Below are 144,179 nucleotides of genomic sequence, written 5' to 3'. Positions count from 1 at the left end.
GCATCACACGACAGGCTTTTCGAAGAAATATCACCGGGATGCTCCGTTAAGGAATCTACCGAACTATTTTCCAATGTGTTCGGGGACAATTTAGCAGAACTACGAAATTTTGATAACAATCTATTTATTATTGACGAACAATTTACATATTTTTGATGCGACTCCTCATAAATGGAATGAAGTTTCTCAGGATTTTCTATACGAGAGAGGCATTTTTGAAAAGTTCCCTGAAAGTTCTTCCACAATTTCTCAATTTCTTCGCAATAAACTTCGAGACCATAAAAGTCAAGTTCATCTTCCTTTAATGTACCGAAGTGCTCAGCGAATGTCACGATCGACTTGGAAGCACGAATTAATAAATGTGGAGGGGTGAAAGCCATATTAGTAAAAAACGACAATCTAAACCAACAAAATGGTGAATGAAATTTAACAGCAAAAATGAAGGTCTATTAAATATATTACTTTCCACAAAAGGATAAATTCTCAAACTACCAATTGTAGCGTGCTGATTTAAAATCGGAAATCTGAAACAATATTCAAAATCCCACAAATTGCACCAAATTATTGTAACGAAAATCAACCAAAAAAGCAATTGACAACAACAACCTATTTACAATAATAATTTTAAACCAATAGTTTAATACCAAAAGTTGTAAAATAAATTTACAAAAAAACCAAATAAGGCGATATGCGATATAGATTGTCCAAAAATATTTAGCACAGATATTTATCCACCAAAATGATACAAATAACTACCGAATGTAGCGTATTTGTTTCTAAAAAATGCAACTGGAAAATCAAACTATATCAAAATTCCAACAAAAATATAGAATTCGCTAAAATATGTGTAAAAACCAACAAATAATATCCAACTATCGACCAAAATGACACGAAATAACTACCGAACGTAGTGAATATTTGTCCAAAAATGCAAGGGGAAATTCGAACGATATCAAAATTCCAGAAAAATAATTACAAAATTAGCACAAATAATTTCTAAAATACACTCTACACAAGAAAAAGTCCAATTGACCGGTTGTAGGGTGCATGCAATATCAAATTTATACAAATAACCACCGAATGTAGTGTATTTGTGTCCAATAATGCAACAAAAATTTCAAACTATATTGAAATTCCAAAATATTACAAATCGCAATAAATATTTTTAAATAACGCCCTACACAAGAAAAGATCTAACTGACCTATTGTAGGGTGCACGCAATTCCAAAATGTCCAAAAATATTATTAAAATGTTCCCTGACACCGATTTATTATATTTACCATAAAATATAATAAAGTGTGTCACAGTACTAATTTACTGACCGAGTACTGTGTAATAATACACCGGCGGGTTACTGTGCAATAAAAACGGACACGACAGAAAGAGGAATGTCCAAAAATGCAATATTTATGCGTACATGCGTGTGTGTATATATTTGCATGCAAGCCACTTACTGACCGACTAGACGGTACGACAGAGCGACGATGCTGGAGTATGTAGCTATACAAGCGTGTGTGTATCAGCACAGAAGGGACCACGAATAGGCCGTGCAGTGTAAATATGTAACCGATGTTTTTATGAAAATATGTTTGTATATTTACACTGCTAAAGCGAAACGAAATCAATGCAAATTAGAAATATTTTTGGGAATATTTTCAACACCTTTTGCAACAACAATATAAAACAGGTTAATGATAATTTGGAAGTAAATAAGCGAAAAATAATGTGAAATATTCAAAAGAATATATTTATTATTTTTGTTTTGATTTTATTATTCCCGTATGTCTGTCCACGATTTGGACTTTGACCGATTAACAAAAAAAAGGGAATCTATGACGTTGTAAAACGACCGCACAAACATACGAACACTTGTTTTTATTTATTTTGATGCTCACTTTGCACTATACGTACCAATAAAATAGTGAGATCCAAGGGGGTAGTGGACTGTATTTCAATAGGATGTTTGATTCCAATTCCAATCCGGCTCGAAGGACCAAATGTTTAGTCCGCACTATAGGGACTTGGGGGGAACAAGTGTATCGAGGCTCCCCAATGGAGCCAGTACGCCCAATGCGTACGTTTGGCCGTCAATATAATGAAAATAGAATAAGAAAATAAAACACAATAGTTTTAGTAAATGGTTTGGCTCAACTGCCGGTGTTTATTTAATGGTAAACAATATTACCTTTAAGAATTAAGTACAACGATATGTACAATGCTTACAATAAAGCGCGGGAGTTGTTGCTTGCGATTCAAGCTGTCGATCGATCTTCGTTTATTTTTATTTATTGTGTTGACATCTGCATAGATGCTTCAAGAGGGCGGTTGTCAAGTGAATATTCGTTGAAATCTCTCATACTATTACAGGGATGTAATAAATGGGAATGAAGAGATTTCAACGAATATGCCTATGCAATTCATAGGGCCAATTTAAATCAAATAATCAATTCTAACTTAAACAGGTAGCTTTGGAAAATCGCACTAATGTGCACGAAGCAGTACTAAATGGTACTAAATTCGTTACAATGTGTATTTGCGTGAACAGATTACTGTTGCAGTGTAGGGTTGAGGTAGTTTTGAAAATTCGTACTTATGGAAAAGTGCTAAATGGGACTACATTGGCTATAATTTGGATTAAGCTGAACGGATAGAGATACGAAAAGTGCTAAATGGTAAAAAATTTTTACCTTTTGGTATTTGCTATATGGTATAGAATTTTGTACAATTTGTGATTTTTAAAGGGGTAGAACTGGAATTAGTACAACAGAATCTCCAGTATTCACAATTCCCGTATTAAATATCTACACGTAAAGCGGTGCCGAATAGAAACTACCAAGCAGTGTATTGAATATGCCGATTGCTATGAATATAATCGTCTTCCTCAAAACATAAAAAATGTTGCCACAATCTCCACTTATAAAAACAGTTTGAAATTATATCTAATGAATAACGTCGATATGCTTCTAATGTAGACTAAATGCACTTTTGTAAACGCTTTTATTTTTATTTATAAATCACTTTAATAAAACTTTGGAATTGTTTAAAAAAATTAGTCAATTTGCCCCAAAAATGTCCATGTGGCGCTGGGGCTTCATATAATGAATTGTAATAAACTTTCGTTGAATAAAAAATAAAAATAAAATAAATATTGTTTATATATATTTTGTTCCCTTTCCGCATACGAAGTAGCGGGCATTTGCTAGTGTTATATATTTAGAAAAATGTGTATAAATAAAAACACAAAATTCATCTCTATTGGGTGTTCAAATGCTGATGAAAATATCGGATCTTTCACGACTTCGTTCGAACAAATGCAAAAGATGCCATGAAATCACGTCATCGTATGGAACCCCTTCCTTCAAATTTTGCTGGGTTGTTATGTATTGGTAGGTAGACATACCCATTGGTTATCGCTTATATTGACATCTGGGATGTATCTGAAATATTTACCATAATCGGTTACTTAAAATCGATACAAAATCCGGGTTTTATATCGCTATATCCGGTTCAAAATATTAGATAACCAAGAAAATTTTTCATTAACGTGTTCAGCATATCGGGAGCTATATATGGTAAATATTTCAGATACATCCCAGATGTCAATATAAGCGATAACCAATGGGTATGTCTACCTACCAATACATAACAAATAACGAATATACAGAAAAACAAAACATAGGTTTTTTCTGAACAAAAACCGGGTAAATGTCAAAAAAGACAATGAAACCGTGACAATATCGATTAGTTGTCAATGAGAACCGTACCTAAAATTCTCTGAGCAACATTTTTGTGGAATATTTGGATGCTGTAAAATCTCATCTTGTGGTACTTTTACTACGGTTCAAGAAAGAAAGGACGAAAAGGACATGAAAGAAATTGAGTTAGAAGAATGAAATGTTCTACAAAAAGATTCGCCATTCGATTTGACTGAAGACATGTAATCTCAAAACGAAGCTACAATAACGGCAAACAGAGATATAAAGCTATTTTCTCAAGCATCATAGGCGAAAATTCAAACAATTCATCGCGCGATATCTCAGAAACTTGACCTATGGGGAAAATTTCCTTTTGGGTTCTTAATATACTCACTAAGGGCTTTCAGCTCCAAAAGGAATTTTCCACCGCACAGAAACCTTGTTGCACAGTGTAATTTGTAATAATTATGCCTGTCTGCGTACTCGATAATTTGTAATAATTATTACTAATGTTGCAGATTTTGACAGTTGTATAAAGGAAAAGTTGCTGAAAAAAATGTTTCAGCAACATTTAGTAAGTAAAAAGACACACCAATTATTACAAATGTTTCAAATTTTGACAATAGTATAAAGGAAAAGTTGCTGAAAAATTTGTTTCAGCAACATTTAGTAAGTAAAAAGACACACCAATAGCTGTGTCTTTTTACGTGATAATTTGTAATAATTATTACTAATGTTGCAAATTTTGACAGCTGCATAAAGGAAAAGTTGCCGAAAAAAATGTTTCAGCAACATTTTTTTCAGCAACTTTTCCTTTATACAACTGTCAAAATCTGCAACATTAGTAATAATTATTACTAATTATCACGTAAAAAGACACACCTAATATTAAAATTCAGTCGAAATGAAAATTGTTATTACAAAATTTATTGAACTGAAATTCATCAACATTGTGATGAAACAAATTTTTGAACATATACAGAAGCCGACTCTGTAAAGAAAACTTGGCCTCCCATTCATTTTTCGCGTTTGCATATTTTGCATACGCATATTTTGTTACGGTAATTTTGACAGAATAAGCAAATACACCCAGGCCTTGTCTTTCACAATTTGTTCGAACCTGACCTACCTTCTAGATTGTTATACCATGGAATATCCTAGGATATGTTTATATAACTTGTTTTGTACTCTTATGAAGTATCTTTAAAGCAGAGCTCCGAATACTCGCTCGAATTCTACTCGCGAGTGAAACTCTTCTCGACTTCGAAACAAACACCAAAAAATATTGCACCCAAAAAAATTACCACCTCCCCCCAAATTTTCACTCGCGATGAACCGGAGCTCTGCTTTAAAGAAAAAGTGTGGCTTCTACAAAACTTCCGTTATAAATATTTTTTTTTTAAAAGTGTTTCACTGGAATAGCACATTCTTTAATAACTTGAGTACAACTGCAGATTTTGAAGGTTACTGTTACTGTTGGAATGAGCTATAGATATTTAAAATTATAAACGCTAAAATTGGTCAAACTATGGCTTTAATACTGGGGAAATAAGACCTTTTGAAGGCTGTGACCTTTCATTGTCTATAATACGTTAGAAATTTGGCATGTGGACGGGGCACAGGATGATCACCTTGCAATCGTCGGGTACACAAAGGAAAAAATCGATTCAAAATCAACATCGTATGGTGTCAACAAGTGCACAGGCGTGTTTAATTTTTTTGACCACGGCTGTTGTCAATTCTTGAAAACGTTGGCAACATCTCGTTGTCAAATTGACAACGGCGTGCTTAATTCGACCACTAGCGGTGTTGATACGCTATCGACAACGAATGTGGTCAGTTTGACCACGTATGGTGTGGTTTTTTCTCTAGGTGTACGCTTTCTTCCTTCTCTGCGTGTCGCCTCCGGATTTGAACAGCTCGGCTGGTAAGCCATCGGCTCCTGCTGCCTTATTCTTCAGCCGGTATATGGCTGTCTTTATCTCATCTTGGTCGGGCGGTATACACATTCAAGACCATCTTCTGGGATTATCTTCATGTTATCTTCTGTGTTATCTTCGTCGTCTTCGCTAGCATTGGATACCTACAGATTGGAAAATGTTCTTTCCACATCCTGAGCACACTATCTGTATCAGTTACCAAATTACCCTGCTGTTCTCCATAAGAGAATGTGCCTGTACCAAAGCCATCAGTTTGATGTTTCACTCTTTGGTATAGTTTTCAGACTTCATTCTGGCTCCTGCGTTCCACCTCTCTGCTCATCTCTCGTTTGCTACTAGTTGCTACTGATTCTAAAAAAAGTATCCCTTTATACCGTACGTAACAGCACAACACTCCTGATGATACCATGAGTTCCTTGCTGGAGGTCTCTGGTATTCAGGTATGGATTTTACGGCTGTTTGCGTGGAGTGGGCAATAATTTGCCACTGTGCTAATACGAAGGCTGAACGAAAACTATCTGGCCCAGCAACTAAAACGCGAATATTTACCATAAAAAGTTTTATTGTTTTCTTATGTAGTCTCCAGCATGATTTATATGCTTTTTCATGCGCTCAAAGCAATTATTGAATCCCTGCTCCACTCCGATTTAGAAACTTCCAAAACATGGTTTTTGAACGCTTTTACAGCATCTTCTGGCTACGAAAATCATTGATCACGCCTTTTTTCTTGATATGCTGGAATCAAATAAAGTGATTGGATCCCCTGTCAGGGATGTACGGCTGATTACCATCAGTTACACGTTTTGTCCGGTCAAAGAGACGCTGGTTTGTATCGATGTGTGAGAGCTCGCATTGTCATGACGTAGAATGATTCGTTTTATCTTGTTCGTTTTTAGAATTTTTCAGGAGACTTCTGGCAAACAAATTGTAGTGTACCACTCAGAATTAACCGTGCTACATTTCTGAATCCGTATAGTCGCCACACGTTCAGTGTTGCAGAAGAAACAGGCGACCATTTGCTTCGAAGTGCTTCTTACAGGAACAGCTTTCGTTGGATTTGGCTCGCCTTCAAAGACCTAGGCCCATTCTCACATCTTGTCTTTAAAGTCCATTTTAGTTATACCTTACTTTAAGAAAATTAAAGAATAAATTTCGCATTACCAGGGATTTGTTATTACATCTTCCATTTAATATAAATGTTAAATTTTGTAAAAATATGGCAATATCAAGCAAAAAAGTCTGTATACATAAAATATACTCAAATCTGATTGGTTGATTTGAATTTGATGACAATTTTGTCTTGCTTTTGGTGCAGCATACTCTTGGGCACACTTTAAATTTTAAAAGGAACACAAAGTTCCTTTTAATTTGTCTGACACTTATTATTAAAGGAAACATGTAAGAACAAAAAACGGGTTATCTGTCCGATACCGGCCAAAATTTAACTACAGAAAGGATGTAAGAATGGGCCCTAAACTGTCGATTCCTATTTTGTTTTGGGTCTCCTAAGCATATTTCCAAGATTCGTCGTCTGTGACGATCATATAAACGTCGTTTGAAGCACAACGAGAGTTTTTATTCACAAGTTCTTTGCACCAATTAACATGAGCCTCTTTTTGAGCGATTGCCCAATTTTTCTGGATATAACGAGAAAAATCCATTTTTGCGGCCAGGTGTTCATGTAATATCAAATGTTAGTTGGTGGAAGAAATGCCCAACGATGCCTTATCTCACGGTATATAACATGACGATCTTGCATGTCTTCTATTTATCACAATGTGATCAATTTGATTTTTTGTTTTGGACTGGAGACAGTCTGATGCCCTTGTGAACGCCAACATGCTTAAATCCATGTTGTATGCCACTCCGAAGTGTATCAGCCTCATTCCATTGCCAGACGTTTCACTGTGGAAATTAAATTTCCTGACTTTTGGACCACAGATATTTTATTTTAATTTGTAGCTAAATTTAAAAAAAATCGTTGATTGATTTTAATTTTAGCGTTTTTAGTTGGTAACTAAAAAAATGATTTTCATAGTGCCACAAAGTTTTGGTTTGAGTGTAAATATTTATATAGTTGCGTATTTTTTATTGCATTTTTAAAACTTGGTTAATTTTAAAACCATTTGTGTCTTTTTATACCCTCCACCATAGTATGGAGGGTATATTAAGTTTGTTTTTCCGTTTGTAACGCATTGAAATACTCATTTGCGACCCTATAAAGTATATATATTCTTGATCAGGGTAAAATTCTAAGTCGATCTGAGCACGTCCGTCCGTCCGTCCGTCCGTCTGTGGTAATCACTCTAGCACCCACAAAAATGGAGATAGGACGCTGAAATTTTGGGAAAATGCGTCTTTTGTTTGCAGGCAGGTCAAGTTCGATGATGGGCTATATCGGTCCACGTTTTGGTATAGCCCCCATATAACGGTACCCCCCGATTTACGATATTTTGACGTTTTTAGCTACATTTTCAGACCGATTTGGCTATAATTTGACATTTAGGGTTCTTAAGTGTCAATAAACATATATAACAAAACTTGTGGACATAGGTCCCCGTTTTGGTATAGCCCCCATATAACGGTACCCCCCGATTTGCGGTATTTTGACGTTTTTAGCTACATTTTTAGACCGATTTAGCTATAATTTGACATTTAGGGTTCTTAAGTATCAATAAACTTATATAACAAAAGTTGTGGACATAGGTCCACGTTTTGGTATAGCCCCCATATAACGGTACCCCCGATATACGATATTTTGACGTTTTTAGCTGCATTATCAGACCGATGTAGCTATAATTTGACATTTAGGGTTCTTAAGTGTTAATAAACTTATATATTAGAAGTTGTGGACATAGGTCCACGTTTTGGTATAGCCCCCATATAACGGTACCCCCCGATTTGCGGTATTTTGACGTTTTTAGCTACATTTTCAGCCCGATGTAGCTATAATTTGACATTTAGGGTTCCAAAATGTCAATAAACTTATATAACAAAAGTTGTGGACATAGGTCCACGTTTTGGTATAGCCCCCATATAACGGTACCCCCCGATTTACGGTATTTTGACGGTTTTAGCTACATTTTCAGACCGACTTAGCTATATTTTGACATTTAGGGTTCTTAAGTGTCATTAAACTTATTTAACAAAACTTGTGGACATAGGTCCACGTTTTGGTATAGCCCCCATATAACGGTACCCCCGATTTGCGGTATTTTGACGTTTGTAGCTACATTTTCAAACCGATTTAGCTATAATTTGACATTTAGTGTTCTTAAGTGTCAATAAACTTATATAACAAAATTTGTAGACATAGGTCCACGTTTTGGTATAGCCCCCATATAACGGTAGCCCACTGATTTACGGTATTTTGACGTTTTTAGCTACATTTTTAGACCGATGTAGCTATAATTTGACATTTAGGGTTCTTAGATGTCAATAAACTTATATAACAAAAGTTGTGGACATAGGTCCACGTTTTGGTATAGCCCCCATATAACGGCACCCCCCGATTTACGGTATTTTGACGATTTTAGATACATTTTCAGACCGATTTAGCTATAATTTGACATTTAGGGTTCTTAAGTATCAATAAACTTATATAACAAAAGTTGTGGACATGGGTCCACGTTTTGGTATAGCCCCCATATAAAGGTACCCCCCGATTTACGGTATTTTGACGTTTTTAGCTACATTTTCAGACCGATATAGCTATAATTTGACATTTTGGGTTCTTAAGTGTAACTAAACTTATATAACAAAAGCTGTGGACCTAGGTCCACGTTTTGGTATAGCCTCCATATAACGGTACCCCCGATTTACGGTATTTTGACGTTTTTATCTACATTTTCAGACCGATTTAGCTATCAATTGACATTTAGGGTTCTTAAATGTCAATAAACTTATGTAACTAGTGGACATAGGTCCATGTTTTGGAATAGCCCCCATATAACGTTACCGCCCGATTTCAGGTATTTTGAGAATTTTACCAACAAGTTTTAACCGAATTATCTGTAATATGAACATTTGACATTTGAAATTCTTAGTGGTCACCACACCTCTCCACCAAAAATTGTCAAGAAAGCCCCCATATAACGGTACCTCCCGATTTTCAGTAATTTGATGATTTTAGCTACAATATTAAACCGAACTAGCAGTAATTTGACATTTGAAGTTCTTAGTGGTCAACACCTCTCCATCAAAAATTGTCAACATAGGTCCATGTTCGGATATAGCTCCCATGTAACGGTACCTCCCAATTTTCAGTAATTTGGCAATTTTAGCTACAGTTTTTAAAAGAACTAACTGTAATTTGACATTTGAAGGTTGTAGTGGTCACCACACATCTGCATCAACAATTTTCAACATAGCCCCAATATAACGATACTTCCCGATTTTTGGCACTTTGAGGATTTTACTTAAAATGTTTAACCGAACGTAGGTCCATGTTTTTGTATAGCCCCAAAACAAACCTTCCGATTTTCCGTACCTTAGCTTTATTTTTTGGACGAACTTTCTGTAATTTGAAATTTAAAAGTCAACAAAAATTCTGCAACAAAAATTGTTCATTTAAGTTCATATTTTCGTATAGCCCAGATACCTCCGAACTAGCTGTTAATGGCATTTGATGTTCCCACGTTATGTACCGATTTTCGATATTTTGAGGATTCTAGCTAAATTTTTTAACCGAATTAGGAATTATTTTACATTAAAGGCTCCCATCAAAAACTGTCAACATAGGCCCATGTTTTATTATAACCCCTATATAACAGTACCTCCCAATTTCTAGCCGACCAAAAATTGTCAACAGTTAGATATAGGCACCATAAAAAAGGGCCTCCCGAATGAAGCATTTTATGTACATTATCTGACATTTTAACGTACTCACTTAAAGTTGGGGACAGGAATGAATATTTTATGGTGGAGGGTATGAAAAGTTCGGCCCGGCCGAACTTAATGCTTTTTTACTTGTTACTTTTTCATTAAGATTTTCTCAGTAACTTCTTTTCAGAAAGTAAGAAAAATTTTACTCTCTCACGCGCAAATAGAGAAATAAGTAAAAAGACAGCATTTAGTAAACTTTAGCAAATTACCAAAACAAAAACATTGGCGCCAATGTATGAAAGAAAACCTAAATCCGAAAGCAGTGAACAAGTTCTTCAGTTTTAAAGTAAAATAAAAATAAATTAATGATAGTTTATAAAAATAAATAGAGATGTTGTTAAATGGTATTTGTCATATTTTTACCTAAAAATTAAACAAACGTTGATCAGGTGACAATTAACTTAAAAACTTGCTAAATGTTGCTGGGAAAAATTCTTCTAGCTGCCCATGGCAGAACTACCAGGTAGTGGTATCACACCAGCTGATCGAATATGAAAAGTCAAATCCCTTTATAAAAAATTAATTATGTTGTAATTTTCCCAACAACATAAAGAAAGTTTTGACATAACATATTCAAAATTTTACGATGCCACCACCTGGGTAATTGTGCCATGTAGCTGCCTTTACCAAGTTCTCAGCAAACAACTGTCAAAATTTTTCTCTCATTTCGCTCTCTTTTACTGAACTTTTGTGAAAAAAGACAGAATTTAGTAACATTTCGTAATAAGAATTACAAATTATCACGTAAAAAGATACACCTATTATACATTTTTGTATCGTTCTGTAAAAATTAACCCCCAGTTTTTGTAACTAATTTTTGTTCGTTCGTCTATATTCGTAATAATTTAGACATCCATAGCTCTGCCCCCAGATGACATACAGACCTAATTTTTCGTAGACGCGTTCCATATTTAGTAAAGAATTCCTCATATAAATCGATCTACAAAATTTGACAATTCGTGTGAGAAGAAAAAATTTTTTTACAAAAACAGGGGGTAAATTAGATAACCACCCAGCAAAAAAAGTCTTCCCAAAAAAAAAACAAAATCATGGGTTTTATAAGGGATTTTTGGCAGCCGTAACTACTCACAAACCCCCTTTCTTCCCCATTATTTGTATAAGGGCTTGTCGCAGTCAGTTTCTAGCTATTTTATGACCACTAGAATAACTAGTTATTCTGTGGCCACTAGAAGTTGGAAAGTAAGGTGAACAAATTCTATTTTTAGAACAGTTGATGTAGAGAATTTGTTTTTAATTTCATCACACTTCTTACTTTTATTATACCCTACTCCACTATGTGGAAAGGGTATTATAAGTTTGTTTTGGTAAAAATTCATGTAACACCGCGAAATATTCGTCGGAGACCCCCAATGTGGTATACCAATCTTTATATCTCGGCGAGATAAAGCGATTTTGAGATGTGTGTCCGTCCGTCCGTCCGTCCGTCTGTCCATTATAAATTGTAATCAAACTCCAAGCCGCAATTATGGACCGATCGTCACGAAATTTGGTATGGAGGTCGGTTTCACATCAGAATAGATCGCTATTTTAATTGGTGATGATCGTGAAATATTAGCGGGTGAAATGGACCAAAAACATAATTTTTATCCGATTTTGTAGCTGCTCTGTAGGTCGCAATAATAGTCCAATCACCTCGAAATTTTACATAAAGTAAGAGTATATGACAAAGAAGAAGCTTGCAATTTGAGATGGCGATCAGATAATATTTAGATGGTTAAATGTACCACAACTTTTGTGTGAAAATTGTGAAAAATTTTAATATACAGCTTATATCTTTTTTCCTGGAAGAGACATTCCGGGCATGTAAGCTATGCTTGGAAGAGGAACGCTAGACCGTTCTATTGATGCCAATTGTGTTAGTGTACATGATAAGATAACAGAGTTACAGCCTAATATATCCAGTTTTTTGTTTGTAGTGTTATCATAAACACGCTAGAGGTCGCAATTACAGCTCAATAGTCGCGAAATTTTGCTGGAGGTAAGAGTTTAGGTTGAAGAAATGCCTATAATTTTGCATGATGATCTGATATTATTTAGCGGGTGACATGGACCATTGCTTTTGTATGAAAAATATACAAATTTTATTTTTGGTCCATATTTTAATTCCTGCAGGGCATATACCGGCAAAGTAGCTTACATATCGAAAAATAACTACTGACATTTCCCCTGATGCAAATTTCAATAATGTGTCTTCTAGATAACAGGCCTACTGCCTAATATATAATGGGTTTAGTGTAGAGAACCACAATTTCCTCCCATGCTACAAATTGTATCTATCATGACAGAGAATTTTTCAGTTCAGTTGTCCAGTTGGATTTTTCATACAAATATTGCAGCATTTGGTCGCTTCGCCAGCTATTTTATACTCTCGGCCTCATCGAAATAATGGTTTTAGACCCCAAGTATGTTTGGACGAAATTCGCTTCAGACAATTTGGAGTCGATTTAGCCCTGTCCGTTCATCTGTCTCTCTTAGTGTCTACCTGGCTGGTGCGCACAATATGTAACCACAATGAACTATTTATATAATTGTTCCACAAACATACCAGTAGGGACATGGGAGGCTTCTCTTATATCAATGGATTTATATTAGATCATTGATATGTGACTTAGTTTTTATTGCCGAATCCGAAAGGCATGCCCTAAGTTGCCACTTGTAGAGAAGTTTTTCATTGCTGAAATACTCAGGAAATATCGCCAACATTACAAAGGGGTATTTTGCCACCGTTGAAAATTTTATGTGGCCAGGCCTGGGCATCGAAACCGGGTATTAAGGAGGCAAGGCGGTTGCACATAGCTAATTTCTAGAGGTTTTGGTGTAGGGTATCACATGGTCGGCCCCGTCCGACTATAGACTTTGCTTACTTGTTTTCGATGTCTGCCCGAATTGAAACCACGAACCCTCTGATTTCTAGCCAAAGACACTATACACTGTGCCTCGCACACGAATATTAAGGTTTGCTTAAGAACTTAAATGTGCAGTGCACTTGTGCAAAAATTAACAAAAACTCGCGTGCCGACAGTGAGCGTTATACACACAACCCTAGGATTTATAGTCGGACACACACACACTGTACCACCGTCCTCGTTACGTAGTGAGGAGTAAAGTAAGTAGGTTTGCCTTGTAAATTTTTTAAGAAGTAACCCATTACTTTTCAGATTACTTGTAATGCAAAAAGAAGCTTGTTACCATTACTTTGTAATGGGTTACTTAATAACTAACGGATCCGAATGTTTGCTGGGCAATACCAACACCTTGGTTCAATGATTTTTGTTGTGACTCAACGAACGCATAGCAGTGGGAAAGATTTGTTTAGTTTACAAGTGCAGCTGTTCGAGTTTAGGTAATGTCAAAAGAAATTCTCAATGAGAGTGTTTCTTTGGACACTTGTCTATTCAATCGAACAGTTGACGCTTGGGTTAACAAGTTTTTATTGATAAGAATCTGTGGCCAGATCCGAAACATTATTTTTCCTTGCCTTAAATTTTTGTAAATAGTATCTTATAAATAAATGCTATTTTAATTAAATAATAAAACAACTACTCTGAAATTTAGCCTAACTATTTAGGCTATTCGGCCCTGCCGAACATTTTATACCCTCCACCATAAAATATTCTGAAGTAAAACGAAATAATTATTTTCTTTCCAGTCCACAATTTTAGTAGGAGATATTCTGTGACCGCTTATACCTAAAAAAGGAAAAAAATCATAAAAAAAATTGATTCAATCGGTCGGGAACCTTATATGGGGCTAAATTAAAGTGTGGACCTATGTTTTTGGTGGAGAAGTTTTGTGACCACTGGGAAACTCAAATGTCGAATTGCAGATACTTGGATCACAACGAGTGGACAAAAGCCCAAAAAACTATACAAAAACATGGACCTATGTTGACAGTTTTTGGTGAAGATGTTGTGTGACCAGTGGGAACCTCAAATGTCTTTTTACAAATAGTTCGGTCGAAATTTGTAGCATGGGGGCTATACCAAAACATGGACTTATATTGACAGTTTTTTGTTGAGATGTTTTGTGACCATTGTGAACCTCAAATGTCCAACTACAGGTAGTTCGGTCGCCAAATGTAGCTACAATCCTCAAAATACCGAAAATCGGGAGGTAACGTTATATGGGGCGCCCATATAATATATTTACTTTATATGGTCGCAAATGATTAGTAGAAAAACAAACTTACTATACCCTCCATAGAATTCATCATCCCAAATAAATTATGCCAACTCTCTCTAAAATTTCGTAATCTGAAATGCTGTTTTTTGGTTTATAAAAATAATATTTATGTAGATTCTTTACATAATCACCCCCCTAGAGGCTATTAATATGAAATAAATAACAACTACTCTGAAATTTAGCCTAACTCATCCCAAATAAATTATGCCAAGTCTCTCTAAAATTTAGGAATCTTCAATGCTGATTTGTTGTTTATTCTCATTTCGATAAATGTAATATCTATGCTTATTCTAGAGGCTACTAATATTTGCTATAAAATAGTTAGCTGGTATGGAAGCGAAGACCTTTGCGAGGCGTTCTTTTAAAACAGCCTCAATGGCAGCACTAATACCAGGTCGAACTGCTTCGTAAAATGAACGCCAGTTACTATTGAGAAAATTGTTAACTGTGTCTTCAAGTTCCTTCTGACCATTGAAGAGATTGTCCAAATGTATGTGGAAATCTCCAACTTCAGTAATATCCAAATTTACTTTATCGATATCGGCAAATGTGTAACCATCGGTTTGACGCAATTTCAGTTGTAGTTTCAAATGTATCACTAGGTTATCTAAAACCAAAAAAAATATTTATGCGGAATGAGCACACACTTTGAAATTTTATATTATTTACCCGCACTCAAATCTAATTTTCCGCTCCCATCTAGAGTGAAACTTCGCGTATTTCCTTTCACAGCATAATCGGAATGCAGTTTTAATTTTGGTACAACTAAAACTACCGTTGCAGTTAATGTTTTCGGATTGAAACTGAAAATAATAATTGCTTAATGTTACTTTTTGTTTAAAAATATAAGGAAATATTTCTCACCTAGTTTGCTTTCCTTTTACATCTCCCAGCCCATTGATTTCTACCTTTTGCAGAAGGATATGCAAATCTACAGGAGGTTGTTTGTGATGAAATTTAATTTTCTTTACGTGCACTGGTTCCAATGTTCCGACTGACTTTAAACCGGGAATACCTAGAAGAGAAGAAAGTATAGGTAAATACAAATCAATGCTGCGTTCAGCAAAAATTAACACATGTTCTGCTACCTCCATTTTAAGGACCCCCAACTGTCCGCTTTGTCCAATTAACCATTCTACTACTTACCACTTTTCCATTGTTGAAATAATCCTTGAAAATTATTCGTCAAACAACTGCTAAAGCTTGGATCAGTTGTTGCACATGTTTTCAAAAAGGAAGCTATTGAGAAAATTAGTTAAAAAAATTTAAAACGTCTTTTTCAATTCCATTTTTTGTCGTTCTTACGTTTTTCAGTGAGTATGCTAGCTCCATTCACAACGGCACCATGTCCAAATATAACCAAAAAGCAAAATGACGGTATTAGTCTGGAATCCATAGGAACAATTTAAAAAAAATTAATTAAAAACTCAAACTCGAAATTCAATGATCTATTCTGGTGCAGTTTTAAAACTCTAATGTAGAATTTATTTTGATGAAGCAGATTATCAATGATTTAGACTTTGAGTGAACACGATAATTTGTATTCCAGTTTCGTATGCAATAGACATTCAAATCCACTTGAATCTTGAAATGACGTATTGTGTGACCGCATTATAATTGTGTGGTTATGGTGATTTGATACCTATTAATTTAGATCACCAATAATTCATTTTAAACGTTTTAATCTATTAATTGGGAATTTTACTCGTAAAACTTAAAATGTTCGTACATTAGGGATGTAACTGCATTTTTTTAATCTGAAAAGCAACAGAGTGTTATGAAATCTGATGTTATATTTTGCTTTTGTATCCACAATGGAATATTGACTAACTAATATTATAAAGGTGACGTGGGGATGAAAGATACCAAGGAACGGTCCTGACCGGCTTTAACGTGTACATGACATTAAAATTATTGTAGGCGATTTTAATGCCAAAATTGGAAAGGAAAATATCTTTGGCTCAACAGTCGGGAAATTCAGACTCCACGGTGAAACATCAGAGAATGGTATGAGACTGATAGACTTTGCAGCTGCAAAAAACATGGTAGTTAGCAGTACCAGATGTAAGCATCTCGATATCATAAGGGCACCTGGCTGTCTCCAGATAAAGGAACAAGAAATCAAATTAATTAAAAAACCTTCATAAATAATGACCTTCGTCCTAATAAGACAACAATGAATAAAAATACAAATTGATCACGGTGTAATAGATGGAAAACATTCATCGAACGTGTTGGATGTGCGGTTGTTCTGAGGAGCAAACACAGAGTCGGATCACCACATTGTTGCAGCAAAGGCACGTACCAGATTAAACGTAGCAAATAAAGTTAGAACAGACAATACACAGAAGTTGGACATCGGTATGCTGCAATCACAACAGATAGTCACACCATATTCCACTCAACTGCATAATCAAAGCACTCCTCGTCCCGATAACATATCAGCATAATGGCAAAATATTGCCCACTTCATGCAAACAGCCGCAACATCCATACTTGGATACGAGAGACCTTTACAAGTAACTCATGAGTGTCGTGTTGCTACCAAAGTAAAAACGGCGTTAATTTAAGCAAGGCCGAACTTGTTATACCCTCCACCACGAGTTGTATTGAAGTAAAACAAGTAAAAAAGTGTCAGTCGGCTTTGCCGACAGATATATACCCTCAGTCAATGTGAAGCCAAAATTTCACCTCTGGTCAGATCCAATGTATGTATTTAAGGTCTCTCCAGAATTTTGTGGCCCTTTTTGGACATTTGAACTTGCCGACAAAAATTTGGATTAGGAATTAACTGCACTAAGACACAAATGTTGAACTTTTGTAGGGCAGGTACCCTTAGGTAGGACCGATATGGACCATTTTAGAAGTTAAACTAAATTTTGATAAAATATTAGGAGATCCAAAGTTTGGACCAAATTGGTTGCCCCATTCAAGTGATATCGACCTAGATTTTAGTGACGTTTTTTAATTATTGGGGAGAAGTACCGAAAGTTGTGGACCGGTATTGCCCACGAAACTAAGTTTGGATATAATATGACGAAGACCAAATGTTAGACCAAATCGGTTGAACAGTTTGAGAGTTATTGTGCTCTCCGAACGCCTTTCGGCCTTGCGGCCTGTTTTCCCAAGAGATATGGACTTGCCCCTGAAAAAACGTTTACCGTCGTAATGGAGGCAGCAAATGCAAATCGCTTCAACAAAAATCAAAGTGATTCGAGAGCAGGTCTTAAAGTGAACTTATCCGAAATTTTGTGTGAGAGGTACCAGAAGGAGTAGACAAATATAGTCCATATTCGAACCTCATCTTTATCTGGTAGATATATTAGGATGTGCAAAGTATGGATAACATCGGTCACTCCCTTCAAGATTTATCGTGCGCAAAATTTTTCCGAACATTTTTGAAGTTTTGTGGGGGAGGTGCCTGAAGGAGTGAACCGATATAGCCCATCTTTGAATTTAAACTATGTTTTGATAAAATATTACGAAGGCCAATTTTTGGACCGAATCGACAGATCCGTTCGAGAGTTATCTTGCGCTCCAAACACTACACACGGTGTCATAGGGGCTTTTTGCACCTTTCCGGTCATTTTCTCAGGACGTATGGACTTGCTCGTGATGAAACTTGTACCGTCGTATGGGGGGAAGTGATACAAGTTGCTGCAACAAAAATCTAAGCTATTCGAGAGCAGGTCCTAAACTGAACTTATCCGAAATTTTGTGTGGGAGGTACCCGAAGGAGTGGGCCGATTGAGTCCATATTGGAACCTTATCTAAGTCTGGTAGAAATTTCATGATGTGCAAAGTATGGTTACTCCCTTCAAGAGTTATCGTGTGCACAAATTTTCCGAACATTTTCGAACTTTTGTGGGGGAGGTACCGAAAGGAGTGGACCGATATAGCCCATCTTCGAACTTAAACTAAGTTTGGGCAAAATACAAGTCTGGTAGAAATTTCATGATGTGCAAAGTATGGACCAAATGGATACTCCCTTCAAGAGTTATCGTGTGCACAAATTTTCCGAACATTTTCGAACTTTTGTGGGGGAGGTACCGGAAGGAGTGGACCGATATAGCCCATCTTCGAACTTAAACTAAGTTTGGGCAAAATATTACGAGAGCCAAAATTTCAACCGAATCGGTTCGTCCATTCGAGAGTTATCGTGCGTCCCAGCCAGCCAGACAGACAGACGGACGGACATTGCTCAATCGACTCCAAATTGTCTAAAACACATTTTGTCCAAACATACTTGGGGTCTAAAACCATTATTTCGATGAGGCACATTTTGCCCGTATGAAAGTGTATATACCCTCGTTAGCATAAATGCTGAGGGTATAATGAAACAATTAATTTCCGTTTGTTTATGAAAAAGACTAAATACAAAATTTCAGCAAGTGCGGTAAAACAATGTGGCTAACCTTCAAAATACCGCAATTCAGGAGGTACCGTTCAATGGGGGCTTTATCAAAACGTCGATATATACCTACAAATTTCTGACGGAAAGTTTTAAAACTCAGAGAAGACTAAATACCAAATTTCCGATATCTCGGTAAAACCTGTAAAATGCCGAAAATCAAGAGGTACGCTTCTATGGGGGATGTAGGAACCCGCGGACCTATACTGATAATTCTCTTCTGGAATATTTTATAACCCCATGAAAGACTAAATAACAAATTTCAGTCTTTCGCTGGGATATTGACGTCACGACCTTCAGAATTACGAAAATTGGGAGGTACCGTTGTATGGGAGCTATATCAAAACGTGGACCTATACCGATTAATTTCAGTTCGAAAGGCTTTTACCTCCAACAAGACTAAATACCAAATTTCAGCCATTTCGGCCACAACCTTCAAAATACCGAAAATCGGTAGGTACCGTTCTATGCGGGTTATATGAAGGCGTGTACCTGTACCGAAAAGTTTCTGGGGAAAAGTGTTATACCCCCAACGAAGACTAAGTACCAAATTACAGCCATTTCGGTGTGATAATGAGACTAAAACCTTCAAAACTCCGAAAATCGGGTTGCACCGTTCTATGGGGGCTATATCAAAACGTGGATCGGTATAGCCCATTTGCAATACCAAACATCCTAGGAGTAATAGAAACTTCTATACGAAATTACAAAGCTCTATCTTAAAAGTTGCGAGCTGTATTTTCACTTGATTTCAACAGACGGACGGACAGACGGATGTGGTTATATCGGCTTAGAATTTTACCCTGATCAAGAATATATATACTTTATACGGTCTCCGATGAATAGTTCGATGTGTTACAAACGGAGTGACAAATTTAATTATACCCTCCATATTTTGGTGGAGGTTATAATGCCGAATTTTTATAAGGCTATTTTACAATCAATAGCAACGCGTAGCGTATGAGAGCGGTATCGGGAAAAATGGAGAGAGGAGAAAAATCTTTTCCTTCAGAATGACCTGTGAAAATTCTACCAAAAAGTGAAACATCAAACTGATGGCTTTGATACAGGGACATCCTCCTATAGAAACCAGGAAATTACCTTCCTGGTAACTGATGCAGATAGTGTGGTCGGGATATGGAAAGAGCATTTTTCCAAACTGTTGGTATCCAATACTAACGAAGACGATAAAGATACCACAGATCCAATCCCAGAAGATGGTATTGAATGTTTAGCGCCCGGCCAAGATTCGGTAAAGACAACAATAAACCGGCTGAAGAATAATAAGGCAACAGGAGCCGATGGCCTACCAGCAGAACTGTTCAAAACCGGAGGCGACATGCCGATAAGGTGTATGCATCAGCTAGTTTGCACCAACCATCTGGCAGGGAGAACGCGTAAGCATCCTGTGTCCCGTCCACAAGAATGGAGAAAAGACTGTAAGCTCTAAATACTGGGACATAATGCCTACAAAATAGTGTCAAGGATATTTTGCGAACGACAAAAGCCTAGGGCGAACGAAATAATTGGTCCATACCAATGCGGCTTAAGACCTAGTAAGACCACCATTGACCAGATATTTACCATTTTTTCGATTATAAAGCAGTCTTTGGGAGTCCGCTACGCTCAAAGGTATTACCAGCCATGCCTGAATTTGGTATCTGCTCAAAGCTCATTTGGCTTCGTAAGATGACTCTAACTGATACCCGGTCCTCAGTTAAAATAGGAAAGAACCTCTCTGAAGAGTTTAGTACCAAACGAGGTTTCAGACATTATAAAAGAAATGGCACAATATACACCAATAGCCATATGTTATTTCCTTTTGCTGATGATATAGACATTATGGGATGATCAGTAAGGGAAGTAACTCATACCGTTAAGAAAGTTGAAGGAGAATTTGCTAAAGTGGGACTCTCGCACCAACTGTGAAAGTTGGGTCTTATAATTTTGAGGTAGTCAAAGACTTCGTCTACCTCGACACCGCCATAAACTCAACAAACAATATCAGTTGTGAAATACGAAGAAGAATTGTAGTGGCCAAAAGATATTACTTTGGCTTAAGTAAGCAGATTAAAACAAACATTCCGTCAAACAGAAGTAACACTTAAGAAAACACTGATAATACCCGTGCTAATGTATGGTTCCGAAGCATCGGCACTTGTACAAGCAGATAAGACAGTGCTTGGTGTATTTTAGAGATACAATTTTTCGAAAGATCTACGGTCCAATCTTTGTTGACGGTGAATATCGACTACGTTCGCAGCTGTATCAACTATAAAACGACATCGGTATAGTTGAACGTATCGAGATTCAACGATTGCGTTTCCTAGGCTGTGTTACAAGAATGAGTGGTGATGAACCCGCCAAAAATGCGTATAAATACGGGCCGCACGCAGAACTGGAAGGCCAAGGCTTTAATGGAGCGAACAATTAAAATACGAAATCAGAAAACCCGATATCCCAGATTGGGAAAATAAAACAACAAACAGAGAGGAATGGAGATCTTTTATTAATTCGGCTTATGAAAAAAATGTTTTGTAATGGGCCAGCTAAGTAAGTAAGTTCTATAACGTGTAGGATTAGGTATAGGTCTGTACGATAACCCAAACAATCTTACTGAATGCTGTTCGATAAAAAAATTGTTCGGTAAAAGAAAGCGTGTTAAAAGAGGTGTTTTGGCAGTTCTGTGACGGGAAAATATGTCCAGCAAAAATTTGCAAGTTTAAAAAGATGACTTTTAATCGGCTATTCAATATAAACCAAATAAAATGCAATATTGGTACATTTTTACAGTGTTTTTACGGTGTTTTATTTAAATTGCATTTCAAATCTGTAACTCATTTTTGACACAGTTGCAGTTGACCAATCGGACTAAAACTTTGCACACTTTCCAGATTTGGATGACAATACATGAATATGAAAATAAAACCAAGATTGGTCCATTTTACAGTGTTTTAACGGTGTTTTATTTAATTTGCATTTCAAATCTGGTAACTCATTTTCCACACAGTTGCAGTTGACCAATCGAACTGAAACTTTGAAACCAAATCCAATATGGGTCCATTATATAGCGGTACGAGCCGATTTAGTTCAAATCCAGTAACTCATTTTTAACGCAGTTGCAGTTGACTAATCGAACTGAAAGTTTGCACACTTTTTAGATTTGGATGACAATACATGAATATGGGTCCATTTTTTCCTACAGCCCTCATATAGCGGTACGGCCGGTACATTTTTACGATTCTCAGAATTGAAGAAAATTAGTGAGAAATAAATGTTATGTAAGTTTAATTATCTCATGTGACTCTAAAGTTTATTTTCAATTGTATATCTGCTTACAGTGACTTCAAAAATTGTCCATAATTTTGATAAATTCAAATTTTAAAATCATTGTGAAAATGATCACGCACAAGGTTTTTTCACCGAATCACCTTATAATTATGATTTTATGTAATCTTATGGCAAAACTCAGCACGCTATGATACAGGGATATGAGGTTGTAAAAAAGTCATAACCCTAATGTACGTACTACATACAGGGTTAAAAATAACTATGTATAGTATCAGGGACGTATGTAGGGGGGCCTGAGGGCACGGGTCCCTTCAAAATTGTTTGGTCCGATACATTGTTTGAGCTACTTTAAGAAATTATTACGTTTTTTCTCCAATATAATTTTTCTTTTTAGAAAATTTAACTGAAGGCCCTGTTCTGAAAATGTACTGTATTAACCAGTTGTCTAAGAAATATTTAATTTTGAATACTTTTTGTGAGAGTAACTTCCAGTAAAACTGAATTACTTCTATATGGTATGTCATTTCATTATCAAATAACAAAGGGTCGCGGAATTTTGTAATGAATATAAAGGTCTTGCGACTTTAGGTTGATTCTGTATTCAAAAAAATAATTACAAGTTCAATATAGTGCGGATTGGAAGTTCATGAAATGAAATGTCCATTGGATAAAATGAACGACATATCAAGGGTTTTCCGTGTAGTAAATCTAGAAAACTAATTAGAATATTGTTTTACTGCTATAACCAACATTTTGTATTCCTCTTTTATATCAACTTGTTGCTAAATAGTAGGAGAAAATAATGGAGAAAAATTAATTTTTGTGCGTCATAAAGTGCTAATATCTGCTATAAGTAGCATACCAAACTAAATTTTTGCCTATCAGTAACAAATTTGTACATGAAAACAACGCTAAAAGAAATAATGGTCGTATGTTTTGACGAAATCCCCTTCAAACAATTTGGAGTCGATTTAGCACAATTTGTCCGTCTGTCTGGCTAGAGCTCAAGGTAACTCTCAAACAGATCAACATATTTGGACCAAATGTAGGATCTCGCAACATTTTGACCCAACTTCATATCGGTACACTCCTTCCGGCACTTCCCCCACAGAACTTCAAAATATTTCCCTAAAATGGTGAGCACAATAACTCGATTTTTTCGAGACATAGATTAGGATCGAATATGAATTATAACGGTTCAATCCTTCAGGTACATTCCAAAAAAAAATTTCAATTATCAGATTTCACCACAACTGTGAACATCCTAAAATTACTCCCAGACATATATCACGTACCAAGAGTGTCCAAATGGGACATCATCTTCGAATACCTCCCTCACAAAAGTTCAACACAAATCCAGTTAAAGGCTGTTCGAGGTTCCATTGACCAATGGTAATCCTTGCGGTCTTTTTTAGAGCGATATTCTATTTTTCGTGGATAAGTTCATGGTTATGTCAGGAATGGTCCAAAAGCTCTAAATCTTACGGTGGCCAACTAAAAAAAAATTATCAAATGGAATGACTTAAAAAATTAAGTCCAATTCCATACTCCATTTTGGAAGTGGACTTAGTTTTGGTCCATCGGTCCATTCTTTCCGGTATCTTCTGCGCATAAGTGCCAAATTTTGCGCTTTAATCGAACTTATGTATCACAAATGTTTCGATATTTTTGTCGGAAAGTTTATATGTCCAAAAAAGATCACGAAATTCTGAAATTCCCTGACTATACAATTTTTAGGAAAAAGATTTTGGTTATGTAGCCCTTATTCAATCTGTCTATAGATAAAAGTCTCAACTCACAAAACAGGCTGAGGGTATATCTCTGTCAGCAAACTCGACTGATATTTTTATACTTATTTTTCAGAAAGCAAAAGTTATAAATTTTCATAAGTTTACCTCCACTGTGCCGACAGAAGTGCAACCATTGGAGTTTTTCGACTTAACCTTTTTTGTCAAGACTTAGCTAAAATTTTCTGGAAAAATAATAGTTTTGGTGTTTTATGACATAAAAAATATTTTTTCTTAAAATAGTTGGATATAGAACCAGCTTTGAAAAAAGGAGCCGAAGACAATTTTTGATTGGAAATATTCGATACACGTCTAATCTGCACTCGCGGATTCGAGCTATTATTCTTTTTTGGAAGTGTTTATTTCAATTAATTAGTTAATACAAATTCAAATAACATTAAAAGATTTTCATTAGGGGCAAGTCCATACTTCCTGAGAAAATAGCATGAAAGTTGCAAAAAAACCCCTATGACACGGTTTGAGATGGTTGGAGCTAAAGACAACTCTAGAACGGATCTGCCGATTCGGTACAACATTTAGCCTTAGTAATATTTTGTCCAAACATAGTTTAAGTTCGAAGATAAGCCATATCGGTCCACTCCTTCAGGTACCTCCCCCACAAAAGTTCAAAAATGTTCGGAAAAGTTGTTCGTACGATAACTCTTGAAGGCAGTGGCCGAATTGGTCCATACTTTACACATTCTAATATATCTTCCTGATATAGATCAGGTTCAAATATGGACTATATTTGTCTACTCCATCCGGTACCTCCCACACAAAATTTCGGATAAGTTCACTTTAAGACCTGATATCAAATCACTTTTATTTTTGTTGAAGCAACTTGCAATCTGCCTCAATTACGATGGTAAAAGTTTTTTTCAGGGGAAGGTCCATACTTCTTGAGAAAACAGCCCGAAGGGTGTAAAAACCCCATAGGCACCATATGTAGTGACCGGAGATCCACTTCCATAATGGTCAATGTCCATCCATTCCGTTTAGTTTCTCCTCCGCAAAACTATTGATCTTTAATCCTAATCAACATTTTTGTCGGTTCAAACGCCCAACATTTTTAAACCCCCCTAAATACATACGTTTTTTGGGGAAAAAATTGTTTCAAAATACACAGGCTGAGGGTATATCTCTGTCGGCAAAACCGACTGATACTTTTTTACTCGTTTTGTACTTATTTTCCAGAAAACAAAAGATATAAATTTTCATAAGTTGACCTCCTCTGTGCCGACGGAAGTGCAACCATTGGAGTCTTTTGGCTTAACCTATTTTGTCAGGACTTAGCTTAAATTTTGCAGAGTTTGTTTATAGAGAAATTTTTTCAACTATGTTTAGTAGTCTCAAACAGTACCGTGGTACTGTAGGAATCGGAGTCTATGAGTCGTAGTTTGTATCGACCGGATCCATATAAAAATGTTTTCTTTTTTCTTAACGTAGTTTTCTGAATTTTTAGTTGGCATTTACGGACTCTATCACTTCCGGAAAAATAGTAAAATTTTGATGTTTTATGACATAAAAAATATTTTTTTTCTTAAAATAGTTGGATATACAACCAGCTTTGAAAAAAGGAGCCGAAGACAATTTTTGATTGGAAATATTCGATACAAGTCTAATCTGCACTCGCGCATTCGTCTAATTAAAAGATTTTTGAGATAGATCTTCTTATCAGAACCAGTCTTATTGGTCAAAAATGTATTCAATTGAAAACTTAATTAGTCAAAAATAATATAAAACTTTTTTAATGGGACTGAAGTTAGTGTGTTATATCTGGATATGTACTTTAAAGAAGAAGAAAAGGCATTATGCTCGGAACGAAGTGTTTATATCCTCCACCACATTAAGACACTGTATATCTCTATTTTCTACCTATTTTCACCACGTTCGGCATGAAAGTTTTCAGACCAAAAGGATTTCCAAAATCCATATTATTTAAAAACAAGTGTGAAAAGGCTATAGTCGGTACGGGGCCGACCTACGCCAACCTACTTTGCATAATTTTAAAGATGGGATTTTCTACATTCTTAGTCAGGCTTTGCTTTTAGAAGGTCCCCAACCAAAGGTGTGATATCCATCATTATTATTAAAATCGCAAAAATGAAAAGTTGGGTTCTATTAGCGACTATTGCGATATCTTAGTCGTTTGACCACCTACGACAACCTACGTTACATTGTTGTAAAGGTGATATTTTCTGAGATATATGCTTTGGAATAAAATGTTGACTTTTTCTCCAAATAAATTTTTTGCTCATTCCGACCCCTAAATATTATCCGACCATCACAAAAGGCTTTTTCCTCTGTGAGACCTCTATTATCCCTCGAAATTTCGTGACGATCCGATCAAAATTGCGACTTGTAGCGTGATTTCCAAAAAAATGGAAAAATGGGATGTATTACCGATTATTGCGATATCTCCGTTAGTTGGGCACCTACGCCGACCTAGTTTGAATCATTGTAAGGATAGGATCATCTACTTTCATAGTCAGGCTTTGCTTTTGGAATGTCTCCAATCAAAGCTGTGATATTCGTCATTATAATTAAAATCGCAAAAATGAAAAGATTTGTTTTATTTGCGACTATTGTGATATCTTCGTTGTTTGATCACCCACGAGAACCTACTTTACATCATTAGCAAGGTGATATTTTCTACTTTCATTGTCAGGTCTTGCTTTTGGTATACCCCATATAGAAGCTGAGATATTCGCTACGGAAAAAATGTTGTCTTTTAACCAAATATTTTTTTTGCTCATTCCGACCCCTAAATATTATCCGTCCATCACCAAAATCAATAGGTTTCTTCCTTTGTTAGACCTCCATTAACCCTCGAAATTTCGTGACGATCCGATCAAAATTGCGACCTGTAGCGTGATTTCCAAAAAAATGGAAAAATGGGATGTATTACCGATTATTGCGATATCTCCGTTAGTTGGTCACCTACGGAGACCTAGTTTGCATCACTGTAAAGACGGGATCTTCTACTTTCATAGTCAGGCTGTGCTTTTGGAAAGTCCCCAACCAAAGCTGTGATATTCGTCATTATAATTAAAATCGCAAAAATGAAAAGATTTGTTTTATTTGCGACTATTGTGATATCTTCGTTGTTTGATCACCTACAAGAAACTATTTTACATCAATAGAAAGGTGATATTTTCTACTTTCATTGCCAGGTTTTACTGTTGGTATGCCCCATACAGAAGCTGAGATATTCGCTTTGGAAAAGAACGTTGTCTTTTTATCCACATAAGTTTTTTGCCCATTCCGACCCCTAAATATTATCCGGCCATCACCAAAATCAATAGGCTTCTTCCCCTCCGGGACCCCCATCAACCTCCAAAATTTCGTGACGATCCGATCAAAATTGCGACCTGTAGCGTGATTACAAGGTTTAGATGGACAGACGGACAGACGGACGGACGGACGGACGGACGGACTGACGGACTGACGGACGGACACACATAGCCAGATCGACTCAGCTCGTCGAGACATTCATTTTGGTATATATAAGTATGGGTCTACGACCATTATTTCGATGCGTTACAAACTTTTTGGCCAAAACCAACTTATAATACCCTCCCCACATAGTGGTGTAGGGTATAATTATGCTCATGGCTTCGAATTATAGAAAATCTTTCGAAAGCGAAAACGTAAAGCTATATTAGCAACTCTCTGCGGGATTTAGAACCCAAAATGTCAAATAAGAGCTAATGTGGTTGAAAATTCTGACATACATTAAAACGTGAACCTATAGGGGTAATATTCATTTGAAAGATTTTTTAAGTATTGCGTCAATACTGTTCTGGTTCATTATCAATTCTAAACATCCAAGGACTAATATATTATACTCTGTTCCAAATTTCAAACTTGTATTTTAAATATTGTGATCTCTCTCTATTGAATGTGTATACTTTGTATCTATATTGCATATAAAATCACCTAAAAACTCTTTAAAGTAGCTTTACGTAACGCTACACAACATTTTTAACTTTCATGATTTTTGGTCAAGTTTTGCCCCCACCGAAATGAAGTCCTGCATAGGTCTCTGTATAGTATAAACCAAGAGTGCTTCGAAGCTTAACAGTAAAACTATTAACGGGATGATTAATTTATGTTAGATAGTGAAGCCGGGCTCTGGACGTTAATAATTATTTATTTGCACAACAAGATGAAATCTTTTAATTAAAATACAGGTTTAATTGTTTAATGAACTATCCGTTTTAAATATTTGACAAACATATGATTATTTTTACATTGTATAACAATAATAACAAATTAACACAATTTGAATGATTAATTTCAAAAATTGAATAATTACATTGAATAGTTGTTGATAAAGAAGTTGAATAGCATTTTGTATTACGTGTGGAAGAGAGTTCCAAAGACGAGTGGAATTGACATAGAACTCTCCAGGCTTCTCCACCTAAAGGGAATCAGTACAGTGTACACATTAGGGTGGGACGATTCTAGCACCTTCTTGGACCCTTCGCGTTTTTGATTCCTGGGATTGTACTGAGCAAAAAATCCACTAGACTATATGTCTACGGTGAAAATCGACCCCCCCCCCCCCCCCCCCCCCCCGATTTTGAAATTTTTTACCCACGTTTTTGGATATTTTGGCATATTACAGCCAAATTATTGAGATTTTCCATCCAACACCAAGAAAAAAATTGTATCCAAAATAATAATTAAAAATTCTATAGTAAATCGCAAAAGCATTGGAACGCTCCTTTAGGCAGTTCTAGCATTGTGGATAAAAACTAGTGGCCTTTTTTACTCAGGAATCAGGAACAAGAAGGGCCCGAAAAGGTGTTTTTCCTTCCATACAAATCGCCCCGGCCTAGTACACATGTTTGTATTTGTATCGTTTTTCTGTATTGGGAGTCGCATATCCCGGAATGCCTGCTCCGGATTCTTTTGGTACGTGTCGGGACGGCGGAAAACCCAGGACCAATTTATATACTGTAACGTCCACCACACTCTAGCTTCGGGGAGATGCAATAGATGTCGGAAGTGGGTGCATCTCAGGGTTTGTTCTGAATCTTCCAAGCGAGGGACTACGAGGGGACTATGTTGCTGCAGATTGATAGCTCTACGTTTTGCACTGTCAAAGAGGACGCCCATACCAGAATTAGCGGAGAGTAACCTGGCAACTCGTCGTTTGTCTTGTATCAGACCATCTCCCAATAATTGTCTCCATCAGCAGACCGCCCGATTTCAACAACTCTGAACTTACCAGCAGAGGCGACGGGAATAGTAAATGAGCGTGGTGAGCTTTGTCGTGCCAACCCCAGTGACCCCAGAGTCAATGAGCTGAAACTAGAAGTCACCGGGTTGGTGGTTCAGCATAAACCGAACAAGTGGTCAAGTCATTTGAAGAGTTGCAACTCTGGAGCCGGAATAAGTGAAGTGTGGGCAACGGTTTAGTCACTCACAAACCCTGGAAAGAAGGAAGATAGGACCTCAGTCACGTTTGGTGACGTTACGCTGACTGATCCGAAGAGGTGTGCAAGTTATTTCATTCGACAGTTTGTCGAGCATCCCGGAACTGACAGGGAGAAGAGAAGAGTACTACGTCGTATTAGATCTCTTCCAGCCTAGGATGAACCATCACAATTTACAACGGATGATGTTGAGAATGTCATCAAGAACGCTAAACCATCCAGAGCGTTGGGTCCTGATGGAATCTCCATGGTAATGCTGAAACAGCTGGATAGGCTAGCATGGGCTTCGTAAGCAGCACAGCAAGACAACAGTACTGCATGTGGTATCCGATGGAATTGCAATTTTCGAATTTCGAAAAACATTTTTTTTTTATTCGACAAAACATTTTTTTCGAAAAAATGTTGCCAGAACTGCAATTTTCGAATTTCGAAAAAAATTAAGTTTTGCTGAATTGTGCTCAGTTTTTTCGATATCTCGTACCATTTTCGAAAAAACCGATATTTTCGAATACATGACAGAATTGCAATTTTCGAATTTCGCAAAAAACAAAAGTTGTGCTGAATTGTGTTCAGTTTGTGCTCATTTGTGCCGCAAAAACTTTTTCGATATATCCTACCATTTAAAAAAACGATATTTTCGAAAATACGATAGAATTGCAATTTTCGAATTTCGAAAAAACAAAAGTTGTGTTAAATTCTATTAAATTTGTGCCAACTTGTGCCGTTTAAATTTTTTCAATATCTCTAACCGTTTTCATGATATGGTAATTTCGAAAAACCAGTATTTTGTATGAAAAATCACTGTAATTTCTGCAATAATACAAATATCGAGATGATCTTTTTTGAGCTGAGTTTGACTCGCTGAGCACAATTTTTCGTCCATACATTGGAAATTTCCAACTTTACTCGTTACTCGCTCAAAATGAAAAAAATCCTATCACTTCGTTTAAATAGGAAGTTTTTAATTCTGTAAATTGTGCTGAATTGTGCTCGCCTAGCACACATTTTTCGCCTTACATTGCAAAATTCCATATCTACTCGTTACTCGTTAAAATAGCAAATAATGTTTTTCAACGAAAAATCACTGTAATTTTTGCAAAAATACAAATATCGAGATGATCTTTTTTGTGCTGAGTCGGATTGACGGAGCACAATTTTCCGTCTATACATTACAAATTTCCAAACTTACTCCCTGAAAATGAAAAAAAAAACTACGTAACTACCGTAAAAATAGTAATTTTTCAATATTGAATTAGCTGCCTCAATTACGACGGTAAACGTTTTTTCAGGAACACGTCCATACTTCTTGAGAATGCAGCCCGAAAGGTGTAAAAACCCCCTATGGTACCATATGTAGTGGCTGGAGGGCACGATAACTCCCGAACTAATCAACCGATTTGGTCCAAAATTTGGCCTCCGTCATATTTTGTCCTAACATAGTTTCAGTTCGAAGATCGGCAATGCCGGTCCACAACTTCCGCACTTCCCCCCAATATTTAAAAACTGTCATAAAATGGAATGTTCGATATCTCTTGAACGGGCCAATCCAAACTTTGGATCTCCTAATATTTTGTTATCTCTTTAGGGTACCTCCCCTACAAAAGTTCAACATATGTGTCTGATGCTGTTCGTTGTGGTCCTGTTTAAAGCGATATTATGTTTTCCGTGGATAAGTCCATGCTTCTTGGCATACTGGCATTACGAATGATAAATTAAAGCAATGATCAAAGGAAACGAAAGAAAAAAAGGACTCACACGAGATATTTTTCAATGTTATGTTGATTACTTTTACTGGAACAATAGAACAATTAACTTTCTTTTCGCACAAACAAACTTTCTTTATACATAATATTTTCACACAATTTTCACTTCTACACTGTTTTCTAATCATGTGTTTTTGCTTTGTTTCTTTCTATTCCTCTAATATTGCCATATTTATACTAAATAATAAGATTTTCGGAATTTATCAAATCGATCGAAATCTGAAGAAGCTAAAACAAAAACCATCGAAATGATATTACGGTATTGAAACCATTCCGATCGGAATCTGTGACATGCCTGATAAAGTGGATTCGATATAAAAATCCCCCGCTCATATGCACTGTTTTGCTTGCATTTTCTGCAGTGTTTATATCCGATAAATAATGTATGCCAACAGCTGGATAAATAGCTTGGTTCTGAAAGGTCTGCTGATTCGCAAATGCAGGATATGTCGTTAATAAGATGAAGAATTTGATTCAAATAAAAAATAGTGAATAAAAACGCTTATGATTATTAAATTCCAATATTTAATTTGTAAAATATTGACTTCCTAAAAAGTATTAAAACAACTATTAAAATAATCATTATCGTATCTTACATATTACTAAGTTTTATTTATTTAAAACTAAAAGGATGTTATATAAATGATATTGACATATTATCCATAATAGGCAGATGCCGTTGGGAAATCTAAAATAAGAAAATTGGCTGGTACAAAGGAGTACACTTTTGATAGACGATCCTGCATTACTGTTTCAACAGATCGTCTAATTGCAGGCTTCAAAATTTGATACAATTCACGCCAATTATCATTGAACAGAGCGTTGGCACTCTCCTCCAATTCCTTTTCACCATGGAAAAGATTGCCCAAGTAAATCTGGAAACTATCGATACTTTTTATATCTAACTGTAGCTTTTCAATGTCGGTAAATGTAAATCCACCTTCGTCACGCAATTTCAATTTCATTTTAATATAGACAGTGAATTTTTCTGAAAAAAGAAAACAAATATAAATATTAATAAAGTTTTTATTTACTTAAGAAAAAAATTGAAGTCATTGTGAAACATGTTTTAATCTTGAACAAATTCTACTTTAATATAAATCAATTTTAGTGGAATCTGATCTGGTTTCGAGAGAAGTAGTTTTAGTTTTAATTGATGATGATTGTGTTAGAAAAATTTAAGCATTGAACAAATATTTGTATAGGAATATAAATAAAATTTTTGATTTTTAAGTTATTTACCTGTGACCAAAATCTCAAAGAGTTTGTTTATAAAAATATTAAAATTTTGCATATGTGACAACCGTTATTTTAGATATAAGAATAACTTTTACCAACAAAAGAAAGGTCTTCCTATGGGATCGTCAGCATCACCGATAGTAGCCGATATTGTAATGGAAGAGCTATTGGATCGATGCGTCGAAATCTGTGATATTAGACCTAAGTTTCTGACAAAATACGTTGACGACCTTTTTGGAATAATCAAATCAAGTGCAATAAACAATTTACTGACGACATTCAATAGCTACGATCACCGCATTAAGTTTACAATAGAAACTGAAAATAATGGCCAACTTCCATACCTTGATATTTTAATCACAAGGAAGAACAACAAAATACTGACAAATTGGTACCAGAAACCCACGGCTTCGGGGAGGTTAGTCAATTTCCACTCTAAGCACCCAAAAACAATAATAATGAATACTGCATCAAACTTCATTACTCGCGTTCTTAGCATTAGCGATAAGGAATTCCACAAAGAAAACATAAAGAAAATAACATCAATTTTAAAACAAAATAGCTTCCCTCCTAATATCATAAATAGTTTAATCAAGCAACATTTCAATAAAAATCAACAAAAAACAGAAAAACCAAATAAATTTTACAAATCGGTTACATATATACCCGGCCTTTCGGAACGGTTTAAAAACTCCAAATGTTATGAAGACAACAATTATTCAATTGCACAAAAAACTCCTAACACGCTACAAAAATTATTCACACAATTAAAATCCAAAATTGACATTATGGACAAATCGAATTTAATCTACGAAATCAAATGCAATGGCAACGAAAACGAAAAATGCAACAAATATTATATCGGGACCACAAAAAACAAACTTAAAACAAGGCTATCCGGACACAAATCTGATATTAAAAATAGATCGTCTAACACGACAACTAAGACCGCACTTTCTACACACTGTGCCACCAAACAACACCATCCAGAACTAGAGAGAGTGAGAGTGTTACAGTGCGAAAACAACTACAACAAGAGACTAATGTTGGAAACTCTACACATAATGAATACTCCAACATCACAACGGATAAACTACAAAACAGACACGGAGAATTTGGCGCACAGCTACAGACATCTGATCAGAAAAATAAACAAAGTCAAATAAGAAGAAAGCACTGCAGTGACGAAAGAGATGACAACGATACAAGGTCGACGTTTACGCTTGGTGGAGTTATTGTTATTGTTGTAATATATTTAAGTATTATTGTAAGTTTATCAACAACAAACAATATCATGTAGGCAGCAATAATAGAAATGTTTTTTCCAATAGATCCTGATGATGTCTTTCGAAGAAAGACGAAATATCGATTATAATAAATAAATAAAAACAACAGAAAACAAAGACCTCGAGCTCGGTTTAATTAAACATATTAAGATTATAAATAAAATTCTTAATGAAGTCAACATTAAAGATAACCACGCTGCTTTGATGTTATAAATTTATAAATTAACGTTTTTTTTTGGAAATCTGTAAATTAAAAAAATTTCACTTGATAAATTTGATAGTTGTTTGACACAAAAAAAAAAACATTTTGGACACACTGTGCATTCATTGGTGGTGATTTTATTGGAATAGCTGTTACAATTTTATTTTTCAAAATTGTGAAACATTAATTCCATTTTTTTGCTTTGATGTTTTTTGCTTTGATGTTGTAATATTGAAAAAAATTGATTTCTAGAAAAGAAGGGGAATGGCGAAAATTTTCTAGCAGCAACATCTAATACGCCTGATGATGTTAACCAAAGATCAACAAATTTCAATGACAATACAGCAAATTATCTTTAAATATATCATATTTTAATATTTCAGCAATATTTTTGTAATTTATAATGGTGCTTAACAAAACAAAACAGAAGAATTTGACAATTGAATATGATATCTTAAAGATTTAAAAAACGTCAATAAGGTACTGACTTCTTACACGGCAAATAACTGAAAATAAAATAATTTTGTTTCGAAATGGAAGGTACTGTTAAAGGTATTTTAATTAATTTTACATAGAAATGTGTACACTTTATTTGCATAAAATGAGCTGGAAATTAAATTTTTTCAATACTTTTTTGTGGGTTATTTGCAAGACTCAAAATTTAAGTGGAGTTTTACTAACTAGGCTCTCAAATTTTTGTGTAGAATTTTCAAAATAGTGTCAAGTTTACAAAAAGTTTGTTCCAGCTGCACATATTTGCATTTCAGTGTGTGACATCAAAAATACTAACGATGCTTCTGGTCGTTTTGGTGAATATTTTGTATTGTTGTTTTGTTTTGGGTTTCAATATATGTATTTGGAAGATGTTTTTTTTTTAATCACATTGCGGAGTCTTTTTAGAGCCCTTTTGGTGATCAAACACTGTTTTTTTCTGACCATATTCGGTTGGTTTTATACAATTCTCATATACACTTTCTACATAACTTTGATATAAATTGCACGTCTAATAATAATAGTATTGACAAACGCAACACATGCCCAGATTTTGCCAAGTAAAATGAAGAAAGTGATTAAATTATTAATTAACCCTTTCGGGGATTCTATGCCATATGGCATAACCAGTTTTTGAAGGCCGTTTTAAGGCAAAATACTTATGGGCACTCTTTATACCCTACACCACTATGTGGGGAGGGTATTATAAGTTGGTTTTGGCCAAAAAGTTTGTAACGCATCGAAATAATTGTCGTAGACCCATACTTATATATCAGCAAAAATGTCTAAAATCGTCTTTTCCATTTCGAAAAAATCAGAAAAAAAATTTGATAATACATCTATGATTTTTGGTACATAGATTAAGAAAAAAATCGTCATTCCAAATCTGTTTTCGTTACCAACTTTGATCGTTGCGCGCAAAAGATATGGCCGTTTTAATTGTGCTAATTAGAAAAAATTCTAAAAAATCGCGGCTTAATATAGTAAGCTGTTATATCCTATTATCGTTAACTGAATTCGCACCATTTGCGATGATGCAAAAAAAATTCGAAAAGTTTCAATGGATTCGCGAAAAATTAAATTTGTTAAATAGTTTCACGTATTTACAAACATATTTTTGAAACAATAGCGCTTATACTTACAAAAAATATATATATAAATATTATAGCAGCATCCAGACATTATGAGGAATAAAATGAAACCTATGTCGTGAAGTTTGGAGCTATAGTATTCATGTTATTTGCAAAAATACTAAGAAAATATGACGAAAAAAATAAAAATAATGTTATTCTAATTTTATTTTTTTATGGTTTTATAGGAAAGGTTGTAGAACAAATGTTTGAGTTCTTCGTCATTTTCGTCTAAATTTCACGCAATAATGAAGATATTCCGTTGCAACAAATTTTTCGCCTATAGTTTTCCTATTGGCTAATATTTTTAGAACATTATATTAAATCACAAGGAATTCCAATTGTGACATAACATTAAAATAATATTATATTGAATATTACATCATTTAAAACGCATATAAACCGCGTAATATTGGAAATCACAAGATGCGCATCCGATTTTCCAAAACAGCGAAACAATCCCTTTTATTTGATATACACTTTGTGAAATTCTATTTGGCGACCACGATGTAGCAACAGTTGCATGTTAGGGTGCAAAAAACAGTAAAATGCCCATAATTTCCACGAAGTACATTTGCATTTTATGCGCATCCGATTTCAATGATCACCATTAAAAACTACATCATCATATGTCATTTCAATGCGATCCATCAAGAACCGTGGATGTAGCATCGCACTCAGTTTTTAGAAAAAATCTATTATATCTCCGGATTCGCGAACGTTTTTCAATATCTGTTTTCACACATTTTAAATATGCGTTTTGCTCTATTTATCTAAGTAGGAATAACACATCTAAAACGCGTCTAAATACGCGATATTTTCAAAAACATTTTTTGCAGATTTTCAAAAATTGAGGGGTATCATATCCGCCGATCTAGTGGATGGATTTAGACGCATAAAGGCTTGTTAGATTCAGAACGTAAAAAAACTAAATTCACGCGGGTTTCCACTAAAATCGAAAGGCATTTGTAAATTTTGAATCCATAAAACTGTTTTTTTAGAAAAAATTACGCACAAAAAATTCGACTTTAAGCTGAGATTGTTGTGAACGTTTGAAGGCTACACGCCCGAGTTATACACCAAAAAAAGCGTAATCACGAGTACTACAATCTCATAATCAGTTTTTAAACAAGTACAGTTGCGCGTCCCGATTAGAGCTAAAATTCAAAAAACCCAATTTTTCAGTCTTCAAAATGTCAGCATCCGTTTGAGATTGATGCATTGGTTATATTAAAAAATCATACATTAGAAACTTCATCTCTGAAGTATATTCTTTAACTTCTTCTTTGAACATTATACTCTACATTGTCTTGTAAAGCCGCTAGTTGAAAATTGACTTAAAAAAACTCACTTCCCTCAACGATTTTTTCCTATTTTTTTTACATTAAAACGACCATAGCGTCCGCTCAAATTATTATTTTAAGAAACCCATCGGTGAATCGGGCTAGAACAGTTTATTTTACCGAAATTCGTTCAAAAGTTATGGTATATTACAACAATTCGCGAGTTACAATACCCCATATCTCAGTTTCAACAGAAGTAAATTTTCTACAAAAAGGGCGATATACCAAAATGAATGTCTCGACGAGCTGAGTCGATCTGGCTATGTGTGTCCGTCCGTCAGTCCGTCCGTCTGTCCATCTAAACCTTGTAATCACGCTACAGATCGCAATTTTGATCGGATAGTCACGAAATTTTGGATGTTGATGGGGGTCCCGGAGGGGAAGAAGCCTATTGATTTTGGTGATGGTCGAATAATATTTAGGGGTCGGAATGGGCAAAAAACTTATGTGGATAAAAAGACAAGGTTTTTTTCCAAAGCGAATATCTCAGCTTCTATACGGGGTATACCAAAAGCAGAACCTGGCCATGAAAGTAGAAAATATCGCCTTTCTAATGATGTAAAGTGGGTTCTCGTAGGTGATCAAGCAACGAAGATATCACAATAGTAGCAAATAAAACCCAAATTTTCATTTTTGCGATTTTAATTATAATGACGAATATCACAGCTTTGGTTGGGGACTTTCCAAAAGCAAAGCCTGGCTATGAAAGTAGAAGATCCCATCTTTACAATGATGTAAACTAGGTCGGCGTAGGTGACCAAATAACGGAGATATCGCAATAGTCGGTAATACATTCAATTTTTCCACTTTTTTGGAAATCACGCTACACGTCTCAATTTTGATCGGATCGTCACGAAATTTTGAGGGTTAGTGGGGGTCACACAGATGAAGAAGCCTATTTTGGTGATGGTCGGATAATATTTAGGGGTCGTAATGGGCCAAAAATTTATTTGGAGAAAAAGACAACGTTTTTTTCCGAAGCGAATATCTCAGCTTCAATATGGTGTATACCAAAAGAAGAACCTGGCCATGAAAGTAGAAAATATCGCATTTCTAATGATGTAAAGTGGGTTCTCGTAGGTGATCAAACAACGAATATATCGCAATAGCCGCTAATAGAACCCAACTTTTTATTTTTGCGATTTTAATAATAATGACGAATATCACAGCTTCGTTTGGGGATCTTCCAAAAACAAAGTCTGACTATGAAAGTAGAAAATCCCATCTTTACAGTGATGCAAAGTAGGTTGGCGTAGGTGGCCACATAACGGAGATATCACAATAGTCGGCAATACATCCCATTTTTTTCATTTTTTTGTAATCACGCTACAGGTCGCAATTTTGATCGGATCGTCAGGAAATTTTGGGGGCTAATGGGGATCCTACAGAGAAAGAAGCCTATTGATTTTGGTGATGGTCGGATAATACTCAGGGATCGGAATGGGCAAAAAACTTATTTGGAAAAAAGTCAACGTTTTATTTCAAAGTGAATATCTCCGCTTCTAATAGGGGTATATCAAAAGCAAAACCTGCTAATGAAAGTAAAAAATATTACCTTTGCAACGATGTTACGTAGGTTGTCGTAGGTGGTCAAACAACGAAGATATCGCAAAAGCCGCTAATAGAACACAACTTTTCATGTTTGCGCTTTTAATAATAATGACGAATATCACAGCTTTGGTTCGGGACCTTCCAAAAGCAAAGTCTGACAATGAAAGTAAAAAATCCCATCATTATAATGACGTAAAGCAGGTTGTCGTTTCACGCTACAGGTCTCTTTTTTAATTGGATCGTCACGAAATTTTGGGTGTTATTGGGGGTCCCACAGAGGAAAAAAATTTTGATTTTTGATAATGGTCGGATATTATTCAGGGGTCGGAATGTGACAAAAAAAAAACGTTTTATTTCAAAGTTAATATCTCCCTTCTGTAGGAGGTATATCGAAGGCAGAGAAAGAAGCCTATCGATGGTTGGCATACATCCCACTTTTCCACTTTTTATTTGGGTTGTACTGTCGATGCACTTAAATGCGTTTCAAAAAAATTTACCTGTGTTAATGAAGACATTCAGAGCAAAGGCGCTAAGCTATCCCAATTTTAATATTTTGAATTTTATTAGTCAAAAGCTTATGAACAGGGGTAGTGGTGTAGGGTATCACATAGTCGGCCCCGACCCGACTATAGCCTTTGCTCACTTGTTTTTTAATAATTTTGTATTTTTGTTATCTAAAAATAATTCGACAAAAATTTTTGATTGGTGGACCCTATACATTATTATGTCTCAAAGAGCAAGCGCTCCTCGTTCGATTTAAAATTTGCATGAAATCTTATAATTTTATATATTTTATTAACAAAAATATTTTTTTTGTTAACTTTTTGTATTTAATTTAGTAGATAATCATTGCCTTAATAATTAAAACGAAAAAAAGATCCGAAATATAGTTCAATGGAGCTGCCAGATTTTTTATATTTCATACTATGCCATATGGCATAGATTTTTCCCAACGGAAATGTTTCACTTTGTTTGACTCCCAGATCTTCTATTGTAAAACCCCTAGATCTTCTATAAGAAGACCTCCAGATCTTGTATAAATAGACCTCCAGATCTTGTATAAATAGACCTCCAGGTCTTCTATAAGAAGAACTCCAGATCTTGTATAAGTAGACCTCCAGGTCTTCTATACGAAGACTTCCAGGTCTTCTATAAGGAAACCTCCAGATCCACCATTGGAAAACCTCCAGATGATGTATAACAACTCTTGCAGATTTTCTAAAATAACTCCTCCAGATATTATATAAGATAGCCCCCACGTCTTCTACAAGCTGACCTCCAGCCCTTCTATAGGATGACATTCAGGTGTTCTATAAGAAGTTCTTCAGATCTGCTATATGAAGACATTCAGGTCTTCTATAAGAAGTCCTCCAGTTTTTCTATAAGAAGGCCTCAAATCTTCCATAAGAAGACCCTAGCTTTTCTATAAGAAGACCCTAGGTTTTCTATAAGAAGACCCTAGGTCTTCTATAAAAGGCTTTAAATGTTCTAAAAGAAGACCTCCAAAACCAAATCTTCTAATAGTAGACCTCCAGATATTCTATAACAAACCTTCATGTCTTCTATAAGTAGACCTCCTGGTCTTCAATGAGAAGATCTTATGCTTTTCTATAAGAAGGGCCCCTGCTCTTCTATGAGAAGACCATCTGGTTTATTATAAGAAGGTCTCCTGCTCTTCTGTGAGAAGACGTACTGCTCTTCTATGAGCAGACCTCCTGCTCTTATATAAGAAGACCTCCTTCTCTTCTATAAGAATACCTCCTGCCCTTCTATATGTAAACGTCCTCCTCTTCTACGAGAAGACGTCCTGCTCTTCTATGAGCAGAGCTCTTGCTCTTGTATAAGAAGACCTCCTTCTCTTCTATAAGAATACCTCCCGCCATCTATATGCAAACGTCCTGCTCTTCTATGTGAAAACATCCTGTCCTTCTATGAGACGACCTTTTGCTCTTCCAGGAGAAGACATCCTGCCCTTCTATGAGAGGACCTTCTGCTCTTATATGAAAAGACGTCCTGCTCTTCTATCAGAAGACGTCCTTCCCTTCTATATGCAAACGTCCTGCTCTTCTATGAAAAGACGTCCTGCTCTTCAAGAAGAGGACCTCCTGCTCTTCAAGGAGAGGACCTCCTGCTCTTCTATAAGAAGAACTCTTGCTCTACTATAAGAAGACCTCCTGCTCTTCTATAAGAAGACCTACTGCCCTTCTATATGCAAACGTCCTGCTCTTCTATGTGAAAACATCCTGTCCTTCTATGAGACGACCTTTTGCTCTTCCAGGAGAAGAGATCCTGCCCTTCTATGAGAGGACCTTCTGCTCTTTTATGAGAAGACGTCCTGCTCTTCTATAAGAAGACCTCTTCCACTTCTATAAGGCCTCCTGGTCTTCTATAAGATGAAATTTAATTAAAAACTTGAATATTTTAGTTTTGTTTTTTTTTTTTTTTCATTTAAATACATTCTATGCCATATGGCATAGTGTCCAAAACCACTTTTCCAAACAAAATGTCAAAAAATTAGTTTTGATTATTCATATAGTAGGCTTAAGTATATATATAATTGGAAAAATATATTTTTCAGATCAAAAACAAAAAAGAAGCACCGAAAGGGTTAGTCCCAATTTACATTAGGCGAGTTTACTTGCGGCAATTGTCAGTTTGATGGAGAGAGAGGTGAGGTATATGGTAACCCTTTGCCTCTCAACACCCTCTCTCACCCACAAACTGACAATTGCCGCAAGTAAACTCGCCTAATGTAAATTGGGACTTAATTAAAGGAATAATTAAAAATCACAACAAAGCAGAAAAGAAAACAAAACATATAAAATAAACAAAAAAAAAAAGAGTAAAAAAGAAAATTGTTTTGATTTTTTCTTCATATTTTCTTCTAACGACTCACTAAAGATTCATAAACTATTATAAACATGACTCAAAAAAGAGTCAAAATTATACCAAAACCTGGATCTATATCCACAATTGTTGGTGCATATGGTTACTGACTCCCTTGTCCCATCTGGGATTTTTGTGGAACAATTATATTATATTATGATTACTCACTACAGAGAACCCCAAATACCAAATTACAGCCAATTCAGACCGAAAATGTACATAAAACCATAAAAATACCTGCAATCGGGTGGTTCTGTTATATGGCGGGCTATAGGAAAAACTAGACCCATATTGATGATTTTTTGGCTAAAATTGTTTCTACCTATTTTAAGCATTTTCTTGAAAAAATCAGATCCCTCCGACAATTAGAAATATTTTTGTCGCACCTTCTCATACAAGTGGGACCACTGTGGAGCATATAAGCCTACAAATAACAAATAAGGAGAGGATCAAAGTCGGCGGGTGTAGACTATATGATGACATGCATCGCCACTGATTTCAATATAATTTGGCGAAATTTTTTACACCAAATTCCGTCACATTTTGCAGATCTCATTAAAATGTCTATTCAATTTTCTGTTTGGTGCATCAAATCCAAATCCGAACCGTTTTTAAAATAGTTTGGCGAACTTATTTCTATTCCAAATTCCGTGCAACTTTTCAAATTGGACAGAGGTGAGGGTTTCAGTGCATTGAATTGATGAAATCTGACGAAAATATATTTGGGAGCTACATATATCCAAATCTCGACCAATTTCAATATAATATGCCAAATTTATTTATAGACGTGTAGTGTTAGTTTTAGCCACATTCGTTGGAGTTGCAAACATTCCTCCAGAAATTTCTCAACACATGTCGGCGTTTTGACACAGTTATAACAGGCTCAAAACATCCCTTGCAACAAATTATCATACTAAATAATTTTAATTCGATTGTGTGTACTTTAGATATCGGGCGTTATTGTTTAATAATCCTGTTAATTTACTGCCGTAACATTTTATTGCCGTTGACACATCGAAAAATAATCTTTTCCAATTTTTCCATCCAAGTTTTCCCCAAATTATTGTCCGATAGGAAAAAATATATTTCTTTGATTAAAAAGAACAGATTGTCCCCTTATGCCAAAGAGCTCAGCCCCAATGATATGGGAATTTAATGTTTATTACGATCGGTAATTTTTTTCGCACAGAGCAATAGCCCAGTGTTCCGACTCAATTGCAAAATGCATGCAACAAAAAATGTTTATGAAACAATGTATAGGAACATTACCCTTAACAGAAACAATGTAGATTCCAGGTAATTTAAAATCGTAATCTAGGGGGAAAATTTCATGTAATAGTATCAGAAACCAAAGATTTAAATACATATAGATTGGAAAACTCAATTGTTAACTTTTGTCAATAGATGGAGTTAAGCTCTGTTGTTACGATATCATAACAACATTCTGTTAAGTAGTTAACAATTTCAGGCGTTTTTAACCGCCAAGTTAATATTCAATGGACTGGAAACTGCTATGGAATACAATCCTGAGTCCAACTTTTTGCTTTCCTGCAATTTGTATAAGCTGAAAGCGCTTTAATGGGGTTTTTATCGTTAACATACACCTGTTGTTGGTAAAATGTTTATATACTTTGTTTCGTAAACATTTGAGCATTAAAATGTTTATATACTTTGTTTCATAAACATTTGTGCATTATGCTTCTTTTCCAGTGTTTAGAATTACCTTAGAAACATTACCTTAACATGTATTGGTATCAGAAGCGAAATTTATGAATTTAAGGATCTTTTCCAGAAGAATTCCATGTCAATTGGATCGATAAATTGTAAAATTACATTACGTTAAATTCAACAAAGACATAAATACAACGAGATAAGACATTATTTTGCTATCATTCTTCAGTGAATGGATTTTGAATTTAACATAATGTTATGTTACGATATGGTGACATAACATTTTTTTCTTTTAACATTTTTACGTATTTTACCGAATTTACCGATCCAATTGACATGGAATTATTCTTGAATATATCCTTGAATTTATAAATTTCGTTTCTGATACCTTTACATGAAATGTTCCTCCTTGGTTGCGATTTTGAAATTAACAGCAACATGTTAAGGGCAATGTTTCTATACATAGTTTCGTAAACATTTTTTTGTTGCATGTATTTTGTCTGGTCTTTATTACTTTATGTCTTTGAATTCAAAAGCCATTCATTGAAGAATGATAGCAAAAAATGTCCTATCTTGTTCTATTTATAGTCGTGTTCCGTTACGTGCCTGAGGTTACCAGTTTTTACCACTTTTTACCCGCAAAGTGTTCCTTTACTTTTAAAAGCATACAATTTATATGAGAGCAGCTCGCCATTTTTACCATTTTTTGCCACTGTTACCATTTTTAAAAGTAAAGGAACAGACATATGTCTTTGATATAGTTCCTTTGGCACAACTAAATATTGTGGCAATAGAACCATAATTGCGACATCTAGTGTGGTCGTGGTACACTACAAACAATCCGTTATCTGACAACATACAGTGCCTGGCATAATTATTTTGACAAAATCTTCATTTGTCTGAAAAGGCATATAATTATTGTCAGGATTTATAAAACGGGATATTAACAGCTAAGGGGGTTTCTTTGACATCTCAGCGAAATAAAAATTAATGGATCAATGAAATTCCAGCTTTATTTCTGATTAGGTAGCCGAATGTTGAAATTTGGACGCAAAAGCAAAACGGCAGAAGTATTTTGACACATCATAATTGTGTTACATTTGGCACTTAATCGTACCTTTTGGTACCAAAAATAATTGTGTTAGCTAAATTATTAACATTTAAGTAAAAATGTACTTGACCGTCATACGCCCATTATTATAAGTCTTCCTTTGTAAAATTGTAGATTTTACGGACAGATTTACAGCGTTCAGGTGAACTTAAAGTAAAAAGTAATCATTAAATGTCAAGGAGGACCTTCTTGGCATTAACTTCTAATGTAAGAAATATATTTTTAATGCCTCCAAATTGGTTTATTTTGCGTTTTCATCAAATCCATCCAATAGTAAAAGAAAACATATAATAATGGCCCATAGATTTTAAATTAAAATAGGAAATTACAAAAATTTAAAATTACAGTTTCGGTGATAAATGTAGCTAATGATTAGATATTGCTGCGGTTATCTGTTTATTTTGTAATGAATAAATATCACAACACAGAAAACGCTGTAAATATGCACGACCAATTACAGACGTTGTTCTCCCGTAAATAGAGCAGAATTTCAAATCTAATCTTAATTATGCACACAAATCGTCATCTTCTGAGCAATTTCGATGTCAAACCAAGTTCTCTGTTAAGAATAGAACCTCTAGACATTAGACAACAATTTATTTGAAGTCATATTTTGCCAAAAAGTTGGGCATCTTTGTAAAGTAAATGCCTTTCTGATGCTGTTTCCATGCCCAAATGCTCCCAGGCATAAGAATAGTCTAATCCACCATTTAAAATACTGCGATATTTAATTTTTATCGTTAATGCTGTGGACTATAATGAATATTTTAGCACTTTGAACGATCTTTCATAACAACATAGCATTAAACTGATCGAAGTGTTATGTATTAATTTGTCGAACAATGCTACTATGGTAAGGCTGGATTTTGTTGATCACGTTTTGAGCGTATTTCGGGTTCAAAGTTTAAGCTATTTCCTTCAAATATCACATTTTTAAGAGAAAAAAATGTTCTCACTCTCATAAAAAGTCGAAATCCGCAAAATATTCCGAAATAATAGGAGAAAGCCATCGAAAATATTGTTTAATGATAAATCTCTTGAATATCCCTATTTTTCAGCAACTTTTCTTTGTACAGCTGTCAAAATCTGCAACATCAGTAATAATTATTACTAATTATCACGTAAAGAGACACAGCTTATTACTAATTATCACGTAAAAAGACACAGCTTATTACTAATTATCACGTAAAAAGACACAGCTATTATCATGTTTTGTTACTCACCCGCACTTAATGTAAGTTTTCCATTAGTGTTCAATGTTAAGCCAAGAACTCGACCCTTGGCGTCGTAATCCGAAGTCATGGTGAATTTCGGTACAACTAGTGTAGCTGTGGATACCAACTGGCCAAGATCCAATCTATAAATACATTTTGTGATTCAAAAAGATACTTATAGCCACAAGTGAGAGTCATTTACTTACCCAGTGTCTATAACTTGCACAGTACCCAGACCAGTTATAACAATATTTTTCAGAACAGCATCCACCACCAGTGGACTTTGATTATGTTGGATGGTAATACTTTTAACTAGAAGAGGATCAAAGGCGCCAATAGATTTTAAACCAGGAACACCTGCAAATAAAGAAGAGGATTTAAGAGGATTGCAGCATTTAAAATTTATTAAAAACTATGATGTCCACACAATGGTTGTGGTACAGAAACTAACATTATTTAGAACTTTATCGTAGCCACGATATTTAACTCGAAAATTGTTTCTGTATCCAAAACCTTATTAAAGCTTTCACTTCAATTTAAGAGACAATAAGGAAGCGTAAGTTGCACATCGTTTCCCAAAGATAGGTCACAATTTTCATTATTTTTAGATTCACTTTGATAATTTTGCTCAGTTTTGCGGTCATCAGGTTTTTCTGAGCATCTTATCCAGCATCATCAGACCTTTTGGTCTGACAGCTATAACATGGACCTTTTTAAAAATATATTAATTTTTGTTTCATTCGAACGCGATCTTCTTAAGAATAGCTTCAAAAGTCGGAACATTTGACTAATATTTTTTTGTTGTGAGTACAACCTATATTTTAAGTAAATATTTTCAAAATATCGCCAAACTAATACGTATAGCAAAATATTATAGTGGATTTTGAAGGAGTAGTTAATAGCTTAATTTTCATTTAAAACAAGTAAAAAAGTATCAGTCGGCTTTGCCGACAGAGATATACCCTCAGCCTGTGTATATTGAAACATTTTTTTCCCAAAAAAAAGAGTGTATTTAGGGGGTTTTAAAAAAGTTGGGCGTTTGAACCGACAAAAATGTTGATTAGGATTAAAGATCAAAAGTTTTGCGGAGGAGATACTAAAAAGAATGGATCTCCAGCCACTACATATGGTGCCATAGGGGATTTTTACATCATTCGGGCTGTTTGCTCAAGAAGTATGGGCTTGCCCCTGAAAAAAACTTTTACCATCGTAATTGAGGCAGCGAATGCAAGTTGCTTCAACAAAAATCAATATCAAGTTTTAAAGTGAACTTATCCGAAATTTTGTGTGGGAGGTACCGGATGGAGTGGACAAATATAGTCCATATTTGAAACTGATATATATCTGGTAGATATATTAGGATGTGTAAAGTATGGACCAATTCGGAAATTTTTGAAGTTTTGTGGGGGAGGTACCTGAAGGAGTGGACCGATATGGCTTATCTTCAAACTTAAACTATGTTTGGACAAAATATTACTAAGCAGATATTTTGGACCGAATCGGCAGATCCGTTCGAGAGTTATCATGCGCTCCAACCACCTCACACGGTGTTATAGCCATTCTTTGAAACTTTCATGCTATTTTCTCAGGAAGTATGGACTTGCCCCTGATGAAACTTGTACCGTCGTATGGAGGGCAGTGAATACAATTTGCTAAAACAAAAATCAAAGCGATTCGAGAGATGGACCTAAACTGAATTTTTCCGAAATTTTGTGTGGGAGGTACCCGAAGGAGTGGACCTATTGAGATCATATTGGAACCTCATATTACTCTGGTAGAAAGTTTAAGCTATACAAAGTATGGACCAAATCGGTCACTCCCTTCAAGAGTTATCGTGCGCACAAACTTTCCGAACATTTTCGAACTTTTGTGGGGGAGGTACCGGAAGGAGTGGACCGATGTAGCTCATCTTCGAACTTAAACTAAGTTTGGGCAAAATATTACGAAAGCCAAAATTTCATCCATTCGGGAGTTAACGTGCGCTCCAGCCAGCAGGACAGACAGACAGACGGACGGACATGGCTAGATCGACTCCAAATTGTCTGAAACACATTTCGTCCAAACATACTTGGGGTATAAAACCATTATTTCGATGAGGCACATTTTCATCGTATCAAAGTGTATATACCCTCCTTAGCCTAAAGGCTGAGGGTATAAATAGTGTTTTAGCGTGTTGTGGAATTCTAGTTAGCTGCCTATTTTCTTAGTGTATTTGTAAAGCCAATTTGATCATATACTTAAATTTGACCTAAGGTTTTAGTCATGATGACCACAAGTGTTCACCTCGGGAATAATTTTCCAAAGTAGGTCATGGGTTTAAGATTATTCAGTATTAAAATCAGCTGACATCTAGTGTCAGACTATAAATGGTGGGTCGCTGACAAAAGCTGCCCTGGAATAGGGTTTCTATGGATATATTAGTGTATAACTCTGTTATCTGACCACGTACAATAACATAATTGGCATCAGTGGCAAGATGAAGAAATCTTCTTCCTATTTGTCTTACGTTGGCGGTACGTACCTTCCAGGAAGAACGCTATAAGATCTATATTAAAAATTCTACCAATTTTCAGACAAAATTTTTGAGTTTTTTAATCCGCTAAATTGGTTGGATTTTATGTTGTTTTGGAGATTGTTTTGTTTCCCCAAGCCTATTTTTGCATCATAAGATAATCGGGAGCTTTGTTCATGTCATTTTGTATTAACAGCATAAAACAATTTTTACCATATAACCGATCCAGAGGGGAAACGGGGAGAATGTGACGCTTGTGTTTTTTTTAAAACACTCTTCGCAGCAGCACAAAGCTGTAACCGGCGCATTGGTTTGATTTTTACACTCTAAATATTTTTGGCCACTTTCTCCATACAAATGTATCCACTGTGCGTTGGTTCCATCCCAGGCTTTTGGCGATGAAGAGCAGACTTGTCGGCTCGGTTTTGCAGAAGGCTGTTGGAATTTGGATCTTGTGTTTATCTCTGGTACGAAATCTTCTAGACATAAGCATTGGACAGCGACATAATAGGTGATCGATTGCCCTTATCTCTTCATCATCTTCACACAACAATATATACATGAGTTGATATACACGATAACATAACGGAGATATAGCACATACATACACCGTCATTGTTGGAAACGTAAGACGTTTCAGCTATTTTATAATGGACAGTCGGAGAGTTTTGGCTACATATACATGCATTTTTCTTCAAAAAATTAAAGTTTGTAAAGGAAAAACGACCATTATTTCGAGCCATTACATTACTGTTGACCACATGTAGCACAAAAACATCAAGACCCCGTACATCATTCTAATTAGCATCAATTTAAGAAACTTGGAACTTACCTCTTCATTGAAGTAATTTGCATTGAGGGAGAGGTCAAGAGCTGGTCTTCCAGTCTGGTTTTCGTTATTTGCCGGAATATGTCTCACAGTATTTTAAATATAGATCAAAAATTAAATTTTTAAATTTTTCCACAAATGTTATGGTCAATTTCACCAGCTATACTATGTATGTAGTTATTTTAGTGGTTATAGAATAACTAGTTATTCAGTGCGATATATCCTTGTTAAAATAATGGGTTAGTAGGTTGTTTTTTAAATGGTAACAACCACCAAAAAATAATATAAATACCCATTATTTGGCACTGATTTTTTGATAGGTTATGACTATTGGTGTACGAGTAAATTGTGCCGTTTGTTTTGACGTTTACATCTCGTATAACCCTTTCTAGCAGGACGTTAAAGAGATCACACGAAAGGGTGTCTCCTTGTCTGAAACCTCTTTTGGTACTGAACTGTCCCTATTTTAACTGAGGAAGTCAGTTTACAATAACTTTGAACGTAGGGGGCTATCGAAGGCTGCTTTATAATCGAAAAAGGTGGTAGGTTTCGATCTGCATCTCTTGGATCTACTCCAGGATTTGCCCCAGGGTAAATGTCTGGTCACTGGTGGCTTTGCCAAGTCTAAAGCAGTGCCGACCAAGAAGAGGGCACACAAAACTCTGAATATTGGCATCTTTTGATAATGTGTTAGTAAGGTTGTATGCACGCATGCTGAATAACAAAAACAAATCAAAACATTTGCTCTCTTTTGTGTGCTCTTTCGTTGGGTTCGGATCGTGTGTGTGTGAATTGCCGAAAAACTTCGTAACTTCAACAATACCAAAGAACGGCATTGGTATGGTCCAACTATTTCATTGACCATAGGCTTTAGTCGTTCGTATAAAATCCCTGACAATATCTTGTAGGCTATAGGGAGAAGTTTTATGCCCCTTTAATTAGAACACACTGTCCTTTCTCCTTTCTTGTGGACAGGGCACAGGATGACCAGGTTCCAATCATCGGGTACGAGTTCTTCCTGCCAGATGATGCTAACTAGCTGATGCATACACATGTGTTAAAACTACGGTGCGTTTAAAATTCCACCAACGTTTGAACATTTTGCCTAATGCATTCGATTATAAACACTTATTTCATTTAATCATTCATATACACTTCAAATAAATTACCATCTTTCCATTGTCGAAATACTCCTTGGAAATTACTTGAGAAACATTTCTTAAAATTTGGATCCGTGGTTAAACATTGTGTCATAAAATTAGCTGCAGGAAAAATAAGAACGTTTAATATGCACTGGTTTCCAAATCATATATTCGATTTGTACGTACGTTTCTCTTTGAGAAATTTTGCATTATTTGCAACAACCGCAAAGACAACAAAGCAAAATAATATTCCGAATGATTTCATAGTGAAACACATTGCAAAATGTAAATTTCTAAAATTTAATTTCAATGTTTGCGCTTAAGAAATTTGTTATTGCCGTAAGCTGATATCACCTGATACTGGTTGAATTTCTAAAACGAAAGGCTTTATATAATCTCTTAGTATCTGATATTTAATGGGTCAATGGTATGAGAAATTAATTAGACTTGTTTCGGCTTACCTTGCACTGCAGTTATGGTTTATTTACTTATTAAAATCTAATAATTGATGCATCAAAAGTAAAATAGATAAACATGCATTTATCTAATTCGTATATTTAAGTTTTCTAGCTATGAGGAAGCTTAATAGTTGTTTCTGCTATAAAAATATTCAAAAAGGAATATGTACAGATTCAAATCAGGCTTCCCAGCCAGCGTTTGGAAGATTGTTTTTCAAAAATCACGTTGCGAAGTCTTTTTAGAATCCTTTTGGTGTTCAAAAGCTGATTTACTCACTTGTACGATAAGAATGGACTCTAAAACGAAAAAAATAATTCAATTTAAAATACAATAACAAAATAGGTATGTTCGATAACTTCGCAAGTAAAAAGTACTTGTAAGTACTTGCAACTACTCCTCATTTCTCGTTTACTGAACAGCATTTTGTAAAATTTTGTACAAATGTGTACAAACTTTTGGGTTATCGAACAGACCTAATGCATAACAATCACAAATAAATCATCGAGGCTCGTAAAATGTGACTATTTTTCCTTTATTTATTATTATACCTATAGTGATAATCTTAAAATTGAAAAAATACTTAATCAAAAACCGAAGAGCTGAATCAGGCCTATAACTAGCGTACAACTGGACTATACCAAGAAATATGTCTGTTCACTAGGAAAACAAAACTGGGACACTTTGAAGAACCAGTTTTCCTAAACAAGACAATAAATATTTCCAACAAAGTTAAATATCTGAGAGTAATCCTGGATAGGAAACTTAAATGGAAAGACCATATTCAAGAGAGAGCTAACAAAGCTTATAGATGTTGGTCAACCTGTAGAAGGGCTATAGGCTCCAAGTGGGGTCTTAATCCTAAAATGACACACTGGCTATACAAAAGCGTAGTTAGACCTATTCTAACATACGCTTCAGTAGTCTGGTGGACAGCTATGGATAAAAAGTGTAATATTAAAATACTACAGAAAGTCCAACGAATGTGCTGTTTAAGTGTAAGCGGTGCAATGAGGACATCACCAACGAGGGCATTAGAAACTATTCTATATATACACCCAATAGAAATCCAGAAAAGGTATGAAGCGACTGTCTTTACGGACAGTAAAACTGCAACCAAAGCAATACGAGTAACATCCAAGACAGTAAAATCACAAACAGTCTTGGATTGTATAAATTCGATCAACAGCTATTCTCAACATGCGGAAAATAGAGGTAATGAGATAGCAAATTCTCTGGCAAAAAATGGAAGGGAATTAGCAACAGTAAACTTAGAGAACGCAAAGCCACTTAACGCGTCTCGGCTAGAGTTAAAAACTTGGGCAAAAAATGCCCACTTATCCCTATGGAATAGAGAGGAATTAGGGAAAACCGCAAAAATCCTATGGGGAGACCCAAATTAGGAAAAAACTAAAAACCTATAACTGCTAGGTAAGGCAGAGTTGAGTAGACTTACAGGTGTCCTTACAGGTCACCTGGGTCCCCTTCTTCAAAAGACCAAGTCTAGAGCGCACAACAGGCCTACTTCATGGCTTATGTGGCGATTACTCGCCCCTCTTTTCAACCTAACCTTACCTAATCAAAAACAGATGGTGCAGCTGTTTAAAAAGTAATTTTATGTATCTTCTGATCAGAATTTGAACAGATAAGTGCTAAAAACAACACAATGTGGCTGGTATACCCTACATACTTACTTAGCTGGCCCATTACAGAACATTTGTTCCATAGGCCGAACTAAGAAAAAAATATCCAATTCTCTCTGTTTGTTGCTTAGCATTTTGGAATACCTCGTCTTTCCATCTCTTTTTCCCCTTGGTCGCTCCATCGAAGCCCTGACCTGCCAGTTCTGCGTGTACCGCCATATGCCCCGTATTTAAACGCCTTTTTAGCGGGTTCATCATCGCTCATTCTCATGATATGGCCTAGCCAACGCAATCGTTGCATCTCGATACGTTTATCTATACTGATGTCGTTATATAGCAGATACAGCTCGTGGTTCATACGACGTCGATATTCACCGTCAACGCAGATTGGCCCGTAGATCTTTCGAAGAATTTTTCTCTCAAACACTCCAAGCACTACCTTATCTGCTTGCGCAAGTACCCAGGCTTCGGAACCATACATTAGCCACGGTAGTAACAGTGTTTTGTAAAGCGTTGTTTTTGTTTGACGAGATGTGGCCTTGTTTTTAAACTGCTTACTTAAGCCAATGTAGTATCTGTTGGCCAACACAATTCTTCTCTTTATTTCACAACTGATGTTGTCTGTTGTGTTTATGGCAGTGCCGAGCTAGACGAAGCCTTTTACTATCTCAAAATTATAGGAACCAACATCCACTGTTGGTCCTAGCTCTATGGTCTTTGTCTTTTCGCCGTTTACTGCCAGACCCACTTTTGCTGATTCTCCTTCGACCTTCTTAAAGGTATCAGTTACTTCCTTTACCGATCGTCCCATGATGTCAATGTCATCAGCATAAGTAAGTAACATGTGGCTGTTGCTGTATATTGTGCCATTTCTTTTGACATTTGCATCTCGTATAACCTTTTCCAGCTGGATGTTAAACAGGCTACACGAAAGACTGTATCTTTGTCTGTAACTTCTTTTGGTACTGAATTGTTCGGAGAGGTTCTTTCCTATTTTAACTGAGGACCTAGTATCTGCTAAAGTCATCTTACAAAGCCGAATGAGCATTGCGGGGATACCAAATTCAGACATGGCTTGGAATACCTTTGGGCTTAGGGGCTGTCGAAGGCTGTCTTATAATCGACAAAAAGGTGGTAGGTGTCGATCTGCATCTCTTGGATCTTCTCCAGGATTTGCCGTAGGGTAAATATCAGGTCAATGGAGAACTTGCCAGGTCTAAAGCAGCATTGGTATGACCCAATTATTTTATTGACCATATGCTTTAGTCGTTCGCATAATATCCCTGACGCTATCCTATAGGCATTAGGGAGGAGACGTATGCCTCTATAGTTAGAGCATACAGTCTTGTCTCCTTTCTTGTGGACGGGACACATGATACTCAGGTTCCAATTGTCGGGTACGCGTTCTTCCTACCAGATGGTGCTAACTAGCTGATGCTATCGGCTTCTGCTGCCTTATCATTCTTTAGCCCGTTTGTGACTGACTTTACCTCATCTTGGCTGGGCGGTTTACATTCAATACCATATTCTGGGATTGGATCTGTGGTATCTTCGTCGTCTTCGCTACTATTGGATACCAACAGTTTGGAAAAATGCTCTTTCCATATCCAGAGTTACCAAATTACCTTGTTGGTCTCCACAGGAGAATGTGCCTGTAACAAAGCCATCAGTTTGATGATTTCCTCTTTGGTAGAACTTTTGGACTTCATTCTGGCTCCTGTACGTCTCGATTTTTTCACATTCTCGCTTTTCCATTTCTCTCTTTTTCCTGCGGAATAGACGTTTCTCCTCTCTCATTTTCTCCCGATACCTTTCTCGTGCGCTACGCGTTGCTACTGATTTTAGAGTAGCCTTTTTTCTCTTCGGTAGCAGCTCGACACTCCTGGCCATACCATAGATTCCTCGGTGGAGGTCTTTGGTATCCAAGTATGGATTTTGCGGCTGTTTGCATAGAATGGGCAATACTTTGCCATTGTGCTGATATGTTATCGGGACGAGGAGTGCTTTGATTAAGCAATTGGGCCAGTTGAGTGGAATATGCTGTGGCTATTGCTTGTGATTGCAGCTTAACGATGTCTAACTTTCGTGTTGTGTCTGTTCGTAGTTTATTCGCTACGTTTAACCGGATACGTACATTTGCTGCAACAAGGCAGTAATCTGAGTCTATGTTTGCTCCTCGGAACGAACGTACATCCAACACGCTCGATGAATGTCTCCCATCGATCACAACGTGATCAATTAGATTTCTTGTTTTTTGATCCAAAGGTGCAGCTAACTACCATGTTTTTTGCCGCAGCAAAGTCTATCAGCCTCATTCCGTTGACAGATATTTTACTGTGAGGATTGAATTTTCCGACTGTTGGCCCAATATCCTTTCCAATGTTGGCATTAAAATCGCCTAGAATAATTTTAATGTCATGGACAGGACAACGGTCGTATGTTTCTTCTAAGCGCTCATAGAATATATCTTTGGTCTGTTAGTCTTTGTGTTCGGTTGGAGCATGAGCGCAGATAAAGCTAAGGTTAAAGAACTTTCCTTTTATCCGTATTGTCTTTCATTCATTGGAGTGAAGGTGGAGGCCAGATGTTAAATTTTCCGACTAACTACAAATCCGTAGCCAAACTCATGCTTTGTGTCATGGCAGCTATAATACAGTGCGTCACCTTTGGGTGTTGTTGTGACGCCTTTCTCAATCTATCGTATTTCCTGTATGGCAGTAGTGTCGGTCTTGTACTTTTCATGTACATCTGCTAATGCGTAAACTGTACCTTCTCTATAAAGAGTACGAACATTCAAGGTGCAGATTCGCAGATCATGGTCCTTAAACCCGTTTGGGGGGTCGTCAACTTTAGAGGGTTTTGTTTTTCTTTTCTTTCGTTTTTTCATAGTTTTTAACGTTCTTATGGCTGAACGCGCGGGTGTTTAACGGGTGTTAAAGGTGCCTCCCCAGGTGACACCACGGGGAGGCCAGTGTCCACTTGAGATGAAAGAGGGGACAAGATGGATCCTGGGCTTTTAGGGTTTTGGGTAGGGAAATCCCGCACCGGGAATTCCCCGGAGTTCTCGGTTTTTTTGGTTACGGGATTTTTCCGGGAAATCGGGAAATATATTATATATAAATATATATAGATAAATATATATAGAATTAATATTCGATTAGATTTTACAGAATCAGGAAATTATAAAAGATTTGAAAATAACTTTAATCTACAAAAGTGTTTTCAGGGAAAAAGTTATAAGAGCCGCACCAAAAACATGGACTATAACGACGGATTTTTATTCCGTTTTATTTAAGTGCTAAAGAATATATTCTATTTTAAAGTCCCATTTTTATACCCTCAGCCATTGGGCTAAAGAGGGTTCGGCTTGCTGGCTGGTGCGACCGACAACTTTCGAACGAAGCCACCGATCAGGTAAAAATTTTGGCATTCGAGATTTTTTCAAACTTAGTTTAAGTTCGAAGATGGACCATATCCCCATAAAAGTTCAATAATTGTCGCTAAAATGGTGCGCACAATAACTCTCGAATGGAATAATCGGAATCGGTATGGTAATATTAGTTTCAGGCATAGAACGGGTTCCACACAAAATTCGGAAAAAGTGAAGTTTTAGAGCACCTCCCGGATCGATTTGAAATTTTTTCAGCAATTTGTCTTTACGTTCCCTTTTACGACGATACAATTTTTTTCGGGGCAAATCCATACTTCATAAAAATTTGGCACAAAAACTCAAAAAGCCCCTAGAAACGTCAGAAGTATTGTGTTTTCCTCTTTTCTTTAGGTCCGAGGTTAAGGGTATATCTCAGTCGGCACAGCTGACTGATACTTTCTTACTTGTTTCAAGCATAGGAATAAAACATACGATTTTTGAGGTCCATATAATTGGAATTTCTGATCAATAACTTCATTGTTTGAGCCAAATCACTTTCCATAGAGCGATTTCATTAGCTTTGAATAATGGAAATTGTAAGTGTGGCCAAAATCCCGGCACCACGGTACATTTTTCCATATTTTTTCGTTTAATCGATAGAGCGAAAACGTGTCATCCATTTTTGAGCCCGCAACTCTTTGAAAATATTGTATTTCATATAAGTTACTATGGGAAGATAAAAAACTCACGGAAATATTGATCCACTCTCGTATTTTAAAATTTCCCGGGAAATCCCGGATTCCCGAGAATGGAGATTTTTTGATTCCCGTTTCCCGGGAATGATAAAAACCGGGTAAACCCAAAACCCTATGGGCTTTGCATTTTTAAAGCCGGTCAGAACCGTTCATTGGTATCTTTCATCCCCTGGTATACCCACATATACATATAAAAAGGATAATTTCGTCTGCTTTCTTGGATAAGTCTTCGATCATAAGTCTAAAAGAGAGAACGAACTGCTTATTTATAGAAGGACGATTAAGCCTTTCGGAAACGAAAATATATAAATGATTAATATATGTTAATGTTATTTGTGTGCGCACATTTTCCGGCAATACTGTTGTGCTATGATTTGCCTGCCCGGAACCACATGAATTTTGTTTTACAGGATTCATAGGTCTAGGTGTACTGATATTGGTACAGTATCGTATATAATATAAAAATTTGAAATGACAAATAATAATTAATAATTAATAAGGCAAAAATAAAAAAAAAATAAATTTAAATTTAATAATTATTTCGAATTTGTCCAATGCGTTGTAACTTGGCATATTTTAATGAATGTCTCAGTTCAGAGACCTTATTGCACGTGCTAACGCTTTGTATTTATTATATTAGAGGTTTACATACATATTACATATATATATTTGATTATAATTAATTAAAACGAATATTTTGTACTAATAAACCTGTTCTAATATTGGGTTGTATACATTCACCTGGAGTGTTGTGGACAAGATGATTAAGTGGATTTGAGATATTAGACGTGCTGCATTTTTTAAAAGACTTTCCAGAACTGCATTTGAAAATATGGATAAATAAACCAATCAATAAAAACTAATCAATAAGTGACAAATTTTGGTAAGAAGTAAACATATGTACATATCGTCACCTGAAATGCCCAAAGACGAAACCCTCAACGTAACCCTTTGAGGGTTACGTCTTTGGGTATTTCAGGTGACGATATGTATATAACAAGTAAGAATGGCGTTAAGTTCGGCCAGGCCGAACCACGAGTTATATTTAAGTAAAATGGAACAATTTGTTTGCTTTCGTTTATGATTATGAATTTGTCTATACCGACAAATTCCTGCGGAAAGTTTTTAGACTCAAAGAAGACTAATTACCAAATGTCCAATATTTCGGTAAGATAATGTGGCTAAAACCTAAAAATACAAAAAATTAAGAGGTATGCTTCTATGGGGGATAAAGGAGGACGTGGACATGTCCTAATAATTGTGTTCCGGAATACTTTATAACCCCCTAGAAGACTAAATAACAAAAATCAGCCATTTCGGTGGGATATTGACGTCACAACCTTTAGAAATACGAAAATTGGGAGGTACCGACCAATTTCATATGGAAAGATTTATACACCAATGAAGACTAAACACAAATTTTCAGCCAATGCGGTGGAATATTGAGGCAACAACCTTCAAAATACCGAAAATCGGAAAGAACCGTTCAATGGGGCAACTTGAAGTCGTGGACCTATACCAACACAATTAGAGGGGAAAGTTGAATATCCAAACGAAAACTAAATACCAAATTTCAGTCACTTCGAAGGAATATTGAGGCCACAACATTCAAAATACCGAAATTCGGGAAGTACCGTTCAATGGTTGCTATTTGAATTGAACCTATACCTACAAAATTCTGGGGGAAAGCCTTATACTACAAATGAAGACTAAACACCAAATTTCAGCCATCTTAAAAATACCGAAAATCGGGAGGTACAGTTCTATGGGGACTGTATGAAGGCGTGGACCTATACCGACAAAATTATGGGGGGAAAGTTTAATATATACCGCGAAGACTAAATACCAAATTTAACCTTCAAAATATCGAAAATCGGAAGGTACCGTTCTATGGGGGGCTATACGAAGGCGACGACCTATACCGACAAAATTCTGGGGGAAAGTTGTATACCCCCAACGAAGAATAAGTACAAAATTTCAGTCATTTCGGTGTGATAATGAAGCTAAAACATTAAAATACCGAAAATCGGTTGGTACCGTTATATAAGGCTTTATCAAAACGTGGACCGATATAGCCCATTTGCAATACGAAACATCCTAGAAGTAACAGAAACATCTATACCAAATTACAAAGGTTCATCTTAAAAATTGCGAGCTGTATCTTGATTTCAACAGACGGACGGACGGACATTGTTGTATCGACTTCGAATTTTTCCCAGATCAAGAATATATATACTTTATATACTTTATAAATACATTATAGGGTCTCTGATGAATATTTCGATGTGTTACAAACGGAATGACAAATTTAATTATACCCTCCATATTATGGTGGAGGGTATAAAAAACAGTTGTGAAATTGGAACTAAAATGGTATAATAATCCGCTATTGGTCTCATTTATAGATAGATCAGTTATGAGCATTAGGCGACTTCAAGTTGGTGTCAAATCATCGTTTATGAAATTTTTTAATAACAAGTAAACAAGTAAAAAAGTGTCAGTCGGCTTTGCCGACAGATATATACCCTCAACCAATGCGAAGTGAAACTTTCACTTTCGGACAGACCGAATGTATTAAAGGTCTCTTTAGCATTTTGTGGCCCTATTTGGACATTTAAACTTGCCGACAAAAATGAAGATTATGAATTAACTGCACTTAGACACAAATGTTGAACATTTTAGGGGGAAGTACCCTTAGCGTTCCTCCCTAATATGGCCCATTTTAGAAGTTAAACTAAATTTTGACAAAATATTAGGAGATCCTAAGTTTGTACCAAATTGGTTGCCCCATTCAAGTGATATCGTCCTAGTATTTTAGTGACATTTTTTAAATATTGGGAGAAATGTACCGAAAGTTGTGGACCGGTATTGCCCATGAAACTAAGTTTGGATATAATTTGACGAAGACCAAATTTTGGACCAAATCGGTTGAACAGTTCGAGAGTTATCGTGCTCTCCGACCGCCACATATGGTGACATAGGGGTTTTTACATCTGTTTTCCCAAAAAATACTCGCATGGACATGCCCCTGAAAAAACTTTTACCGTCGTAATGGAGGTAGCGTATGCAAATCGCTTCAACAAAAAACAAAGTGATTCGAGAGCAGGTCTCAAAGTGAACTTATGCGTAATTTTGTGTGAGAGGTACCAGAAGGAGTAGACAAATATAGTCCATATTCGAACATGATCTATATCTGGTAGATATTTTAGGATGTGCAAAGTATAGATTACATCGGTCACTCCCTTCAAGAGTTATCGTGCGCAAAATTTTTCCGACCATTTTTGAAGTTTTGTGGGGGAGGTACCTGAAGGAGTGGACCGATATAGCCCATCTTCGAATTTAAACTATGCTTTGATAAAATATTTAGAAGGCCAAATTTTGGACCGAATCGACAGATCCGTTCGAGAGTTATCTTGCGCTCCAACCACTTCACAAGGTGTCATAGGGGCTTTTTGCACCTTTCGGGCCATTTTCTCGGGAAGTATTGACTTGCCCCTGATGAAACTTGTACCGTCGCATAGGGGAAAGTGAATACAAGTTGTTGCAACAAAAATCAAAGGGATTCGAGAGCAGGTCCTAAACTGAACTTATCCGAAATTTTGTGTGGGTGGTACCCGAAGCAGTGAGCCGATTGAGCCCATATTGGAATCTCATCTAAGTCTGGTAGAAATTTCACGATGTGCAAAGTATGGACCAAATCGGTTACTCCCTTCAAGAGTTATCATGCCCACAAATTTTCGGAAGATTTTGGAACTTTTGTGGGGGAGGTACCGGAAGGAGTGGACCGATATAGCTCATCTTCGAACTTAAACTAAGTTTGGACAAAATATTACGAAAGCCAAAATTTGAACCGAATCGGCTCATCCGTTCGAGAGTTATCGTGCGCTCCAGCCAGACAGACAGACGGACGGACATGGCTAAATCAACTCCAAATTGTCTGAAACACATTTCGTCCAAACATACTTGGGGTCTAAAACCATTATTTCGATGAGGCACATTTTGACCGTATGAAAGTGTATGTACCCTTTCTAGCCTAAAGGCTGAGGGTATAAAAAGTATCAGTCGGCTTTGCCGACAGAGATATACCCTCAGCGTATGAACCGACAAAAGTATGGATAGAATTTAAGCTCAACAATTTGGGGGAATATCAATAGATAGAGCTTTTTTTAACACTAGCCTACGAAAAATATAATATCGCTGTAAACAGGGACACTAGGAAAACCTTCGTCAAAAATGTCCAAAGGATCCTCGAACAGACCCTTAACCACACAAAAATAATGAATATTTGTGTGGGTGGTACTACAAGGATTGGACAGATAGGGCCCAAATTTGAACATAAACTAAGTTTCGACAATATTTAGAGATCCAATGTTTGGACCAAAAACTTTCAGGCTATTTTCTCAGGAAGTATGAACTTGCCCTGAAGAAACTTATACCGTCGTATGGGGGCAGTGTATACAAGTTGCTACAACAAAAATCAAAGCGATTCGAGATCAGTCTCTAAGCTGAACTTTGCCGAAATTTTGTGTGGGAGGTACCCGAATGAGTGGAACGATTGAGTCCATATTGGAACATCATCTAAGTCTGATAGAAATTTCACGATGTGCAAAGTATGGTCGGTTAATTCCTTCAAGAGTTATCGTGAGCACAGATTTTCCGAACTTTTGTGGGGGAGGTACCGGAAAGAGTGGACCGATATAACCCATCTTCGAACTTAAACTTAGCTGGACAAAATATTAGGAAAGCCAAGTTTTGGACCGAATCGGTTGATCCGTTCGAGAGTTATCGTGCGCTCCAGCCAGACAGACAGACGGACGGGCATTGCTAAATAAACTCAAAATTGTCTGAAACATATTTCGTCCAAACATACTTGGGGTCTAAAACTATTATTTCGATGAGGCACATGCGATGTATTACCGACTATTGCAATATCTCTGTTATTTGACCAACTACGCCAACCTAATTGGCATCATTGACTATATGGGATTTTCTACTTTCATAGCCATGCTTCGCTTTTGGAAGGTACCCAACCAAAACTGTCATATTCGTCATTATAATTAAAATTGCAAAAATGAAAAGTTGGCTTTCATTAGCGACTATTGCGATATACGAGGGGCACTAAAAAACCTTCTGGCCTTGGCAACATGCATTGTCGCCAGGTGTCATTTGACATTTTTTTTGGAAAGTTTGACAGTTTTGAGCCTAAGCGTACTCAGGACAGTTTGACATACGACCATGTGTTGTGTTGTTTACAGTGACTTGAACAAATCACTTTGCAAAAAAAAAAATGAAATTTACTTGTGAACATTTTCGTCCTATACTTTTTCACAAATTTCGACATGGATAACCACGGCAACAGTGCATCTATCAAATTAAATCTGTGTATGTCGATAAAGGGCCATCCTATATTACTATGAAAAACTGGCTTAATGAATTCAATCGTGGCTGACACTCTCAAAAAACCTAGGAGTGAACGGATAATGCAAGATCGCCATGTTATATACTGTGAGATAGAGGCATCCTTGGGCATTTCTTCCACTAACTAAATTTGGTGACGATCCTATCAAAATTGCGGCCTGTAGCGTGATTACAAGGTTTATATGGACAGACGGACGGACGGACACACATAGATCGACTTAGCTATTACAAAATTCAAATTTACTCTAGATTTCTCATATTTGGAAATTGGAAAAACGGAACCCAACTAGAAAAATATTTTGCAGCCATCGAAGGAGACAAATATGTTTTTGAAAAATTAATACAACTGTATTCTTGAAAATTCCATAACAAAAAAGAGAAAAATAACATCTGGAGATAGAAAATACCTATGCACTGTAAATTTATTAGTCCAACAAAGTGCATAGTTGGATTGAAAATTTGATTATACCCTCAGCCTTTAGGCTAAAGAGGGTATTTACACTTTGATACGACCAAAAATGTGCCTCATCGAAATAATGGTTTTAGACCCCAAGTATGTTTGTACGATATCCGTTTCAGACAATTTTGATTTTGATTTTTGTTTACGCAAGTTGCATTCGCTGTCCTCTATACGACGCTGTAAGTTTCATTAGGGGCAAGTCCATACTTCCTGAGCAAAAAGCCTGAAAGTTACAAAAAAAAACCTATGACGCCGTGTGTAGTGGTTGGAGCGCAAGATAACTCTCGAACGGATCTGCCGATTCGGTCAAAAATTTGGCTTTCGTAATATTTTGTCCAAACTTAGTTCAAGTTCAAAGATGGATTATATCGGTCCACTCCTTCCGGTACCTCCCCCACAAAAGTTCGAAAATGTTCCGAAAATTTGTGCGTACGATAACTCTTGAAGGGAGTAACCGATTTGGTCCATACTTTGCACATTATGAAATTTCTACCAGACTTAGATGAGGTTCCAATATGGACTCAATCGGTAAACTCCTTCGAGTACCTCCCACACAAAATTTCGGAAAAGTTCAGTTTAGGACCTGCTCTCGAATCGCCTTGGTTTTTGTTGTACCATCTTGTATTCACTGTCCCCTATACGAAGGTACAAGTTTCCTCAGGGGCAAGTCCATACTTCGTGAAAAAATAGCCTGGAAGTTGAAAAACAAACCCTATGACACCATGTTTATGGGTGGAAGCGCAAGATAATTCTCGAACCTAAATGCCGATTCCGGCCAAAATTTGGTCTTCGTAATATTGTTTCCAAAATTAGTTCAAGTTCAAAGATGGATTATATCGGTCCACTCCTTCCGGTACCTCCCCCACAAAAGTTCGAAAATGTTCCGAAAATTTGTGCGTACGATAACTCTTGAAGGGAGTGACCGATTTGGTCCATACTTTACACATTCTCATAATATCTACCAGATATAGATCAGGTTCGAATATGGACTATATTTGTCCACTCCATCCGGTACCTACAACACAAAATGTTGGATAAGTTCACTTTAAGACCTGCTATTGAATCACTTTAATTTTTTTTTTTGAAGCAACCTACATTCGCTGCCTCAATTACGATGGTAAAATTTGTTTCAGAGGCAAGTCCATACTTCTTGAGAAAACAGCCCGAAGGGTGTAAAAACCCCCTATGGCACCCCCATGGTCTATGTCGGTCCATTCCTTTAAGTACCTTTTCAGCAAAATTTTTGAACTTTAATCCTAATCAACATTTTTGTCGGTTCATACGAGACCAAAATTTTGAAACCCCCTAAATACATAAGTTTTTTGTAAAAAAATGTTTTAATTTGCACAGGCTGAGGGTATATCTCTGTCGGCAAAGCCGACTGATACTTTTTTACTTGTTTTTAATTGTTTTAAATATCTGGATCCAAAGAATTGGTGTAAATTGACAATGCCTTGACAAAGAAATTGGTGAAAGTGTGTGTTACTTCCTTGTAAATGCCATTCACCGAAAAATGCACATATGACAGGACACTTCAACCGATGTTTTGTCATCGAACATATTGATGGGATGATCTAAATCGAGTCTTTATGTGTTACCAATGATAAGAAATTTGCAAACTTAAATTAAAATAAAGTAATCTATAGGTTAGGTTAGGTTAGGTTGAAAAGAGGGGCGAGTAATCGCCACATGTCCTGGTGGACATACACATAAGCCATGAAGTAGGCCTGTTGTGCGCTCTAGTCTAAGTTTTTTGAAGAAGGGGACTCTACTATAAATTAATTAAGGAACTCTGTTCCCTTAACAAAATCCCGTAATTGTTTTAGGTCGTCTACAATTACCTGATTAAGATCTGGTATTGTGTCGTTCCCTAATAACTGGGATCTGATGTTTGCGAAAGCGGGGCATTGGCAGAGAAAATGCTCCAATGTTTCATCATCCTCTCCACATGCCCTGCATACGCTGTTGTCTGCACAATTAATTTTTTGCAGATGAGCTTGTAAACCCAGGTGACCTGTAAGAACACCTGTAAGTCTACTCAACTCTGCATTACCTAGCAGTAATAGGGTCATTTGGGTCTCCCCATAGGATTTTTGTGGTTTTCCTTAATTCCTCTCTATTCCATAGGGATAAGTGGGCATTTTTTGCCCAATTTCTTAACTCTAGCCGAGACGCGTTTAGTGGCTTTGCGTTCGCTAGGTTTATGGTTGCTAATTCCCTTCCCTTTTTTGCCAGAGAATTTGCTATCTCATTACCTCTATTCCCCGCATGTCCCGGTACCCATATTATACGCACCGTGCCATGCTGAGTATAGCTGTTGATCGAATTTATACAATCCAAGACTGTTTGTGATTTTACTGTCTTGGATGTTATTGCTTTGATTGCAGTTTTACTGTCCGTAAGGATGTTTACAGTAGTTGGCCTCGTGTTGGCATTAAGCCAGTTCAGACACTCTGTGATCACTCGGATCTCCGCTTGATGTACCGTATTGTGATCCGGCAGACGAAGAGATATTTCGGTCTCTGGTTCTTCAATAAAGAGACCCAGTCCCGTTCTCCCACCTAGCATTGAGCCGTCTGTATAACAACAGTTTCCAGTCGGCATTTGTGCTAGATTTCCGCCGATGCACGAGTCTCTGTCTGGAATTAATGCCTCGCATGAGGCAGCTACAAATGTTTCAGGTATACGGTCCGATACAATGTTATCCATTGACTCTTCCGTTGTTACCTGTAGAATGTTTTGATGGTATGTTACGTGGTCCTTACTGATCCACTCGTCCATCGCTTTAAGTCGAATAGCTGCGACAGCCGCTTCATACCTTATCTGGATTTCTATTGGGTGTATATATAGAATAGTTTCTAATGCCCTCGTTGATGTTGTCCTTAATAGGCTATTTATGGTAGTGACCCATAGGAGTGGGGATAAAATCCACCCCTGTGGCGTACCCTGACCAACTTTGTCCTTTAGTTTTACGTCAAGTAGTCTGCAGCTTATCCATCTATTCCTTAGCATGTGGCTTATCCAGTCCCTAAGGGCCCGATTCACCTGAAACTTTTCTAAGGATTGGATAAGGGTTTCGGTGCTGACGTTGTTGAAAGCACCCTCGATATCAATGCATACCGCTACATCTTCCTGTCGAAGGTTCTCTCGATGTGGTGTACAACCTCATGTAATGCGGTTTCCACTGATCTACCTTTAACGTATGCATGTTGTTTGTATTTAAGAATATCGTTTGGAATCTTGCTCTTAATCATGGTGTCGACTATTCGTTCCATGGTTTTAAGCAGGAAGGATGGTAGGCTTATCGGACGATAAGACTTAGGAATTGCGTAACTTGCCTTCCCAGGTTTGGGGATAAATACTACCCTCGCCTCCTGCCAGGCTTTAGGGGTATACGCAAGTTTTAAGCATGCGTTAAAAATTCCAGATAGTTTGGGCGCAATGTAGTCCATCTCTTTCTGGAGTAATATCTCATCCGGCCCCGCTGCTTTGAAGGGTTTGAAGCTCTTGATGGCATCCTTTACCATCGCGTCATCAATTGTTGGTGCTTCCTCTGTAACACATTCCCTCACTACCGGCACCCCTGTGTGTTCGGCGGTAAATGTGTATTCATCAAAAGCCCCAGCGTGTCCTAGATTGTTTCCATCTTATTTCCCATATCATTCACCATGATCTCGGTTTGTGTATGGGTTTTCGATAGAAACTTTTTTTGGATACATCATTTTCGCTGTCTACCTGTTCACAGAAAAGTTTCCAGGAATTGCGCTTTGCTGTTCTAGTAATTTTGTTGTATTCTTTAAGTTTTGTGTGATAGTTGTCCCAGAATACAGCTAATTTCTTTCGTCGAGCTCTATTGTAAAGCCTTCGGACCTCTTTGCCTTTGTTTCGAATTTCTCCTGTCATCCAGGGTTTTTCGTAGGCAGATTTCCTCTCTCGAAGGGGACAACTTTCTTCGAATGACTTTACTAAGACCTCCGTTATAATGTTGACATTTCTGTCTATATCTTCCGTGCTTAGGCATTCATATCTATCGTGCCCTTGCCTATCTTTTATTAGTTTCCCAAATTTTATCCAATTGGTTTTGGATTTATTTCGGAAACTTATAGGTTTCGGCGGTGGCCGTGTTAGTTCAAATCTTATATAACGATGATCCGAGAAGGAATGCTCTTCCGAGACGCTCCAATTCTGCACCTCGTTTAAAAGATTTTCGGAACATATTGTTATATCTAATACCTCTTCCCTAATCTTGTTAACATAGGTGGCTTTATTACCTATGTTAAGGTTATTAGGTCGTTAGTATTCAAAAAATCTAAAAGGGCTTGGCCCCTTTTGTTAGTATTAGTACTACCCCACGCAATGTGGTGTGAGTTAGCATCGCTACCTACTAGTACTTCGTTACCTGTTTGTTTTGCTTTCCTCACCAACCGCTGCAGCTCCGACGTAGGTGGTAGTGTCGGCGAGTCGAACGGTAAATATACTGACGCAAGGTATATATTGCCATTCCCCAGCTTCGGCACAGTTGCGTCCGATGTTGACAACTCTGGAGAGAAAAGAAAACTTAAGTTTTTGTGACATATTATACAGGTTCTCGGTCGAGACCCCGTATTTGCATAAAACAGTTGGTAGTTTATATGGTTTAGTCCAGAGACCTTGTTCTGAATAGTCCAAGGTTCCTGGATCAAGCCAATATGTATTTTACCTGTATTGATTTGCTCCATCAGGGCCATAGTTGCCGTCTCGCTCCGATGGAGGTTTATCTGGATGACCTCAATCATTGGTCCTCCAGTAAACGGGCTTCTTGAGAGTCGGTGATTACGGCATCGACTCCCTTTTCATTTTTGCTGGGAGGTAAAACCTCTTCGCTATTTTGTTTGGCTTCCTCGCTTTCGCCGATTACCGCCTTTCCTGCTTTGAAGCGGACAGCTTTGGAGATGTAGAAAGCCCTGCCCTTAGTCTTTGTCAGACTAGCCATGGAGAGATGGTCAATTCCGACCACAAGGAGAGTTCCGTCCTCCTGCTCCTCCCTGTGGAAGACCTCCCATCTCTTCACGTCCAAGTCCTTGTTTTGGTGACCAAAGACTTCGAGCATGCGTTCCGTCTCGAACTTGCTGCCCCATCCTCTGACGAATACCGAAGTTTTTGTTAGTTGAGGAATTTGGTCTTTCCTCACCAACTTTAGTTTGCCGTTTTCCCGTATTATGCTACTGATAATATCCTTGAGGGCGGCAACGTTTGCATGCTGGGCAAATTGGAACACCATCACGTCCCCTTTGACCCCGCTGCTGATAATTTGAATTGGATCACCTCCAATCATTATGTGATCCAATATCTATAAAGTATCACTATAATTATGAAAAGAGGCAGCTTTAAATTGAGATTTTTCTTTTTTTTATGAAATCGTTGTATTTGGTGCCTACTTACGACGGCGATGATGACAGTGGAAGAAATATTCTACTTCGAATTTCACTACAGATTACTGAGGCATTACTAGTACTTGAAAAAAAGAATTGATCGTATGAAAATTTGTTCTAAATCCGTTTAAAGAAATTTCCAGTTAGGAATCAGTGACTAATGCATGATTAGGTCACCCACATGGAAAATGACTGCAATTTAAAACTTACATATTTTGTCTAATTATAATAATTTTTATGTAAGACGCGTTAAAAAGCCATTTTTATGTAGATGCTTATGAAATAATTTTACATCATGTAATCCATCTATTACATCTTGTTTTAATTGAATTTAAACGAATAGAAATTATAAAGAATAAAACATAAAAAAATACTTATAAGAAGACAGACACAGGCTCTCACTCATATAATGCCGTTCACAACCCAATGTGACCCCTTTATTTGTTCTTACTGCCTTTTTGCTTTACTTCAACTCTTTGCAAAATCCGATCCATGCCTGCTATTAATTGTTCCAGAAGTTCTTCCAGCAGTGTAATGCGATTTGTTAAACTGTAATTAGAACATTTGGGCGTTAGTAGTAATAAATAGAATGCAATTTATAAGAAGAAAAAAGGAATAGTTAGGAAAAATTACAAACTAAATGCGAGGAAATATTTTAATGTGCATAAAAAGAAGTATGCTAAAATATTCTTTAACAAGTAAGAACGACGTTAAGTTCGGTCGGGCCGAATTTTTTATACCCTCCTTTCGTTTGTGAAAGTACTAAGCTCTTCCTCTAATTCCTTGCTGGGGTAAGAACACTCGGGTCTCCATAAGGACCCACTAAACCTTATGAAATGTGAGGACTAATATTCTCCCTTTCCTGGGGGTTTAATTCGGAGTTTATTGATTTAAAGACTAGTTTACAATCTACTCGGGGATAAAGACCACATGGATATGTTCTTTTTTTATGGATTATGGATTGATCGTTGGCGTGAAGGTGACCAGGTGGACTGGAACTAGTGAGCTGGGGCTTCCTGATGAGTGGACGTATTAAGACAATGGTTATAATTGATCTGACGACTCATCGGAATCGGTGGTTGTTGAAGGGTTTGCTGGATATCGGAACCCGGGCGGTTTCGCCGATAGTTCGTAGATAGTCGGGAACCTGGTGTTTGGAAGACGGTTTGTAGATAATCGGGATGACGGGTTATATATGATCAGGAAGACGGGTTATATATGATAAGGAACCTGCTGTTATGACGACGGTTCGCAGATGAAAGTTTGTCAATAGTCGATCGACGTGATGGGTAGGTGACGATCGTGGGATCAATGTTTGATGCAATCGGTGTATACGGTGCTCGGCTGTGGGTGAGCGGCAATACAATGCGGGAGGAAGTCGGTTGTTGAAGTTCAGAAACACGATGAGTTCGACACTTGGCTGTTGATGTTCGGAATAGTGATGGATTCGGCTGTTGATTGATGTTCGGGATAGCGAGGTATTCGGCAGTCGGCTATTGATGTTCGGGAACACGATGGGTTCGGCGTTCGGTTGCCGATGTTCGGGAACACGATAGGTTAGGATATTTGTTTAGTGTTATGGTCTAATTTCTACTATTGAAACAGGCGCCACAAATGCCCTGTGGAACTGCAGACCTGAAGGCTCAGTGCAGCTGACCCGAAGGTCCTGTGGAAGAGCAGACACAAATGCCCAGTGGAAGTGCTGACCCGAAAGCCCAGTGGAACGCCTTAGCACCGAAGTGTAAGTTGACGGATTTAGAACAGTATTTTGTTCCAACCCGTGTAGTAACCCCCTGCAGTAGTAAGCTCCCCTACTCAAGCAATTCTGCAAATACTTTGGTGGTCTGGAGTACAGAGTAAATGAGTACCCGCTGTGCCCATTAAAATGGTTATGGCTAAATTACACCAGAATTGAATTCTCCGTTGCGATACATGTTAATACACTACAGGTAGACAGATGTAATGTAGTGACTGCTGCCTATTGAATGGCTGTTCATGACTGCAGTGTATTAGGTGGTAGCCGGTATTGAGTTGTCGTGCTATATGCAGAGTGTTTAGTGGCAGCCAGTATTGTGTTGTTATGTTATATATATGTGCGTGATGACGTCACTTTACAATATCCTAATTAGTAATTCCCCCTTTTAAGAATTCTATGGGGCGTCATCGTTGTTCTTTCTGAAATATGGACCAATATTTACAATTTTCACAATATTAAATTACGGGAATCTCGGTTCGATAATTTAACAAAAAACCCTCCAAATACATATGTACATAAAATTGGGCAATATCGGCTAGACATTAACTTGGATATGGATAGCTTTTTATGCGAGTAAATTTTTCATCTTCTGCGATGACAACATTCCAACTAACATCCAATTCGGCAGAAAAATCTAACAAAGATCTTCAAAAAATCATAAATGCGGGCTACCCTTATATGGGGGCTTTAAGAAAACGTGTACCTATACTGCCGACTTTTTTCAAGAGAATTTTTTACCTGAAATGTTTTGAACCTTAAGCGAAGACTAAATACGAAATTTCAGTTATTCCGCTTAATAATGCTAAAAATTTCAAAATACCGAAAATAGGGGTACCGTAAATACGTAACCAAAATACGTAAAGACCTATATACCCGGCCAATTTCTGGTGGAAAATTTCATACCCAACGAAGACCAAATACCGAATTTGAGTCATTTCAGTGTGATTTTGGAGCCAAAAACTTCAAAATACCGAAAACTGGGAGGGACCTCACTTGGAGGCTATATGTGGAGCCTTACCGAAAAATGTCAAGTGGAAAGTTTTATATCACCAACGAAGAATAAATACTGCTTCGGTGTAATATTGAGGGTACAACCTTAAAAATACCGAAAATCGGGAGGTACCGTCCTACGGGGACTACATGAAGGCGTGGACCTACGAAGGCTCAATATCAAATTTCACCCACTTCGGTGGGATATTGAGGACACTACTTTCAAAATACCGAAAATCGGGAGGTACCGAGCTTTGGCGCCTGTATGAAGACGTGGACCTATACCGAAAATTTTTAGTGGAAAGTCGCATATCCCCAACGAAGGCTAAATCTAAATTTCAGCCATTTCGGTGGGATATGGATGGCACAACCATCAAAATACCAATAATCGCGAGGCACCGTTCTATGGGGGCTATATCAAAACGTGGACCATTTTCAATTCCAAACATCCTATGTGTAATAGAAACTTCTGTACCAAATTACAATCTTCTATCTTAGAAATTGCTTGCTGTGCCTTGATTTCTACAGACGGACGAGCGGACAGTCGAACATGGATATATCGACTTAGAAATTTTGCTGATCAAGAATATATGTACTTTGAAGGGTCTCCGCCGATTATTTCGACGCGTTACAAACGGAGTTACAAATATAATTATAACCTCAATATTATGGTGGATGGTATAAAAAGAAGTGGGTGTAGAGTAATAGGAATACCACCTAATTTTTCCATTTGAACCGAAGACCTTATATATAAAATTTTATGTCGATCGGGTAACGATAAAACGTGCCACTGACCGGTCTTTAATTTCTTAGTACCTTGTACGGGGGACAAAGGCGAATTTTCAGGAAATAGTTCTGCATCTATCATCTATACCAAGGAAATATCGGAAATTTAGTAGTTAGTCTTCGTTAGGGGTGTAAAATTTTCCCCCAATACTTTGTCAATACAAGACCACCTTTTTATGCAGCCCCAATAGATCGGTACCTCCCGATTTTGGGAATTCTGAAGATTTTATCCACATTATCCAACCTAAATAGCGGAATATTAGTATTTATACTACTTTTGGGGGTACAGTTGGTTTTCGCTATTTTTAAAAATTTTACCATATTATTAAATCGAAAAGCTAAAATGTGGTATCTCTTCTCTGTTCGCGTAAAAACAGGGAATTGTGGGTATAAGTCATCGATTTAATATAACGGTACCGCTCGATCTATTTATGTATTTCAAGGATTTTTATACCCTCAGCCTTTAGGCTAAAGAGGGTATTTACACTTTGATACGGCCAAAAATGTGCCTCATCGAAATAATGGTTTTAGACCCCAAGTATGTTTGTACGATATCCGTTTCAGACAATTTTGAGTCGATCTAGCAATGTCCGTCCGTCTGTCTGTCTGTCTGTCTGGCTGGTGCGCACGATAACTCTCGATCGGATCAATCGATTCGGTTCAAATTTTGGGTATCGAAATATTTTGTCCAGATTTGATTTAAGTTCGAAGATGGGCCATATCGGTCCACTCCTTCAGGTACCTTCCCACAAAAGTTCAAAAATGTTCGGAAAAATTGTCCGCACGATAACTCTTGAAGGGAGTAACCGAATTAGTCCATACTTGGCACATCGTGACATTTCTACCAGACATAGATGAGGTTCCAATATGGACCCTATTGGTTCACTCTTTCGGGTACCTCCCACACAAAATTTTGCTTAAGTGCAGTTTAAGGCCTTCTCTCGAATCGCTTTGATTTTTATTGCAGCCACTTGTATTCACTACCCCCATTACGACGATATAATTTTTTTTCAGGAGCAAGTCCATATATCCTCAGAAATCAGCACGAAAACTGCAAACAACCCATATAATACCATGTGTCGTAGTTGGAGTGCACGACAACTCCCGAACGGATCAACATATTTGGTTAAAATTTTGGCTCTTTCAATATTTTGTCCAAACTTAGTTTAAATTCGAAGATAGAGTATATCGGTCCACTCCTTCCGGTACCTCCCCCCAAAGGTTCAAAATTTTTCGCCAAGATTGTGGGCATGATAACTCTAGGAGGGAATAACCGAATTGAGCCAAACTTTGCTATTGGTAATATTACTTTCAGGCATAGATCGAGTTCTAATATGGACTATATCGGTCCACTCATTTGAGTACCTCCCACACAAAATTTGGAAAAGTATAGTTTAACAACTCCTCTCCGATCTTATTAATTTGTGACGCAGCAGGTTTCACTTGCGGCCCCTGTTACGACGTTGTATTTTTTTTTCGTGGGAAAGTCCATACTTCCTGAGATAATGACCCAAAAAGGTCCAAAAAATCCTACCGGCACCACCTAAAGTGGCTAATGTGTAAAATAACCATTTAAGAGAGAAATCGATTTAGCTCAAACTTTGGAAATTGAAAAGTAAAATTGTAATATATTTAAATTCAGAAAATTAAGTACAACATGTTTAATTATATAGTCTGTAAGAAAAATATCCATAGACTAATAAAGAAAAAAATATTTCCTGCAGATTTGTATTAGGTCCGAATATGTACTACATCGGATCACTCCTATGGGTACACCCTACCCAAAGTTTGGAGAAAATGCACTCGTCTTGGATCATTCTGAATTTTGTTGCAACATGTAGTTTTTTGCGGCCCTTTCCATCCTGGAAAATTTTCCCAACAGCTAAAAAACCTACAGAAGTATTCTGTTAACTGTTTTTCTTCGGGTACGTGGCTGAGGGTATATCTTTGTCGGCTCAGCTAACTGATACTTTCTTACTTGTTTCATAAAAAATCAATTCGAAAAATTGTAAATATAGGTCTATGTTTTGGCATGGCTTCGGATAACCATACCGCCCAATGTGAGTTACTTCACTTTTGAATCCTGAAAAATTTGCCTGCACGCAGGTCATGTTCGAAGACGGGCTATATCGGTCGGAAGTTTAACGTTTTATTTTTTACACAGTGTTAAATTTAGTAAGTATTTAAACATCTATGAATATATATGGAATGCTGTTAACGTTTTTTTTTCTCATAACGACAAATAAGACATTTTTAAATATTTTTTCTTTATATGAGAATGAAAACCACTATAACTTTTGCGCGCATCGACCAATTTTGTGAACGCGAACTGATTTGAAGCCAGAATTCTTTCCCTAACCTCTATACCAAAAATTGTGGATGAGCAAAAAATAGTTAAATTTTTTCAAATGGAATTGCAAAGTCAATTTGGTTTTTACCATACATATGTATGTATTTTGCTTTATGTAAAAGTTGAAGATGTTAACCTTCCTAGTTGCTAGTAATTAGAATTTGTTAGCAAAATCTGTAGCTTTTCCTACATAAGTGATTTCACTAGATACACATGCACATATATTTCTACGTACCGTTGTACATCTTCACTATCCCTTGAATTATTGTAGGCGTTATGCAAGTGATGTTGGCTTGGAGGTAGTTCTTCAAAATATCTGAAATACAATAAACAAAACTTGTAAAAAATCTTCAATATTCTTTCCTTAACACTTACTCTCTAATTAATTCACTAATACGCAAACGCAACGTATCATCATCGGGAGTAGTGCTGCCATTCGTCAGGGGATATAAAGTATCAGTACTTGGTGCATTGCGACCTTGGAGCTGTAAATGCTCCATAGAATTGGAATAATTCGGGTTTTCAATATCTGTATCTTTTTTCCTCCACCAAAAACAGTTTAGAATAGTTTTCATTAAATATGGGCCGAAATTCGAACGACCTTGATTAACTTCATCTTTAACAGCGCCATAAGTGTCATTTATTATGGCGAGAAACATATTCTGTGAAAATAAAAATAATAAAAAAGCATATTTAAATTTAACTCACTTGTACTTACCAATAAAATGAAGAATACAAACAAGACATAGGACAGAAAGTAAATCGGACCCAAGATATGATTGGCCTCTTCTATCAGCTCATATTCAAAATCGCCCAAAAACATACGCATCAGGGTTATAATGGCAATTCCGAATCCACGAAAGTCGGGATGACTGGTGCCAAATATTAAAAGGCCCAGCTGGGCATAGGCCAGGAAGACAATAAAGAACATAACAGCGAACCCACACAAATCCTTTGCACACTGCCAAAATAAAAGACGGAATTTAACATTTTGTTGTTGTTTTCTTTTGGTTCAGAATTATATACCCGCTTTAATGTGGTGCTGAACTGTAGCATCGTTTTATTTATGCTTATATATTTGAAAATTTTTATCCACACCAAAAACACACATATTCCCATCATGTCTATGTACAGTAAATTCCAAAAGCAAATTTTGTCAATACTCCAAAAGTAGTTTGGATTTTCTCTGGACTTTTGTAGAATATCATTCAAATATTTATGATGGAACATGTTGTAGACCAAAGATAAATATGACATCTGTAAAGACAAATATATGTATGTATTTTTCATATGAAAGCACACATGAAAACAAATAAAAAAAGTTAAGTTCGGCCACAATAAAGTATTCTGAACTAAAATGGAATAATTAGTGTCACTTTCCTGTCCACATTCTTAGTTAAGAGAAGTCTTCAATCGCGATGTGCTTTATATCAAAGTGTGGACCTTTGTTGAACCTCAAATGATAAATGTAATTAAATTTCTCAAAACACCAGAAATCGGGAGGTACCGTTATATGAGGCCTATACCAAAACATGGACCTATGTTGAAATTTTTTGATGTATAAGATTTGTGACTCAAATGCCAAATTACGGGTAGTTCAGTCAAAAATGTCGCTAAAACCCTCAAAATACCGAAAATCAGAAGTTACCGTTATAGCTAAAAAAGGACGTATGATGACAATTTTCTGGATGGACGATAATATATAATAATAATATATGTACTTTATAGGGTCGCAAATGGTCAATTTAGTACAAAAACGCAAAAAAAATGTGCCGTCCATGTGGTGAACAGAGTGACCGTAGATTAAGAGGCCGATATTTGCATATTCCTCCTCAGCCTATAACAAACAACATCAGGGTACCTTCCCTGACGCCAAAATCGTACAAATAACCGCATACGTTACGATCTCAATGCCATCCTCAATGCGTCGGTAGGGGGCGGAATACAGAAGAGGTAGAGGTTAAACAGTTCCGGAGATGTCATCGCACTTTTGGAAACTACATGTTCCACTCTAGGGGGCTTAAACTTCTTGTTCCTGAATTTCAGGTACGACTGGTGACTACACATATGTATAATTGATTATCAAATGTTTCAAATTTGGCCGGGGTGTTGTCTGTTTGATCTCCTCAAACAGCATGGAGTGCTTGACAGTATCAAAGGCTTTTGATAAATCGAGCGCCAACCATCACTGTTCTATCAAACGGCTTGTTCTGGCTGAGTCCTCGACAATATGCACTGAGATGGCGTGCAGCGCTGTTGTTGTGCTGTGCTGCTTACGGAACCCACGCTGATGATCAGCAACTGGATAGCTATTTCTGAAGCTGGGGAAGACTAAAGCCTCAAGTGTCTTTGCTACGGGCGGCAAAATCGAAATCGGTCTATATAATGCACCTTTGCTGACATACTTGTCTGGCTTCAGTAGCGGTACCACCCTGCCCATTTTCAAGACTACGGAAACGATGTGACTCGGTGCCCAGTCAGGTTGAAAACTTTAGTGAGATACCGAACTCCCAGCATATCCAAATGTTTCCGCATTTCCATGGAGATTCCATCCGGGCCCAAGGCTTTGGATGATTTAGCGTTCCTGAAGACATTCGCAACACAATCCGTTTAAAATTGTGGTGGTTCATCCTCTGCTGGAAGAGATCTAATGCGACGTAGTACTCTTCTCTTCGCTTTGTCACTCTCGGGGTATTCGACAAACTGTGGATTGAAATATCTTGCGCATCTCTTCGGATCAGTCAAAGTAACGTCGTTTTAACTTTGAAGAGACGGGGTGCTGGGGTTACTGGGGTTGGCACGACGAAGCTCATCATGGTCATCCGCTAATGACGTCGCCTCTGCTAGAAAGTTTGGTTTCTCTTAGGGTATTCGACCAACAGGTATATGACGAGGGACTGCAGCAATGATGACGGTTCAGAACGTCCTATCTGCTACCCGAACATCAGAGGGGTTGGGCAGATCTCTGAAGCGTTGATTAGTGAACTCTTTGAAACTTGGCAAATTAGATTTCCCATAATTGATAAAAGTGCGGCGTTCAGAGGTAATGAAATTGGGAGATGGTCTGATCCAAGAAAAACGACGGATTTCCAGTAAGTGCGTTGTTTTGCTTTGAGATTTTTTACTGGTAATGCAGAAACTAGTTTGTTTACATAACTTTGTAATGGGTTATTCAGCTCATGTGGCTTCTAAATTTTTGCTGCGATTCTGGGACATATGAACTTTCTATGAACAATTCATAGAGGTAAAAACTGCAAAACAACTGCAGAAAAAAAATTTTACCGATTATGGTCCATTGACACCAAACCGTTCAAAATCTTAGAGATCTTACGGTCATTTTTGCAGTTGGTTGTTTCCTTGATATTTTTAACGGCTTAATCTTTTTAGACCAAAACCCGAGAAAAAAAAAATATAAACTAAATTTGACCTTGACGATTTTACATTGATTTTGTTCTATTGATTGTAAATATTATAATTTGTCTCAGAAAAAAATCACAAAACTATTCCTTTAGATATCAAGGCCCCAAACTTTTGGGCCCCTTAACAGAAAAAGTTTATGAGAAACGGAAAGAAGGGGCAACACGTGTCTTCTTTGTTTTGATCTTTTATAATGTTGCGGAGTCTGAACATGATTAATAATCCTCAACGAAAAAATTACTCACAGTGTGACATAAAAATGTTCTTTGTGTGCAAACTGTGGAGGGTTAACAAAAATATTTATAAATGTTTGTCTGTTCATTTCAGTTAAAGACTTGTTTAAAAGTGTAATTATAATATTCCATTTTTGAATATACAAATACATAAATAGAATGGCTGGACACAAATGAGATGAGTGTTTTATTTCAAACTTACCAACAAAACAGAAATATCCAATATATTCCATATTGATTTGAAATATCTCGCAGCTTTTATTGTTATTAATTCACCAATCTCTTCACAGGTATAAAATACAGTCATTACATAGAAGATCACAGCAGCTATATGAACACCATAATCCGTATCAGACCATATTGAATGTATTTTGATTGCTTGGAATTGATGAGATGTTATAATTCCACCCACTGGTGTCAGCTCAGCTAATATTCTAATATACATACAAGTAAATACTAGATTTGTCCTCGTACTTTATAATTTTTAATAATATAATTATAATTCAGGTATACAACTGTCAAAATTCGAAAAATTTGTAATAATTATTACAAATTATCGAGTACGCGGACAGGCATAATATTATTAATAAAATTATTCAAATTTATGATCTTTGTCACAATAATAATTTGTAATTGTAATGTTTAGATTCTAATTGCTTAATTGAAATTAATTTCTACTCAGCATAACTTAAGAACACACTAAGTTTATGGCACTAGTATAATTTCGCCAGAAAATATAACATATACAGCCAAAGAATAAATGATCAGTTGTGGGAAATTTCTCATTTTCGCTACCTCGCCATGTTATTATAAATAAATAGGGAGCAGCCAAATAGCCGGTGATGTTTGAATTTCGAAATTAAAACTATATGAAATATATCAGAATTATTGATTCATATTTTAATTGCAAATTAAAAGTCTTTGTTCTAATTTTGACTTTTCTCCGTGAGAAATTTTCAACAAGTGAACATTTATAATTAGACCTTTCTTTACAAATAATTGTGACAGGCCGGTAACATAACAAACATTTACTTCGCATTGTCAAACATCATGGAATTCGAATTGAACAAAACGAATTCTATAATGACTATTCTTGTACCACGATCTACCCATTTTGACGATTTCAATGTTTCCAAAATCTCCTCATTTATCGGACGATCATATGATAAATTTTGAACATATCCAGCACCATAATATCGTTTTATTTCGCCACGAATCGGGTTAACATTCAGCTGCGTTGTGGTATAGAAAGTTGTGCTGTTGAGTTTCAAAAAAAAAAAAAAAAAAAAAAAAAAAAAACGAAATAGTAAATACTTTTTGTAAATATATAAAATGTCCATAATTTCTGTTGATTGAAGTGTTTTAGACACTATCTCATATACCAGTTCTTTTGCGTACTTTCTTGATATCTGGAAAAACCACGCCACATTCAGGCCTGTGCTCAAAGAAAGAATTAAATAATATTGCTTGGGCAAGATAGTTCTGATGTACGATTTTTCGATATGTAAAAAAGCATTCCAGTAAAATCGATGCCAACATTTTGAAGTTTTGACTTCGGCTTTTTTGAATTTTTAATATAATTAGAGGGCGCAACCACATAATGACCTAGGCAATTTACACGATTATACACGGAGGAAAAAACGGCCTCTCTAACATATGTCCCAAACATATGTATTTTGCAGCAAACATATATATGTTTGCCACAGTCCCAAACATAACATATGTTTGGGTCCTGCAAACAAATATATGTTTAAGTACAAAAAAATATTTGTTTGGGTGCAGACAAATATATGTTTGGGTGCAAATAGCTATATGTTTATGACAAACAAATATTTGTTTGGATGAAATATAAATACAAAACTTAAAAGTCACAAAAAACACACATACACACACATTTATAGATGGTGGTTTTTCTTTTATTAGAAATACCAAACACAAAAGCAACAACAGCCGCTTATTCCAAATACAAGAAATAGTGTCACACTTTTAGAAAGAAAAACAAATAAAAACCATTAATTGTAAAATATAGGAACATCGTTGAACACTTCACGTTAGTTGTGAAATAAAACACATTGTCCTCAAAATTGGAATCAAATGATTGTATTTATTACATAGGTACATCCATATTTCGAAGAAACCAATATTAAATGCGATTTCTTCTTTGTCCAATAAAATATTTCCATTCGCCTTTTTTATTCAATTATAAAATATATTGGGCATTTACTTTACTAAAAAGCACCGTTACTTTACGAAAACACAAAACACTGATTTATTTACTCACTTTACCGTCTTTACTCAACGATGCTCCTTAGAAAACTGAAGAAAAAGCAAAAAAAAAATCATACCATTTTTCTTTTCCTCTTCGCTTGCTTGTTGGTTAACTGTACATAAAAAAAAACAAGTAAAAAAGTATCAGTCGGCTTTGCCGACAGAGATATACCCTCAGACCATGTGAATTGAAACTTTCATCTACGGACAGTTCGACACAATTGTTTAACTTTTATGGTGAGGTGAGATCGATATCGGTCATTTTAGAAGTTACACTAAATTTGGACAAAATATTAGGAGATCCAACTTCTGAACAAATTTGGTTGCCAAAGGATATTGTCCATACCATTTTTAAATATTGGAGGCACAGTGTGTCCAAAATGGTTTTTTTTGTGTCAAAAATCTATATTTTCTAAACGGATGAAGATAGAGCTATGCAATTTGGAGGAGATGTTTATCAGACATAGATCTTTTATTCCATGTAGTTACAAGGCATTCGGTCAACGTCCAAATAAAAACAGGTTTATCGAAATTTTAAAGTTTGTGTAATATAGATAAATTTAAACAAGAATTGATAATTTCTTAAAGTTATTTAAAACGCGTTTTGGGGTTATAGAAATACAAAACGCTATATCCTTAAATACAGACTTGTGTTTTAACAACATAAAATAGTTCGATTAATATGCATACTTTAACAAAAATTTAACTAATTAAATTCATGGAGGAATATTTACTTAGCGTAAAAATGGGAATATGTTGGTGTTTAAATTATGTTTTTTTGTTTATGGGTGCTATTCAAAAGCGTGGGACTATGTTAACGACAGCTATTCATATACTGCAGCTGATCGTCAGTGCATATCACCAACTAAGGGCCATTATCAATGAATAGCAACGTCATTGTTGCCATAGATAAAAGAATGACAGGCTGTCAACAGTGAAATTATTTTCGTTATTTCATTTTGTTAAATTTTAGCAAATTATATTTGCAAATATTAAACAATATATAATTCGGTCGGAAAATGTATCTTGGAACTCCAAATTTACCAAAAATCAGGGGTACCGTTGTTTATTGACCACTAGGAACCCTAAATGCAAAATTTTAGCAACTTCTTTTCGAAAATGTATTTAAAAACCCTAAAATACCCGAAATCGGGGGGTACCCTTGTATAGGGGCTACACCAAAACGTGGAACTATATATACAATTTTTAGTAAGGAGATAGTTTACTCGTAGAAAACGATATATTAAAATTATTAGCTAGATCGGTTGATTATTTTAGGTAAAATCCTCAAAACACGTAAGATCGGGTGGTAATGTTATAAAGGGCCTATTTTCCGGCGTCGCACTTAGTCGCAATTTCTCTATCGAAATATTGATAGTTCAAGAGCTCCTCTACATTTGGGTACTTTTTAGTTATATCCTATTAAAAAAGAACTTATTAAAAATATACGCATAAAAATGTTCAAAACAAATCAGGTTATTATACATAAAAGGAACGCAAATACATTTACTTCTAACCACAGTGTAATACGTCAGGTTTCGAGTTATCGGATAGCAAAAGAACCATTAAAAAATTCCAATTACTCGTGATAATATGGTCCTCACAAAATCGACGAATTTCCTTGCGATTTTTAGTATTTGTTTTAACGAAAATAAGATCATGTTAGAGGAGCGACGACCACAGAAATACAGCCAAAAGCGAAGACATGTATGAACGTATGAGTGAAAAAGCAACAACCACATTATGTTTTTGTTTGTTTTCATTTATTTACACTGTACGTGAGAGAGAGAAGCAAATGCAAAAACAACTCAGTGGGCGCCCTCACTATACGGTCTAAGCAAAGAAGCTCGACCCTGTGTTAGAGGTACCGTTACTTCAAATATAACGGTACAACCAACGAAATTTTTGTTTTTCTCTCTTAGCTAGCATGTTTTCTAGCCCTTCATATAAAATTGTAGGGAATTTTCGACAATTTGTTTTTTTCATTTTGGCACAAAATATTAAATTTGGACACACTGTGGGAGGGAAGTACAGGAATTTGTTGCCAATCTGCAAACTGAAACTAAGTTTAGACACCTTTTGGGCTCTTTTCTCAAGAAGTGTGGACTTGCCCCTGAAAAAGCCTTTACCATCGTAATTGAGTCAGCGGATGCAAGTTGCTTCAACAGAAATCAAAGTGATTCGAGAGCGGGTCTTAAAGTGTACTTATCCGAAATTTTGTGTGGGAGGTACCCGAATGAGTGGACGAATATAGCCCATATTCAAACCTGACATACATATGGTAGATATATTACGATGAGTAAAGTATGGACCAAATCGGTCACTCCCTTCAAGAGTTATCGTGCGCACAATTTTTCCGAACATTTTTGAACTTTTGTGGGTAAGGTACCTGATATGGCTTATCTTCGATCTTATACTAAGTTTGACAAAATATTACGAAGGCCAAATTTTGGACCGAATCGGCAGATCCGCTCAAGAGTTATCTTGCGCTCCAACCCCTACACACGGTGTCATAGGGTTTTTTTTGCAACTTTCAGGCTATTTGCTCAGCAAGTATGCACTTGCCCCAGATGAAACTTGTACCGTCGTACGGGGGCGGTGAATACAAGTTGTTACAACAAAAATCAAAGCGATTTAAGAGCAGATCCTAAACTTAACTTTTCCGAACTTTTGTGTGGGAGGTACCTGAAGGATTGGACCGATTGAGTCCATATTAGAAGCTCACCTAAGTCTGGTAGAAATTTCATAATGTGCAAAGTATGGACCAAATCGGTTATTCCCTTCAAGAGTTATCGTGCGCACAAATTTTCCGAACATTTTTAAACTTTTGTGGGGGAGGTACCGGAAGGAGTGGACTGATATAACCCATCTTCGAACTTAAACTAAGTTTGGACAAAATATTACGAAAGCCAAATTTTGGACTGAATCGGTTAATCCGTTCGAGAGTTATCGTGCGCTCCAGTCAGACAGACGGACGGACATGGCTAAATCAACTCCAAATTGTCTGAAACGGATTTCGTCCAAACATACTTGGGGTTTAAAACCATTATTTCGATGAGGCACATTTTGCACGTATGAAAGTGTATATACCCTCGTTAGCATAAATGCTGAGGGTATAATTACTGCTTGTGGAAAAAAAATCGCAACAACAACATACCATGTAAAGAAAAAATAAACTTTTTACCCTCCCGTCTTCGCTTCTGCGTCTTCTATTACAGCACACACAGCACTTTAATTAAATAAGCGAGATCCCTGTGTGGTTTGGACCCAAACATAATATGTTTGTATCCAATATATATATATATATATATATATATATATATATATATATATATATTTGTTTGCAACCAGTAAATTTTACATATGCAAAAATGTATGCATTTTGCATAATTTTCCATATGTCATATGTTTCGATTGCAATTTAATCAGAAGCCAAAGAAATGCCCAATCCCAAAATTTGACCTTAATCTGACTAAAAATTGGGGTTGCATAAAATTTCGCCGTGTACTTATTACAACACAAGGATAACTTTTAAATTATTTTTTCTTTATAAGGGAATAAAACCCCCATAACTTTTGGGCGCAGCATCCAATTTTGTGAACGCGAGCAGATTTGAAACCACGATTTTTTTCTTAACCCTGTACCAAAAAACGCGGATGTGCTCGCAAAAATTTTTTTTAATGTTTTCAATGGAAATTTATTTTTTTAAATTAATTTAATTTTGTTTTTTTTATGGGAGACATGTACCGGCAAAGTAGCTTATACGAGGTCTACTGCATAGGTTTCTGGCCTAATCAACCTTATTACGGTTGGCGTTGTCGTAGGCGTTCAAGTGTCGTAGGCGATGTCGTAGTCAATAATTTTTGGCATTATGTAAAATTTTCGACTACGTCTGTTTTGTAATAGATTGCAAAAATACAGGATGTTGAAGATTATTCGACTATTACACGCCACCCTGTTATAAAAAAGAAAACAAAAAAAGTAGAGTCAGTTAAAATAAAAAACAATTATTTATTAATAAACCATAAAAATGTTAAGTGTGGGTTATTTTATATCTGACGATGAGGATGAATATACTCCGAACGATTTAAACGTAAGACGAAAACAGTTACGACAAGAATCAAACATATTTTCCATGACTGATACTCAGTTGCTGAAATCCATTTCTGTGAGGGGTATTTGTGACTAGTGTGCAGGGATCCTGGTTCACTTGGACCTGTTGCTCATTTCCATGAGTGATACCTATGCTCACAGGGGTTATTGTGCGGGGATCCTGATTCACTACGACCTGCGGTATTGTGAACTAACTTTCCTTAACTTGAATTTGTAGTCAGCCCAGACTTTCATCCAGCCCTCACCTGTTCGTACTGGCGGTCCTAAAATGTTGAGTTTCGTACTAATTTTATTCCACTCTTCTTTCACGCTAATTTTTTTTTTATTCCATTGCTGAAACCTCTGGCCAAATTTGGATTGTTCTGCAAAATCTGGACCATTGTGTCAAACTGCTTTTTTGTGGTGACTTTTGTTCTAAAACATGTGCAATATTATAAAATTTATACGAATATATAATCTTTTTGTTATATAGACACATACCTTTTGTTTAAATCCATTTTATTTGTTCGTTTTTATTAACGTTTTAAGAAATTTGTCTGTTGTCGTCAACAAAATCTCTAACGACTAATTTCACAGCGTTTCTCGTAATAAAACGCCTCTCGTGGTAGCAAAATTGTAAAAGAATGGCATACAGAGTTGTAATATCTCGTATACGACATACATAATACCAATTAGTCGTTGCGAAAATGTCGTGTACGACATACATAATACCAATTAGACGTTACGACACGTCAATTTGCAATTTTGGATACGACTACGCCAACCGTAATAAGGCTGAATAATGCAAACGCGAATATTTATCACCCAGAACGGTTTTATTGTTTTCCAAAGTATTCTCCAGCATGATTTATACACCTTTGCATGCGCACAAACCAATTGTTGGATCACATTTTCCAATCCGAAAAAGACAGATTCGAGAGACGAAAATCGTTGATCACTCCTTTTTTGTTAATGTACGGGAATAAAAAGAAGTCATTGGGACCCAAGTCAGGGCTGCACGGCGGATGACCCATCATTTCGACGTTTTCGCCAATTAAAAATGCACTGGTTTGAACCGATGGGTGGGAACTCGCATTGTCATGGCGCACAATTATTCGTCTTAACTGGTTCGTTTTTCGAATTTCTCCGAGAACTTCAGTCAAACAAATTGTGGCGTACCACTCGGAATTGACGGTCCTACTTTGCTCAAGCGGAATAGTCGCCACATGGCCAGTTTAGCCAAAGAAACAGGCGACCAGTTGCTTCGAAGATGCATAAGGTCGATTGCTGTTTTGCTTCGGGTTCAACACATAGGATCCATGATTCTTCACCTGTGACGATCTTATAAACGTCTTTTGACGTATCTTTTCAAAATTTCTTTGCACCAATCGACACGTCACGCACGCCACCGATGTTCTCTGGCACTACTTCGTATTTGGAAAACCTTCATGACTTTCGTACTTTAAATGGCGTAAACCACGATTAAATACATTATGCCAGCTTTTCACAGTTCTATGGGGTGGTGCTTCATTGTTATACAAAGATTTTATTTCAACGATGCCGTGCTAATCCACATCGAAAGTTGTGAAAAATGAAGAAGAAAGAAATAAGAAATCATCGATTTCTGTGAGTTGAAGTAACATCAACACAGTTACCTGTGAGTATGTTGTTGGAATTTAAAGTCCCTTTTGAGAAAGCCAAAAAGTGAGCATCATTCTCATTAACATGAGAATACTCGATGCTTAAAGAGTTCAGGTTTTCACTAGAAAAATCATCATTTCAAAAACTGAAAAGCCAATTGATAATTCCCTTCGCCGGGATAAAATCATGATATTGGTAGCGGTCAGTAAATTTTGCAGGCTGTCAGTGCGTTTTGTAAACATTACTCTCTGTATAGAAAGGTAATGATGAAGTTAAGCCAATGGGGGAATACTCCAGACTTAAGCAATCATATGAACAAAACAAACAAGGCACACTATTATGTTAATCATTCGCAATAACGTAATACATAAATTACTTAGATTTTAAAGGGAAACAAGTTAAAAAAGTGTTAAATTCGACCGGGTTGTAAATTGCGTTCAAATAAAGTACAAGTAGGCCATACTGCTTATGTGTCTCCGCTTTACAACCGCTTTTTTCGTTGGCCCTAGTTTTAGCCGGTCACCCGAAAACTTTAAAACGTCAAATTTTAAAACTCGGTGCTAGGTCTAGCTCATGTCATTGGGACCATATTGGATATTTCTTAGAAATTTGTACTTACTTTTTAAAATGAGGACTTTGATCTTCTATATCCTTGGAATATTCTCCATAACATGTGTTGAAATAACGTGCAAATGCTTCGTTAACCTGACAACTGTTCTCTTTAACACGAATTTGCCGTATACGTGGTGGACCGAGTAGTACATTGTCTTTCAATACCACCCGCTTTAATGACGTATCTTCACTAATATTTCCGACAGAGGAATTTTCATTTTGTATTTCTTCGTGAAAATCATCCAGGAATTTATTTTGTAAAAAATTCCACCAATCTGCCGTTGTAACTAACTCTTCAAAGCGTACTTCTACACCAGAATTCGTTTCCATTTCCCTTCCGGTAAATAGTTTTGCCAGCGTTTGATTAAAATAGAACATGTACAAGTGGCGAGAAGCGGCAGCCACTGAAATCGAAATATATGTATGTACATGTGTTTGAATTGGTCTGCTCCAGAACTCCAAGAATCTACTAATTTTTACTATTTTTGCCGATAACATAAAGGAAAAAATGTTATCGTAGTAAAAAATAGTAGCTTCTTGCAGGTTCTGAAACAAAGCATATGTTAGTAAAGTCAATTGAATAAAAATGTTTGTGCAATTGGATTTTTGTATGAATATCTTACCAATTGTTGTGACTATCAGGAAAAGGAGATAAATACAAATTTCCAATAGTGCGGACTTGACAGCTTCATCTGTTTCGTATTTTATTGTGGAACTTTTGACACCACGAATGTTATCTTTTTTGCGTTTGCTACGAAATGTCCGTAAAAAAATCCTGGGTAAAAACATTTTTGAAAGGTACCTTTTTTTGTTTTGAAACTCAAGGCATATTTATAGAAGGTAGTTGCATGAATTACAACAACTAAAAAATTTACAAAAACAACATTGTTGTTATTGAAAATAAAATATCAAAAATTATATTGAATATTAGGGTCGTTCTTAAAATTTTCCCAGGAAAAACATAGATACATTTTGAAGATCCTCTCAGCTAGAACAAATATGATTTAAAATGTGAAGAAGAAGGATTCGGAACTGACGTAGATTCTTTTTATTGCACGTTTAGGATGAAAAAAAGTATTTTTGGTAGCAAATTTCATTTTAACAAGTAAGAAAGTATCAGTCAGCTGAGCCGACAGAGATATACCCTCAGCCACGTACCCGAAGAAGAAAAGTTAACACAATACTTCTGTAGGTTTTTTAGCTGTTGGGAAAATTTTCCAGGATGGAAAGGGCCGCAAAAAACTACATGTTGCAACAAAATTCAGAATGATCCGAAACGAGTGCATTTTTTCCAAACTTTGGGTAGGGTGTACCCATAGGAGTGATCCGATGTAGTACATATTCGGACCTAATACAAATCTGGAGGAAATATTTTTTTCTTTATTAGTCTATGGATATTTTCCTTGCAGACTATATAATTAAATATGTTGCACTTAATTTTCTGAATTTAAATATATTTCAATTTTACTTTTCAATTTACAAAGTTTGAGCTAAATCGATTTCTCTCTTAAAGGGTTATTTTACACATTAGCCAGTTTAGGTGGTTCCGGTAGGATTTTCTGGACCTTTTTGGGTCATTATCTCAGGAAGTATGGACTTGCCCGCGAAAAAAAATTACATCGTCGTAACAGGGGTCGCAAGTGCAACCTGCTGCATCACAAATTATTAAGATCAGAGAGGAGTTGTTAAACTATACTTTTTTCAAATTTTGTGTGGGAGGTACTCAAATGAGTGGACCGATATAGTCCATATTAGAACTCTATCTATGCCTGAAAGTAATATTACCAATAGCAAAGTTTGGCTCAATTCGGTTATTCCCTCTTAGAGTTATCATGCCCACAATTTTGGCGAAAAAATTTGAACCTTTGTGGGGGAAGTACCGGAAGGTGTGGACCGATATGGTCTATCTTCGAACTTAAACTAAGTTTGGACAAAATATTGAAAGACCCAACATTTTAACCAAATATGTTGATCTGTTCGAGAGTTATCATGCGCTCCAACTACGAAACATGGTATTATATGGGTTGTTTGCTGATTCCGGAGGATATATGGACTTGCTCTTGAAAAAAATTATATCGTCGTAATGAGGGTAGTGAATACAAGTGGCTGCAACAAAAATCAAAGGGATTAAGAGCAGGCCTTAAACTGCACTTAAGCAAAATTTTGTGTGGGAGGTACCCGAAAGAGTGAACCAATAGGGTCCATATTGGAATCTCATCTATGTCTGGTAGAAATGTCACGATGTGCAAAGTATGGACTAATTCGGTTACTCCCTTAAAGAGTTATCGTGCAGACAATTTTTCCGAACATTTTTGAACTTTTGTGGGGGAGGTACCTGAAGGAGTGGACCGATATGGCCCATCTTCGAACTTAAATCAAATCTGGACAAAATATTTCGACACCCAAAATTTTAATCGAATCGATTGATCCGTTCGAGAGTTATCGTGCGCACCAGCCAGCCAGACAGACGGACAGACAGACGGACGGACATTGCTAGATCGACTCAAAATTGTCTGAAACGGATATCGTACAAACATACTTGGGGTCTATAACCATTATTTCGATGAGGCACATTTTTGGCCGTATCAAAGTGTAAATACCCTCTTTAGCCTAAAGGCTGAGGGTATAAAAATATAATTTACAAACAAAGTAGAAATACAGCTGATTGTCACTTCAACCATCTATAAATTGTTTGTTTGTCACTTGTAAAATAAACAAAATTCATCCTATTGAAAGGATTTCATTTTCAAAATCATTTTGATCTCTATCCTTGGAATGGATTCTTGTTCTATGGAAATTTGAAATGAAAAATATTTTTCCTTTATATATATTTTTTTTTCATTTGACAGTTTTCTCCCACGGTAGAACAATAAAAGGTAACAGCAATACCCACCTGACTGAACTGGGCTGTAATGTTAGTGTCAAATTCCATACGACATTTTATACATATATTTATTTCGATCTTCGATGTATATTAGGGGTATATATTTTTTGAAGAATAAATTTATTCAACAGAAACAAAAACTATTTCCCATAAAGACTTTTTCATATCATTGACATGTAACCTCCTCCAGGTCCGAACGACGTGCCGCTCACTAAAACACCGCTTATAGAGGAGGTACAATATTTGTTAATATGTGTGGAATTTTGTTAAACTTGAAAAGAATAAAGCCCTAATAAACGTGTGCTATTTTGATTTCAAAAACAAAAGATGAAAGCAGCATCTCCTATTTCGATGAATTACCAGCGACCCCAAACATTTTTGCAAGAATTCTACTTTCTGCGAGAAATTATGAATTTAGTGGAATGATACGGAAATATTGAAATTGAAAATCTAACGAGTCTTCATTCATGTTTTCCAAAATATTTTATCAAATGCGAAAAAATATTAGTTTTTTTAATTCCAATAGTTTATAGACATTTCCTTATTTTGTTTACATTTACCGTGGACACTAACATTACAGACAAAAACAAATTTCTATGTGGTTGTTGTTGAGTTGTATTTGTTGTAGTATTTACTTTACCTGGTTTGTTCTACCATGGTTTTCTCCTTTATAAAAGTTTTCGTTTCACATTTTCATAGAAAAACAGAATTGAGTCCCTGTTTAAAATATTCAAACATACATTGACAAATACTTCAAGATTTACTAATACTATTACTAGACCGCGGAATTTTATGCAACCCCTATTTTTGGTCCGATTCATGTCAAATTTTAGGACGGGGCATATTTTTGGCTTCTGATTAAATTGCAATCGAAATATATGACAAATGCAAAATTATGCAAAATGCATAAATTGCATTTAACATGTTTTCTTATGCAACAAATATTTCAATAATAGGTACAAAAATGTTTGTATGTACAATTTTTCTGTTTAAAATTCTTTTCAGACAAGTCAAAATAACAGAGAAATGTATAAACACAGCCTCAACCTTCAAAATACCGAAAATCGGGAGGTATCGTTCTATGGGCGCTATATGAAGGCCTGAACCTAAGCCGACAAATTTTAGGTGGAAAGTTGTTTACCCCCAAGGAAGAATTAATAACAAATTTCAGCCATTTTGGCGGGATATTGAGGCCACAACTTTCAAAATACCGAAATCGGGAGGTACCTTACTATGGGGGCTATATGAAGACATTGACCTATACCGACGAATTTCAGGTGGAAAGTTTTATACTCCCTAGGAAGACTTAATACCTAATTTCAGCCATTTCGGACGGATATTGAGTCCACAACTTTCTAAAAACCAGAAATCCGGCGGTACCGTTCTATGGGGACTATATGAAGACGTGGACCTATACCGACAAATTTCAGGTGGAAAGTTGTATACCCCAAGCAAGACTTAATACCAAATTTCAGCTATTTCGGAGGGATATTGAGGCCACACATTAAACAGAATTTCTCATAGCGGAGAGTATGAAAAGTTCGGAAATCCGAACTTATACGCCGTTTTTAGCATTCTTATTGTTAGTGATGCTGAGTTTAAATCTATAAGATTACCACAATACAAAGTATGTAGGTTATAAGAACACTATACACGTTTTGGCCTCAATACGGCATTAAAGCCAACGGAAGTCTCATAGAAAGATTGTGTTAAGCGCATTGGTATAGGTCTTATATAAAAGTGCCACACTTTAGTTCTTTTAAAACTTTACCTAACGTTTTCCCTCTTTAAAAATAAAGACAAATATTAGCTAGCCTTGATATGTATTGTAAAATGGGCTTCGGCAGTACCGATTTGATTGATGCTACATAAAGACCGTCGAAAGTCTACAAATTTCCCTTTATAGCTTCAATAAAATCGGCGCTGGCGAAAGAGCAACAGTGGCGGAGCTGCCCATGTATCCTACATAGTTAACCCTTATGTTAATGACTTAAGAGGATTTTTTCTCAATAAAACGGAATTTATCTTCTATACCCTTCTTATTAACAAAGCATATGTTCAAATAAAAACGCCTTTTGTTAAGAGAAATCGGCTAAATATTGCAATCATGTACGGTCGTTAAGACTTTACAACTACTTTTTTTTGGTTGTTAACTTAACAATAATTTTCGGTAATTAACGACAAAATTTACCGACAAAAATCGTTAAAATTGGTTACAGAATAGCACTTACCGAAAATTATCGTTAACTACCGACATTCGTCGTTAATTCTGTCGTTAAGGAGTTACAGAATCGCACTACTGTACCTATTCTGTAACTTTTTAACGACAGTCAATATTGTTATTTTTTCGAGAAACTCATTTCAACAACATAATTAACAACCTTTGTATACTGTAAACAAATTTTAACAACTTTTGTTAAAAATTTCGTTATGAAAACAACACAAAAATAGTAGTTGTTAAAAAATCGACAAAAATGTTCAGTATTGGATTTGCCTTTGGTTTGTGTGTATGTTTTGTTTATGAATACATTCGAAATTGAAAGCTTTTGAATGTTTATAGACACTTTTACAGAATAGCACAATCGTTACTGCAAACAATTTTTAGTGGCGACAACGTTGTCGATCCGACGATTGTTAAAAAGTTACAGAATAGGCCTACTGGTATGTAGTACATATTAAGACTACAAAAACCCTAGTTGGGTTTTGTCCTGTCAGATCCATTTCGGATTTTATGGCCTTATTTATCTAAACTACATTTATTTCAGTATCAAAATATCATACCCAATGACGCGATCGAAAAAAAAAACACTATACACCATGGTGGACATCCGAGCTCTCTAAACTGCGTAAACAGTCACGGACCCTGGCAGCCTTACAAGGAGAAACTAAAGGAGTACAAAAAAGCCATAGCCAAAGCAATCATGGATTAATTTTTGCGGTTCGTTAGAAATCACGAAAAATACAGCCAAACTAAGCAAAGTTATGGCAAAAGGGCATTCTCCTACCTATGTATATAAAGAGAAACAACGGCACCTGTAGTGGAATTCTGTAACTCATTTTTTGTGTTACAAACAAAAATCGGTAACATTAAAACGCAAAATTATGAATGAAAAGTATCAATAAAAGTTGACAAGACTGTTGCTATCGGTAGGATTTATTTTGGTTGTTAACTTACCGAAAAATTTCGTTTATTACCGAAATTATACGCATTTTTATTTTACCGATATTTGTCGGTAACTCGAAAAATGAGTTACAGAATTCCACTACTGATCGTAGAACTCAGCCAAATATCTTGAAACCTTACTTACGATGCACTTCCCCGGCTGCTTGGATAGAACCAGCAAGGGGCGACCCTTAACTAATACTGAAAACAACAACATTGAAGTCGATAAGATAATAGGTCCAAGTAAAGTTACATGGGCTATAAACACCTTCTCTCCCTACAAATCCCCAAGGCCATATGGTATCATACCAAAAATTCTACAATGCGCGGAGAACATAATAAATCCTTGGCTAGTATACATCTATACTAGATGTATATCACTTAACTGTGTTGCAACGAGTTAGAGACAGGTAAAGGTTGTCTTCATACCCAAAGCAGGAAAGCGTAGTCATGAAAATGCTAAAGACTTCAGACCAATTAGCCTTTCGTCATTTCTACTTAAGACGCTCAAAAGACTCATCGACGTGCATATACGAGAAAATATGGACAACTTAAACATCATATCTTCTTGTCAACACGTTTGTATAAATGGGCGCTCCACAGATACAACCCTACACGAAGTCGTTGGGACTATTGAGAAGTCCTTGGAGTACTAACAATTTACCTTAGCTGCTTTCCTGGACATAGAAGGCACCTTCAACAACGTTAGTACCGTAGCAATTAAATAACCTCTAGATATCTTCGGCGTGGAACCATTAATCTGCAGCTGGATAACTACCATGCTGCAAAGTAGAGTTATTAATGCCACACTGGGAAACAATACGCTGTCAAAGCACGTAAACAGACAAGCACGTGAACAGGGAGGAGTTATCTCATCACTACTTTGGCTCCTTGTCATTAATGACCATATGGGGATTAAGGTGGTTGATAAGTGACATTATGATCGGAGCCCTGAAATCACTAGATACTTGGGCCACTAGCTGTGGTCTGGGAGTGATTTCAGGGAAAACTGAGATTGTGCTATTCACTACGAAGGCCAAATATGCAATCCCCAATCTACCACGACTACGAGGTCAAGAAATACCCCTATCAGAGCACGCCATGTATCTAGGAGTCATCCTAAATTCAAAGCTGTTATGAAAACGTAACATGGAACATCGTGCTCACGAAGCAACCGTTGCATACTACACATGTAGCTAAATGTTTGGGAGCCGTTGGGGCCCTAAACCTAATATGGTGTTACACCAGCATAATAAGACCCATTCTCACATATGGAGCACTAGTATGGTGACCAACAGTAGAAAATAATACAATACAAAAAAACTATACAGTATATAAAGATCCGCATGCATCGGGGTGACATGCGCAATGCGAACTTGTCCGGCTGAAGCCCTCAATATAATGATGCACATTTTGCCAATAGATTTACTTATCAAAGCAACTGCAACATGTAATGTGGCAAGACTCCGTGCTCTAGGAATGTGGAAAGACAGACCTTAGGGACATGCGTGCGTGCTTCAAAAACTACCGAATGAAATAGCAATCTCTGCTGATTATTGCGCTGCTGTAATTACTTTTGATCAGCCTTTTGTAGTCAAATTTCCAAGCAGAAAAGGTTGGAATAATGGATCACCTATGAGTAGTTATGACACTAAAGTATACACAGACGGCTCCAAAATGAAATGTGAAGTCGGCTCTGGTGTTTTCTCGGAAGAGGCAAACATATCTATATCCACAAAGTTATCTGAGGATTGTAATTTTTTCAAGCGGAAATACTGGCCATAAAGGAGGCCTGTACTAAACTCTTACAGCACATAAACTCAATAGGAATCTTCGTCGACAGTCAAGCGGCGCTCCTTGTACTAAAATCTAACTCTGTCCCATCAAGACTGTAAATAGAACTTGCCAAACTAGGGCGTCTGTCAAGAGTAGTTCTCACTTAGATTCCCGGCCATAAGGGACTTGTTGGGAAAAAGCAGACTAGCTAGATAGAGCAGGATCCGCCTCTAACGAACTCCCAAAGGCCTCAGTCGCAACACCAATGAGAGCAGTTAAAGGGGATATCTTAAAATACTATCTATCATTGGCTGAAAATAGATGGGACAAAACTGTAACATCAAAATCTACATGGCCTTAATACAACGCCAAACGCACAATGTTCCCAATCATCCAAAATCGACGGAACCTTGCAAGGCTTATTGCAATGTTAACCGGTCACTGGGCAATTGGCAACCATGCAAAACGCTTAAATCTATCACTCAATGAGCATTGCCGTAGCTGCGGGAATGAAGAAGAGGAGGAAACTGTTGAGCACCTCCTCTGTTCCTGCCCTGTACAAATGCAACGACGATTCAAAGCTATTGGACAACCGTTCTTTAAAGATATCACCGAGATAACCGAAGTAGGTCTGGGAGACCTTCTGCGATTCCTAAATTCATCAGTCAGAATTTAACTGCCAACACGTTACAATGAAATAGCAATCTCTGAACGAGTGGTGTGGTCTTCAAAACTGTATTTCTCGCATACTAATTGAGGCTATAAAGTATAGCCACCAAGTAAACCAACCAACCAACATTAATCTCAGAAACGAATAGAAATTTAGCCTTGCTGTCTTTAGCAATATTGTAGCCCCAAACTTATCTGTTGAACCACATAAGAAAAACTCGATCTAGGGCATCAAAATCGATAAAATATAAACAAATTTACATAATTTCCGGAATTCTGGTCGGTATCAGCTAAACTGTTGGGAGTTGAACCAAGTATCATTTAGCGAAAATCTTCCAAATAATGTTCCGAGCAATTCTTCAGAACATTCCGAAACTCTAAAATGCTTATTTCACGTTGTTTCAGTGATATTTTTATCATATTTTTTACGGCACGTATTTCAAACACTGTTCACACGAGCTGTTTATTCTCGCATTTTGGATTTCACCACATTATTGACATATTTATTAGAGTGTCGTTGAAAAATATACTAAAACAACTTGATAGAGGCATGATGGCAAGATGGGGCCATAAAATCCATGCTGGATCTGACATAACAAAACCCAACTAGGGTTTTTGTCGTTTGGGTCTGTACTTAAAAAAATACTCATTTCAAATTGTTTGCATAAGATTGCTTTAAAAATGTTGCACAGTGCAATTCATTGGTGGGAAAAGGAAGTCTCAATAAAATAATCTGATCTTAACTTAACCGTACGACGAGAGGCAATTTTTAAGAATATTACAAATGAGGGGATTTTAAAAGCTTTTGCAAATTAAATTTCTAATTTCAATTTTCAAAATTCATCGTTATTAACATTTCTATATTTACATTCTTCATTCTATATTTACATTCATTAAAAGAACAGATATTAATTGCTTTTTATAATTCTTGGATAATTTATGCAATAGGTATGACGTACATATCTATCTATATATCTCATTTTATTTTATTTATAATAAATGTAGAAAATTAAAATTTTATAAGTTTTATGAGCAATTCTATTCATTTGATTAATTCTTATTTATCCTAAATGTGATATCGTAATAAAATTATGAGAAGTCCCAAAAAAATATAGGTACAAAAATGTTTAACATTTGTCACAGTTTTTAGGTACGTTTCAAAGGAGGACAATTTGATTTAACTTAAATATGCCCAATGACCTATATGTACACTCCGTCTCATTTCAGCTGCACATTTCAAATTTTTTTTTATACTTCATTTTAGTTGACATTCGACGAACATCCTGAGATATGTTTATATATTTTGTTTTGTAGTCTTATATGAAGTATCTTTCAAATAAAAGTGTTGCTTCGATAAAGTCCCGTTATATGTTTTTTTAATTTTCTTTGAATAAAACCCAAAAACATATGTATGTAGAACGGGACCTAACCCTGCGTTTACACATGGCAGGACAGTTGAGTATATGTATTGATTGTCAAAAACCAAAAACTTGCCTGTGTGACGTAGGCGTCCAGACAACTGCAAAAACAGTTGTTAAATTGTGAATGGAAATCGTCGATTTCTTTTTGTTTTTCGTTCACATATTTTGTTTTTATTTTGTTTCATCCCAGTCGTGTTGTCTTTTTTGTTATTTGAAATAGTTGTGTTTTCATTTATTAAAAAAATTCCATGTTTACTGTCTACGAAAATTACCAGACAGTGCCGAGGCAACTAGCCAAATGTATGTATGTGTTAGTAAATCAGAGTTGTATTTGAAGACAAACTGTCTGGTGTAAACGCCTAGTTATCGAAGCAACACTTTGTGGTGAAAGATACTTCATAAATGTACAAAAAAGGTAGTGTATATAGTACACACAAAATTCTTGATAATTTAATATGTCACGTTTATCACAATTCGGTTTATTTTGTTGATATATTCAGTACACATCTATACATTATGTGATCCCATTATTTTGTGCCACTATTTTTGAGTTTAGAGTTCCAGTTCTTCGAAGGTGTCATCCATCCATCGCTTAGTTTTAGCAATGATTTGCGTTATGACCGATTGACTATTGGGTAATTTCATAAAAAAAACAAACACGATGTAGAGCCTCCTGCAATTAAAAAACAATAACTAGATGCCGAAAATGTGACTTTGGACTACATGTAAAATGTTGTTTTTTGTCGTATAACAAACACCCAATTAAAAATTAAACAATGTAGCCAAAAGTGGCCCCAAACACCTCTCAACAAATTTATAAAAAAACTATAAACATACTGTTTTTATTTCTTAGTTGCTTTCAAAATAATATAAAAATACTTTAAAATGATCATGATCAAGCAATGGAACGGCGTTAAGTTCGACCGGGCCGACCTTTTAATACCCTCTACCATGAGTTGTATTGAAGTAAAATGGAACAATTAGTTTCTTTTGGTTTATGAATATATGTAAAATCTGGAGATAACTGCTACATTCCAAAATATTAACATATATTCATAATTTTCTGCGTGGATGTTTTCTTCCCATTTCTATGAACCCGCAATATCTCTTCAATGGCAGATATATAAGAACGTGCCTCTTTAGCCATAATTCTCTGTAAGCGTTTTTCATACCCATGTCGAATACTATATGCCAAATTTCAACTATCAAAATAACGAAAATTGGGTGGTACGTTCTATGGGGGCTATATCAAAACGTTGATCTTTACCAACCATTCTCAGCGGGAAAAGTTTGTACCCAACGAAGAGTAAATACCAAATCAGCCTTTTCGGTTAGATAATGTGGCTAATCATCAAAACGTAGACCTATGCCGACAATTCCTGAAAGGAATCATATATATCCCCGTCATTCGGCTAAAATCTTGAAAATACCGCAAATCGGGAGGCACATACGAGTATTATAAAGCCTATATCAAAACATGGACCTTTACCGATAATTCTTTGCAGGAATTCTGTACATACCCAACGAAGACAACATACCGAATTTTACATATTCCTGTAGAATAATGCCGTGCGGAGTTTTTTTTTTCCAACTTTTTTCTCCCATCGGACGCCTCCCCAGGTGGTGGATAGGGGAACGCTCATCAGATATGATGGGTACCGCAAAAATAAAATATGCGGGGCGAACCAAAAAACAAAGGGAAAATGGCAGCGTTTGACCAAAAATTGGCGGCAGCAAACAGCGTCTGTACTCCATTGGAGCGGCTGAATTTGTAGACGGAAAACTTTAAACCCTTCAGAAGGCAAGTAGAAGTAAGATGAAGTAAGATCCCTTGTAAACCATGCATCTATGAATATGAACAACAATATACGGCCCTCATTCTCCGGAAACGAGAGGGTGCTAAGAATCCCCGGAGGTAAAACAATAAATACTTTAAATATCGGAACATGGAATATACGAAGTCTATATGAATCTGGCAAATTAGCAAACACAATATCTGAAATGAAAAAACTGAATATAGATATACTAGGAGTGTGCGAAACTTGGTGGCCTGATAGTGGAGATTTCACTTCGCAAAACATGAAAATCTTTTATTCTGGAAATCTGGATAGAAACCATAGGAATGGAGTAGGAATAATCATGAAGGAAAGTATAGCAAGATTCGTAACAGATTACATACCGAAATCGGACCGAACTATGTTTATACAACTTGACACAAAACCAGTAAAAATAAATATAATTCAAGTATATGCTCCCACTGCTGACAAAAGCAAAGATGAAATAGAAAACTTTTATAAAGAAATCAACGACTTACTAAGATTAACAAAATCTCACGAAATTACCATTATCCAAGGTGATTTTAATGCGAAAGTGGGAAAACACATGGTTCCTGGAATTACGGGTCAATACGGTTTAGGATCAAGAAACGAAAGAGGTGACAGACTTGTGCAATTCTGTCAAGAATACAAAATGATAATAACTAACACCTTGTTTAGCTTGCCTGCAAGACGTCTTTATACATGGAAATCGCCACTTGACAGAAATGACAATGTTATTAGAAATCAGATCGATTATATTCTTATAAACAAGCGCTTTAGCTCAAGCATAAAAAAGACGTCGACATACCCGGGGGCGGACGTGCCATCGGATCATAACCTATTAATGACTAAATTACGAATTAAAATTTCTGCATATGCTAAGCGGACCAAACAAAAGAAAAAGATTGATATACAGAAACTACAGGATCAAACAGTTCGAGCCAATGTGAAACAACTTTTAAGCCACGAACTAACCTCAGTCAACAATGAAAATGTAGAAAATATTTGGGAATCCATAAAATGCGCCATTAAAACTATTGCTGACAATAATCTGTCCTATACAGAAAAGCCACAAAGAAAAGATTGGATGACAAAACAAATACTGGACTTAATGGAAGAACGGCGAAAATATAAGAATACGAATTACGAACTGTACTACGAAATAAATAGAGAAATACAGATTAATATACGCCATGCCAAAAATGAATATCTTAATGATCAATGCAGAGAAATAGAGAGATTGCAACAATTACATGACGACTTCAATCTTCATAAAAAAATTAAGGAAGCTGCTGGAATATACAACAGAGGAATACCTAAAGTACTATACAATGAACATAATGAACCTGTTTTGGATACTATAGACAAGAAAAACATATGGAGCAAGTATATAAAAATCCTTTTTACTGACGAAAATCGGTCCATCTACGAAAGGCCGGTAGATCAACAATTATCTGGGACATCTATCACAAGATCGGAGGTTGAAACAGCAGTAAAGGCGCTAAAAGATAAAAAAGCATGTGGACCAGACGAGATTCCTTCCGAATTGTTGAAGTTAATTGATGGTGAAAACATTAACCTTCTGACGAAACTTTTTAATTATGTTTACGAAACAAGTAAATATCCCAAAGATTGGCTCACATCCATTTTTATAACCATTCCTAAGAAAACTCGTCCAAAATTTTGTAATGACTATCGATTAATTAGTCTAATGAGCCACGCACTCAAAATATTTCTAAAGATTATTCACTCCAGAATTTACCGGAAATGTGAAAATGCAATGGGGACCACCCAGTTTGGTTTTAAAGATGGGATGGGAACCCGCGAAGCTTTATTCGCCTTACAAGCGTTAGTTCAAAAATGCCGAAATTCGCAGAAGGACGTGTTCATATGCTTTATTGATTATGAAAAAGCATTTGACACGGTCCAACATGACAAAATGATAGAGATTTTATTGTCCATTGGAGTAGAAGGCAAGGAGCTTGAATGCATAAAAAGTTTGTACTGGCACCAAACAGCGCAAGTCAACGTCAATGGTGAACTGACTGAAAATATTAATATTTCTAGAGGTGTTAGACAAGGTTGTGTCCTGTCCCCTCTACTTTTCAATATATACGCTGAACGAATATTCAAAGAATCAATAAATGATATCCGGAAAGGAATATATGTAAATGGAACGTTCATTAACAACATAAGGTATGCCGATGACACCACTCTTATAGCTGATAATATGTCAGGACTTCAAGAACTCGTCAACAGGCTGACCACTTGCAGCGAAAAATACGGTCTTAAAATTAATATCAACAAAACGAAATACATGGTCATCAGTAAACGCCATACATATACTAATGCGGCCCCATTAAAAATTAATGAAATAAATGTGGAAAGAGTCCAAAGCTTTAAATATCTGGGAGTTATAATCAACAACGAATGGGACATTTCTAAAGAAATAGCCTGCAGGATTGAAATGGCTAGAGACACATTTTTTAAATATAAAAAAGTCTTTACAAGCCATAATGTAAACTTAAAAACTAAAATAAGATATATTAAAACATATGTATGGTCTGTCCTATTATATGGCGTGGAAACATGGACCTTAAAATCCGTAGATATGAAAAAACTCGAAGCCTTTGAGATGTGGACATATCGACGCATCCTAAAAATATCGTGGACACACTTCATATCAAATAATGAAGTTCTCAGAAGATTACACAGAGAAAAAGAGCTGTTGAATAACATAAAGAGACGAAAAACATCATACTTGGGACACGTTATGAGAAATCAAAAATACAAACTGCTGCAAAGTATTATCCGTGTAAACTTTGAAGGAAGGCCGACAAGAGGGAGGAAACAACTTCTGTGGATCAACAACATCCAAGAATGGACCGGCATACGTGACGTCATAAACCTGCTAAGCGAAGCTAGAAACAGAGAGACTTTTGCCGATATTATAAACAATATTTAATAATTCAAACTATTGTAATATTATACTTATATTTGCATTTTGGTCGCCAACATTCGAAAATCGAATAGGCAAATAAAGAAGTAGAATAATGCGGCTATAAACTTCAAAATACCGAAAATCGAAAAGTTTTTTTTTCGCCAAAAAAGATTAAATAGCAAATTTCAGTCATTTCGATGAGATGATATGGCTAAAACCTTCGAAATACCGAAAATCGGAAGGTTTTTCTATATGTGGGCTATATCAAAACATGTACTTATACAGATAAACTTCCGCACGAAAGTTTGTTTAGCCATAAAGTAGACTAAATACCAAATTTCACCTATTTCGGTGTGAAAATGTGGTTAGAACCTTCAAAGTACCAAAAAGTATCAAGACGTGGACCTATGCTGACAAATTTCTGTGGGAAATTTTTGTTGTTCCATAGAGGACTCTATGGGTGCTATATGAAGACGTGAACCTATAGTGATAATTCATTTCTGAAATATTTTATACCTCCATGGAAAACTAAATACCAAACTACAGCCATTTCGGTGGCATATTGAGTCCACAACCTTCAAAATGCCGTAAATCAGGAGGTACCGTGCTATATGCAGATATGGAAATATACCAACAAATTTAAGATGTAAAGTTTTATACACCCAACGAAGACTAGATATCGAATTTCGGTGAGATATTGAGGCCACAACTTTCAAAACACCTAACATAGGGGATATCGTTTTACGGGGGCTATAAGAAGATGGATACCTATACCGACAAGTTTTATACACACAACATACACTAAACACCAAATTTAAGCCATATCGGTCGGATATTGAGGCCACAACGGACAAAATACCAAAAACCAAGAGGTACCGCTTTTTGGGGGTAAATGAAGACGTATACATATACCTACGAATTTCAGGTGGAAAGTTTTATACCCCTAACTTATACTAAATACCAAATTTCAGCCATTTCGGTGGGATATTGAGACCACAACCTTCAAAATACCGGAAATCAGGAGGTACCGCTCTATGGGGGCTATATTTCGAAATTTCGGCTGGAAAGTTTAATACTCCTAATGAAGACAAAATAAAAAATATCAGTCACTTCGGTGGGATATATAAACCACAACCTTGAAAATATCGAAAATCCGGAGGTACCGTTCTATGGGGGCTATATGAAGATGTTGACCTATACCCCTAACAAATACTATACCCCTAACAAATACAAATACCAAATATCAGCCATTTCGGTGGGATATTGAAGTTACAACCGTCAAAATAATATAGGGTGGTCGACGAATATTTCAATGTGTTACAAACGGAATGACACATTTAATTATACCCTCCATATTATGGTGGAGGGTATAAAAAATAAAATTGTAAACGGTAGTATACATTGTATTACCTTATAATTATTATAGCATGGTATTGGTTTAACTCAAGGAAGTTGCCAACTCAGTGAAGTTGCCAAAATGGATTCCAAGATATCTTAACTCGAATATCTCGAAAAAAACTAAAAATGGGCGGAACCTGCCCCGCCTACTTTGGTTACTTTCCGATGTAACTTTAAAAACGCCGATACGCGTGTCTCATATTTTTAGCTTTCATAATCTACTCTGGTTTTCCCATCATTTTGAAAAAATTGAATTTTGTTGCACAGTGTTATTGGCACAATTCAAATAAAAAAGTTGTGGAAGTATAATTTTGTTTGAACTAAAATATATTTTATTATTTTTGAAAAAAAAAATACATTTTGAAGAACCGAAGAAACAACAAATCTACCGAAGAAACAACAAGTTACTAAAATATGTCCGTCGATTCAAAAGGTGCAAAATTTATTTTAAGAATAAATCTAATTGTACTTTCTAACTTGCTTTGTTACAACATATCCCAATGCATTATACCACGTAATTATTGTCATAAGAATATAATTAGTAGTAATTTCTATTTATACTATTTGTTTTATTTTATGGAAGGTATATTTAGTTTTTTGTTCCGTTTGTAGTAATAAAGAGTAATAAACACACACGAGTATGTAGGTATTTCCAGTGGAATACGGGGAGTCTCTAATTTATTAAAATCCATACCAATCATTTATTATAAATTCCCAGAGCAATGTCGGTGATCTCTAGAACCATAGAGTGAGTCCTTGGCGTCTCCGGTCGATAAAAGTCATGTGTGGAGGCATTGTCTTAGAAACAACGCACTGCCTCCGCTTCTTCATAAGGTTTAAAGGAGGATCGGGAAAGTGCAGTGCATAACACATTAATATGACACAATGATTCATAGCTGCTACGAACCATCTCAAAGCTAAAATATCTCAAGCATCCACCGATCTATCCATGGAATACTGATGTGACATATAGGTGAAATCCATATCTACATGTAGTTAGTATAAAGTCCTAAAATTAAAATTAACAACTGCAAAAGTATTTTTGTTCAGTTAGCCTTAAGTCATCTGGTATAAAAGCCTGGCACTATGTCGATAGCCGGCGAATGTGTGGTATGTTTCGATTTGCCCATTTAGTCCGAAACATCCCATTAGCTATGCTACATTATTGTTCTTAAGCCGATTAATTGCTGACATTACCTCTCTTTGGCTAGGTGGTAAACACTGAATGTCGTCGTAGTTCTTTGGTATCAAGCTTTGTAAGATAAAGTGTTCCTTCCAGATCCTCACTACACTATCTGTTACCACAATCCCTTCATCATTTTTGCAGGAGAATGTGCCTGCACCACACCCTTCAGTCTGGTGTTTTATACTGTGGTAAAATGTTGGACTTCATTCTGACGCCAGACCATATCCAGTTTCTCACGCTCAGCTGTTTCCTGTGTTTTCCTCATACTTTGGAAAATAAGTTTCTCCTCTTCTCCCAATATGTTTCCTTGGAGCTTCGTTATTTTTTTTCCTTGGAGCCATCGTACCGTCGATTTCCAGGTGTTAATTTTTGGTACCCAAGTATAGATTTTGCGAAAGTTTAAAGAGAGTGGTCTATTCTTTGCCACCGTGCTTCCATATTATCGGGACAAGGAGTGACGTCTTCCGTCCTATGTTAGATCACACTTTTGCTGTAACATTAAGATGAGTGCGTACCTTGGCTGCTACAAGGAAATGGTCCGAATCGATTTTCGCTCCTCGAATGTATCGGACATCTAACACTATCACAACACGGTCGATTTAGTTTCTGGTTTTCACCTCTGGGGACAACCACGTGGCCCTGGGTATGCCGAGGTGTTGGAACAGAGTACTGCTAACTACCACCGTTTTATACCGCTGCAAAATCGATCATACCCATTTCGATGTCGGATGTCGCATTATGAAGGCTTAATATATATCCTAAAGCATGCTCTCTCTAGGCGTTCGTAGAATATATCCTTGGTATGTTCGTCTTTCTCCTCGGTCGGGGAATGGGTGCAGATGAGAATGATGTTAGCGAACTGTGCTTTATATAGATTGTGTCAATTCTCCAATCTACCGGAGTGAACCTGAAGACAAGGTTTTTAAGCCTCCGATATACAATATATCCAACATCTAGCTCTTGTTTCGTTTCACTGCAGTTATAATACAATGCGTAATTGCTTGCGATCTTTACGTCTGCCCGATTCCATCGAACGTCCTGTTAGTCGATAATATCTGCTTTGTACTTACCAAGTAAATCCGCTAGTGCGCAAACTTCATCTATTCTGTAAAGAGTGCGGACATTCCAGGTGCAGATTCGCATATCATGGTCCTTGAAACGTTTTCACACATTTTTTTTCCGAAAATTGCAAATTGTATCTGGCGTTAGATTTAAATGCATAGTATGAGCTGTTGCAAAACATGCTAAGCTATACCAACTTACATGTTTTGGAATGTTAATGCAATGTAATGCAATGTTAAGAGTAATGATGTAGGTTATCACGTGGTCGGTCTCTTCCCTGTTATATTCTTTAATTAATTGTTTGGCTTTAATATCGATATAAGATTCTACAAGGTCAGTTTTAGCCACGTGTGTATCTGTTAATGTTATATTCCGAAGAGCAGCTTATAAAATGTGTGATTCTGCTGGTGGTTAATAGTTCCTGACATATAAACTCAGTAACCCATTGATCAGTTAGTTACAAGTTTGCAAACAATTCACATCAGAAATGGAATACAAAACGCAAATTAAACATTTTATTGAACTGTTGATCATTTGCGCTGCAGCAATTTCTATAGCCAATGGAGAGTTGGAAAAGTCATGTAAATAAAAATTAAAGTAAATAAAAATTTGTTAACGAACACTTTATATTAATAAAATACATAATTATATTTTTTTAGCTTCCTCATTGAAGTCCTGCAAATTACACGATCCTGAGAATAGTGAATGCCTAACTAACCAATGGCAACAAATTTTAATTAGTGGCATTAATGGTTTAGTGGCATTAATGGTTTTAGGCTATTAAAAATATATAAGATATAAATGTATGTTTTTTTTTTAATTTTTAATATTGACAGATGTACCTGGCTTTAAATGGATCTCCGTTGATCCTTACACAGCGAAAAGAATAACATTAGATGTACACTCCCCAGCTCTTAATGTAACCGCTGAGTTCAAGAAAGTTGTGGTGACAGGATTAAAAAATGCTACAATTGAAAATGTCAGGTAATATATAATGCAATTATCCTTATCATGATTTGCTAATTAGGGGTTTAAGTAAACTTTCACTTTTCAAAGAATGACACGAGTTTTCCGGATAAAAATTCAGATGAGTTAAAGTCCAACAATTTCATATTGGGATAGCAGAAGGCTTTATATTCTATAAATGACCACAGTCTATACCTACTTCGTACTAATTTAGACCAAATAGAAGCAAAGATATTTGTCTTTAAAAATAGAAGCAAAGATATATATATATATATAACCAGTAAGGAAAGGATCAAAGTCGGGCGGGGCCGACTATATGATACCCTACACCACTGTGAATATGTAAAATATAAATCGGAGCTATATCCAGATCTAAACCGATTTTGATATAATTTGGCACATTTAGTTCCAGACCGAATTCAGTCACACATTCCAAATATCATTGAAATCCGACTTATATAGCGTGTTTGGAGCAACAAATACGCGAAATCGGCCAAAAATATATATGGGTGCTATATCCAAATGTAAACCGATTTCGATATAATTTGGCACATTTATTTCTAGACAGAATTCAGTCACACATTCCAAATTTCATCGAAATCGGAAATATATAGCGTGTTTGGTACAGAAAATACGTGAAATCGGCCGAAAATATATATGGGAGCTATATCCAAATCTGAACCGATTTCTATATAATTTGGCACACTTATTTCTATACCAAATTCAGTCAAACATTCCAAATTTCATTAAAATATGACGTATATAGCGTGATTGGTACATCGTATACGTGAAATCGGGCGAACATATATATGGGAGCTATATCCAAATCTGAACCGATTTCGATATAATTTGGCACATTTATTTTTAGACAAAATTCAGTCACACATTCCAAATTTCATCGAAATCGGACATATATAGCGTGTGTGTTACAGAAAATACGTGAAATCGGCCGAAAATATATATGGGAGCTATATCCAAATCTGAACCGATTTCGATATAATTTGGCACATTTATTTGTAGACAAAATTCAGTCACACATTCCAAATTTCATCGAAATCGGAAATATATAGCGTGTTTGGAGCAGCAAATACGCGAAATCGGCCGAAAATATATATGGGTGCTATATCCAAATCTGAACCGATTTCGATATAATTTGGCACATTTATTTCTAGACTGAATTCAGTCACACATTCCAAATTTCATCGAAATCGGACATATATAGCGTGTGTGTTACAGAAAATACGTGAAATCGGCCGAAAATATATATGGGGGCTATACCAAAACTTGGACCGATATAGCCCATCTTCGAACTTGATCTTCCGACGGCTAAAAAAATGGTATTCCCCAATTTTGAGCGAAATCGGTCAACAAATGCGACCTGTATGTTGCGAACGGACGGACGGACGGACATGCATAAATCGACTCAGAAAGTGATTCTATGTATATCCCTAGAAGGAACTATGGGTCTATCTCGCTTCCTTTTGTATGTTACATACAAATGCACTAACACATAATACCCCTTACCACATAGTGGTGTAGGGTATAAAAATGGTGTAAAAAACGTATAGTTATTCATAAAATGAGAACGGCTAGACCGATTTCTGTAAAAATTTTTGTCAGTTATTCGCATTTTCGAGGAGAAGGTCTTTACGGAAGAAAATTTTGGAAAATCCCTCTGGAAAAGTCGGAAAATTGGAAAAATCGAAAATTGAGTTTTTGTATGAAATTTTATTCCTTAATAGCGAGACGAAGTTCGCCGGGTCCGCTAGTTTTTCATAAAAACATTTTAAATATTAAAATAGGAATAGCTTATCGCCTTTTCATTAAAACGATCTCTCTTGGAATATATCTAACGGAAACAGAGATTTCCGCCACGGAAATAAAATTCCATAAACTGTAAATTGGGATAGCTTGATAGCATCTTTTTGGTAACACAAATGGTACGAATTGGAATCTCAGAAGGTCACTGTCGGTCTTTTTTGTTGGCGTGCCCCCAACAAAAGCTGTGTTTTTAATTAACATTAAAATAAAAATGGTACGAATTAGCGAGTATTGCGATATCTCCATTGTGTGACCACTTACACTGATCTAATTTGCTTGTACAGCTGTACATTAGGGTTATGACTTTTTGACCTTTTTTCTCAAAAATGATTTCCAGTAGCAAGAATGAATAAACTTTTGCCTATTAATGACTAAAATAAGGTCTATTTAAGTTTTAAAAAATATCACACACAAACCAATTTTATTTAATTTTTTTTTTTTGTGAAATGAAATGGAAAAAGATATCTCCAAAAAATATTTCCTGTTGCACGAATGAATGGCTTTTTGCCATTACACTGTGAACACAAATTTTGGGGCAGAGATAATTCCTTTTGGAGATGAAAGGCCTTGGTGAGTATATTAAGAATCCTAAAGGACAGATCCGCCTGAGTCGAACTACCGCGTTATGGCGTGATGAAGTTTTTGCTAGAGACCCTGTAAGGCATCAGGAATTTGCGTTATATCTTTCTTCACTGTTGTTTTAGCTTATTTTTGAGGTGACATGATTGCAGTCAAATCGATGAGCATTATTTTCGTAGAGCAATTCGGGTAGGGTAAATGCACAAAACGACCACGAAAACGCGACAAACTCGATTAGTTGTCAGTGAGAGCCGTACCTAAAATTTTCTGAGCGACATTTTAGCAGAACATTTCGAAGCTGAAAAACATCATCTTGTGGTACTTTTATAGCGGCTCTTAAAATAAAGGACGAAAAGGACACTGAAGGAATCCTCTTTCGATTAGACTGAAGACATGTCGTCTCAAAAATAAGCTAAAACAACAGTGAACAAAAATAGAACGCTAATTCTTGATGGCTTACAGGGTCTCAAGCAAAAAGTTCATCACGCCATAACGCGGAAGTTCGACTCAGGCGGATCTGTCCTTTGGGATTCTTAGTATACTCACCAAGGCCTTTCTTCTCCAAGAGGAATTTTCCGTGCCCCAGACTTTCACCTCCATTTTGTTGCACAGTGTTATTGACTATAAAAACTTTTATTTCATTTAAATATTGGAAGAGGTCCCGTACAAACCACTTTTAATTGATATGATATATGAAATAAAATTACATAACATAAAATAATTTATTACGAAGCTTATTTTTAGTTATATGTATATAACGATTTTATCTAATCTTAGGTAACAACTCATCCAAATATATGTACATTAGGGCGGCCCAAAAATTTTTTTTGAAACGCCTACCACCTAATTTTATTTCCTTTTGATCCAAAATTTTATACATATATGACATTTTATGGCGATTGGTTAACGTTAACCGGTGTCACCTGTGAGATCATTATTTCCATAGTAATTTGTATTGGGCTAAGGTGCATTTTCACGAAAATTTTCCACAATCCGCATTTATGGCCCAATCGATGAAAATTTTTTACCATAACATTTTATATATAAGGTTTTTGGATCAAATTGAAAAAATCTGGGGGATAGGTGTTTCAAAAAAACTTTGTCGTTTTTTTGAGGCGCCCTAATCTATATACACATGTATATTATAATTTCTAAAAATTGAGAATTTTAATTGATTTTCTTTTTAGCATTGATAATGGAGAAACATTTATACTGGACATGAAGGTACCCAAGTTACATTTCAAAGGCAACTACATAATAAAAGGAACAATTTTACTACTGAAACTCGATGGCAAAGGACCATTTACTGTAGATTATGGTAAATCTTAAGCATACGTATTATGGTACGAAACATTACATCGATTATGTTTAAAACGTTTTTCTTTATTACAGTTGACCTTCAAGTTAGATTTGTGATTAACAGCAAACTGGTTTCAAAAGATTCTGAGCAATTTTTTGATATTAAATCAGTGAAGACAGATGTAAAGCATATCGGATTAGTTCATGTAAAATTTGATAATGTATTTGGTGATAACCAATCTCTCACGGATAGCGCCAATGACTTATTCAATCAAAATTGGAGTTCTTTTTTGGAAATTTTGCGTCCGATACTTATTGAAGGAACAGAGGGAATTTTGGTAGAGCAGGGCAATAAATATATAAGTAAATTGCCAGCACGCATACTATTTTCAGATCTCTGAATGTAATTAGAAAATTAACAAAAATGTAATTAAGGCAACGGACTATAGGTAATTTACCCAAAATGTCGATTTTTTATTTACCTCAGAATTTTTTGACGAGCATTGAAAAATAATATGTCAAATTTATAAATATGAATGAGGTTTTTCAGAAAAGGGTCATAAAAATTGTTTAAATTGCAGTCAAAGTTAGTATTTTGAAGAAAAAACTTAAAAAAAAATGAAATAAAAAGTGATTTTTAAATCTGTTAAATACCGTTAAAAATAAAAGAATAAAATGTAAACGGTTCATAAATGTGTGTTTTATTTATTCAAAACTAGTAGACCCGACGAAAGTCAATTGTGAGCGATGTGCAGTACCTGAAGGAGTTCGTGAAAAATGCATAACTTACGTTTGGCCTGACTTATGCAATAATTTTTCACCTGATTAAATTTATAATGCATGAAACCGTCTTAAAGGGGGACATTTCCTGAAGGTGAACTGTGTAAAGACCGTCTAACAGTAAGGATTGGAACATCGAATATGCTGAAAATGCTGCTTTTAGGGAAATCGAAATTTCCAAGATGTTTCAAAATCGTTCATTCAATGCCAGTCGACGACGAAAATAATTCTAAAGCAGATATGACATCAGAAATATTGGTGAAATGGATTCGAATGGAATGGTGATCTTACTAAACTAACTAAAAAGCGTTTTTAATAGTAGATAATTGCCCGGCACAAAAAAATTAATCGAATGGACAATAATTCGGATTTTAGAGAATTTTCGTGAAAATTCACCTTTGGCTCCACACAAATTACTGTGGTAACAAAGACTCTTCTATAAAAAAATAAAATTGCATAATAAAGGTTTTTGGATCAAATGGAAATTTGTTTGGGTCGCCCTTATTTACATATGTATGTTTTTTGTACATAAGTATAGATTTTGCGGCAGTTTGACGAGAGTGGGCCTTTCTTTGCTACTGCGCTTTCACATTATCGGGGTGTTCGAACCTGGTGCTGCTCACTACAATGTTTTTTACAATTGCAAAATTGTTAAGCCTCATTTCATTGTCGGATGTTACCTCATGAAGGCTGACCTTTTCGACTGTGAGACCAAAGATAGTTTCCCTCCCAATTTTAGCATAAACTTCTCCTTAATCAATTTTAATGCTATTGCCAAGGAAGCGGTCATATGCTCTCTCTAGGCGCTCGTAAAATATATCCTTAGTCTGATCTCTTTCTCCTCTTTCTGGGCATGTGCGCAAATGTTACTAATGCTAAAGAACTGTGCTTTTATTTGATTTGTGGCAATTCTCTCATCCTCCGAAGTGAATATGAAGACCAGGTTTTTAAGCCTCCGATTTACCATAAATCCAACATTTAGCTCATGTTTCGTTTCATGATAGCTATAAAACAATTCGGATAGTTTGTGATCTAACATGTCTTTCCGATTGCATCGCACTTCCTGTAAGGCAATAATATCAAGTTTGTACTTACCAAGTATATCTCCCAGTGCGCAAATTGCACCTACTCTGTAAAGTGTTCGGACATTCCAGGTGCAGATTCGCAGATCAGGGTTCTTAAAACATTTGCGGCGGTGGTCTATCTAATTTTTGTTTTTCATAGTACGATGTTATATACCATTCCGTTTGGAACAAATCGAAATATTCGTCGGGGACCTTATAAGGTAAATATGTACATGTATTCTTGATCATGATAAAATTCTAAGTCGATATAACTATGTATGTCCACCTGTCCATCTGTTGAAATCAAGATACAGCTGACAATATTTAAGACATAGCTTCATAATTTCATACAGAAGTTTCTATTACTCTTATAATGTTTAGTATTGAAAATGGGTTATATCGGTCAACGTTTTGATATTGGCCCCATAGAACTTTCCATCAGAAATTTGTCGGTATAGGTCCACGGCTTCATATAGCCTCCATACACAGAAAAAAATATTTCAAGAATTATGATTGCTTAAGTCTGAAGTATTCCCCCATTGGCTTAACTTCATCATTACTTTCTTCACAGAAAGTAATGTTTACAAACGCACTGGCAGCCTGCAAAATTTTACTGATCGCTACGAATATTGGGGAATACTCCAGCCTTAAACAATCATATGATTGAATCTTCAACGATAACAAAACAAACAAACATTTCAAGAATTTTTACATATTTTCGTTCGTGATGTAGTTTTTTCATACTGTACAGGTACCTCACATAAGATACATGTGCAGTTTCTTATACCCATCCGAAAGTCACTATTTTTTCAAAAATATGTAAGATTTTCATTTCCTATTTTTCCCTACTTTGCTCTCATATTTCCTATCTTGTTTGGTAAATGCTCTCAACATTGTTTTCTTTTCCTTTTGAATGGTCTCGTCGTCTCACCAACGCATTGACAATGTATCAACAAACCACAACACAACCCCCACCAACGTCTCAACGTCACATTGAGACTATATCAACAAGCCACAACACATCCATACACACCATAACCACATACATATGTACCTCAACTACCACTGTTGGTCGCAGGAATTGTTGTTAGTTAACTGACAAACCAAACAACTACAGTGCGTTTGGTGTCGAAAAACAAAGTGATTGGCCATACGAAATAATTCGCAGCTAAAAAATTTTAATTTCTTCAATATAAAGGCAACATCTAATATCTCAACCGAGTGCTGAGAGACTCAACATGTATGTACATATCGCTCATTTACTCAAAAAATGCATTTCCTGAGTTAGCAAATTCTATTTGTGTCAAATTTTCATGCCGATATCTCGAAAACTCGACGAGTTACAGCTCATTTACTACGAGTTTCGCATAATTCAACACAAAAGTTTTTTGAGTTTATGAATCACTAAAACACTTCAAATCATGCTTGATCATGTACAGAAATTTAGCACTGATATCTGCCTATCTGGTTGCAAAATATGATCCAATTTAGTTTTAGTGTAATAATCATTTTAATTTGGGAAGTCAAATTTTAATCGCCAACTTAAAACGCGTTTTTCTCGAAACTTGATTTTTCGAGATGTGTCTGTCCCTCTTTGAACAAATGAGCGATAGGTTAGTATTGCTCTGCTATGCTCGCAAGACGGTAACACCTAAAGTGAAAATCATTAGAAGAAACGGTAAATTACAATAATACAAAATAAATAATAATACTAATTAATAAAAAGCAGCAAAATTTGTCTCTGCTTTGATTGGTGGTGTGTTGGCGTGGTTGTTAGTCAATAAAAACAAAAACAACTCGCCAAAATTGTTTTTTTTTCAATCTCTCAGAAAAACCAGTATTTTTTTTTTTGCTTTGTGAAAGGCGTTCATGAAATGCAAAAATTTTAACCTTGGCACTATTTGAACACTATTCCTGAAATGCAGTAATTTTTTTCTGTGTAGTACGGTTCCTCCCGATTATCGGTATTTCAAAGGTTTCATGTTGGTATTTAGTTTTCGAAGGTTACATAAAATATTCCAGAAGATAATTATCAGTATAGGTCCAAGTTTTCATATATCCCCTAATAGAAGAGTACCTCTCGATTTTCGATATTTTGTAGATTGTGGCCTCAATATCCCACCTGCATAGCATAGGCCCTCGTCTTCATATAGCCCCCTTAGAACGGTACCACCAGATTTACGGTATTGTGAAGGTTGTGCCTCAATATCCCACCGAAATGGTTGAAAGTTGGTATTTAGTCTTCGCTGGGGGTAAAAAAACTTTCCACCGGCAATTTGTTGGTATAAAACCACGTCTTTTGTTTTGTCAAATTTTAGAACCGAAATTGCTGGATCAGCTCAATTGTAAATATTGCACCATATTTTGCAAAGACCAACGATGTGAGATCTTTCCCAGCAAAAATCCTCATTACAAACCTCCTTTCCCACCCATTATTTTAACAAGGGCATGTCGCGCGAAATATCTGGTTATTTTGTAACCACTGAAATAAGTAGTCAGAATCTACTCAGTATCTACTTATTTCAGTGGTTACCATCTACCTATTTCAGTGGTTACAAAATAACCAGATATTTCGCGCGACATGCTCTTGTTAAAATAATGGGTGGGAAAGGAGGTTTGCAATGAGGATTTTGCTGGGTTTGATGTGTTTTGCTACCTCTTTCTTCTGAAGTGGATATTACTTGGTATTTTAGAATATCAATAAGTAGAAAACTTGAAAAAATATCAATATAAAATGTTTTTCATCAGTTGAGATATTCTGCTCCTGAAAGGGACTTTCATAAACGAAAGGGAACTTATTACTCCTAATTACTTCAATTCAGTTCGTGGTGAAGGTTCTAAAAATTCGGTACGGCCGAACTTAACGTCGTTCTTACTTTTTATAATATAAATAAACGGGTCACCAACTTTTATCGTTCTATATAGAACAAAGAGTGTATTAATAAATGTAAAAAACTGCACGGAGTCGGAGTTAAGTTAATTTTTGTTCAGTAAAATTGCTTGATACCGAATTCGACTCCACAACCTTAGTTTTTGAGACACCCTTATATTCATATTAGTATCAGTAAATCTACTTTCCTATTACATATTATTATTACAAGTTATGACAACAGAGTCGTTAGTCATACTTTCGTATGCATTTAACACACACTATGGAACACAAACTGATATACAAATATTACGTTTTTACATCGGAGGTCAAAACAGATCTGAAAAATTGTTACCTTCTCACTTCAAAGAAACCAATGAAGGCGTGAGGAAATGTTGTTATTAAAATTTTCAATTGACTATATTTTTGGTGTCAATATTTTGACATACTGTCTAATATTAATAAATGTTGACGGTTACTTGGACAAAAGTGACATGACATCATGTGGTTTTACCCTCAAGTTGTGTTTTAGTAATGGAAAATGTATGTAGAATACGGAAATTAAGAGCCTAGAAAAGCAAACATTTATTTATTTCATTTCGACATTTACATTTATTTAAAAGGGTTAAAATCGATATGTGCAATATAAGTCAAAACACACTGTACACCAAACTTTTATTAATAAATAAACCTCCAAAATATATTTTTACAGAAAATTAAAAAAATGTCCTAATGTGTTTATGCTTTTTACCATGGTTTGTGATTATATCGTTTAGGAATTCCATTGAATAATGCATTTGTAGTCTTGCAACTATTTACCCATACGTCTATGAGCGATTTCACACATTGACGTCTTTTCATCTAATGGGCAGAAACTAACTCCCATTTTCAACAGTTTTTTGTAAATGTGTATTTTCGGAGAATGAAAATCTCGATGTTCTTTATGCAATGCGAGAATGCTACGCATTGTACCTCTGTGTAATGTTTACTCTCAATAATTCACCCATATACATTATCCCTCCCAAGGCAAATAAAGAAGGTAGCCGACTCGTATCAGCTGATTGAACATGAAATGTCAAAACAAATTGTTGTAATGCTGAATTCGCCTTGAAAAAGGAAAACGTTACGCAAATGTCATTTGATTAGATGCTCTAAAATTTTTGCGTTTGCTATTTAAGACAATTTATTTTTCTAGATAGCTATTTGAATTTAATTGAGTGAACTCCTCCACTAGAGGTCTTCGTAAATATTTTTGTTTTGGCAGAAGGTTTGTATTATGTATTTTGACTGTAATCAAAACCTTGATTACCAATGGATTACTCGTGATGGCTTACTTCTTTGTAGGAAATTTAAAATAATTTCATATTATTTGGCTTTCAACGGAATTCTTTTGGTTTTTCAAGTGAAGACTTGTTGATCTTCCAATTGAAGACTTGTTGGTCTTCCAATTGAAGACTTGTTGATCTTCCAATTGAAGACTTGTTGGTCTTCCAATTGAAGACTTGTTAGTCTTCCAATTGAAGACATGTTGATCTTCCAACTGAAGACTTATTGATCTTCCAATTGAAGATTGTTAATACAGAACAAAATATTTCAAAAATGTTTATTTAAGGTGGAAAATGAGAGTGTGTTGCATTTGCAATAAAAAAGATGTTACTGGCAAAGTAACGTTCTTTAGTGTTCCTAAGGATGAGGCAAGGAAATTGGAATGGTCTGCAGCTTGTGGGATGCATTTGACTACAAAATCAAGAATATGTTTGGACCATTTCAACCCAAAACATGTCACGGGAAGTAGTGCCAAAATGCGTCTGTTACCCATCGCTGTTCCAGAATTGCGACGTACTGAAATATTTCCATGGTAAGTAAATTCTACATAGAAAATAGATCTGGGTATTTTATATTTGTTAAGTACATCCAGTGAATCAGATTTTGAAATGCATATATGTGACCAAGTCCCTGCAAGCATTGAAATCAATCACATTGGGACAGGAATGAGCAACACCAACATAAAACTTGTTGAAGAGTTGCCTTCCAAGAGCACAAACCATCGATGGAAATTACTGAAAGAAGCCGAAACCCAAACAGAGTATGTAGCATCAGCATGGCAATGTTTTTTTTTTTTTTTTTTTTGTAATAACTTTCTGGTTTATAGTCCAGTAGTTTTTGCGGCTGAATGCCAAAAATATGCGGAAATTATAAGGAAACTAGAAAGTGAAAAGAGGGAATTAAACCTTAAACTATTAAAGGTGAATGCTCTTGCTGTTTCAGTGAAAAAAATATTTACTGAAGGCCAAATTCAAAAACTGACTGAGAACCACAGAGTGGAATGGAAATGGCCAGACATTTCAAACGCTGCAGGTCCCAGAGCGTACCGACATTTATACAATAAAGGTCATCCTCTACCACATGTATCCACACTTCAAGGTTGGTGCAAAAAAATAAATATCAATGAAGGCCTGCTATCAACATCCATCGATTTTATGAGGCAATCGAGTAATATGACTAAAGAGGACAAACTCTGTGTGCTTTCGTTTGATGAGATGAAAGTCACAGAGACTTTTGAGTACAACTTGAGCGAGGATTTTGTACGTAAACCGACAAAATACGTGCAAGTTGTTATGGCAAGCGGATTAAGGAAATCGTGGAAGCAGCCAGTTTTCTACGATTTCGACTGCAAAATGAAAATGGAAATTTTAGTTGAAATTATAAAAGCCCTCCACAGTGCTGGTTTTACAGTAGTAGCAGTTGTGTCTGATATGGGCCCCTCAAATTGTAAGTTGTGGAACGATTTGCGCTTAACACATGGTAAGTATTACACCAGGAAAATAACCCAGTTATGTACCACACTACAACATATTGCTCGGTGTTACCCTGAGGAAGAATCTCAGTGATAAATAAACGGTAAATAATATTAATATAACTATAGATTTAATTTAAGTATAACTCTGCTTGAAATATTTCTTACTTTTCATATGTTCATTACTTTTTGTTTTAATTTATGCACCAATCACAACCGAGTTATATTATGCATGTGTACAAAATTTTAATCAGATTTCATTGGTATTACACTTTGCAACATTTTTAGAGTAATCTTGTGCAAACAATTTGAACTGAGGATTTTCTGAAAGTACAGACCCTGTTTAATAGATAAGTTCTACTGCTTAAGGGCTACAATATTGCTAAAGACAGCAAGGTCCGATACATGTAAAAAAACTGCAGTTTTAAGTTTTAATATGAGGCCATAAAATCCGAACTGGATCTGACAGACCAAAACCCCACTAGGGTTTATGTAGTCTCATTATGTACTTTCAAAAAATGTATACTACAAGTTGTTTCCATTTTCAGTGTTGCATAGCGTTATGCAAACATTATTTTATTATTAATAATTAAAAAATAATAATAATTTAAAAATAACAATTTAACATGTTCAGAAAATCCGTGGTTCCAACATCCAATCAACCCGGGAGATAGAGTTTTTGTATTTTTTGATGTTCCACATCTTTTAAAACTCATACGGAATCACTTTTTGGATACTGGGCTACTAGTTAACTCAGAACTCCTAACATCAAGGACCATAAGTGATGTTTTAAAACACACGAAAAAAAGTGATATGTCCATAGTGTACAAACTAACAGACGAACATCTTACTGTCAAAAGTGCAGGTATGGAAACGTATTTTTCACATGAAATAGTTTGTCATTGTACACATTCTAGGTAGACAAAAGGTTAAACTTGCAGCCCACATATTTTCCCATACTACTGCAAACGCTATTAAACGTTGCTTTATGTTGGGTCTTGAAATATACCAAGCTGTGGAAACAGCAGATTTTATCCAACTAATTAATGACTGGTTTGATGTCCATAATTCATCACTTAACACATTTGGTCTGCCGGGAAAGGTAAATCGTATTATAATTATTACAATATTTAACAATGACATGTATGTAATTAGGAGCCATATGGTAGAAAATTGGAGGCACAAACGGAAATATTGTTTAAAGTAGACAGTATTATGCGTAAACCAATTATTCCAAAAAAGAAAACCCTAGCACCTTTCCAAAAGGGCATATTAATGTCAAATAACGCTCTGAGGATGCTGTACCAATACTTGCAACACCGTGGTTTCGAGTATATACTAACTCGACGTTTGAACCAAGATGTATTGGAGCACTTTTTTGGAGCTATGAGAAGCAAAGGTGGTCTAAATGATCACCCTTCTCCACAAGATTTCATGTATAGACTTCGGAAATATATACTAGGTGAGAAAAATAAACACATATTAACATTATGTTATTGCTATAATAGTATAATTACAGCTAGAAACACGGAAGTTCTTTCTGGTAAAGGAAATGTTGAAGCTGATTCAATAGAATGGCTCGACAGAACTGTTTCCTTACCAGACGTTCTTCACCATAGCCTCGAAGAAAACCAAAATAATTCCCCAGATGATGGTTATGGAGAGACCCAGACAATTCCATCAACGCAATTTACTGATACTACTGGCTACGGATATTCCCAGCCAACCCCTTCAACACAAATTACAGACCATGGAAATACCCAGGCCACCAATTCAACTCAAGTTTTTGATATACCAGAACTTGACGAATCCAATATAATGGACGCTGGTCAACTCCAAGAGGATGCTCTGGAGAATGTTTCTGGGCATATTATACGAAAACTTCATTTTGAAGATGTGGAATTCGATTCCAGTACTTATACTTGGGTAGATCATGTATCTAAAGGCTCTCTGATAAAGCCTAGTGAGCAGTTTCTTGCCCAAATTAAACAATTGGAGGCTATTTTCTATAATATAAATGGCGCCGACATTTCTTTTGTAAAAAAACTTCGTCAATTATTAGTGCAAAAGAGCGCAAATGTGCAACTACCGGAAAAAGTCAAACAGCTATTCTTTAAATGCCGCATATTCTTTAGAATAAAGCACTTAAATAAACGCCTAAGAACAAAAAAGTCAAAACAAGAAATAATGGGCTTAAAGAAATTAATCAAAATGAAATTATAATCAGCGAATTATAGTAAGTATGCAATACATTTGGTCTGTTCCAGTACTGCAAGAATCTACTAATGTGTACTAGCTTTTTCGATAACATAAAGGAAAAAATGTTATCGTAGTCAAAAATAGTAGCTTCTTGCAGGTTCTGGAACAGAGCAATTATTAACTTTAACCCCCAGTTTTTATAAAAATTTTTATTCTTCTCACACGAATTGTCAAATTTTGTAGATCGATTTATTCGCTTTAGCGCAAATGTAGAGCGCTGATTTTTAAATGAGGAATCCTTAACGATATGTGGAACGGGTATACGAAAAATTAGATGTGTATGTCATCTGGGGGCTGAGCTATGAATGCCTAAATTATTACGAATATAGACGAACGAACAAAAAATAAGTTACAAAAACTGGGGGTAAATATAACAAAATACTGTCACTTTTAAATAACAGTTTTCAATCGATGTTTCAACAACCAACATTTTGTGGAAAACTGCCAAACATCAAAACTGGTGGTGAGTAAACGAGCCTTATTAATTCATTTTCTATTTTTCTTGAAGTATCGTTTCTTAAAGAAAAAGTTAGTCAAATAAAAACATTTTTACGTTTTTGAAATACTTCTTAAAATGAGATTTTGAATTTTTTCCAGGAATCCGATCAAGATTCCATTAAAGAAGCCCTGTTGGGAGCGAATTTATATGTATTGGGCTTTACTGCTGTCTCATTATTATATAAAGTCCTGGAATTATTGGCTTTAAATTCTGGAATAACCTTCAGTTCCTTGAAGGTCTTGTGTTGCAATCCCTGGTTGAGATGCTTTATGTTTTGGATAATGAAACCAATTTCAATTTGATTTTATTATGATTGTACGCATGGTGAAGTATATAAATTCTGAATACCTTCATCGATGACAAATCTTTTGATTGACAATTTCCTTAAGCAAATAGCTTAAAAGAAACTGGAAGGCACAAAACCAGCCGTCAAGGATATCTCAAAATCTGCACAATACACAAACAGGATTAATTGGTGGTTGTATGATTACCTTCTTTATTTATATTTCGAATTGGACTCTGTCTTTTTTTTCTTATAATATTGGAATTTTATACGTACATACATATTTATGTTTATACTTAAAATATCTATTCTAAAATTTGCAACATAAAACAATTTCAAATTTGTCTAATTTCATTACAATAGTCTTTTCGTCCGCAATCAATATATGTAATTTAACACTCATACCATTGTTATTTCGACATTCATTACAATAAATTAAACTCATGCACATATTTACAGATGTAACAAAAACATATTTAAAATAGTGAATTCCTGCATATTTTTATTTTAAATTTCTTCAAAAATTGAAAAAGCATTAATAAAGAAGGAAGCGGTTGTACATGAATGCCAACAAATTAATTCATCTCTTGTTTTTCCATAAAATCAAAATTGAAATTGTGATGAAGAGGGGAGCTACATTACTTATGCAATCTCAAGGCATCGGGTTCTTATATACCGGATTGAGCCGGAACCATATATATATATATATATATATATATATATGGAGCACGTCCATTGGAAAGCTTCAAATTTTTTAGTATAAACCTACTCAGTATAGTTTTAATTTTCGTGCGTTAATTTTTCACAACACTCGCGGATTATACCAAGAGTTCGCCGATGAACTTTAATCTTTGTATGACGATTAAGCACCACACCTATAGCAAAGGTAAACACTGGTTCAATGAATTCAATCGTGACCGAAGCTCGCCAAAAACGAAGGGCGTCCAAAAAGGGTCATTGCGCCAGTAAATATTATTGTGGTGCGTGAACTGATAATGCAAGATTGTCGTGTGGCATACCGTGAGATTGAGGTATCCTTTGGCATTTCTTCCACGAATCATTATGCACCATGTCAATGCCGGTTGGTTGGTTGGTACACTGCCAATATATTAATTTGTTTATGACTGTTCAGATTCTCAGATTCACACGTCAGGCGCAGCACCATCGCCGTTGCTGTCTAATTGTTATTTCAGTTCTGAGATAAACAATGTTACGGAAGTTGTTGATGTAGCTGTAATAGACGAAATTTTGAGTAAACATCAGAATAAAAAAAGTATGAGGCCTCACATGATTGCAGATACATTTGAAATTTGGTGTCGCCCATACAAAATTTTGTCCATTACATATTGATTCTATTGTGGAAGAGTGGACCAATATGCTGCCTTTGTAGTTACTATTGTTGTGGCTGGTTTCATCTAATTTTTCATGCTGCCTCCATTCGTCTGTTGAGTTGCAATTGTCTGTGGAGTTCCTGGTTATAGTTCTCTGCGAAAATCCTCCTCTTTATTAACTTCAATATTTTCCATTTGCACATTTATGCAAATATATATTTTTATGTGTTTTATCCTTTTTTCACTTTTTTTATTGTTTAATTCACAAAAAACGAAAGTAAATAAACCGCATTGAAAATGTAAACAAAAAACGAAATGTAAACAAAAATTGCGTTCTGCAGCAAATTTTAAACGTCAAAGCGAATTATTTTTTTCGCCTTTGTTTACAAATTTTGACATATTATGTTACGACGAAAGTTGCTTTGTTGTAGCAATTCGCCGAATCGGCTACCTTCTAAATTTGCCTTGATCCCTCCAAACATTTCGAAGTTAAATATATCTTCTCTCAGTAAAGCTGCAAACACATACAACGTTTGGGTAAAGTTTTGTGTCGTTTTGGCCGTTTTTACACTGTTGGGCATGATGCCGAAAAATTCAAATTCATTTGAAATATATGCCGACAAACAGATAAACGCTGGACTTTGGTGTCGTCGTCGCCCTGTTGTTGTTGTTTTTTTCTCGACGCCCAGCGCAAAACTTTAATCAAACGTTGTATCTGTTTTCAGCTTAAATGTGTCTCTATAAAGCAGGAGGAGGCATTGTGACTCACAAGAGAGCCCATGTGCTCTAAGTGAGCGTAAATTTGTTATCGCTCACAGCCTGTGTAGATGCTAACACGTTGTGAACAACAACAAATTTACGCTCATTGAGAGCACAAGAGAGACCCAAAAATGTTCTCTGCCTCACTCTGCTATAAAGTGTCTGCATTCAGTTAAAAATGCGACTGTTGTCGTTTTACAAGAACAAATATGTTGTTATCGCTTTTTTATCCGTATGTGGTCACAACTGCGTGACTTACAGGCACTGTTGGGCAAAAATGCTCGGCCTCATACACAAAAGTGTAAAAAATACATGAGTCTCTCGCAATTTGCCCACCATTGCTTACAGGATTATAAAAAGCGACACTTTATGTTGTACAAAAACAAATGCTTCAAGTCTGGAGCATTGATACTACTCTCTGTTATAGAGAGTATTGTTTTCAAAACAATAGTGGCAACATTAGAAAAACAATTTGATTGACGTGATTTCTTCATTTCTTGTGAAGTTTTGTTAGCTATCGGTACAAACTTTATACAAAAAATTAAATGAAAATAAAGCGGTTTAGTTTATTTATTATTTATTTTCAACTTTTATAAAAAAGTAAATCAAACGTGTTATTATTCATTTGAACTCAATGTAAATGCGGTTATAAAAGGTGCATTGTATTATAAAAATTGTTTCTTTTTGATACATTTTATAATAAAATGCACCTTTTATAACCGCAGTAACATTAAATTCAAATGAATAATGATAAGTTTGAATAAACAATAAAAAAACTAAATAGCCTTTTACAGATACTGTCGCTTCCGTCACTACTTAAAGTTTCGTAAGCGGTACCTGCATGAGTACCTAATGCACACTCAAAGTGCCCCGGTTCCGACACTCCAACTGAATCGCATAAGAAACATACAATAATAGATATATAATAGAGTTTGATCCGCATAAGTGGAACAGTTTCTTTAGTCATTTTTGTCTTTTCGGATACAAATGCGACTGTCGCAGTAGACACAACTATCGTCTTTCAGTGACTTTTGCGTCTATCAGGCGATAGAAAATGTTTGGAGGGATCGCGCTGAATTATCAATTTTACTAGATGAATCATTCCTTTGGGTACATTAGAGTACTGATACTTCTTTACTTACCGTCGCCGATTCCTAGGGATTTTTATGGGTAAAACGGCACCAACGATCTTTTATGACAAACATACATATATTCCTAGAAGACTTGAGAATATAATTTTATGAAATTTCTCATACATACATATGTGTACTTAGATATGTACGTACGTCGTAAGTACGCATGCATGTACTCTTTCGTTTCTAAGGTCGTTGATATTTCCAATGCAATAGATCACAACAAGGAAATCAATAAACAATGAACTACAAATTCAGAATGCTGTAGGTTGGGAATGTAAAATTTGAATCAAGGCAACGCATAACTAAAATATTCTACAGAATTTTAGCTTCAGCCACCTTGTTCCATTTGCAATGCAGCAGTCGCTCTCGTTTTGCATTTCTCAACATACCAAACGAGAGAGTAAATACAAATGTTAGTAAAATATCAAGCTTGTTTTTATTTTTCAAAATAAACAATAAACATGAAAGTTTTGTTTCATGTTCTACCGGTTCTTGAAAGCTATGCGAATTAAAAAAAAACGAGTGAATTGTTACAAAACAAATACATTCATGGAAATGAATTCAGGCACTTACATACGTTGGTACATACATACATATGTACAAATATGTACGTATTTTTACGGTGTATACTTCTATAAAAACTCTTAACAATTTCCCAATGTGAATTTTGTAATACAGTTAAAGGCAAAGGAGTTAAGCAAAAAATAAATAAATTAATAAAAAACATTATACCCTCTATCATAAAATATTCTGAACTAATATGGAATAGGTTTCTTTTTGTTACAAAAGTGCCAATGTACCCAATTTTAGGCAGAAAAAGAAAGGCACTGGGAACCCCAAATTCCTAATTTGGTCAGCTAAATACGTTAAAACACCTGAAATCGGGTGGCACAGTTATATGGGAGTGAGTCTATGTCCACAATTGATATCAATTGTTGCTTGAAAATGTAGATAAAACCACCAAGGATAGGATCAAAGTCGGGCAGGATCGACTATATGATACCCAACACCACCACGACTTCAATTGAGTCACATTTCCTAAATTTTATCAATATATCTGCCCAATATATGGGAGCCATATACAAATCTGAACCGATTTCAATATAATTCGCCAAACTATTTTCAAGACTAAAATTCGGCTACGATAAACAAGAGAATCCAAAATTTCAGAATTTCATATTTACCCAGATCAAGAACATATCGCTCATTTACTCAAAGAGTGGCATAACTCAAAAAATGCGATTTCTAAGATAGCTATTTCTATTTTTTCTGCGACTTCTATTTGGAGTTTATGAAGCACTAAAACACTTCAAATCATGATTGATCTTGCACAGAAATTTAGCAGTGATATCTGGCAAGCTGTTTACGAAATACGGTCCATGTAGTTGTTTTAGTTTTTGTGTAATAATCTTTTTAAGTTGGGAAGTCAAATTTCAATCGTCAATTTAAAACGCGTTTTTCTCGAAACTCGATTTTTTGAAATGTGTCACTCTTTGAGTAAATGAGCAATATAAGGGCAAGTACGTTGGAATTTAACATATGTTGAAGCGCATGTTTGGGGTGTTATAACGCGGGACCTGTTCTTTTTATACCCTCCCCCATAATATGTAGGTTATAATTAATTTGTAACACATCGAAATATTCATCGGAGACCCTATAGCAGCGACGACCACAGAAATACAACCAAAGCGAAGACATGTATGAACGTATGAGTAAAAAAAGCAACAACCACATTATGTTTTTGTTTGTTTTCATTAATTTACACTGTACGTGAGGGAGAGAAGCAAATGCAAAAACAACTCAGTGGGCGCCCTCACTATACGATCTAAGCAAAGAAGCTCGTCCCTGCCCTATAGAGTAGATATATTCTTGATTAGGGTAAAATTCTAAGTTGATATAACCATGTCCGTCTATCCGTCCGTCCGTCTGTTAAAGTCAAGATACAGCTCGCAATTTTTAAGATAGAGCTGGGTAATTTGGTATAGATGTTTATATTACTCGTAGGATGTTTGGTATTGCAAATGGGCTATATCGTTCCACGTTTTTATGTAGACCCCATAGAACGGTACCACCCGATTTTCGGTATTTTGAAGGTTTTAGCTTCATTATTACAACCACCGTGGTGCAATGGTATGCACACCCGCCTTGCACGCTGAAGGTCGTGGCTTCGATACCCCGGCCAGTCAACATCAAAATTTTCAACGGTGGCAAAATACCCCTCAGTAATGTAGGCGACATTTCCTGAATATTTCAGCCATGCAAAATATCTCTACAGAGTGGTGTCTTAAGACACGCCGTTTGGACTCGGTGATAAACAGTAGGTCCCATATCATTGAGCTAATATGAATCGGGGTGCACTCATTGATATGAGAGAAGTCTCCCTTGTCCCGTATGGGATGTTTGTGGAACAATTATTATATTACAACGAAATGGCTGAAATTTGGTACTTAGTCTTCGTTGGGGGTATACAATTTTCCCCAGAATTTTGTTGGTACGAAATTGCTGAAATTTTGTATTAAGTCTTCTTCAATTAGTTTCCTATTGTTCCATTTTACTTAAACACCACTCGTGGTGGAGGGTATAACAAGTTCGGCCAGGCCGAACTTAAAGCCGTTCTTACTTGTTTAACATTTTGAACGCATTTCGATAAAATGAATTTTACCATGATTCACCGAGGGATTTCTTTAAAAAAATATTTGTGCGAAACCTTGGCCACTTTTATGTTAAAAATAGGGTACAATCTATTGAAGCAAACACTTTTAAGTTTGTTATTGTCCAATTATTGGCTTTAGAAACCAATGGACAGTTTATTGCTCAAAGAGAAAGTTAAAGAATACACTTCAGACATTAAGTTTTCAATATATCACTTTTTCGAATTTTCACTGTAACGGCGTCAAAAGCATTCTGACATTTTGAAAAAATAAAAAACAGGAGGTTTTTGAATTTTTGCTCTAATCCGAGCGCGCAAATAGATTTGTCTAAAAGCTAGCGCAATGTGGACTTGTTCTTTCACGGCATGCTTTGATGCAGTTCAAACGGAGTCGTGAAAAAGGCACTCCATTCCTCACATTTTAACTGTATTTGGATGCAATCCAAAGAATCACGTCCGGTTGTCACATTTTAACAACATCCGGATGCAGTCCAAACGGAGTCGTGTAAAGGGCACTCCGTTCGCTATTATTAGCACTTATTAGAGATCCCTACAGTTTGTATATCTCTACAGGCAGCGGCATACATTTTCCAAAAAGAGATAAGCGTGTTAACATTTCCAAAAAATTTTTAATATAAAATAAAAAATATTTAATTTGCGAAAATTTTTTCGGTAAGAAAATTTCCCAATGGAGTGCTGTTGGAGCACATGTCGAAATCTGAACTGGTGATGGGAATACAATATCAAACTCATTTAGCAGATGAAGCAAGAACAGTTCTGCTTGAATTAAATGGAGAGCAGAGGAAACTTGCATGGTTGCGATTGAATTCAATGGAGAATTTTCATAATTTGTGTTAATGTAATAAAGTTCTTAATATTTTTGTTTTACACAAATAATAAATGCATTTTATTTGTTCTGGGATATTTTGTAATGGCTTGCACACATTCCGCAGAATGTATCAAACCACGTGCTATTCTACCCCCAAAGGGTTAGTTAAAATGCAATGCCAAAGGGTCAGTTAAAATGCAGTGCCAGAGGGTCAGTTAAAATGCAGTGCCAAAGGGTCAGTTAAAATGCAGTGCAAAAGGGTTAGTTAAAATGCAGTGCAATGGAGTGCATCTTTCAGTAGTCACGATCTTGTAAAAATCATGAGTGAAAATGCAGAATTTGATGCACTTCCAAATCATTTAACTGCCTCTTTGGAGGTAAATTTTTTGCTTGGTTATTATTTGATTGTAGTACTCGCGATTTCTCATTTTTTGATATATAAGTCGAGCGTGTAGTCTTCATAGGATAGCAACAATCTGCGCTCAAAGTCACAATTTTTGTGCGTACATTTTTCTAAAAGGCTAGTTTTTTGGATTCAAAATTTACAACTGTCATACAATTTCCGTGGAAACCCGCGTATTTTTTTTTTTTGCGTACTGAATCTAAACAGCGGTGTAGCAAACCGGTCGGTCAAGTAGATCGCCGGATCTGGTACCCCTCAAAATTCGAAAATTGGCAAGAAATATGGCGTACTAAAACAACCTTCCAACTCGCTTCCTTCAATGTCCTTTTCGTCCTTTATTTAAAAAATTGGCGCTCAGACGATTTTCAATCAGATACAATTAAGATGCAATATATAGTCCACGCAGCTACGACGCAAGAATAAAATTTCCGAATTCCTGAACCGTTTGTTAACGCTTTTGAGTGTAAATTGTATTGCGCGAAGAGTCAACGGATTTGTCTTATTAAATATCATCCCACAAATATCTTACAACCACTAGAAATTGAGTTATATAACTTTAATTTTGCAATAAAAGATCACCAACCTAGAATTTTATCTAATTGAGAATTTTAATAGCTTTCTAATGATGTACATATACAGTTAATCGGTTCATAAAAACTGGTTAAAAATCCGGTTTCAATATCTAAATATCTGGTTCCAAAATTTGGTTATTTGGATATCCTGCCGTCCAAAAATCAATGATATTAACGTATTTGGCAAAACTAATTTCAATCATGGTCAATATTTCTGATGACAGGAATTAGGGTTATATCTTTGTTCACTGTTGTTTTTTTTTAGCTTATTTATGAGATGACATGTCTTCAGTAAAATCAAATGAGGACTAGTTTGGTAGAGCATTTCGACCTTCTAACTAGCTTCCTTCAAGGTCTTTTTCGTCCTTTATGTTAAGAACCGCAATAAAAGCACCACGAGATGACGTTTTTCAGCTTCAAGGTGTTCAGCAAAAATGTCGTCCAGATGATTTTAGGAACGGTTCCTAAACACATAAAATTTATATAATCTTGTTTTATCGGTCCTTTTTCACTTTTACCCGAACCTTGCTCTTACAACCCTATATCTATTTCAATAAATACCATTTAAACAGTTGAATGTGAAGAATTCTCATCTCATAAATAACCCAGTAAAATCTTCGATGACAAATCATGAGTTGAATCATGGGTGCAAGTGATCTGGCATGTCATCTTTTTGTCATTTTCACTCATAATTTTTATGTGAGCGTGACCCCCAAAAAATGACGTTCTTTTTTGGATCCTAAGCATGTCATTTTAACCAATGCATTGGCATGTCATTTTCACCAATGCTTTGGCATGTCATTTTAACCAATGCATTGACACGTCATTTTCACCCATTCTTTGACATGTAATTTTAACCAATGCTTTGACATGTCATTTTCACCAACCCCTTGGCATGACATTTTCATGTCTTGTTTGGAAAATGGAAATGCTCTATTGAAATATGGACAAACAAAACTCTTTATTAATTCAAACGAATTCACGAAATAACTACAATTAATTGATCAGCCAAAAGTTTACATCCAAAATTGCAATGTAATCACCACCGCTGCAACGCAAAAGATTACTTCCTCCGTTCTCCGCAACTGCTATTCTTTCATCTTACAAAAGGTTTTTTCTATTATCTTCCCATCACCAGTTCAGATTTCGACATGGACTCCAAATGCACTCCTTTAAGTATTTTTATTTCGTAAATTACTTTTATTTTATAATTTTGTTATTTATTTATTTATTTATTTATTATAATATTAACAATGTAGTTAATACACTGTTAATAACAGATGAAATAGCATTGGCTACAATGGCCATCAGCTATAATAATTTTGTTATTTTATAACAACATTTTGGAAATTTATACTATTTTGTTTAGTGACGAAAATATGTAGGGATCTACAACCCGGCTTGCTTTAGGGATCTCTAAGAACAAAATGTAACGAACGGGGAGGAGAGACTTTTTCTGGAAAATACCATTTATGCTTAATTAATTTATTTTTAATTGTTTCTCTCCAAAAGTCGTTTCTTCTTTATTTTCAGATTCTTGTTCCTTTTCGTTTCGGACTTTTTTTCAAATTCCAAGAAGCGAGATTTGATTGATTTCGTTCTATGTCAGATATAGAACAGACAATGGAACTTTTAAAATAGCAATGTGTGCAGTCCGATTCTATTTTTAGCTCGATGATTGGGACTTCATTTTTATTGCAGACATTTCGAGCTTCATACAATACCAATTTTTTTAGAAGTTTTAGTTGTCTGATATGCAGGAAATGTAAGACAACATCACGACGACAGTTCTAACAACTTTGGTCTGTTCCAGAACCTGCAAGAATCTACTAATTTTTACTACGATAACAATTTTTCCTTTATCGGATCTTTCACGACTTCCTTTGCATTGGTTCAAATCCTAATGAAAAGATCGGATCTTTCACGACTTCCTTTGAACCAATGCAAAAGATGACATGAAATCACGTCATCGCAAAGAACCCCTTCCTTCAAATTTTGCTGGGAAGCTAAGACAACAGTGAACAAAGATATAACCCTAATTCCTGATACCCTAAAAGGTATGCAGCAAAAACTTCATCACCCCATAACTCGGAATTTGCACTCACGGCGGATCTGTCCTTCGGGAGTCTTAATATACTCACCAAGGGATTTCATTTCCAAAAAGGAATTTTTCTTGTCCCAGATTTTCACCTCCATTTTGTGTCACAGTGTAAGAAGAAATAGGCTATATTAGGTGTAATAAGTAATTTTTTTTTTTGTGAATTCAAGAATTTTTTAAGGTATTTCCATGTTTGTAAGGAGTATCTTTATTTTATATATCAGTGTGGATCAGAAAAATTAAAATTACTTCGTGAGTAGTTTGTATGCGCGCCATCCTTGAAATAACTTTCTTTCTATTGTAAATTTTTTGTCGATCACTCAAAAATTGCTAACTCTAGAATGTCATCTGGTGCTACCGTTCACTGCGCGGTATGTTGAAATACACCACTTGTATATTATTCCAACTTAGTACTTGAGACGACCACATGTATACATACCTTATTTTGATTTCAGCTATGATGTGATTTAATCATATTTGTATGTATCATCACGAGAAATAGGTTTTTGTTATTGTTCGAAACGGAAATGCTTCGATCTATAATATGGAACATCACAAGATATCATATTTTATTTGACCCTTCAACTAATGTTTTTACCTTGCGATATATGTATGTATAACTAAGTAAATAATTTCTTGCCTTGGAAATTTTCAAAGTACAATTTCTATTCCATATCATATAAATGTTTATGCGCTTTTCGTTGTAACTAAATATTTACTTATTTGCTTATTTTTCCTTTTTTTCTAATTTTTTGTTTTATTTGTAACGAAACTTGTTGAACCACTTGTTACGTTTCAGTTAAAATTTAAATTCAATTGTGTCGATTTTTGCTAAGCTGAAATAAAAACAAACACTTGTTGTATGTAAGGCGGGCGTTTGATTATAAAATGAAATCTAAACTGCATTCCAGTCTAACCGAAAATCTTTGTCAAAACAAAACAAAATGTAAAATTGTTATGACCAACAACACGCTGCAAAAATAAAGTCTTACCAAACTCAGTGCAGTAAAGCAGCGAATGCATGCTCTTGCCACCTTATTGCCTCTATGCTATTGTAGCAGAACACCCAACATAAAATATGGACTCGTAAACAAAGCGCACTTTGTTCACCCAAAACCGCTTTGCTAATGTTGATGTTGGACTTTTGTTATTTTGTACTTCTATTCAATGGCTGGTAAATTGAATTTATCTAGCTATTTGTCTTTGAATAATTTTTAGGTATTCGAGAACTCCAATTCTAAGTTCTAAAATTAAAAAAAAAATGTTAAAATAAATAAAATAAATAAATAAATGATAAATCGACATCACAGTGCAAAGAAATTGTGAATAAATACGATCGCGGTGCCTTATACGTCACAGACGCCGAATCTTGGATATATGCCGTGTGGATCTTTTCTTTTGCAAAACTGACCATGTGGCGACTTCTTGCATTGGATAGTGAATAGCTGAGACAATATTTACAGCAACAACAAAGTAAAAACAAAATTTTATTCAGCAGAGTGTCTGTAATCGATACAATGGAAAACAATTCCCAATTTTGTAGTTTGATTTTTTGACTTTCGCGCCGCTAGATCAGTGATTTCGACAAATGATAATCTGGACAAAATATCAAATATTGGGAGGTACAGTTATAAGGGGGCAATATCAAAACGTAGACCTATGTCCACAATTTTTGGTGGAGAATGTTTGTGTCCACTGGGAACTCCACATATCAAATTACTCATAATTTGGACAGAAAAAGTAGCTTTAATCTCCCAAAATACTAAAAATCGGTAGGGACCTATACCTAAACGTGGACCTATGTCCACAATTTTTGGTGTAAAAGTTTATTGACCACTAGAAACCCTAAGTACCAAATTGCAACTAATTTGGAATGAAAGGGTGGCTTAAATCCTCAAAATACCGAATATCCGAAAGTACCGTTATATTGGGGCTATTCCAAAATATTAGCCGATGTTGTTTACATTAAGTCCATTATTACCCACGGACACATACTGAGTTTGTGCGTAATTTCAGAAGCATGTCTTATTCATTTGCAAGTTATTAATTTTGTGCCGCTAGATCAGTGACTTCGACCACTGTGTACCGTACTCAAGATTAACTGCTGCTTGAAGACTTTAAATCATTTGATTATATAGCATTTCAATTTCACAACTACTAGCAGTTATTTGTCCTTCGTATGGTTCACGCAACACTTGGAGGGACTGTTGTGATTTGGCATCAGAGAGACATCAATAAATTTCACTGATTTCAACTTGGCGACGAGAGAGTATTTCTTTTTTTCTTGCGAATGAATTTGTTGTTTTCCAAATCACTACGAACCAGAGAGTCTTCTACATAACCCTTTATGTTCTCCTAATTATGTGCTATTCTAGAAATGTTCCCACTTCTCTCAATGTGGTAACAGATCTCTAAACATTTGTAATTCTTTGTGAGGTCGTCTTCTGTTGGAAAGACTCCTAAATATTTTAAATATCGTGCCACTAACGCACCGTAACTCGATTCGATGACTACCTCATCTGTGAAAAAAGCTATTTCTATCCTCAAAGTTTATCGATACATTCTTTAACCAAACCTTTGTTTCTTCACTATGGTGTGGTACATTCCATATCTACCCACACAGACAATTTCGAGACGTAATTTCACTGCATTTTTGGTAGTGTGGACGCAAAAAGTAAATGGCGTAAGGAAAATCTCCAATATTGCACATATTAGCGACTGTATAACGATGTAATATTTCATGTCATATGACATTGATAGATAGTGTAAACTGCCCCTAAGCGTGGATCTTCTATGGGCGCAAAAACAGCTGAAATTACACAGTACAAAAAAATGGAACGTTTTTTAAAATTACGAGAAACCCCGCACAGATTATGAAAGTTGCCCGAAAAAAAGAAGACATGTGTATCGGCGTTTTGAAAGTTTACGTCGGGGAGTAACCTAAACAGGCGTGGCAAGTTCCGCCCATTTCTACAGGTTTTGAAATATTCGAGATCAGATTCCTTGGAATCCTTGCATTTTAGGTATAAAGTGTCTTCAGCAATATTACTGACAACGATGCGGGGTATCTTTTTAAGAAAAAATTAACCCTCATGCGAGTCAGTAAACGGGTCTTTTTGGTCCTTTTTTTTCAAAAACGTTTAAAAACTCCTTTAAAATGTGATCGTATCAGAAAAAAAATATTCTACAAAATTATTTGCCATTTTTACTATAGGTCCCCGAATACACCAAAACTCTAAATCGTACCTAAACGCCAGGAATCTGCCAAAAGTAAAATCACATTTTAGGATTAATGTTATACTTTATCTGAGTTTATTATGTTTTGTCCCACAAAACTTCATTCTAGATAGAAGACGTCAAAGACAAAAATATTCTCCATCAAATTTCAATATAAGTCGCCGAATGAATGAAATTAGAGTTGGGTAATCTAGTTCCTAGTTCCTTGTACTAGTTCCAAAGCGTATGAGTAACATCATGAAATATAACGTGTGGTGTTAAGTATACGCAGTTTGTTCAAAGAAAAAAAGTGGGCCATTGGAACTGCGAAGTGAACTAGATCGTTCCAAATAGTTCCTTTGGCACAACTCTAAATGAAATACTTTGTTAAGAAAATGACCTTACTAAATTAGATATTATAGGAAGAAATTATTTGTTAAACTTTTAGACTCTTACTTAAAATTTATTCCATACTGAGTAAAAATCTCGTAATATACTTCACTTTTTGGAGATTGCGTCAAGAGAAGAAATGTTCCAAATCAAATTCCATTATGAGTCTCTGAACTATAGAAATTTGTAGCTATAATATTTAACATCTCCAAAAGTTATCGCTTTTTATACCCTCAGCATTAGGGCTATAACCAAAAAAATACCACCACATACCACCACATAGTAGAAAAAAATAAAATTCGCACAGGCAAAGTCAACAAAAACAGCCTGTAACTTTCGCGAATTAGTTGCAAATGACTCCATATTCTCTTGTCTGATAGGTTAAAAAATATAAACATAAAATTCACGAGTTTATAAAGAAAAACCAAAAATTGCAATAATGTCAAAAAACCCTAATATGGTCCGAAATGGCGCGATTTTAGAACAAATTGGTCCAGAACGGTTTGGTAATGATTTTAAATTAGATTACAAAAAAATAAAAATTTTAATGAAAAGCAAATATGTTGTTATGACAGATAAAATTAAAAAATGCATTGCAGAACTTCAATGCATTTGGTGCGGAAACTTTTTTCGCGATAGAGAAAAATTGACACCGTGTTTCATAATAGTTTTCCATGCTCTACACGGCTATGTGGTGGTATTTTTGATATTTGCAAAAAAGTGCAAAAAGTTATATCCCTACTCAGCATTTATGCTAACGAGGGTATATACACTTTCATACGGGCAAAATGTGCCTCATCGAAATAATGGTTTTAGACTCCAAGTATGTTTGGACGAAATGTGTTTCAGACAATTTGGAGTCGATTGAGCAATGTCCGTCTGTCTGTCTATCTGGCTGGCTGGAGCGCACGATAACTCTCGAACGGATCAACCGATTCGGTCCAAAATTTGGCTTTCGTAATGTTTTGTCCAAACTTAGTTTAAGTTCGAAGATGGATTATATCGGTCCATTCCTTCCGGTACCTCCCCCACAGAAGTTCGAAAATGTGAGGAAAATTTGTACGTACGATAACTCTTGAAGTGAGTAACCGATTTGGTCCATACTTTGCAAACCGTGAAATGTCTACCAGACTTAGATGAGGTTCCAATATGGACGCAATCGGTGCACTCCTTCGGGTACCTCCCACACAAAATGTCGTATAAGTTCAGTATAGGACCTGCTCTCGAATCGCTTTGATTTTTGGTTTAGCAACTTGTATTCACTGCCCCCCATACGACGGTACAAGTTTCATCAGGGGCAAGTCCATACTTCCTGAGAAAATAGCCTGAACGTTGCACAAAACCCCTATGACACGGTGTGAGGTGGTTGGAGCGCAAGATAACTCGCGAACGGATATGCCGATTGGGTCCAAAATTTGGCCTTAGAAATATTTTGTCCAAACATAGTTTAAGTTCGAAGATAAGCCATATCGGTCCACTCCTTCAGGTACCTCCCCCACAAAATTTCAAAAATGTTCGGAAAAATTTTTCGTACGGTAACTTTTGAAGGGAGTGCCGAATTGGTCCATACTTTACACATCCTAATATATCTACCAGATATAGATGAGATTCAAGATTCAAATATAGACTATATTTGTCCACTTCATCCAGTACCTCCCAAACGAAATTTCGGATAAGTTCACTTTAAGACCTGCTATCGAATCACTTTGATTTTTGTTGAAGCAACTTGCATTCGCTGCCTCAATTACGATGGTAAATGTGTTTTCAGGGGGCAAATCCACACTTCTTGAGAAAACAGCCCGAAGGGTGTAAGAACCCCCTATGGCACCATATGTAGTGGCTGGAGATCCACTTCCATAATGGTCAATGTCGATCCATTCCTTTAAGTTTTTCTTGCGCAAAACTTTTGCTCTTTAATCCTAATCAACATTTTTGTCGGTTCATACCCCCAAAATTTTTAAACCTCTCTAAATACATACGTTTTTTGGGGAAAAAAAAATGTTTCAATATACACAGGCTGAGGCCAAGCCGACTGATACTTTTTTACTTGTTATATGTGATTTAGGCCATATTCTACCGTTTTTATTCTTTTTTTCCTTATCTGCGCAAACAAAATATATTTTATTGATGTTTTTATACCCTACACCACTATGTGGGGAGGGTATTATAAGTTGGTTTTGGCCAAAAAGTTTGTAACGCATCGAAATAATGGTCGTAGACCCATACTTATATATATCAAAATGAATGTCTCGACGAGCTGAGTCGATCTGGCTATGAGTGTCCGTCCGTCTGTCCGTCCGTCCGTCCGTCTGTCCGTCTGTCCATCTAAACCTTGTAATCACGCTACAGGTCGCAATTTTGATCGGATCGTCACGAAATTTTGCATGTTGATGGGGGTCCCGAAGGGGAAGAAGCCTATTGATTTTGGTGATGGTCGGATAATATTTAGGGGTCGGAAAGGGCAAAAAACTTAGGTGGATAAAAAGACAACGTTTTTTTTCCAAAGCGAATATCTCTGCTTCTATATGGGGTATACCAAAAGCAAAACCTGACAATTAAAGTAGAAAATATCACCTTTCTAACGATGTAAAGTAGGTGCTCGTAGGTGATCAAACAACGAAGATATCACAATAGTAGCAAATAAAACCCCAATTTTCATTTTTGCGATTTTAATTATATTGACGAATATCACAGCTTAAGTTGTAAACTTTCCAAAATCAAAGCCTGACTATGCAAGTAGAAGATCGCGTCTTTACAATGATGCAAACTAGGTCGGCGTAGGTAAATAAATGGCGGAGATATCGAAATAGTCGGTAATACATCCCATTTTTCTATTTTTTTTTGGAAATCACGCTACAGGTCGCAATTTTGATCGGATCGTCACGAAAATTTGAGGGTTAATGGGGGTCTCACAGATGAAGAAGCCTTTTGATTTTGGTGATGGTCCGATAATATTTAGGGGTCGGAATGGGCAAACACTTATTTGGAGAAAAGTCAACATTATTATTTCAAAGCCAATATCTCTGTTTCTTTAAGAGGTATATCAAAAGCAAAACTAGGCAAGGAAAGTAGAAAATATCACCTTTACAACTATGTAAAGTAGGTTGTCGTAGGTGGTCAAATAGCAGAGATATGGCAATAGTCGATAATGCATCCCATTTTCCGATTTTTTTGTAATCACGCTACAGGTCGCAATTTTGATCGGATCGTCACAAAATGTTGGGGGTTAATGGGGGTTCCAAAGAGAAAGAAGCCTATTGATTTTGATGATGGTCGGATAATATTCAGGGGTCGGAATGGGCAAACACTTATTTGGAGAAAGGTCAACGTTTTATTTCAAAGCCAATATCTCTGTTTCTTTTAGAGGTATATCTTAAGCAAAACCTGGCAAGGCAAGTAGAAAATATCACCTTTACAACGATGTAAAGTAGGTTGTCGTAGGCTAATCAAATGAGATTGGTATATAGTTTCGATGTTACGGCCAAAATAAACACATATGGGCTGTTTATGTATGTCGATAAGAAAACGAATGCGGAAGAAAAACTACCAAATTTGAGTGTGTATTTCAAATTTGTTTTTTGTTTTGAAGCAAAAGCAAATGAAATAATATTTCAAAAACTAAAGTTTGGGTGTCTTTCATGCGCACACATGTTCGTTTCGAAATACATAAACTGGGGGATAGTTTGGTCAAAAAAATATTTTTTTGTTTGGAAAATATTTTTTTCACATGTGTTATGTAGTAGAAAATATTGGAAAGATCTATAGAAATACTACCTTCATTTTGCTTAAATCTCCCAATAAAATAGACAGATTTTGCTTTATAGACATTCATTTTAAAGCTTTCCCATTGAGGAAGATACGCTATATTTTCAAAAACAATTTTAGGTGATTTTTCTACTTTGGAATTTCTCGTAACTCGCGTTTTAGTAGATGGGTTTTCACGGGGAATGATTTATTAGATCCGGAACGTAAAAAACCAAAATGTGCAATGGAGTGCGAGGTATTTCAATGACAATTGGAAATATTAGACCCGAAAAATATGATTTTTAGAAAAATGTTCGCACAAAATTTCCGCATTTGGATGCAGATTTCTATGAAGCTGTGTGGACTACATTCACGACACATATTTCAAATAACTCAGAATCGCGAGTTCTACAATCCTATATACGATTTTTTGAAAAACCTGTTTGCGGAATGAAATTAGAAGTAAATAAAAAAAAATATTTTGAAAATAAAAAAACACTGTAAATCTGGCTTCAAAATGTCAGCATCATTTAATGGTAGAAGCAGATCAAATTTTGAAAAGAAATACATTAGTGAGATTATCCTTATTTAGTTGGCTTCTACTTTTACTTTGACAGGAAAATCGTGAGAAGTGTGGTTTACTCACAACTCGACAGAAAACAAAAAAATGCAAGTTGGCTTCAACTCATATTTTCCCATTTTTATACCCTCAGCCGTTAGGCTAAAGAGGGTATTTACACTTTGATACGACCAAAAATGTGCCTCATCGAAATAATGGTTTTAGACCACAAGTATGTTTGTACGATATCCGTTTCAGACAATTTTGAGTAGATCTAGCAATGTCCGTCCGTCTGTCTGTCTGGCTGGCTGGTGCGCACGATAACTCTCGAACGGATCAATCGATTCGGTTCAAATTTTGGGTATCGAAATATTTTGTCCATATTCGATTTAAGTTCGAAGATGGGCCATATAGGTCCACTCCTTCAGGTACCTCCCCCACAAATGTTCAAAAATTGTAGCAAAACTTGTGCGCACGATAACTCTTGTATGGAATAACCGATTTGGTCCATACTTTGCACATCGTGTCATTTCTACCAAACTTAGATTAGGTTCCAATATGGACTCAATCGGTCCACTCCTTCGGGTACCTCCCACATAAAATGTCGGAAAAGTTCAGTTTAGGACCTGGTCTCGAATCGCTTTGATTTTTGTTTAGGCAAGTTGTATTCGTTGTCCTCTATACGACGCTGTAAGTTTCATTAGGGGCAAGTCCATACTTCCTGAGAAAATAGCCTGAAAGTTACAAAAAAACATATGACACCGGTTGTAGTGGTTGCAGCGCAAGATAACTCTCGAACGGATCTGCCGATTCGGTCCAAAATTTGGCTTTCGTAATATGTTGTCCAAACTTAGTTCAAGTTCAAAGATGGATTATATCGGTCCACTCCTTCCGGTACCTCCCCCACAGAAGTTCGAAAATGTTCGGAAAATTTGTGCGTACGATAACTCTTGAAGGGAGTAACCGAGTTGGTCCATACTTTGCACATTATGAAATTTCTACCAGACATAGATGAGGTTCCAATATGGACTCAATCGGTAAACTCCTTCGAGTACCTCGCACACAAAATTTCGGAAAAGTTCAGTTTAGGACCTGCTCTCGAATCGCCTTGGTTTTTGTTGTACCATCTTGTATTCACTGTCCCCTATACGAAGGTACAAGTTTCCTCAGGGGCAAGTCCATACTTCCTGAAAAAATAGCCTGAAAGTTGAAAAACAAACCCTATGACACCATGTTTATGGGTGGAAGCGCAAAATAATTCTCGAACGGAAATGCCGGTTCCGGCCAAAATTTGGCCTTCGTAATATTGTTTCCAAACTTAGTTCAAGTTCGTAGATAAGCCATATCGGTCCACTCCTTCAGGTACCTACCCCACAAAAGTTCAGAAATATTCGGAAAAAATGTGGGCACGATAACTCTTGATGGGAGTGACCGATTTGGTCCATACTTTACACATTCTCATAATATCTACCAGATATAGATCAGGTTCGAATATGGACTATATTTGTCCACTCCATCCCGTACCTCCCACACAAAATTTTGGATAAGTTCACTTTAAGACCTGCTATTGAATCACTTTGATTTTTATTGAAGCAACTTACATTCGCTGCCTCCATTACGATGGTAAAAGTTGTTTCAGGGGCAAGTCCATACTTCTTGAGAAAACAGCCCGAAGGGTGTAAAAACCCCCTATGGCACCCCCATGGTCTATGTCGGTCCATTCCTTTAAGTACCTTTTCAGCTAAATTTTTGAACTTTAATCCTAATCAAAATTTTTGTCGGTTCATACGAGACCAAAATTTTGAAACCCCCTAACTACACAAGTTTTTTGTGAAAATAAGTGTTTCAATTTGCACAGGCTGAGGGTATATCTCTGTCGGCAGAGCCGACTAATACTTTTTTACTTGTTTAACATAAATGTAGCCACAGCTTCCTCGCAAATTATCTTTTAAGGACAATATTTTTGCCACGTCCAAAAACATTTCATTTTATCCAAAAATATTTAATTTGTATAATATACAATCACAAGTAGCGTATTCTAAAAGGGTAAACCTTGGCTTCAGCTATGTTAAATTTTCAAAAATATTGGTGATATCTTCTTGATATATATTTTAAGATATATTTTATTTATTCGGCGACTTATATTGAAATTTGATGGAGAATATTTTTGTCTTATGTCTATATAGAATAAAGTTTTGTGGGACAAAACTTAATAAACTCAGATAAAGTATAAGATTAACCCTAAAACGTGATTTTACTTTTGGCACATTCCTGGTGTTTAGGTATGATTTAGAGTTGTGGTGTATTCGGGGACCTATAGTAAAATTTTATGGCAAATAATTTTGTAGAATATTTGTTTCTGATTGATGTCGAATATTTCAAAACCTGTAGAAATGAGCGGAACTTTCCACGCCTTTTTAGGTTACTTCCCGACGTAAACTTTCAAAACGCCGATACAAGTATTTTCTTTTTTTCGGTCCTCTTTCATAATCTGGCCGAATTATCTTGTAATAATTTTTTGTGTTGTACAGTGTTATATTCTCTTAATATAATACCGCACTCCTAAGGCGAATATCTTAGTTATAAGGTGGTCACCTGAAATGACTGGTGGGCACTAAAATCACTCCCATAATAAAATCCACTTCCAAAGTGGACTATGTCGGTCTATTCCTTCATGTACATCCTCTACAACACTTTTGAGCTTCTAACCAAATATATTTTTTGTCGGTAAATTAGTACTTCCAAAAACGGCCATAAAATCTGCGTAGCCGGTATTAGTTTCGATATTGTTAATAGATGAAAGTTTCAAATCACACAGGCTGAAGGTATATCTGATACTTTTCTACTTGTTAATACTCAAATGGAATAAATTCTTCATTCTTGATACAGGAAATCGCTTTTGAGGAAAAAGGCCAAAAAGACATAACCCTAGTGTACACACAAGAAACTAGAACAAAAGGAAACAATTAAAAACTATTCTGAACAAATATGGAATAATGAGGTACCATTATTTGGGACCTACAAAACAACGTGGACCTATATACACAACTTTTGACGCTCACCACTCAGAATCGTTAGGTCCAAATTGCAGGCAATTTAGGCAGCAAATGTAGACAATAATTTCCAAATACCTGAAAACCTTAAAATACCTCAACTTTGTACCACCGTTATATGGGAGCTATGCAACGTTGCCGATAGTTTTTGATCAGAAATCGTCAATAAAATTTGAAAAATCGTCATCATATTCCTAAACTAGGTTTGGTTACCGCTTAATATGAATTTTTCGCTTATGACACTGACTACATAAGATATACAACCCACAACAGTAAAGCTAACTTAATCTCATTTAAATACCGGCATAAAAAAGCTTTCTCCAGATAAGAGTTTCCCCTTTGCCTATCGAGTTTGCAAGAAAGCAGCCAGGTAAATACACTGCCAGTTTTTAATGACAGCTTTTTTCAAATATCGTCTTGTGTGACCGTCCATGTCTTTCGGTCATGACTGAATAACTGAACTCTTAAAGAGCGCAGAAATCTGGACGCCTATTGGACTCAATTTTCATCAATTAACAATCCTAAACGAAAATTTTCAACTGATATAATTCGAATGTGAAGCAAAAAAGCCCAACTATCTGTATTCCCGATATGTACCTAAATATAGCCTATCTGGCTGGAAATTGCTAAGAACAGTAAAATCTCATAAAATAGAGTTTGCAACATTGTTTTCGTTAAATTTCGGTCAAAATATATTTATCCGGTTTTATTTCATGTAATTTGGCTAACGTCAAAAATCGTCATTTCAGGGCATAAAATCGTCAATTGTCATTTTCCAATTTTGGGGCAAAAAATCGTCAAAAAGACGATAAATAGTTAAATTCGGCAACACTGGAGTTATGTCCACAATTTATTTTACCCCATCAAACCTTAAATACCAAATAATAATTAATTCGGTCTGAAAATGTAGCTAAGACTTCAGACTACCTCAAATGAGGCAGTACAGTTCTGTATAATTTTTTGAAGATACACTTTTTTGACCACTATAGAACACTGAATGCCATATTATACCAAATTTGATGTAGAAATTTAGCTATTAAGGGTACCATCGTGGTGCAATGGTATGCACACCCGCCTTTCACGTAGGTTCGATTTTACGGCCAGGCAACATCGATATTTCTCACTGTGGCAAAATACCCCTCAGTAATCTTGGCGACATTTCCTGAGTATTTCAGCCATGTAAAACTTCTCTACAAGTGGTGTCTTATAAAACGCCGTTCGGACTCGGCGATAAACAACAATAGGTCCCATATCATTGAGCTAATGTGAAACGGGGTGCACTCATTGCTATGAGAGAAGTCTCACTTGTCCCGTCTGGGATGTATGTGGAACAAATATTATATAACGTCGAAACCGTCTCGATACCGTCTTATGAGGGCTATTCCAAAACAAAGACCAATGTCCACAATTTTTGGTGGAGAAGTTTTGTGACCCTAAATACCAAAATATAGCTAGAAAATGTGGCGTAATACGTCAAAATGCCCCAAATCGGACGATACCGATATATTAGCGGTATACAGAAACATTGGCACCTATTTTTGGTGCAGAAGTTTTGTCAACCACAATTTTTGTGACCCCTCGGAACTCTAAATGCCAAATTATAACTAATTCGGTATGCCAATGTGGCTAAAAACGACAAAATACCTCAAATCGGGCGGTATCGTTTTATGGGGGCTATACCAAAACGTGGACCATCTTCGAACTTGACCTGCCTGCAAACAAAAGACCCATCTAGTCCTATCTCTATTTGTGAGGATGCTAGAGTGATTGCAGCAGACGGATGGCCGGGCATGTATAGACGACTATATATGGTAATATTCAAAAAAGTTTTACAATCGTTGAAGTTGAGGTTCACCATTTAATAAGTCGCGAACTGTTGATATATTTTATAAAATATGAATATCTTTATATTAATTGAAGTGTTTTAGCCACGATCTGATAATATGGACCATAACAAATAATTTTCGTGGAAGCTGCGTTGGTGGTAATATAAAAAAATGGGAAAAATGTGTTGAAGTAATCAAGTTTTTTTGTGTTCATTCTTGATTTCTGGCCAAACCACGCAAAATTCAAACCTGTGCTCAAAGAAAGAACTAAAGAATACCCCTTGGGAAACATGGTTCTAGTGCATGACTTTTCGATATATACACTACATCCCACTAAAATCGATGCTGACATTTTGAAGTTTTGATTTCAGTGTTTTTCGAATTTTTCTTATAATTATATGGTGCAACTGGATACTATTTTCAAACTAGTTACAAGATTGAAGAACTCGCGATTCCACGTCGTTCGATGTATATCTCATGAGTGTGCTCCCTACAGCTTCCTAGTAATAGGAGCCCAAAGGCCAAAATTTGGTGCGTAAATTTTCTGAAAAAACCTATTTTTTGGCTTTAATATTTACAACTGTCGTACAGGTACCCCTGAACCCCGCGTGATTTTAGTTTTTTTACGTGCCGGATCTAATAAGACCTTTCGCGTTCGAATCCATCCACTAAAACGCCGGATATATATACCTTGAAAGTAGGAAATTCTGCAAAAATATATTTTGACAATTCCGCGAATTGAACCGCGCTTTTCTTTGATTATTTTTACATAAATGTAATCCTTTATACGCGATTATAATATTTGCCAAAAAGAGGTGTCACAAATTACAACGATTCGGGAGTAATATCCCTATTTATCCCAAAATAGGATGTGGTGGCACATCCGCAGTTCTTGACGAATCTGTCTAAAATCATTCATATTGACGTATTTTTAATAGGCGGCCATTGAAATCGGATGCACCTTATAATCATATGCACATCGCGCAATTTTTGCCCACTTGAATGTTTTTTGAATAGTAAGATGCAACTGATGGCACACTTTGGCCGCTGAATGAAACATGGGAAAATCCATGCATTTTGATAAACATGGACTCCCTGTATCCGAAAAGCACATGCACCTCAACTGATTTAAACGGATTCGCGAATTACACGCTTTTTAACTTTTGTGTTTTTTCTTTGATTGTGATTTCAATATTACTCTGTACTTCTTATTTCTATTGCTTATCACAGAAAGCAAATATACTTTCACGATGACTAATTACTTTTTTCGTAGAAGTTTAAGCAAAATACTTCAGGATTTGGATGGACATTTAGCGAAAAAATGGAATAACTACCAACATTTATTTTTCAAATTTTTCGTATTTAACCAAAAATATATTTTTGAAATAATTTCCAACAATAAGTTTCCGTTCTTTGTTGTTGCTGTAATATGCAAGTTATAAGCGCGATCTTTATAATTTTGGTCTCACATTTTTCTACGCGTTGTCTAGATTCTGTACGTATTTTTAAATTATTTTTTTAGAGATTTTTTGGCCTCTGATTTAGAATAAATAAAATTTATTTCAAGATTTCTTCAATATTTTTTGATTTTCCGCGAAAATAAAAATAAATTTAGCAAATATTTTAGCATCTACGGATAGATATCAAATGCTGCTAACGATTCATATATACATGTTCTTATTACAGCACAATAGGAATTTTTAAATATTTTTTCTTTACAAGAGAGTAAAACCGCATATAACTTTTGAGTGCAGCATCCAATTTTGTGAACGCGAACAGATTTGAAACCACGATTTTTTTCGTAACCCATGTACCAAAAATGGCGGATGTGCTCGCCAAAAAAGTTTTTAATTTTTTTTCTGTGTAATTGTAAAGGAAATTTGAAATTTACCATATACATTAGACTGGTTTTAAATCAAAGGGAAAATCAATGTCGGATTTTTTTATGCAGCACCCTTCTAAAGTTTTTAGTTTTGTTAGTTTTTAAGATTGCCAAAGTCTGAGTACAATCGGAATATGTTACACGTGCCACTGTGACTTCAAAGTTTCCATAGCTATTCCCAGCAAAATAAATTGGAAGTAGTGCAATGTGGACTAGTTCTGTCACGCCATGTTTTGATGCAGTTCAACCGGAGTCGTGAAAAAGGCACTCCAGTCCTCACATTTTAACCGCATTTGGATGCAATCCAAAGAATCACATCCACTTGTCACATTTTAACAACATCCGGATGCAGTTCAGCGGAGTCGTGAAAAAGGCACTCCAATTCCTCACAATTTAACAGCATCCGGATGCAGTCCAAACGGAGTCGTGAAAAAGGCACTCCGTTCGCTACATTTTATTAGACCGTGTTTAGACATTCAAACTGGAACGAAAATTTTTCTTCTCAATTTCTTT

The 144,179-nt window shown here is 35.9% G+C and overlaps 5 protein-coding genes across 11 annotated transcripts; 1 reads left to right on the top strand and 4 right to left on the bottom strand.

Annotated features, from left to right (window-relative positions):
• Nucleotides 1–14,946: 14,946 nt before the first annotated feature.
• On the bottom strand, nucleotides 14,947–16,293 carry LOC141388610 (circadian clock-controlled protein daywake-like). Its single transcript, XM_073958615.1, has 5 exons — nucleotides 16,029–16,293; nucleotides 15,870–15,962; nucleotides 15,588–15,738; nucleotides 15,393–15,526; nucleotides 14,947–15,330 (listed from the first exon to the last, which is right to left on the bottom strand). Exons 1-5 carry the CDS (start codon nucleotides 16,117–16,119, stop codon nucleotides 15,014–15,016), a joined length of 786 nt encoding a protein of 261 aa, XP_073814716.1. The 5' UTR covers nucleotides 16,120–16,293; the 3' UTR covers nucleotides 14,947–15,013.
• A 15,782-nt stretch (nucleotides 16,294–32,075) lies between these two features.
• LOC141389075 (uncharacterized) lies at nucleotides 32,076–32,475 on the bottom strand. Its single transcript, XM_073960122.1, has 2 exons — nucleotides 32,454–32,475; nucleotides 32,076–32,407 (listed from the first exon to the last, which is right to left on the bottom strand). The coding sequence occupies exons 1-2, from the start codon at nucleotides 32,473–32,475 to the stop codon at nucleotides 32,076–32,078; spliced, it is 354 nt and encodes a 117-aa protein (XP_073816223.1).
• Nucleotides 32,476–50,054: 17,579 nt separating this feature from the next.
• Pkd2 (Polycystic kidney disease 2) lies at nucleotides 50,055–102,209 on the bottom strand. Of its 7 annotated transcripts, none has more exons than XM_073958622.1 (13): nucleotides 101,767–102,163; nucleotides 86,309–86,460; nucleotides 85,693–86,089; nucleotides 78,105–78,329; nucleotides 77,275–77,506; nucleotides 74,449–74,679; nucleotides 74,141–74,383; nucleotides 73,798–74,084; nucleotides 73,658–73,738; nucleotides 67,992–68,089; nucleotides 50,489–50,782; nucleotides 50,214–50,399; nucleotides 50,055–50,147 (listed from the first exon to the last, which is right to left on the bottom strand). In XM_073958622.1, exons 3-11 carry the CDS (start codon nucleotides 86,061–86,063, stop codon nucleotides 50,700–50,702), a joined length of 1,851 nt encoding a protein of 616 aa, XP_073814723.1. In that variant the 5' UTR covers nucleotides 86,064–86,089; nucleotides 86,309–86,460; nucleotides 101,767–102,163; the 3' UTR covers nucleotides 50,055–50,147; nucleotides 50,214–50,399; nucleotides 50,489–50,699. The 7 variants fall into 7 exon arrangements, with proteins under 7 accessions (XP_073814723.1, XP_073814721.1, XP_073814722.1 ...); XM_073958620.1 differs by having other exon boundaries at nucleotides 102,112–102,136; XM_073958621.1 differs by having other exon boundaries at nucleotides 67,943–68,089; nucleotides 86,309–86,547; nucleotides 101,767–102,100.
• LOC141388613 (uncharacterized) lies at nucleotides 66,467–67,976 on the bottom strand. The gene is made up of 3 exons (XM_073958626.1): nucleotides 67,551–67,976; nucleotides 66,829–67,471; nucleotides 66,467–66,669 (listed from the first exon to the last, which is right to left on the bottom strand). Exon 2 carries the CDS (start codon nucleotides 67,441–67,443, stop codon nucleotides 66,901–66,903), a length of 543 nt encoding a protein of 180 aa, XP_073814727.1. The 5' UTR covers nucleotides 67,444–67,471; nucleotides 67,551–67,976; the 3' UTR covers nucleotides 66,467–66,669; nucleotides 66,829–66,900.
• Nucleotides 102,210–104,338: 2,129 nt separating the features above from the next.
• LOC141388611 (uncharacterized) lies at nucleotides 104,339–109,360 on the top strand. Its single transcript, XM_073958616.1, has 5 exons — nucleotides 104,339–104,583; nucleotides 104,662–104,754; nucleotides 104,839–104,986; nucleotides 108,556–108,686; nucleotides 108,761–109,360. Exons 1-5 carry the CDS (start codon nucleotides 104,490–104,492, stop codon nucleotides 109,066–109,068), a joined length of 774 nt encoding a protein of 257 aa, XP_073814717.1. The 5' UTR covers nucleotides 104,339–104,489; the 3' UTR covers nucleotides 109,069–109,360.
• Nucleotides 109,361–144,179: the final 34,819 nt, after the last annotated feature.

The sequence above is a fragment of the Musca autumnalis genome, unplaced genomic scaffold, assembly GCF_047663935.1.
Source record: "Musca autumnalis isolate F117 unplaced genomic scaffold, ASM4766393v1 scaffold_1, whole genome shotgun sequence".
Lineage (NCBI taxonomy): Eukaryota > Metazoa > Arthropoda > Insecta > Diptera > Muscidae > Musca > Musca autumnalis.
The sequence above is the reverse complement of the archived record's forward strand: the minus strand, read 5'-3'. Positions and strand labels throughout refer to the sequence as shown.

Coding starts and splice junctions, on each gene's coding strand:
- LOC141388611 (XM_073958616.1), top strand. CDS start 104,490: ATGGAATACAAAACGCAAATTAAACATTTTATTGAACTGTTGATCATT. Junction 104,755..104,838: donor TTTAATTAGTGGCATTAATG/GTTTAGTGGCAT, acceptor TAATATTGACAG/ATGTACCTGGCTTTAAATGG. Junction 104,987..108,555: donor GCTACAATTGAAAATGTCAG/GTAATATATAAT, acceptor TTTTCTTTTTAG/CATTGATAATGGAGAAACAT.
- LOC141388613 (XM_073958626.1), bottom strand. CDS start 67,443: ATGATTGGAGGTGATCCAATTCAAATTATCAGCAGCGGGGTCAAAGGG.
- LOC141389075 (XM_073960122.1), bottom strand. CDS start 32,475: ATGACTTCAATTTTTTTCTTAA. Junction 32,408..32,453: donor GACTTCAATTTTTTTCTTAA/GTAAATAAAAAC, acceptor TTCTTTTTTCAG/AAAAATTCACTGTCTATATT.
- Pkd2 (XM_073958617.1), bottom strand. CDS start 86,474: ATGTTTTTACCCAGGATTTTTTTACGGACATTTCGTAGCAAACGCAAA. Junction 78,330..85,692: donor CAAAGTCCTCATTTTAAAAA/GTAAGTACAAAT, acceptor GAAACTCAACAG/CACAACTTTCTATACCACAA. Junction 77,507..78,104: donor ATGATGTTTGACAATGCGAA/GTAAATGTTTGT, acceptor TATGTATATTAG/AATATTAGCTGAGCTGACAC.
- LOC141388610 (XM_073958615.1), bottom strand. CDS start 16,119: ATGGATTCCAGACTAATACCGTCATTTTGCTTTTTGGTTATATTTGGA. Junction 15,739..15,869: donor ATTTCAACAATGGAAAAGTG/GTAAGTAGTAGA, acceptor CTTCTCTTCTAG/GTATTCCCGGTTTAAAGTCA. Junction 15,527..15,587: donor GTAAAAGGAAAGCAAACTAG/GTGAGAAATATT, acceptor TATTATTTTCAG/TTTCAATCCGAAAACATTAA.